This window comes from Trachinotus anak, unplaced genomic scaffold, assembly GCF_046630095.1.
Source record: "Trachinotus anak isolate AG129_WGS33_773 ecotype Australia unplaced genomic scaffold, CSIRO_AGI_Tana_v1 ptg000002l, whole genome shotgun sequence".
In the NCBI taxonomy this organism is placed as follows: Eukaryota; Metazoa; Chordata; class Actinopteri; order Carangiformes; family Carangidae; genus Trachinotus; species Trachinotus anak.
Window position 1 is genome coordinate 27,588,206 of NW_027273853.1, and position 142,394 is coordinate 27,730,599.

The 142,394-nt window shown below is 40.9% G+C and overlaps 8 protein-coding genes and 3 long non-coding RNA genes across 24 annotated transcripts; 6 read left to right on the forward strand and 5 right to left on the reverse strand.

Moving 5' to 3' along the window:
- Nucleotides 1–559: 559 nt before the first annotated feature.
- Nucleotides 560–2,267, forward strand: LOC139627273 (uncharacterized). The gene is made up of 3 exons (XR_011692546.1): nt 560–758; nt 904–1,039; nt 1,114–2,267. It is a non-coding gene; the product is annotated as an uncharacterized lncRNA (long non-coding RNA).
- Nucleotides 2,268–2,477: 210 nt separating this feature from the next.
- LOC139627277 (uncharacterized) lies at nt 2,478–7,822 on the forward strand. Its single transcript, XR_011692547.1, has 3 exons — nt 2,478–3,071; nt 3,435–4,204; nt 4,392–7,822. It is a non-coding gene; the product is annotated as an uncharacterized lncRNA (long non-coding RNA).
- Nucleotides 7,823–14,642: 6,820 nt separating this feature from the next.
- LOC139627284 (uncharacterized) lies at nt 14,643–17,747 on the forward strand. 3 transcript variants are annotated; one of them, XR_011692558.1, is made up of 3 exons: nt 14,643–14,724; nt 17,183–17,298; nt 17,398–17,747. It is a non-coding gene; the product is annotated as an uncharacterized lncRNA (long non-coding RNA). The 3 variants fall into 3 exon arrangements; XR_011692557.1 differs by having other exon boundaries at nt 14,649–14,724; nt 17,161–17,298; XR_011692556.1 differs by lacking the exon at nt 14,643–14,724 and having other exon boundaries at nt 15,441–17,298.
- A 12,061-nt stretch (nt 17,748–29,808) lies between these two features.
- On the forward strand, nt 29,809–37,121 carry LOC139607061 (ferritin, heavy subunit). The gene is made up of 3 exons (XM_071459674.1): nt 29,809–30,634; nt 32,105–32,251; nt 35,543–37,121. The coding sequence occupies exons 1-3, from the start codon at nt 30,464–30,466 to the stop codon at nt 35,831–35,833; spliced, it is 609 nt and encodes a 202-aa protein (XP_071315775.1). The 5' UTR covers nt 29,809–30,463; the 3' UTR covers nt 35,834–37,121.
- Nucleotides 37,122–39,156: 2,035 nt separating this feature from the next.
- On the forward strand, nt 39,157–43,289 carry myod1 (myogenic differentiation 1). The gene is made up of 3 exons (XM_071459584.1): nt 39,157–39,927; nt 40,835–40,916; nt 41,550–43,289. Exons 1-3 carry the CDS (start codon nt 39,337–39,339, stop codon nt 41,768–41,770), a joined length of 894 nt encoding a protein of 297 aa, XP_071315685.1. The 5' UTR covers nt 39,157–39,336; the 3' UTR covers nt 41,771–43,289.
- A 2,099-nt stretch (nt 43,290–45,388) lies between these two features.
- Nucleotides 45,389–58,416, reverse strand: tnnt3a (troponin T type 3a (skeletal, fast)). 8 transcript variants are annotated; one of them, XM_071459597.1, is made up of 14 exons: nt 58,320–58,411; nt 56,262–56,302; nt 56,063–56,076; nt 54,768–54,920; nt 52,765–52,782; nt 51,847–51,865; nt 51,658–51,703; nt 51,444–51,560; nt 50,950–51,027; nt 50,620–50,733; nt 50,380–50,492; nt 50,167–50,257; nt 49,015–49,055; nt 45,389–45,704 (listed from the first exon to the last, which is right to left on the reverse strand). In XM_071459597.1, exons 2-14 carry the CDS (start codon nt 56,279–56,281, stop codon nt 45,668–45,670), a joined length of 861 nt encoding a protein of 286 aa, XP_071315698.1. In that variant the 5' UTR covers nt 56,282–56,302; nt 58,320–58,411; the 3' UTR covers nt 45,389–45,667. The 8 variants fall into 8 exon arrangements, with proteins under 8 accessions (XP_071315698.1, XP_071315707.1, XP_071315726.1 ...); XM_071459606.1 differs by lacking the exon at nt 58,320–58,411 and adding an exon at nt 57,040–57,175; XM_071459614.1 differs by lacking the exon at nt 49,015–49,055 and adding an exon at nt 47,894–47,934 and having other exon boundaries at nt 45,465–45,704; nt 58,320–58,416.
- Nucleotides 58,417–61,435: 3,019 nt separating this feature from the next.
- On the forward strand, nt 61,436–70,468 carry prr33 (proline rich 33). The gene is made up of 3 exons (XM_071459682.1): nt 61,436–61,651; nt 62,066–62,113; nt 66,852–70,468. The coding sequence occupies exon 3, from the start codon at nt 66,867–66,869 to the stop codon at nt 70,098–70,100; it is 3,234 nt and encodes a 1,077-aa protein (XP_071315783.1). The 5' UTR covers nt 61,436–61,651; nt 62,066–62,113; nt 66,852–66,866; the 3' UTR covers nt 70,101–70,468.
- Nucleotides 65,420–108,551, reverse strand: lsp1a (lymphocyte specific protein 1 a). 3 transcript variants are annotated; one of them, XM_071459692.1, is made up of 14 exons: nt 108,431–108,551; nt 106,241–106,363; nt 91,806–91,952; nt 86,072–86,468; nt 84,945–85,084; nt 84,471–84,711; nt 83,752–83,889; nt 81,261–81,304; nt 78,284–78,365; nt 75,847–75,984; nt 73,886–73,981; nt 73,313–73,399; nt 72,922–73,030; nt 65,420–66,148 (listed from the first exon to the last, which is right to left on the reverse strand). In XM_071459692.1, the coding sequence occupies exons 2-14, from the start codon at nt 106,297–106,299 to the stop codon at nt 66,126–66,128; spliced, it is 1,701 nt and encodes a 566-aa protein (XP_071315793.1). In that variant the 5' UTR covers nt 106,300–106,363; nt 108,431–108,551; the 3' UTR covers nt 65,420–66,125. The 3 variants fall into 3 exon arrangements, with proteins under 3 accessions (XP_071315793.1, XP_071315803.1, XP_071315786.1); XM_071459702.1 differs by lacking the exon at nt 108,431–108,551 and having other exon boundaries at nt 84,471–84,708; nt 106,241–106,623; XM_071459685.1 differs by lacking the exon at nt 108,431–108,551 and having other exon boundaries at nt 106,241–106,622.
- A 14,023-nt stretch (nt 108,552–122,574) lies between these two features.
- On the reverse strand, nt 122,575–127,403 carry LOC139607140 (troponin I, fast skeletal muscle-like). Its single transcript, XM_071459799.1, has 7 exons — nt 127,309–127,403; nt 126,078–126,110; nt 125,800–125,836; nt 125,166–125,294; nt 124,269–124,358; nt 124,012–124,185; nt 122,575–122,980 (listed from the first exon to the last, which is right to left on the reverse strand). Exons 2-7 carry the CDS (start codon nt 126,083–126,085, stop codon nt 122,903–122,905), a joined length of 516 nt encoding a protein of 171 aa, XP_071315900.1. The 5' UTR covers nt 126,086–126,110; nt 127,309–127,403; the 3' UTR covers nt 122,575–122,902.
- A 958-nt stretch (nt 127,404–128,361) lies between these two features.
- On the reverse strand, nt 128,362–136,793 carry LOC139607117 (troponin I, fast skeletal muscle-like). Of its 2 annotated transcripts, XM_071459760.1 has the most exons (7): nt 135,317–136,793; nt 133,900–133,932; nt 131,756–131,795; nt 131,533–131,661; nt 130,873–130,962; nt 130,390–130,563; nt 128,362–128,716 (listed from the first exon to the last, which is right to left on the reverse strand). In XM_071459760.1, exons 2-7 carry the CDS (start codon nt 133,905–133,907, stop codon nt 128,639–128,641), a joined length of 519 nt encoding a protein of 172 aa, XP_071315861.1. In that variant the 5' UTR covers nt 133,908–133,932; nt 135,317–136,793; the 3' UTR covers nt 128,362–128,638. The 2 variants fall into 2 exon arrangements, with proteins under 2 accessions (XP_071315861.1, XP_071315866.1); XM_071459765.1 differs by lacking the exon at nt 135,317–136,793 and having other exon boundaries at nt 133,900–135,273.
- Nucleotides 136,794–136,937: 144 nt separating this feature from the next.
- Nucleotides 136,938–140,487, reverse strand: LOC139607127 (troponin I, fast skeletal muscle-like). Of its 2 annotated transcripts, none has more exons than XM_071459785.1 (7): nt 140,321–140,487; nt 138,804–138,836; nt 138,425–138,464; nt 138,055–138,183; nt 137,865–137,954; nt 137,229–137,402; nt 136,938–137,139 (listed from the first exon to the last, which is right to left on the reverse strand). In XM_071459785.1, the coding sequence occupies exons 2-7, from the start codon at nt 138,809–138,811 to the stop codon at nt 137,062–137,064; spliced, it is 519 nt and encodes a 172-aa protein (XP_071315886.1). In that variant the 5' UTR covers nt 138,812–138,836; nt 140,321–140,487; the 3' UTR covers nt 136,938–137,061. The 2 variants fall into 2 exon arrangements, with proteins under 2 accessions (XP_071315886.1, XP_071315878.1); XM_071459777.1 differs by having other exon boundaries at nt 140,317–140,486.
- Between the last annotated feature and the right edge of the window lie 1,907 nt (nt 140,488–142,394).

The following is a 142,394-nucleotide window of genomic DNA, read 5'->3' on the forward strand; positions in this document are numbered from 1 at the left end:
TAACGCCCTATTGGTCAGATCTGCAGCGCACTGTTAGCGTCTGATGCTAATGTTCAGTGCCAAACTGGTGTGACCTTAATGTAAGTGGAACAACACTGGTCTGGGCACTGATCTTCGTGTATTGTAGAGCTGCAGAGTATTTTTCATTATCGATTATTTCTTTATTGATTAAAGGTCCATACATTGTAAAGGTAGATGTCCATGTGTTTGTGATTATAAAGCAGGTCTAGGTTCTATATTAATACTGTGAAAGTATCAAAGCCTCAGTCCACAGAGAAATGCACACAGCCTGTATTCAGAAACTGAGCCTTAAAACCAGCCGTCAGGACTTCTGGAACTTTGTGATGTCACAACAAAGTAGTCACCACCTTCAACCATGCAAAGCAAAGTTCAGTTCAATGTAGGCTAATTCAGTTTGTGAAAGGAGGCACCATGTGCAAGATATTTAAAGTCAGAACTTTAAGTTCAGTGTAGGAGTGAAATGATCAGTTAATCAATTAGTCAGCAGAATTATTATTAACTATTAATTTAGATCATTGATTAATCTTTTAAGCTTTGGTCAGACTAACATATCATCATTTTAACCCTGAGATTTAATAAACCAGGTAATCACCCGATTAATTGAGAAAATAATCATCAGATTAATCAATAATAAAATGGTTCAGTGATTGTAAAACAAAGTTCAGCCTGTAGATGTGAACCCAGAGGAGACAGCTGGTGTCTGAGATGACGAATCCTCCGCCAACCTGAGCCGACAGGTGGAGCACACACACACACACACACACACACACACACACACACACACAGTCACACATCACAGCCCTTTAACCAGGTGAGTGAAGAACTAACTGTAAAGTGATTGGCCAGATGATGCAGTGACAGGGCGTGACATTTGCTCCTCAGGAAGTGACCCTGCACCTCGGAACACGATGTCCGGTGAACTCGTGACCTCCTGCAGGAAAAAGTGCTGACGTGGTCTGAAGGAGGCGGAGGACAACGACTCGTGTTCACAAGACACAGCTTCAACGCAGGGAGACAGGTGTGTGTGTGTGTGTGTGTGTGTGTGTGTGGGTGGGGGGATTCAATGATTCAAACTGGTGTTGTGCCAATCAGATCTTGTAGCTGTGATCATCTTTCTGTCCTGGAGAGAAAATCCAGACCAAACGACAACCACTGGTGAGACAATGCAGAACAACATCCCACCAGGACGGACACTTAATGTCCCAGCAAAGTTCCTTCCTACAGACGACCACTTACGACTATACAACCGTCGTCCTTCCTCAGGCTACAGCCTCATTAGAATTAAATCAAAAATGGCCGCCGCCAAATAAAGAGCTCTGAGCAGCAGCTGCAACAGGGAGAAATAAACAACATAAATCAAACATCTGTACACATCTGTATTAACTGGTCTCCTCTCCCTCTCTCCATCTGCTTATCTCCACAACACTGACGCTCTCGGCAAGACTGGTGAGTAAACAGCTGTTAATGCTAACGCTAGCTATGTAGCAACAGCAAAACGTACAGTTAGCTCCTTTAATTAATGACACTGACAGAAGCAGTAAAAATTCTGAAAGTGGAGAACGATAGAGCAGATGTGTAAACAGTGTCTGGTTTTAGTTGTGTCATCATCATCTGATTTAAGATAAATACATGAATCCAGCTGCATCACACTGAAAACATTTTAAAAGCTCTGCACAGTAAATATTAGATTAAATCACTGGGACATTTTTTTGTCATGTAACACACTCCATCTGGTTCTCCCAGCATCCTTTGCTTCCTTATCAGTAGCTGGACAGAGAAACCGGACACTATCTAGTCAGAGGGGGGAGGTCAGGCCGAGGTCAAGGCCATCATCCAGATACCAGGAGCAGCCGATGATCAGCGAGCTCGAGGTGTCGCAGGGGACGGGTTTGACCTAAAAAAGTCCCAGTGGAGGGAAAACAGGGCTCAGACTCCGAGGACTGACTGAGGGACTCTGATGTTGGACTGACTTCTGCAGACAGACAGATTCAATCAGGACTCAGATCAGCCTGAACTGCAACAGAAAACATCTCTTAGACTTCTGGTGTCTGAACACGTGAAGATTTAAAATCAGATCAATAAACTGTCACCGTCCTCCATCAACCAAATCAGACTAAAACAAACAATTATTTTCATCTGACATGAAACTTTCTGTGATCGTCTTGGTCTCATTGGGACAGAGCAGGAGGATTTTCTACCTCATACAAATCGCTCGGTCTTAATAATCCAACCCATCATATTTCCCTCCCATCTCTCTTATCAAAAATACAGAACAAAGTGTGTCCTGCATCAGTTCAACCCCGAACACGTCTTTTGGTTTCAGGATGATTACATATTTTAGTTTTTGAGGCAGCAGGATGGTGTATTTGTGTGTGTGTGTGTGTGTGTGTGTGTGGCAAAATATCACCAGGCTCTTTATGAGTGTAATTCTTTTTCTTAATATTTAATAAAATCATTGAGTTTAAAAAATTTGATGTTTCCATCCTGATGAAATGAGCTGCTTATTCATCCTCAGTGTTTGGCTGCTGAACTTCACCTCATCTCTCAAAATCTTCAGTCTCCCCTTCACAGACTGATTACCCACGACCCCCCTCTGTTTCTGGGACTTCCTGGTCAGAAAGTCATTTGTCAGTATTAAGGTGGATCATGTCGGGAGCCACCGTAGGTACCAAGGTTAGGACACAGCAGTTGAGTAAACATCGGTCGGGGTATCACTTTCAGTCCGGCTGCTGGCCTCACCTCAGGGTGAACAGAGAGCAGCGTCCGAGTTCGGCTGCTCAGGTATCAAACTGACCCACGATCTGCGCTGAAAAAACCTTCTCATTTCTGTCAGACTGACGGAGACATGAAGAGGAGGAGGCGCTGGGGGAGCAGACAGTTGGGTGTTTATGTTTCCTCTGTTAATCGGACTATCTAGTGTCCTGTCTGAGTGGAGGCTTTCACTGCAGGGCAGACTGTGACCTGCTGGAGCTGGAGCTGGAGCTGGACCTGGACCTGGAGCTGGACCTGGACCTGGACCTGGACCATCCCCCAAACACCAACACATAAACGTAAAACATCAGCTTTTAGTTTTTCTTCCTCCTCTTGTTTGAGTCAGATTAATGAGGACAATCATTAAAGTGTAACCACTTTCATTTTTTTGATACAGGTGCAGATACCTTGTTTACTAATTAACCTAATTACCAAATTCCCTCCTGGGGATCAATGAAATATTCTGATTCTGATTCTGAATATCTGGGCAATCACCTGAAATAGTATAAAAACTGAAATTCAGAACCTCTCACTGACTTAATCTTGATCCTTCTGGTTAATTCGGTTAATATTTTCCCCAAACTGTGTGTTCATGAACCTCCCTCTTAAAAAAAATACTACCTCGTGTTCTCGTGTTAAGGTTAATCTGTTTTCCCTCAAAGTGAAGCTGCCATGTGGACGACACTGAGCCTCAACCAGAGCAGCTTCTACCTGAAGCAATCGTTGTGTCGTCGTTTACATTTCAGCTTCAGCGATTTGTTTTAATCACATGGAGCAGAGCGACAGGCTGAGAAGCCCGACATCCAGAGGGAGGTCGGAGTAGACCTGCTGCTCCTTCATGTCAAAAGGAACCAGTGGAGGTGGTTCCAGCATCTGGTCAGGATGCGCCCTGGACGTCCTCCACTGGAGGAGAAGACCTCAGGTTAGACCCAGAACACGTTGGAGAGATTATGAATCTCATCTGGCCTGGGAACGCGTCCGGATCCCCCGGGCAGAGCTGGAAAATATCCGGCCTAAAGTGATGAAGCTGACTCAGGGCTGAAAGTGTAGAGCTGATAATAATAAATAATAAGAATTGGTTCATGTCTTCCCCTCTCAGTCTGTTTCTACTGGACTCTATTTAATAAAGTCAGAAAATGACACAAAAAAGATTTTTTTAAAAATCTTACCTTGAATTCAGACCAGTGACACTGTGTGAACATGACCTGGCCTGGAGTGATTAAGGTTTTTTTCCCCCTGGTCAATTGGGTCAGAAGCTTGTTTTGTTTGTTTGTGTATCTGAATTCCCAGCTGGCTTTGAAGTATCCACTCCCTAAAGCCCAACAGACGAAGTGGTCAGAAAGGTCACAACCTCTCCAGCCGTCAGGTTCACGTCCAATCAGAAGATCACAGACACTAAAGAGGGGGTTGGTCGGTCGGAGAATCAGTCTGGGTAAATACACAAATTAGAAAACTGAGATGCAAAGGAGCCTTTTAAAAGTCTGGTAATTCAAGACTTTAAACACCCGTGACTTTGGTTAAATCGATCAATCTAAGTATTAAAATTTAGTTGGAGGCATCAGTTTTTTTTGTAGGTCTTTTCCAACTCAGAACAGTTTCAACATTAACCTTTGTTTCAGGTTTACTGGGATCAGATCTTCTGAAAAAGTCTGAGGCTGAATGGTTCGGTGAAGTCAGGACCCAGAGACGTTGGTGCGAAGCTGTAAACATCACATGGTGAATGTTTTCTGCTGGTGTGGTTTGGCGTTGAACTTGGCGTCTCTGCTGTTTGACACTAAACTATCACATTTCCAAAACAGCAGTGACTCTTCATGCCGCTGATGAAACATTCAATGATGCTTGGGTTTCAGCTCTTCAGCGGCCTGAATCCCCGGCCTGCCAGACCAGCAGCCCCCTCGGTGGAGGTTGGACCTTGTCAGTCGGAAGCGGGCCCCCGGGAGCCATTTATAAGCCGACCCTGAGCTCGCGTTCTCCTGCACTTCTCTGCCAAGTGTTAAAAGAGGGATTCTTAAAAATGGAGCAGCCATACGTGCGACAGTCCAGAGCTTTAAATGAGCTTTTCATCGGGGTGGGGGTCGGGTTTTCTCCTCTTACAGCCTGAAGCACTCAGAGCCAAGGCCGGCGGCCTGCTGACAGGTCCACCAGCCTGGAGGAGCTGTGGTGGTGTGTGGTGTTCAGGGGAAAGTCACTGGGTGCCTGGATTTTCATGTTCACGTTGTGACCAGGTTCTTCATCTGACACTCAGTCCAGACCCGCAGGACCGAGGCCGGTTTATGGATTCTGAGCTGGAACGTTAAGTGAGAGGGAACATGAAACAAGAGGAAATGTTCTGATCGAGATCGTTACTCTCTTCTTCATGGGTCAGCTCCACCTCTGCTCTTCTTCTCTGTTGGCAGTGGAGTGGAGGTCGTGGTGGCTCCTCAGAACCCAATAAATATAACTGTTCCATCACTGTTATGTTCTGTGCACATTTACAATCATTCTGGGATCAACACCAAAAACACGTCGGAACAGCAGAATCTAAGAGATCAGAGTATTAAGTGATTCTTGTCTTTGGAAACAAACCTGGTTTTGTTTGTGTTTTAAGTGAATTTGATGAGAGTTTTTATTTAGTAGCAAAAATTAGTTAATTAACCAATTAATCAAGCAATAGAAAATTAATCTGCAACTATTAGTTTTAGACTAGATCCAAAATTTAATATCTCATTACGCTCCTGCCAAAATTTTGTGATATTATCATGCAGGGTCTGGCGGGGGGATTTATAAGGTTCTTTTAATGTTTTGAGTGTTTTTTTTAATGATATATAATTATTATATATCATATAATTATATAATTATGACATAAAGCAAAAATCTAGGTTTGAGATGAAGCGATGGAGGAGACGAAACTCTGCTGATGAAGTGAAACCTGCGTCTGTTCTCAGCAGTGAAGTGTTTTCAGTGGTGAACGTGGTCACAACCGAGGAAGATGTTTGGGGAAGGTGAGGACAGGAAACTGCATTTCTCACACACACACACACACACACACACACACACACACACACACACACACAGAGTACATACTCAAACACATACTGTACATACAGTACAAGTACACACAGGTCTATTAACACACTGGAGGTATTTTAGATTTAACAATACGACACTGTTCTTATTTTCCTGCTCTTCCCAAAATAGTTTATCATAGTTTCTCCAAAAACTGGCTCATCCCAGCTGCCGTCCCCGGACTGCTGCTACTCTCTATCCCTGCCAGCAGCCTCTGATTTTCTGACTGCTCTTGTTTTGTTTTACACCACTTTTATTAAGTCACATCACAGCAGTTAACTCACTGACAGAAATGATGGACAAACTCCAAAAATAAAACCAAGCTGTAATAAGCCAGAATTATTCTTATGAAATGCTTGTTTATTATTTCCAGCATTTTCACTGTATGATGTAACGGGAGGTGTGGGAGAGTTGCTTCACTGCAGCGAGGAGTCGGGATAACCGTGTGTTCCCAAAATAAAGCCTGAAGAGCCTCTGGTTGGGAATGTGAGCTATGGACGGCCCCTAAGCCCCGGGACCGGATTCCTCCTTAAAATAGCGTCCTGGGTGAAGAGAGACGTTCTGAGGCTGCAGAGCTCCTTTCTGCAGGAATTTACACTTCACTTAATTGGCGGTTTCTTCATAGCGTTGGTGAACTGAGTGGAGACCCAGGAATATTTGTGATATCTGTTTTAAAGGCAGGACTGCCCTGACCTTTGACCTGCTTGCTGTCGATTCCCTAGTAATGATGGTGACTGTTTCTCATCACCTGCAGGAGTCTGACACAACAAACTGTGTTTTGATTCGCCTGTTTTGTCAATGAGATTTGGTGCAGGGAGCTCAGATGAGTAGGAGGCTTGTAAGAAGGCCTGGGTGGTGAAATGATAACAAAATGTATCAACGACAAACACTTCATCAGGAGCAAACTGAAAATAGTTTGATAGAAGGTGGGATAGTTTTGCAGTTGCATGAACGAACCCCAAGCTTGTTCCCTGTCACATCCCCTGATACTGCAGCGTGCAACAGGTACAAACAGCCAGTGAATGAACTCGCTCATGTTTTGGTGAACGTTGAACTGAATGTATCTGTTTGCAACTAATGAACGTGAACCAAAGACTGTAAATAATGTGAGGTCACTCTCAGGTTTTTGAACCAGGCTGTAAACATGTTTATTCCTGCTGTAAAGTTGGACATTTTAACATGAGAGTCTATGTAACTAGTTAATTTAAAATTAACAATAATGATCAATATCGAGTGATATGACCATCGTGATATTAATGTCTATCAGTGTCAAATTCAGTGTGAATTAACAAATGTTAATGTACATGTACGACTTCAACATTAAAAAAATAAAAGAACATGCACAAAAATATTGATGGATACAGGTTTGGACAATTTAAATTAACACAGATTTTTATTATTGATTAATCTGATTATTTTCTCATTCACTTAGTTCATTTAAATATTTTACAGCTGACTGATGCCTTCAGTTTCCACAACTTTAGGAGCTTCAATTGACTGTTATAAGATAAAGGAAATATTAAATGAAGCCGTGACAAGATCCACACATGGACACGGTCCCTTTATCTCTAGACCCAGACGGTTTGTTTGCTCTGACTGAAACACCTCTGCCGTCCTGAATCCTGATCCTGAACCTGAAGCCGGTGACACTGTGATAATTGGGGGAATTACAGCTGTTAGTCACAGACAGCAGCCTCTCCTGGAGGTCCGGGGGCCACAGGAAGTAACCTGTAACTTAAGGTCCACGGCCCCAAACGTTAGTCTGAGAGAGCAGAGACAAAACATCATCAGTGCATGATTTATAAAGCTGAACGACGTGTCTCAGTGATGAAGATGAACGATTTGTGGTGGGAAACGTCACTTTAACAGAGGAGAGTTTGAACTGAAGACTCATTAGAGCGGCTCCTCTTTATACCGACAACTAATTTATAACCTATCAACTAATCGATTAATCATCCGGAGATGAATCAATGAAGAAATAATAGTTAGTTGCAGAAAAATGTTCAGTACCAAACATGATTTGGTTTGTCTACATGGGGGGGGCTGACTCCACCTTTCTTTTCATTGATCATAAAGAGCTCAAACTCTGCAGAAACACCTCAGTGACAGTTCAAATATGTGATGTGATGAATTAATGATTATTTTCAGTGTGAAGGAATCTGATCATTATTTTCTGTCGAATGTCAGAAAACAACTTTAATCTACAGCGACTCAAAGCAGAAAAAGTGACTGTGCTGCAGAAACATCAGGTGCAGTCCAGTGTGTGTCCCTCTCTGTGGTCTGGTTCTGTTGTGTTGTGTGTGAAGGGATAACACATTGTATTATAACACATGTGAAGATGTTCAGTGTAGACTCAGTGTGTAAACTAGTGATTTGTCAGCGAGGCTGCACAGTGTTGTGTCTGACAGTCAGACACGAAAACACAGTTTTCAACATATAATGTTGGATTGAGAGGAAAAGTTCACACCTTTCTTCAAAGCAGTTCAAGCTACATTAAAACAGATGAATCTTTTGTTGATCTTCTGTGAATCGTTCAGTCCTTTAGCTTCATGAGCCTCAGTGATCTGTGACTGCTACAGCAGGGGTCAGCTACTAAATGTATTTTTCAACACTGATTATAGAGATACAGGCTGTTTAAACAGCCTCTCTTCAATTACATTATACAGTTATTATTTTATTTATTGAATCATATTACGATAACTTTGACAGATATTGTGATATGTTTCACGATCATACTGGGAATGGTAATTTTTGTGTTTCACTTTCACTCAAAAGAAATGAATATGAATGAATATGAATAAAAATAATGATGTGATTTTTGCTGAGGTCTGTACTAAACAAGTGTGTCCCCTGACATTTGGAGAAGGTTTGTGCGACATGTTGCTGTGAGTCTGTTCACAAAGTAAGAAATAATTGTTAAAAAAATTTGTTTAATATTATACCAACATAGTTTTAGTCCTGGCCTGAACTGGACCCTGACAGAAAATGCTGCTGCATTTTAGAGAAGATTACTGTGAAATGGTCCCAAAAAGTTTCTATTTATCACAAAACAAAATAATTAGTATTTTAATTTAATGTTTATTTGACGTACTGAGGTTTATGTGTGTGTCAGGCAGAGATGAAGATGTGAACAGTAAATGTTTCCTGCGCTCAGAGTGAAGCTGAGCTGGAATGAGTTTCACAGATGGACAGACACCTGTCGCACTGAGACAATGACCCTCAGTCAGGAGGTCAAAGGTCACAGAGCTACACAAACACACTGACCTATTTCTGTAGGTAGATCATACAGATTTATGTCCATTTTGTATGTGTAGAACACAAATACAGTAAGTTACCAGTTTAACCTGCGATCTCATGATTCTTTCTCCTTGTCAACATAACAACAGACAATATGAACCACACAAGGAAAATAAAATATAGTAGTTTGTTAAGAGATCTGTTGTATACAGTCGGTCATTTAGCAGAAATATTATCTGGTTGAAGCTCCTTGACTCTGAGGCTTTTTGCTGCGTTTCATTTTAAATTGAAAACCTCTGAGTTTTGGACTGTTTGAATTGTCAGTTTGGGCTCTGGCAAATTGTGTTGAGCAGATTTTTTGTCTTTTTCTAGACTTAACAATTCATTTTCTAAAGCATTTTTGATGTATTAATGTCTTTAAATGAGGACAACATTGAAAAACAACAGGAATCAAGGATGTAACTAAGGTCCTCGACCAGATTCTGATCAGGGACGTGGTGGCTCATGGTTGGCATCTTAACCCTAAGATGCTGGGACGCCACGACAACTGATTGACTGATTAAAAAAATAAGATATTGATTGATGATAAATTTGAAAAAATCACTGGGAGCAGCTCTGATAGGTCAGTAGGTTAATTACATGTAGAAAAAATAAAACCAATCACTGTTAGAAAATTTAAAGAGCAGGTGACTGAACAGGAAAAAAATAAAAAGGTTAATGATCACGTCCTGAACCGACACAATAAACCGTAAATCGTGGCCTTAAGTGCACATGAAGAGACCGGAGCTGCAGTGTCAGCAGTCCAAACACTGAGGGGGCATCTGGAAACTCCATCCACTCCCACCTCTGACACTGCTTCCACCCTGAACCCCCCACAGGCTGCAGGCTGCAGGCTGGGGACACTGCAGGGTGGAGGACCTGGAGGGGACAGCAGCCCAGCCTGAGGACCTGAGGGAAGTGCCCACTGGGGAAACTCCCACGGGAGGACAAACGATCCTGCCATGTTACTGAAGGGGACACCACGACCTGGAAGTCTTGTTTTCTACATCAGACTCAATGTGGTAGACCAATCTCTCCACAGCCACCATGGGAACCCAAAACACTGGCGAAGTGCGAGGGAAAAGTTGGGTGCTGTGGGAAGAACTGGAAGCACTGGAGAAATGACAGGAGCTGTAGAAGATATTAAGACTTTAGAGTCAGGAGATTACTGGAAATTAAGAAAATGCAAAATGCAACTCAACACAGTGGCTTTCAGTGTAAAGACAAAAGACAACTGTGGAATGGAAAGACATCACAACTTAAAAATAAAAGAAGAAGATTTTGAAGTGACCTGATGCATCGTTACATGATGCATCATAAAGAAACATGAAAACATCGATTAAACATAAGGAGGTCGGCTGCCAGTTCTGTAAACCTTCCTCTGCTGTCGGCTCAGGTTGGTGTCATCTCCAGTTGATCTCTCCTCATTGTCTCTTAGCAAATTAATCAGTCTCTGTTTTATAAAGTAACATCGATTCGAAACCTTAACATGTTAATTAACGGGGGAGACTGAGGACGGTTGCAACACTTCTTGCATTTCTCTCAGTTACTTGAAGCAGTTTGGACTGAACCAACCAAGCTTTCATACATAAAACTTAAATTAAATTTTAAAACTTTATGTCTGCATCACCCCTTACCATTTAAAGATAATTACATATTCCATATCATTCACAATATTAGTTTGAATGGAAGAATTTGAAAGTTGCAACTGACTGCAACCCTGGGGACAGTTGCAACAAATTAAAAACACATTAAATTTCACTAATTAACTTTTACTTTTTGTATAAATAAGCATAGTATTCTGAAAATATGCATTGTTTGACAATAGCATTATAGTATTGCTTATTTATAAAATAATATTATAGTAATATTAATTTATTCAGTAATATTTACCAAAGAACAGTTTGTATTTTCTCATGTGACAAAATTATAAATTATTGTTGCATCTGTTGTGCTATGGGACAAAATTTGCTGCATGTTTTGAAACTAAAAAAAGTTGAAAAATACTGTTGTGTGGTTCCTTTGCTTGAGGACAGTTGCAATAACTTCCTGCAACCGTCTCATATCAGCCATGACAGGACATCATGTGCTAGACACACTGACCTTGACACAAGCTAAACATGTCCCTCAGAGGTCAACGAAACAATGATTCACACTAACTTTTGATTAATTCATATACAAGTCAGGACAGTTGGACAAAAATACAGCTTTACAATAAAATAATTAGAGCATGTTTCTGATTGGAGGAATAAGACTTGTTGCAACCGTCCCCAGTCTCCCCCACGTAAACTACGAGCATGCTGGGATATCATGTTTACGTCCACACAAACTGAGAATTTTTCTCACCTGAAAAGGATCTTTTTGCGAAATAGAGCCTGAAATCTGACCGAGGAAGAAGAATCAAGAGAAACCTGGAGAAACTTTGCTCCCAGTCTAAACACACCTGGACACACAGCCCGATTCTCCACGCCCACTCAGGTTACCCCCCCATACCCTGAGGCCCCGCCCGGCCCGCAGCTCCCGAAGGTGCAGTGAACGTGAGCTTGACTGAGTTTGATATTAAACCTGATACCGGCCGGTGGTCGTAACATTCAGTGTTTATATAAAACGACCAGCGGAACCGAAGCTCTCAGCTCAGAGCTGCAGTTTAAACTCCACCTGTCGAAGAGGATTTTCTTCTTTCACTCAGGAGTTTATGAACATGAACATTGTTCAGAGCGGGTTTGGATCAGTGAAGGTGTTTGGAGGTTGATGGTGTTTGGGTCTGTTACTGAGGGAAAACTGTCCCTTCAAGCTTTGAGGTTATTTTTATATTATCTCCCAAACTGTGGTAATGAGAATAAAACACATTAAATGAGAACACAAGTGTAAATATAAGCCTGAGATAAAATAACCAATCAAGCTGGTCACAAAAACATTGATCAACTTTTTCTAAAACAGACAAAAGAAGGAAAAACACCTGTGCTTCAGGTGTCAAACTGTGATTCACTTTGATTAAAACTTCTTTTTGTATTTGGCACCAATATTTCATATAGAATTATCTTCATGTAGAATAAAATGTATTAAATCAAATCAAAAACTAAAATTTCACAAGGAAAACAGTTTCATGCAGAAACAAAATGTCCCAGGTAGCAAAATAAATCTGGCCCATACTTGGGCCACATGCTTGTTTTCTCTTGGCCCAGTAAACACCCAGTTTGGCCCATATACAGCATGATTGTCAGATGCTGCTTCCACATCTGGACACACAGAAAATTCTCCAGCTGTCAGTCAGTACTGGTGAATAACAGGCAGAATCTGCCCAGACTCGGGCTGAGGACCCAGACATATGTTAGCCCAGTGCTCCAGCATCCAGTGATACTTTAGATAACAGGGCCCTTCTCCGACCTCAGCCCCCTCCAGCACCTTTGGGATGAGCTGGAACACAAACTCTGACCCTGTTGGGCCTCAGTGAGGATCAGGATCTGGTGGAAAGACTGGACCCAGGACAGTGGAGGCTGTTGGTCTGCTATCAGCAGATCAATGTCTGATTAATAATCAATAAAATGAAGTGTGTGTACAGGTGTAAACAGCACTGGAGATGCAGGAGATTTTGCTTCTGTCCAACAGGAAAATGCTGCAGAAACTGGGGTCGACTCCTGCAGGCACTTCCCACAGCTTCTTCTTCTCTTTCAACATTTGGACCCCACACTGTGCTCTCTCTCTCTCTCTCTCTCCTTAGCAACACACACACACACACACACACACACACACACACACACACACACACACACACTCTCAGATAGCCTGGTGGGTCTGTTCCTGCTGTTCCTGGTTGGTTTCGAGCTGGGGGACCCCCCACCCTGCCCTGGCTGGTTGCCGGGCTGCAGAGGGCAGGACGGCGCCTCCGTTACTTAGAGGGCGAGATTCGCTGGGTTCACAGCTCCGTCTGTGAGTGGAAAATGGGATTAGATCCTGCGGTTTGTCTAAATCCACTGACCCGGGGAAAAGAAAAGCTCTCACTGCGGTTTTCTGAGGCTGATGTCTGATTAAGAGCCTGAAACACCATTACAGAACATCTGAGGTATTCAGTTGGCCCCGGGAGCAGAGCGACGGGCACTGACTGCAGCAGGTGGAGCTTTATGAGGCCGAAACTCAAACATTTTAATGATATAAACAGTTGAATGTATGAATGAACCGAAACCTGAGCTTTTTTTTGATAAAGACATCAATGACAGAACAAATCAGAACTTATAAAAGTAGAGCCACAGTTTAATTAAATGAGGAACTTGATAAAGTTTTGTCTCTGGTGTTGTGGTGCATTTATCACAGAACATGTGCAAACATTAGCATCGTAGCATGTTAGCATTTATGGCTGGATTTCAGTAAATTGCTCAGAGATGCTAATAGACCTGGTGTTGTTCTCACTGACGGAGCCGATCACAGTGGGAGGTATTAAAAATGATGACTTGTGCTCATAGCAACCGACACTACAGCTTCTGTGGCGACTGAAAATGACATTGACAGTACATGTCAATCACTGTCCGATTTTGAAGGGAAGCCTCCTTTGAATGTGCCTGTGAAATGCATCCTTCGTTGCCTGGGAAACGAAGGATGCATTTCATGGTTGGATCCTGTAAGATGAGGGGAGCTGCACAAACAATTATGTCTCTTGTGAATATCTCAGTAAAACCTTGAGGAAATTTCTTCAAATTTGGCACAAACATTCATTGGAATCAAGGATTAACTGATTAGATTTTGGTGGTCAAAGGTCAAAGGTCACTGTGACCCCACAAAACACATTTCTGGCCACAGTTCATGAATTCATACACTAATTATGACAGAAGTTAACTCCAATGTCTGTAAGGATAAAAGTGATGACATTTCATATCCTAAAGGTCAAAGGTCAACGTCAGTGTGACATCATAACAACAATTAAAAATAATAAAATCAAACCCTGTTTCTAATATGGCTGAGGAATTAATAGACCCTGGAACCTCTGGCTGAAATGTAGATGAGGTTCCTCAGATCCAGAAGGTTCCTGTGCTTGAACTGGTGAAAATGAATTTAACATGAGATTTACTGGTTGCTGTTGAAAGTACTGGTCCAGTTTCAGTCTTCTTTAGTTAAATAATTCACAGCCTCAGGAGTTAACTGACTGACACCTGATGATTTTGTGTGTTTTCTGACTTTTGTTCACAAACGTTGTTGTTTTCTTGTGACTTAACAAACTGTTGCCCGGTGGAAAACATCTCTGTGTAACACGAGATGTGCAGCTACGTATCATCTGACGCTTCCTGTGTGAAGCACCTTGCAGCAGCTTAAGTGCAGATATTTGCGGCCCCAGTGGGAATCAAACCGTCGACCTCACCGGGCAGAATGCCTTGCTCTGCATGCCGAGCTGCACAGGACACATGATCCGAGTCATATCGGAGGGTTTAAATGGGTTTAAATGAGGGCTCTGGGGAGTGGTGAGGGGGTAAGTAGAGGTGGGGTATGTGGTGGAGGGGGGGTCAGGGAGGGGATGAATGGCCAATGTTGGGAATGGCAGAGGGGCATTCTGGGAACTGGTCATGCTGAGGCCTTCCTTATGGCTCTCTATGAGAAATGGAGAGAGTGTGACAGGAGCCAAATGGAGCTGACAGCCAACTGGTTTGACTTCCTCTGACACACACACACACACACACACAGGGCCTCATCGCATCAAATCTCTTCCACTTCCATTCTCTGTTTTTTTTTTTTCTCTTCCATAATTTTGTTTTGGAAAAACAGCGGCTCGTGTTTCGTCTCTCTGAAAGCCACCAGCGTTCTCCAGCTTTCATGTGTCCATGCTGCTCCGACCCTCCGCCACTCTCAGACCTTTGTTTGGCCGCCGTGGGGCCGAGGGCAGGTCTTGGCAGGGAGGCAGGTGCTGATAGGGACAAACTCCATAATGCAGAGCGGACCGTGTGCCAAGAGGCTAATGGCAGCCTGAAAGAGTGTGTTTGAGTGTCGGGTGCGGTGAGTGTGCCAGCGGAAAATATCCTCTGGACGCTGTTGTTCATCAGAGGAGAGATGAGCTCATCTGGGGGCAGTTTTCTCCGTGGGGAGCAGTCACAGGTTAAAACCAGAGTAATAATGGAGCGTTACACTCCCAGAGGGCTGTTATCACTGTGTGTTAACTCTGCACAACTGCATCATATCACCTTCCACTGCACAAACCCGGGATGTACCTGCCGTGTCAGTGTGTTTCAGGGTGTTTATGTAAATGTGTTCTGTGTTTTCCTGACGGGACCTGGACCAGGGGCCCGTTATCTGGACTGAAATACTGATGGTTTAAAATTCATCTGTCGTCAGAGCAACAAGTCCTTACAGTGATAGTTGTGGTTATTTTGAATATTTTCACCACTTTATCTTCTTTCAAACTGCCCTTTACTTTGGAACTACTACTGCACAACTCCCGTATTCCTACACACAAGCGAACCTACACTTAGCTCTGTCTGACTCAAACAGTTGATTTGTGGAGTAATACAGTTTAGTTTGGATTATTATTTTATTTTAATTCCTGCTGCTGCTGGTTTATTTGCTGTGAGCAGCAGCTCATGTGTCACTCTCAGACCTCAGGATGTAGAATTCATCATGGTCCACATGCTGAAACCTGATTCCTGTTCGTTCCTGGGGCCTCCCTCGCCCTCGCCGCTCAGCGTTTATGGCGAGCGTGCTGCTGTAACAGGCTCTGCAGCCCAGGCCAGACTCTTTACTGCCGACAGCCTGAGCTCTCCTCTGCTTCTGCCAGGCTGCTGCAGGAAACAGAAGAAGAAGAAGAAGAAGACTGAAAGATGGAGGATGTGAGGAGCTGGATCAGACCCGGGTTCAGTTTCCATGACTGAGGACATTCTTCAGCCATGTAACAGATTAAAAACAGCTCTGCTGACTCGCAGATCACTGAGTGATGAGAGGAACATGTCGGCCTGAAGATGATCACGTTTTAATTTAACTCCACAGATACGTCAGAGTCGGGACCGTCACCGAGCTGAGAGAGAAGTTTATTTTAGCAGCCATGACAACACAGTCATTTCTGTTTGTGTATTTTTTTAAAGGTCCCATATTTTAACTTTTCCTGTGTTTTATTTAAAGTGTTGAAATCCGTTAGAAGACACAGTATATTGGCTGTTTTCTGAGTGATCCAATAAAAATATAGCAGAGTTCAGGTGAACACTCAGAGAAACCAAGTCCTGTAAGGTTGGATGGTGGGTCCAGGTGGGCGGGGCTTGATACATGGCTGGGGGTGGTGACATCACAAAGTTCAAAAAGTCCTGACGGCTCATTTTAAGGCTCAGTTTCTGAATACAGGCTGTGTGCATTTCTCTGTGGACTGAGGCTTTGATACTTTCACAGTATTAATATAGAACCTAGACCTGCTTTATAATCACAAACACATGGACATCTGCCTTTAGACCGTGTGGAGCTTTAATGTAATTATGATACAGAAGCACAGACACAGGATATGTTGTATATTGTGCCTCTTAAGGGGAAATTTAATGGGAAAACTGAACTTTTCACCAATGCTAATGAAGATTTTAATAGTTCATCATGACAAACAGAAACAGAATTAGGTTTAAAAACATCATGAATTCAGAGACGACCCTCCCCCAGGAACAATAACACCGGCCACTCGTTCAAATACCTAAAAACGACCTGTTATATTTATGTTCTACAAACGAGGATCTTGTGGTCGTGAGAATTATGATTCTAGGTTGTCAAAGGCAAAACCATGAGAGGTGTGATGCTTAATAAAGACACAAAACTGTGATGAGCAAGTTTGAGGGTGGATGAACAGATGGTTTACAGCAGATGTTATTCACAGAGAAGGAGACGTTAAAATCAACTCGTAATCATCATTGAAATGGAAAACAGCTGCTTTTATCGTGTTTTATCATTATAGGTTCAAAATAACTAGAAAACAGTCTCACAATGACTTGTCCAGCTGAAATGTTATCATCACATTTAGATTTCTGTCACATTTAAACACAAAATATGAAAAAAAAAAAAACTGGACTGAAGGTTTTTTAATTTGTTAAAATCATAAAAATGAATCCTCTCCTACAGCATCTGATTAATCTCTGGGCAGGACCCAGACTCATGGCGGCCATGTTGACGCGCTGCAGTGGAGGGAAATGACCAAAGTGGCGTCTGACACTTCAGAGTGTGAAACAGGAAACACAGCCTGGGAGGTTCGGAGGTGTGGTGAGTCCTAATTGCACCAATTCAGAGGCAGTTTGAGAGTTTTCCTCCTGTCAGAGGAAACACTGGTCCTCACCACCGCAGCTCTGTCGTTTCCTACAGACGGACGACAAATCCAGAGAAACAGGCTGAACACAGGACACGCGGCTCAGTGAGCGACCTGACGGTGACGCTGTGGTCTCTACAGTCATATCTTCAGGCAGAAAGCTGTTCATCCCTCCATCCAAACACAGCCCAGACCTGAACCACGTGTCCTGAAAATCAGCAACAGAAAAAGTAAATGAAGGTTGTGCTGTGTGGATATTAGGAGCTGATGTCATTAAACCACTGCAGAGGAGGAGGAAGCAGTGAGATCACACATTAATTAGATGATGGATAAAGATAAAGATGTAAGAACACGATGGAAATATGACGTCTCTGTTGTTTACAGTGAATTAAAGAAAGATCTGATCGCTGGAAGCTTCAGTCTCATGCTTCATGTATTTATTCACTAAGTTTCCATTTGTTGTATTTTGTTTTTATTAGTGAAACTTATTCATCTGAGCTGAGAGAAAAAAAAACTGTGCTGTGTATAAATTCTCCTGTGTGTTTAAAAGTGTGTTTGACGTCTGTCTGAAAATCACTGGTTCCTAATTAAGTTTTTTAGAAATTAATGTCTTGAAACAATAAAAAATAGACAAAAAACACTTGATTTGAGAATATTTGGAGGAGAGAATAATATTCAGGCCTGAATCAGATGTTTTAAAGTGATGTTTTTTATTCAGGGTCTCGTCTCGACTCTGATGGACAAAAAGTTTTTCTAACCACTTCAGGAATGTTGTGTCCAACTGTCGACGCTCTGCTCATCAAATGGTCCTGCAGAGGCGTCGATGTTCGACAGATACTTCACCATTTGCATAGAACAAGAATGTAACAAACCACCAGGACCACCAGGACGGGACAGGACACCTCTGAGCCATCGTTAGGACCTGACATCCAGAGGCTGGTCCGGCCTCGGCCTGCTGCAGGTCTGGGTCTGTGCCTGGCTGGTTTTCAGCTGCTGGTCCTGTCAGAGCTGAGCTCAGCTGGAAGCCTGAGAGGACGCAGGGAATCAAACAGTCGGCGCTGGAGACAAACACTGGGCTGCTGTGATCTTAGCTGAGGTCTGCTGGAGTCCTGCTGGGACAGCCAGTCTGCAGGGACCAGACCAGACACCTCTGAAACGGGCTGCGAACAGCAGAAGAATCTGTTCATTTTATTTCATCACGTGTTCATTTATTCATATTTAGAGAAAGCTGATGTGAGGATCGTGTGTGTTTTTGTACGTCCACCTCCTGGTGAGTCCGCTGCTCTTCATAAACTCAGATCTCCACCAGCTCCAGCTGAGTTCATATGAACCGGATCACAGAAGCTTTCAGAAGCTGCTGCGAGCAGATTGGACGGCGACCACGACGACGGACGACGGACTCTCAGAAACGTCCGTGTTGAACGTGGCTGTTGCGTGTTTAACATGTGAAGAGCAGCAGCAGCAGTGTTGACTCAGACTGTGGAGGCTCCTCAGACCTGCAGGTTAAAGGGTGACAGACCACACAGAGAGGCCGGCCACACACACACACACACACACACACACACACACACACACACGCACACACACACACACACTGTGATGTGACAAAGCTCACAAACATTCAGTGTAATCTGAGTCTCATTAGTCTGTGAGCGATCACTGTGATCTGCTCTCTGCTCATCACAACATTAACTGCTGTGTAACACACAACAGGCTGAGTGTGTTTACTGCTACCTGTGTGTTCAACACACACAAACACAAACACACTCACAAACTGCACAAACTGTGACTCATAGTTCAACCCCAACAAAGACGAGGAACACATTATTTTGTTAAACTAGGACATTATTTCATTTGATTTCATATAGTTTCAGTTGTGGTTGCTGTGATGAAAGTGTGACTCTTGTCTCCTCCAGGCCACCGTAGTGAACAGTGGCTTTGTAAACAGTGATGAAGGCTTTAAGGTCTGACAGTTAAATACTTCAGGGTCAATTAGATGGTTTAATGTGGCTTTGAAACCATTAGTTCATTAATCACTAAGAAAAACTATATCAAATCAGCACCACCTGTATATATTCAAAGAGGCCTAATCTTAGACGACGTTAGCCTTTCAGCTAACCACCTGTCAACACATCTAAATCAGCATTCTAACTAATATAACTATTTAAAGCTTGAGTTAGCAAGTTAGCATCCCCATCAGTGTCTGTGCTAACATTAGCTAGCTTTCTGGTTAGCTTGTTTATTTACTGACACCTGCAGCAAAATAAAGTCTGTGTGTGTTTGGTGAATTTAGTCTGATTGTTATGGTAAAAACAAGAGGATGATGATGATGATGATGATGATGATGGCCTGTTGAGTGTGAACAATCCGGCGTGTCTGGTTCCTCCAGGGGAAGATGATCAGATGGATCCTGATCAGAAGCAGGAACCAGATCAACTGACTGAGCTTTTCTTTATCGACTGTGACTTTATGTCTCAGTGCAGTGAACTTACTGCCTGGAAAGAGCAGAACATCTGAACAGATCAGATCACAGGAGTGAAATTTACACCAGACTAAGTTCCTTAGTTGGACTCAGTGTAAAACATGTGAAACTATTGAAAAACTTGATTCTCTTGATCTAAAAACAAAAAAAGTTAAAAATGTTAAAAATCTGTTAGTAACTGAATAATTGTGAATATTATTGTGTGACAGACACAGACTCAGTGTGAGGGCTTTGTGTTTTTATAGAGCTCGTCTTCAAAGGAGGTTTACAGGGAGGAGGACACACACACACACACACACACACACACACACACACACAATTAGATTTACAGAAATACATAAAGATAAACAAACAATAACAGTGTGATTGTCTTATAAAGAAAACATGTTCATACACACACACACACACAAACACAGGGCACAAAACAATAAGGAAACGCACACACACACACACACACACACACACACAAACACACACACACACACACACACAAACACACACACAGCTGACTCTTTTTAAAGCAGCTTTGGTTTCACTCTGTGATCTCACAAAGTCACACACCAGCCTTTGTAAACACACACTGCTGCTGTCACTGCTGTTGACACACACACACACACACACACGCACACACTCCTCTGCACCAGCGAGAACTGTAGGGTCTGAACTGTTTGTATCTTCCACTGTTTACTTTATGTTGTCGTGTTGTTGTGTTGTCTCTTGTGCGTTAAATCATCTTCACTCATAAACTGAGACGCGTGTCAACACTTTATCATGTAACACAACAACCATAAAAACTGAAACATAGAAAACAGAAACCAAAAGTTTGTCTCATTAACTCAGACATCACACAGATTTAAAATCTTACCCATCAATAGTTACAGTATTGATTATGATATTAGATATCAGGGCTGTGAGGATTTCCTCATGCATATTTGAAAATCAACACAAAAGTCAGAGTTCCTCTGTCGGCCATTTAAAATATATATATATATATATATATATATATATATATATATATATATATATATATTTTTTATGTCTCTTGTTCACTACATTATTAATAAGGATTATTGTCCCGTCTTCAGATGGGACAGACTCATGCAAATGTTCATAGTTACCAGGGTAACATCTGCAGCAGCTGCAGTGGCCGTGACACACAGCTCATGGAGTCCATTAAGCTACTTCTTCTCTTAGTCATAGGTCAGTTAAACCTGAACACACACACGCGATACACACATTTCTAGTTTCATTGTGACTTCAGTTTTCCAGTATATCATCGTTTACAATGTTCGCTGTGAATAAATGTCCATAAATCTGTTTAGAAATCAGGAAAAAAGAAGCCAGAACTTGCCTGAGAATCACAATGTTTTTAGGTTTTCTTCAGTGTCACAGTGATCCAGTGACAGTTGTCTGAACATTCATGTGGACAACGTAAAGAGGAAATGCTAAAAGCTAATTCGGCTGCTGATTTACTAAATGTGAACAAATACAGGTTAAAAAACAAAGGGCTCAATATGTAGCTCGCGGCCAACTCACTAACAAACCCTTTTTTTAATCAGACAGTCTGATCAATATGATTCTGATGTTCCTGAGACACTGACGCTGTTGAAAACCTGTGGAAATACAGACCAAAAAAAAGTGTTAGACTTTAAACTGATTTGAACTTGATTAATGAAAGTTTTGAAAAGTGGTGACAGTGGATGAGTCATGAGACCTCAGCAGGGATGTGACTGGATTATCTATTGCAAATCCAGAGTCAGGTTTCTGTAAAGTATTTATAATATAGTTAATGTACAGTTAATAATCAACAAAAAAGCTGAATCTTTGACTTGTTGACATTATCATAGATTTGACCTCTAACTCCTCTCAGCTAAACGGAGCCATGTTCTTCACTGATGAAATAAACACATTTTTCTGAAGTGTTTAACCTACATTCATGAAACAGATACAGAGACCTGCTGATACTTTATCTGCTCCGGGCAGAGAGTCGTGTGAGTGTAACAGCAGCAGGTTGTTCACCTCCACACATGATATCTGGGTCATCATCACCATTCCCACAATGTGGACAAACAGGAGACATTAATCTGTGCAGAAACAACCTGCTCACTCATGCACTTTTCAATCTGCTGCAGATACAATAAAACTTTATCCTCATGTTCCTTTTAATGTGGCTAAAGTTCAAAATAACAAAAGCTCCTCCTCTGCTGTTTTCTTCTCGGTGCAAAGATGCTGCAGGCATCTGTCTGCAAGAGGTCGAAACGTTTCAGAGCTAAAAATGTGTGAGTTCATCCTGAGGATTAAAGTGAAAGTTCGGATTATGTGACATGAGGTTGTGTTACCTGCAGTAGATTCAGATCAGCAGCAGCAGGAGCTGAGTGATGAGCTGCTGTGGACGGGCTCAGCAGAAAAAACATGTTTTAGTCACTTTTAAAAGACGTCTACTGAAACAATCCAATATCTGTTCAAATGTTCGCTTCATTTAGAATATTTTCAGAGCTTTATCCTCCCGTCTGATCTGAATCTACTGCAGGTAAAACTCTGCTGCTTGACTACCTCACACAACCAAGCATCAAATATCAAGCAAAACAACAAATAAGCCTGAAGAGCCTGAAGAAGAACTTGAAGCCGGATGCTCTGATTTCCCACAGATGCCGAACGCCTCACGTGTAAAGAATGTGTTTCTGCCATCTCTGGAAATAGTCTTGTTTTTAACCCCCCCTCCTCCTCTGAGCATCATCATTCATCATTGTTTAATTTCTGCCACATAACACTGCGGCGTCCATTTACCCCCCCGTCCCTCTCTGGACCACACTGGGCTATATTTGTCTCTTTAATGAGGAAGGGGCATTCCAGAGGCTTTCTGGGTAATCACAGCGTCTGGCACAAAAAGCATCTGCGGGGCGGGGGAGGTCTCACCGGGCCTCTGCGCCAACCTCAGATGTACTTTCCCCCCGTCTCAGAGAACAGCCACATCCCTCACACGCCCTGAGTTTGCACGTCCACATGATGAGGTTTGCACAACAAAAGCAACGGCTGGAGCGGCGCTGTGACGGGGTTATGGTCCCCGTAACGAGGCAGACTCTGGTGTCAGGTACCGGCAGTGAAACGGGGCGCCGCTGCAGGCTCGGGTGTCCCGAGCTCTGATCAGTAATTGTATTTACCTTGTCTCTGTCTTCCCTCCATTAAGGGCGGTAATGAGGCGAGTTGTGAGCTGAGGAGTTTGCCGCTGATGACGATCCCGAGGATTCTTAATAGACAGCTGTTGGCTCGGTGTAAAGAGAGGTCCTGCTGATCTGTTTGACAGCTGTGACCCACTGCAGGCCCGGGCCAGCGCCGGCCCTGCTCACTGATCATGTCAGGCCTCTGAAAAGAGACATGAAGCAGATTTTAATCCAGCGAGTGAGTCGTCCATGAAGGAACTTGCCAAAGTTGAACACACAAGTTGATTTCACGTGTTATGTCCCTAAAGGCAACATTTCTGGAGTCTGAACATGACTGTGCCCCAGTACAACAAGTCAGAAGCTCGTTATTGTTGCTGCTCACTTGTTGATAATAAAACATTATGTGGTATTTTTCGCACACAAACAGTTTTTCACTACAGCTTTCATGTCTGTTGACGCACAGAGCAGCCATCTTGGATTTGGAGGCCTGGGGTTGGTGAGGTTCTTCAGACTCCAGATGAAATATCCAACTGGGAAGTCTGAAATTCCCACTAACAAACAACGTAACTCAGGTTTGTTAATATGGATTAAACAGTGACACATTTTCTGAGATTAGTTTTTTGATAATGATTCTTCTGGTTTGAGTTCGATCCTGAAAGTTTCCACCAAACAAAGACTCAGTTTAACATCCAGCCACAGTGAAGCCTTAATCACTAAACGTTCAGTCTCATGTGATTCAGTCTTTTATAATCTGAGGAGACATTCAGGGACTTTTATTAACAATCACTGTGACAACATGAGACCTGAGCTTCCATAAAATGTACATACAACCGGGGCCAGACTGGGACAAAAACCTGGCATTTTGATCCAGACCGGCCAAGTGTCAGTTTAAAAAAAGAACCAATCGGCCGCTGATTTACGTGTTTCATAGGCCTGTGCTGACTTTTTTTTGACAAATGCATTACAGAGACCAAAGGGGAAGGTGCTGGTCAGACAAATAATTAGGATGTATCGGCCCAAAAAGCCTGTCGGCCCAGTGGGAAAGTGCCCAGTCTGCCAGATTACCAGTCTGCCCCTGAACACAACTGATCCCACATACTGTTATAAACAGAGGGGAAGACTTTTACCTAAGGAAACTTTAGTTAGTGTCTCTAGTGTGTTGTTGCAGTGATACTACACAGTGCAAGAGCACTTAAACAGGCCTTTATAAAATTCTTCAGGTCAAAACAACATTAAAATATTTAAAATTCTTCAGGTCCAAAAATCCTGTGAAATAATAGAAAAAAGATGAATGTGTAACTAAAGACATTTCAAGGTCAAACTGTTCAGAAAGATGTGAGTTTAAATCATGAACTGATTGTCTTCATGACGTCAGGAGGGATTGAACTCATTCATAAAACACAGTCACATCAGACAGTGTGTCTTTGTTCCCCTGCAGGAGTCAGTCGATCTGTTTTCGTTCTGTTTAGCGGCCCAGCTGTTCCGTCTGAAGCATGAAGACATGAGGCCTGACATGAGCCCAGAGCGGGGGACATATTTATAAGCCGGGTCATGTGATGAGAGACAGGAATTCAAAATGAGAGGCGGCTATCCTGAGGAGCGTACAGAGCCGAGAGTCCGCTGGGACCCGCTGAACAAACGCCGCCTCCATTTTTCCTCCTCTCTGCCTGAAGCTGCTGCAGCGCTGAGAGCACAACACGTCTCATACAAGGTCAAATATGTCAACTACAGGAGCCACAGGGCCACAGGGCAATCTGTTGAGAGCTGCTGGGGTTATGTTGTTATATTGTTTGACTGACCAGTTCTTATAATGATCTTGACTTTGAATAAACGATGCTCAGTGATATGTGATCTTAAGTTTGATGGGTTAGTAATGACTTTCAGCTCATTGGTTCACTCTCACTGCTCTCATAGTGTCGTTTTCGGCCACAGTCGGCAGAAATGGCTGTAAGAAGCTACTGTCCTCTACCTGCTCAGCAGCAAACAGCAGACAGACACTGTCAGAGAGCAGCTGGGGAACAGAGTGAAGCATTTAGCAGCTAAAGAGCAGCAGGTGGAGACCAAACACAGAGCTAAAATACTCTAAATTAAAGCTCTATCCAGTCTAAAGGTAGATGTCCATGTGTTTGTGATTATAAAGCAGGTCTAGGTTCTATATTAATACTGTGAAAGTATCAAAGCCTCAGTCCACAGAGAAATGCACACAGCCTGTATTCAGACACTGAACCTTAAAACCAGCCGTCAGGACTTCTGCAACTTTGTGATGTCACAACAAAGCAGTCACCACCCTCAGCCACGCCCCAAGCCCCGCCCACCTGGACCCACCATCCAACCTTACAGGATTTGGTTTCTCTGATTATTTACCTGAAATCTGCTATATTTTTAATTTGATCACTTAGAAAACATTCAGCCAATCAGAAGAGAGATTAGCTCTTCTGATTGGCTGAATGTTTTCTGAGTGATCTAATAAAAATATTAGCGACCTGTTGTTGTTATGTTTGATGTCAAACTGCCCAAATCACAGTAACAGTAATATTTCAATAGATAAAGGAAATACGTGTGTGTGTGTGTGTGTGTGTGTGTGTGTGTGTGTGTGTGAAGTAATCTGCCACCAGTGCAGGACAAAGTAGTCGTTGTGGTGTTGGTGGTTTACAGCAGACAGCAGGTGTGAAGGCCGACACCTCTGCTGTCAGTCTGATGTTTGGTTTATTTAGTGCTTTGCGTGTGTTTGTGTGTGTCTGTGTGTGTCTGTGTGTGTGTCTGTGTGTGTTTGTGTGTGTCTGTGTGTCTCTCCCTTCTCTTGTTATCATCTTGTGTTTATCTGTGTTCATCACTGATCTGTAAAGATTCTATGACAGAAATTTCTTCTTTAAATAGAACGAAAATGACTCTTTACTCTGTAAATATTGTAAAAAAAAGAGCACACCGTACAAAGAAAACACATTTTTTATATAAACTTCAAAATTTACCCACGTTCAACATCATTGTGTGTTTTTACTTTACTGTATCTGCATCTTTATTGGCAGATTTTAATGCATCATGTACATGAGAATATATTATCTATGCTCTTAGATGAAGAAGAATATACACAGTACAGTGTCTACTATATAGATGTGTTAATGCATAATCCTTATTATCAGATATTATTGTATATTTTAAATCCAAGAGTAGACTTTCCTGGAGATACACTCATTCACTTTCTGACTGAGTGAGATGAGAAGATCAACACCACTCTCATGTCTGTAAGTTAAATGTGAATGTAGCACTAACAGCATTTTAGCTTAGCTTAGCATATAGCAACTGTAAAACAACAATTTGCTTTTTTATGCCTTGGACTGAGTTTTTAAGGTAGTTGTTATAATGATGTGAATGTGGATGTTCAGGAAAGGTAGAAGTTTCAACAACAACTGATGTGGAGAAATTTAAAAAAAAGGAATAAAAGGAAACAACAAACAAAAACTGTCCTAATGATCAATGATGATCATGTCATCCAGACAACAACAACAGTGTCTGAGTGGAAGCTCTGAACGCCTGTTAACAGCTGCAACTTCCAACACACAGGCTGTGTATCTGTGTGTGTGTTTCTGTGTGTGTGTGTGTGTGTGTATCTGTGTGTGTACGTGTATGTGTGTGTGTGTATCTGTGTGTGTGTGTGTGTGTATCTGTGTGTGTATGTGTGTGTGTGTGTGTGTGTGTGTATCTGTGTGTGTGTGTGTGTGTGTGTATCGTAGGGTAGAACTGGGGGGTTGTAACAATGGCAGGGCTCCACAGGGCCGTGAATCAGACTCCTGTCATGTGAGGCTCAGCTGTGGGAGAAGACACAGATCAGTGTCAGAGCAGGAGATTTTAAACTCTGCAACAGAGAAAAAAATCCTCAGGTTCATCACTCAGTGTTCCTGTGATGTGGAAACAATCTGAGACACATGAGGAAAAGTTTCCATCACCTATAAACACCTATAAACCCTGAACCGTCCCATCGACCAATCAGCTGGAGTGGAGTGTGGACCTTCTGTTTCCGTCTCTGATTGGCTGATTAATCTGCTAATCTAATCTATCTACTGACCATCAGGGGGCGACTCCACTGGTTGCAAAAAGAAATCTGATTGTATTGAAGTCTATGTGAAAATGTCTCCACTTCTCACTGATTTATTACCTCAGTAAATGTTTTCCTGATGAGTTTATGTCTCAGTGTCTAGTTTCAAGTCTTCTTCAACACAACATGATGTTCAGTTTTTAAATTATGGTCCATTTAGAGGAAAATAGGCCATAAAGCAGGGGATGCATTAGGGCGGGGCTACTGTGTGACTGACAGACTGCATCACACACGCCGGCCTGCCTGACAATTAGGACTGTTACTGTGATTAGAATCAATTTCTCTGGTTTGAGAGTTAATGGAAACATTTGTAATAATGTAAGAACACAACTCAACAACATATAGAACAGAGGTCTGGATGTTTTTAGACATTTTAATGTAGAAAAGTTACAGATTATAATTTAAAATCAGAGAATAACTAAAGAAGATAATTAATCTGTCATTTGATGACAGCTTTGAACTGTTTTCAATACAATGAGCTGTGGACACATTTCAGCCAGTGGTTGAAATGAACTGAGGACTGAGCCTCAGCTCGACCTCAGCTGGGGAACACGTTGCATGATGGCGGCCGTCAGCTGTCGTCTTTGTCGTGTTAGTCCAACTTTACACAGTCAGCGCTTCTTCTATGAGCTCTCAGAGTAAGGACAGCAGTAGAAATATACCAGCAGAAATGTAAACACCCCCCCACCCCATTCATTTTAATGTAAGTGACACAGAGGAACAACATATTTTACTCTTTAATGTAAAGGACAGTTTTTCCAGGTCTTGGATGATATTCCATCACTGGCTCTGCAGAAACCCCCCAGGGTGGATAATCTGTGACAGCAGCAGTGGAGCACAGATGGATGTGCTGCAGTGTCCGGTCCTCTGTCGGGCCTCCTGCGGCGCAGCATCACCTGGTGGAGGCTGAACGACCTCCTGCAGCGTGTCGGTAGTCTGTTACACTGAGGTCCAGCCCAGGTGATTACTGAGGTGTCTGAGGGGTCGTGTCAAGGGTCTTTCTTCCCTCCTGGACCAGCTGACCCCCGTGGAGCAGCCAGCCCCTCCTGTCACTCATCCTGACTCCAGGAGGATTAGGAAGAACCAGGGGGGTCAAACCTGAAGGAGTCCACTGAGGAGAAACAACTAATGATGCTCAGCCGACAGTGACAGAGGGTTTGATTACCTATAATCAATATCATGATAAAGTGTCACGTTTACATAAATAACCTAATAAAAATATATTTGTTATTACTGTACATCTCCTTTCAGATGATTACTCTATTAGTTTAATAAACAAATGTTTAGATTCTGTGATGCATTTTTGAAATACAATAACATTTAAATTGATATGAAAAGATCATAATTTGTTAACTTCAGTTTATTCAGTTTATTGTCCAGCCCTGTTGTTTTCCTACACATGAAAGAGGCTGTGTTATGTTCAACTGTTCATTTTCAGTTGGAAAAAGAAACTGAGCCTCAATAATCCAATACAAATGTAACTGCTGTTCCATATTGATTTTGGCTGATCTGCTATAAATATATAAATGTAAGGTCTGGCTCTGTTTAAATGTGGCGCTCAGGTGTCACCGTAGCAGGCTGCTCACTTTAATTCAAGGTGCTGACATGTACAGTCCATCAGAAGCTCTACTGTCATGGCTGAATTACACGGTTGTGTTCATAAATAAAGATAGAAGTAACCTCTGTGACGTCACCCACAGGTTTCTGAAGAGCGGTTTTGAAGCTCAGAGTGAGCTGCTCCGCCGTCGCCATCTTGGCAGTGCCTGACTCCACCCCTAACTCCAGGCTAATCCAAAAATGGACAAAGAGGTGGAGCCTGTTTGGAGCCGGGACTTCGGTGCATACCAAGAATAACACAGTGCAGTAACAAGGATTCGCACCCGTTAGCATCTTTAGCGTAGCTGGGCATCTGGGCGTCTTGCTTTATGGCTAACCCAAGGCTAATTCATTTTGCTGACTGTTTAGCTAATTCACGAGCTAAAGCCTGGTATGGTGAGCCCAGACACTGATACCTGCTAACCATTCATAACTTTAACCCTTAATAAAATCTAAACAGGTGAGTTATATAAACATTCACAGTCGTCATGAAGGAGAAAATCAGCTACAGAGACCAAAACTGTTTTCTGTACCAGGCTGTAAACATGTTTCTTTCTGCTGTAAAGTTGGACATTTTAACATGAGAGTCTCTGGGTCTATTGCTAATGCTATCAGTATGTTAGCATGCTCACAATGACAACGATAGCATTGTGCTAAACTCAGCTGCAATCTTAGTTTAGCATATTAGCACGCTAAATTTTACTAATTAGGACTAAACACAAAGTCCAGCTAAGGCTGATGGGAAAATTAGTTTCACAGACATTCGCTCATAAACCAAAGTGTTGGACATTTGAATTCTGAACCTGTCATGGTTCTAATATTCAGAGCACAGGGTGGAGAACCCACATGCTGATACTCCAACAGGAGCTTCACCTCCAGATGGACGGAGAGAACACTTTCAGAAACTTTAAGGAACAAAGCTGTCAGAAATAACGTCCCAAACACAGAGAGAACAGGAAGCAAACAGAGACAGGCTCAACAGTTCAGGCAGGACAGCAGGTGAACAGGGGCTGGCAGGTGAACAGGGAAGTGAGGACAGGTGTGGAGGTGGGCGGGGAGGTCAGGTGATGGGCAGTGGAGGGAAAGCCTGAGGGCATCTGGTGGTCAGGTGGTGAATGGCAGGCACTGAAAATGATCAAAATCATGACTCCAGGTTCAACGGTTCAACATCACACCTGAGTCTAAAATATTTAATTAAATGCACAAAACAATTACATTTAAATGTCATGTTACAGCAGGAGAACCAAACATCAGGTGATGATTACTGAATCACTTCATGAACACACTGTGCAGCACTGCTTCACAAAGAGACATTTACAGTCTAATCTGATTAGGATCTGAGCTCTTTCGCTCTTCACTGGAGTCTTGAAGGGAGGAAATATCTGTTCAGAAGCTTTTCTGTGGTTTCACAGAAGATCTGAACCACTTTAAAGTGCATCTGAGCTCTTTGTTAATGTCATCTGTAATCATAGAGATGAAACCAGAATCACTGAGGGTTTAAACAGACTGACCCCCTCCCTGCAGCTCATGAATGAATGCATGTTGTTCTCTTATATAACTTTGTTTCCCTGAGTGCAGCTCCGAGCTCCGCCGCACCGGATGAACTCCGGCAGCTGACCGGGAAACAGTTGATGCTTGCTGGCTAAATTTATCTCGGCTGCTGGAGGAAGACGCGGCTGCTTCTCAGGCTGTTTACCACCTGTGATCTACCTCCCTGCTCCCTGGTCTCACCACCGGCTGCCGGCAGAGCTCAGTCCGGGCTGTGTGTGTCCAGGCTCGGCGGCGGAAACATGGCTGAGCCCGCAGGGAAGAGATTAAAGAGCAGCCTGCCTCTGTGCAAGGCGCACCGGAGCTCCGCAGGCTGCAGCCGGGCCAGGCACAACCTGCCGGCCGAGGCGGAGGAGGCTCTGTGCGGGGTGAGCAGCCTGCTGCGGGACGGAGCGTACAGGCTGCAGGCTCTGGTAGGAATCAACAACAACAACAACAACAACATTAGTGTCAGGGAGCATTTTAACGAGGACATAAACTGGTCTGGAAACGACACTCGCTGTTCCAACACATCATCAGGTACATTTGTGGTTTTTCAGGGTCAGATGAGGACATTGTGTGGTGTGAATACCAAAGACAGTAAATGAAAAGACAAACCCCCCGATATCTCAAAGTAATATAACAGTACAAAACCGGCAGGCTCCACTTCACCTAGTTTAACCTTGATATGTGATGGTAACAATAATTTCCCCATAGCTGCAAGTTGCTAAAACATAATTATATGTTGTATTGTGGTTTTAACAAAATGACAATAACAAGGAAATAATGGCATGAAATATTAATCTGGGATGAGAAACAGCTGATCTGCAGATGACCCTCAAACATCACCCTCTGACCTTTCCTGACCTTCCCTCTAATCGTTTTCACACAGTCCCTTACAGCCTTATCCCAGAGTTTTACACTGAAGGTACAAAAATCTGAACATGTGGGTCGACTGATAAATAAAAAGATAAAACAATAAATTCTGCATTTCTCCACCAGAGTTGTGGAAAGTGTGGACAAGACTTTGACGCATTCACACCTCCATGAAGGCAAACACGTAACAGGAAATATAAATGACTGAAATATTTATCTGTTTTAAAAAGTTACAGGAATTTTCATAATATGGGATTTAACAGTGATGGACGATAAAAGGACACAGCAGGATATTGTACGGAAATCACCCCCATCTCTAACAATCACTGTTATTACAGATTCTTTATATGACCTGTTTAAGAATTTTGTAATAATCAAAAACAGAATCAATAGCCTATATTTTATTTTATGTAAGTGGGAAATACAACAAACAGAAAATATTTTGACCAAAGTGATAAATAAACTTAAAATAAAGACAGCTGTTAATAATTATTACAGGTTAATTGTAAATGTGTTCATTACTTTTCATCAGTCTGAACTAATGTGTGTAAATGAATGTAATGGTTGGACTGTGGGATGTGAGGACCACAGGATTCAGGCCTGTCTGACAGAGACGTTTCCACCTGATATCATGTGTTCAGTCTTGAAACACTGAATTCAAAGGAGACAAACTTTAATTTAGTTGTACAGTGTTTAAAAAACCTGTGGTTAATTGGAGACCTTTGACCTGGATCTATGAAATGAGCTCACCACTGATTCAACACTGACCTTCTCTTCTTTACCATCGGTGGACTCATGATGGACAGTTTAAAAAAGGGATTAAAACTGATGCAGCAGAAATTAATCAGTAGAAAATAATCAGTAGAGTTTTATTTCCATGTCATGGATTTACTCACTGACCTTAGGGGTTGTTCAAATCCACAGTTTACCAAAGCACCATGTGTATTTATGACAGTTTAATGTTGATGTAATGTGTGTTGGATCATATTTGTAATGTCAGCATTTGTCTTTTGTTTTATCTCCTTCAGGCCAGTGTGTTTGAGCGGGACGACGTCGCTCTGCCTCGCGTCGCTTCTTTCTTCCACCAGGAGGCGCTGAAGCAGCAGGAGGAGAGCGAGGCCATGCTGGGGTACCTGGCCGAGAGGGGGGGCAACTACTGCGGCAAAGACATCCAGGTAAACGTGTCAGGAAGGGACGTTTCTTTATTCTGTGTTAGTATTTTTAAACTGCTCTGTGAGTCATGTTATTGGGAAGTTATTACACTGGTAATGATCACATGATGCTACAAGGTTAAATATCACAAAAGCTTCTAGTCAGTGAAAATATTTGGCCTGAAATGCGGTGAAGAGTTTTTAACGTTACGATGCTTAAAGCTGTGATTCAGACAAACAGAAGAGCAGCTGGTGTTCCTGTTCACAGTGCAGCCAAACAAACACATTATTTCAGTCTATAGTCAGGACTTTTTCCATGAGCTGATCTTATGCTGCACGTGGTGCTTGTGTTTTTCCACATAACACAGTAAAAGTTGGAGGTAACGTCTCACTGCGGCTGCTCCTGACTCTTCATTTCTGCCTGACACATTTACAGCTTATTCTCTCACAAAATAACATTGTCATGGTTTGTAGGTGCATATTTGGTTTTGTGCTTCAGTTGAAAGCTTTTTTTAGAAGCAGCAGCAGGAGGAAATGTGTTAGCTTTAGCAGCGACTTGAATGTAGCTCTGGTAGAGCAGCAGGACAGTGAACAGTAAATAATGAGGCCGACTGTTTTCTGAGTGATCCAATAAAAATATAGCAGATTTCAGGTAAACACTCATAGAAACCAAATCCTGCAAGGTTGGATGGCTGGTCCGGGTGGGCGGGGCTTGGGCATACTGTATAGATGTGACATCACAAAGTTCCAGAAGTCCTGACGGCTGGTTTTAAGGCTCAGTTTCTGAATGCAGGCTGTGTGCATTTCTCTGTGGACTGATGGGACCTTTTACTTGCTTAGTGTATATTGTCGGGTTGAAATCTACAACAATGCATGATGTATATTTAAAGATAAACTTATGTTTTGTGTGTAAAATCTTAAAGTAATCAGTGATTCCGGCTGTCAGGTTTATGTGGAGGTGTAAAAAGTACAGGATTTGCTTCTGAAGTAGATTAGGTGTAAGTAGGTAAATGTTGTACTGAAGTGCAGTATTTCAGTAAATATAGTTTGTTTCTCTCTACGAAGACACACAGAGGTCGGTCCGAGGTCAGGGTCAAGAGCATCTGTTGCCCAGAGACACTTAAGCAGAGGGAAGGGGGGGGTTGTTGAACTCTGCTCCTCTGGATCCTGGCGGGTCCTGAGGGGTCTGAGATGATCTGGTGTGAAGGGCTGATTTGTGGATCCATTTTGAAACTAAATTTATGATTTGAACTTTATCTGTGAGACAGAGGAGCTTCAGTCTGTAACAGCGTTCTCGTTTTACTGCACCAGCAACCCTCACGTTCCTCCCCAAACGTCCCTTCATGAGGATTTATTTTTCCTCCTGCGCTATCCGTCATTTTGTCAGAGCAGGTGTCTCTATCTCGCTGTGTTTCTTTTTTTCTCCTCCATATGGCTGAGATCTCATTTTGGAGCGAAGCTCTTCATTTGGGCCGTCCGAGGACGGGGTGAGGGGGCTGGGTTTAGATACCAAGAGGCCAGAAGAGGAGGAGGGAGGGAGGGAGGGAGGGAGGTTAAACCCCTGGAGACCTGTCCCTGGCTCTGGCCATAAGCCCGTCAGGGTGTACATTTCCCCCCCCCTGGAGTTGCGGAAAATTGGCAAGATTAATGCTGCGGCAGAGGGACAGTGGCGCTGATGGCGTTTCCAGATGGCCAGCAGCTTCAGTGGTGGTGGCACTGGCGCATCGCAGCGTGGCCTCCGACCACCACCCGGGTTTATGAGTCGTGTAAAATCGTTTCAGGACTGAGGCCCGGGCCCAGTCAACAGCATTTTGGGACACCTCGTTATCCGTCTCTCAAGTGCAGCTCACCTTGAAGAGACAACGCCTCTGAATCCTTTACTGCTCACTGCAGTTTGATTTAGTTTTACACTTCATTTCATTCAGTCAAAATGTGAACTGTCCTGTTGTGAGTAATTTTATTTTGAAGTCAAATGTCGCCACATCTACCTCTTCATGTAGGAGATGAAAACCATCAAGGAAAAGGTCTCATGACGAGAGTGATCAACACTGAACCAAAGTTGCCCAGTTAGGTTGAAGGTCAACTGTAAAGGAGGTCTGGCAACTTGAACTGTGACTTTTCACTTTTCGATGCAGCACGAGACAACTAACAGTGTCATGATTGGCTGTTCAAGACAACAGGAAGGCCCCCACACACCTGTTGAGTGGACGTGATGGCCGCCTTGTTTGACTCATACTGAGGTATAAGCAGCTGTGTTGTTCAATCACAGTATGAAAGTCACAAAACAAATAATGTACCGGTTATTTAAATATGCAGTAGTAATGTGTATGGTCCTGATTGATTATCGAAAACTAATCAAAATAACCCCTCCCTCCTTCTCGCAGGGCTGGTTGGCCAGTTGGAGATGCAACATGTTAGCATCAGCCAATAAATTAAGCATAATGTAGCTTTGATTGACATCTTTTTTTTTTTTCCAGTTTATAAAAAGTTTGATGTTGCCCCACAGATAATGACCCGTGCAACACTCCGGCCTTGGTAGTAGATGTGTAGGTCTGTACTGGACTTAGTTTTCATGCAACCTTAACAAATCTGACATTGTTTGAAAGCTCTAATGTCACTGTTTCTATCTGTGCCGTCTGTGTAAAGCATTTTATCCCCATAACACTGCAACAGCTGTTGACGTAGAAGTGGTTCAGACTTGTGGCTGTGGTTCCAAAATGTTGTCCACACAGAAGGTCCCACTGCAGGCTTTATATTCTGCTTTTTGTGCCAAAATAAACAGCCAAGGCAAAAAAAACTTACATTTCTATCGTGTTTGTGCCTCCGTCACTCAGGTTGTAAAATTTCAGGAGTTACCTTTCAGAGGAGACCAGGGTTATGACTGCAATCAAAAGGGTTAAAGAACAGTAACCTTTTTATTTTAGGTACATTATTTTGGGCTTGTGCACAAAAATGGGGTGGGGGTGTCTGGTAACAGGTTAACTTTATCTGGACTCTGTGGCTTTGCACCTTGACAATAACTGAACTCCACAGCTCAGTGCAGTGATTGTGTCGTTTCCACTGAAAAGAACTGATTTTGAAACAGTGCTGTTATAAATGCTGCTACGTTGAGGCTGTTGCTGGTTTTGTTCATGTCAGTATAAAGCAAGGCTGATACTGTATATGACTGATTAATGAACTGATTGATTGGTTGACTGATTGATTAGTTTATTTGAGTGTCAACCAACCAGGAGGCCACATGAGAATCACGATATATAATTATCCTCTGACCTCTGTGAAATCCTGCCTCTTATGCTGTTTATCTTTGGTTTTCAGAAACCGGGCTGTGAGGCGGTCTGCGCCGTTTTACCGGCTCTGGAGCTGCTGCTGCTCCAGCTGAAGGAGGAGGCCGGCGTCCTGGTCGAGCTCAACCAGCTGGCCCGCGAGCACGGAGACCCGCACACCGCCAGCGTTGTGAAGAGCCACTTCCTGGCACCGCGGGTGGACCGCCTCAAGCTGCTGGGAGACCTGCTCACCAGCGCCCGCAGGGTGGGCTGCACCAACGACCAGACGGGGGGGTTTGGGGAGTACATCCTGAACGAGCTACAGGAAGAACTCAGCAGATGATCGACCTGCTTCGATCAAGAAGTCTTGGTTTGTATATGATGCTCCTTTTAGTATTTTCTCTGCAGGGAACAAAGGGTTAATCTTCCTCTGTGAAAGACAGAAATCAGACATTTTGGGTGATACTGAAATAAAGTGCAAACTTAATGTGAGTGGAGGAGCACTTTAATTAGACCAACACAGAAAGAGCCTAGCTTAGCACAGAGACTGATAGCAGCTGGATAACTCCTGACTTTTACGTATTGAACACTTCTCCATTAGATCTTTAGTTTCAAATTCAAAACACATCCTGAACTGTTGGCTGCACAGCCGCCTGTTCATGTCCCTCTTTAATGTTCATCATGTGTGTGTTTGGGCTCTTTTGTTATAAGTCAGTGTGAGTGGAGAAATACTTTGAAAACCAGGAAAAATAAATGGAACCAAAGGACAAGATATAACACTTTATTCAGGATGTATTTGCCTAGCTTAGCACATCATAGAACCACGAGGAACCTGCATAACATCAAAAGAGAATAAGTAGCTTTTCCAACTCCAACTCCAAAACAGTTTGATTAGTATTTTACACTACTGAAAATTTGCCATTAAATATTTACATCTGAATATCCTTGAATTATTGTCAAAACTCTGAGCTAGTAGCTGCCTGTTTTGATTGTTGCATGAGTTTGTTCAGATAACTTCCCAAGAGAAAGACTAGTTTAGCACGTAGAGTGAAAGCAGAGGGAAAGTGCTCCATTAAACGGGAGAAAATGCACCTTCAAACAGCCCCAGAGCTGTCAGCTAGTCAGCTGGGTTTACCTGGCAGTGGATTTAGCACTGACCTGGCAACCCAACAGGACCTAACAAATCAACACTGCTGCTAATGTCTCATATCAATAAACAACATACAACATGAAAACCAAACATTTCCAAAAGTCTCCTGTAGGTTTTTGTGTTGAAATTATTTATTTTCCAATTTTTCCTTTGAAGATTTAAACAACTTTTGTACAAAACTTAAACCAAGAATCATGTAAAGAGGACCAACCAGAGCAGGTATCCAGCTGCAGGGGGCACTTCATTCAAGTATATGTATTCCTACAAAACACTGCTACTGCGTCTTCTGTTCTGTTTGTGAACTTGTGTATCTCAACATATAAATACCATTGTAGTCACAGTGTATTCAGTATGTGATCATATATTCTTCTTCTGTGACTTGACAGCCATGAGGTGTTGTATGTATGAAATGGTTTATTTGATTTTATGATTCTCTAAAGTTTGGGCTTGTTGTTGCACTATTAATAAAGTTGGAAAAACAGTTTTGAAATAATCAGTATTTTTTCTCGCTTAAGTTCATTTATTTGGTATTTTTTGACCTTAACTACATGTTGATATATAGACTGAGGCATAATTTTAGATGAATTTCTAGATGAAATTTTCTTCAATATTCCTCAACTAAGAGTAAATTAAAGTCTGTAGAATTCTACACTTGTATAAGTAAAAGTTAGAGAGCAGGAAAAACCATGTATTTAGTTGTTGTCTGAGGTGAGGCCTTGTATCAGAGGACCTGTCAGTCGTGTTGGAGTGAGAGTACAGGGTTAGAATATTTTCTGAGACACTTAAAGCATCCAGAGTACAGCTTTTAACCATCTGTCAGTGATGGCCTGCAGAGGTTGATGGGTCGGTGTGAGTCTGTGTTCAGGGTTAGTCTTGCAGCAGACAGTGGGTCTCAGGCTCTGCTCTGCTCTGCTCTGCAGCGCCCTCCAGCTGCAGCAGCTGTGCACTGCAGGAGCACACATCTGAGCGCTTGCTGCAGGTTCTGTGAAAATCACTAATCTGCATTTAAATGTTTCTGGATGGTTTGGTGCTGTGATGACAGCTGAGAGGAGAGCTGCAGGCAGACAGGAGGAGGTTGCTGAGTCTCCTCTGACTCCACACACAGAAAGAAACACTCACATCTATAAATAAACTCAATGACATTTAACTTGATTACTGAGTTCACACTTTCATGCAGTATTAACACTCTTTAAAAATGGTGTTTGGCTCTGTAAAGACATGAAATATGAGCACTGTATGCAGGCCTTCCTGCTAAGTTTGGATGTGACACATCTCTCAGGGAGTTTTACTTCCATAAAAATGAAGCACTGAGGCAGCTCTGCCATCATCAACAATACAAAACAGGATCTCTGTGTCTTACAGTCAACTCAGGAAGAAACCTTAACACTGATCAGTGTTTTTGCTCAAAGATCATTTTAACGAAACATCCCATTCTCACTGTTGTCTGCTTTGAATTCGATTTTTACCTCACTATTACTTTCCTTGCCTGCTAATAAATGAGAAATTTCATTTTCTAAAATATTTGAGCTGTATTTTAAGAATGTATTTTTTAAATGGCTTTAAAATTTTATTCTTCTTAGTTTCATGTATTATTATGAATAAACGTAACTGCCATTGTTTATAACTGATAAGCAGTAAATAAACACTTCATAGATGGAGATCAGAGCTACAACTCCAGATAATGATATTTTAGTAAAATACAGCATTAATAACAAATGTAATATACATACATACAAGGAATTAATTGTTGTCAAATAATGCACATTAACACTTAAAAATGTAATTATATCTGCTCACAGCTAAATCATGAACCATTTATATAATATAAAAATGAAAACGTTTATGTATTATAAATGTTAAATGGGGGGGTTAAAGTCTGTATTATTTATTATGCATATCTGCTTCATTAAAAAAAAAAAAATTTACAGTTACATTTTTTAAAACCTGCTTTTTATTTCTTATAAATTCATTTGGCTGATAGATTAAATTTCAGAGATTTTTTTCTTTTAAATTACATTTTCTCTTATTTTTATTCTGTTTTTCAAACAAGTCACATCAAAACCAAATTTGTTGAATTAACATATTTTGTCAAAAGTAAACACGGTATACTTTAGATTAAAATAAAATGTAGAACATTTCAAGGCAACTGAAAATGCTCCACTGCATTAAAAACATTAAAATATTATATAAGTAACATGTAGAGAAGAAGAATTACATATTTTTTAATTAGTAAGGAAAGACAAAGAAAAACTACAAACACAACGCTGTGTGATTTCAGTCAGTTTGTGTTCTCAGTTCATGTCCCACATGTGTTTGCCCCCCCCCCCCCCCTGTGTGCAGCGGTACATTATCCTGCTGTTACTGCTCTGTTCGGGGTAATTGTACACTAATTACCGTGAAGTTGTAAACCCCTCCCGCTGCCCGCTGATTGGTCAGACCTCAGAGGCCCTCGTCGCCCTGACCCCGCCCCTCGCTGATGTCCCAGGTATAAGAGGCTCCAGGTCCACAGCTGAGGGACAGATCAGTGACAGGACTCTACATTCCCCAGAAAACACTCAGTCTTCTTCTTCTTCTTCTTCTTCTTCTTCCTCTTCCTCTTTCTCTGCTTCTGCTGCTTCTTCTTTTGTTTTTGGCCGAAGACTCCTCTGTCTCCTTCACTGGATTTGTCTTCTTCTTTGGTGTCTGGGGACTGAACCATGGAGTTGTCGGATATCTCTTTCCCCATCTCTGCAGCTGATGATTTCTATGACGACCCCTGCTTCAACACCAGCGACATGCACTTCTTCGAGGACCTGGACCCGCGGCTGGTGCATGTGGGCCTGCTGAAGCCGGACGACTCCTCCTCTTCCACCTCATCCTCCCCTTCCTCCTCCTCCTCCTCCTCCCCGTCCTCCCTCCTGCACCTCCACCACCACGCGGAGGTGGAGGACGACGAGCACGTCCGCGCCCCCAGCGGGCACCACCAGGCGGGCCGCTGCCTGCTCTGGGCCTGCAAGGCCTGCAAGCGGAAGACCACGAACGCGGACCGGCGGAAGGCGGCCACGCTGCGGGAGCGCCGGCGGCTCAGCAAGGTCAACGACGCCTTCGAGACCCTGAAGCGCTGCACCACCGCCAACCCCAACCAGCGGCTGCCCAAGGTGGAGATCCTGCGCAACGCCATCAGCTACATCGAGTCCCTGCAGGCGCTGCTGCGGGGCGGGCAGGAGGACGGCTTCTACCCGGTGCTGGAGCACTACAGCGGGGACTCGGACGCCTCCAGCCCCCGCTCCAACTGCTCCGACGGCATGGTGAGTTCAGGGACCGACAGGTGTGAGAGGGGGGCGGGGGTGTGTGTCTGAGGGCTTCTTGTGATTCACTCTTCTGTAAGTGGGTTTGTTAAATCCAATGATCACTTTTAGTCATTCTAACATTGAATCTCTGGATCACATCACAGGAAACCCTGATCCATTTTCTGGTTTTGTGGCGTGAAGCTGTGTAACTTCATGTGTGGCTTTGCGGCAGAAGGAGCACAGATCATTTTGTTTCTACCAAATTACATTTCCCTTCATCCCGCCGCCTCTACAACCACGTTTCTGTGGCTGTTTGAATAAAACAGAAAGTGTCATCCAACCTCAACAGTTTTGTTGCATCATCACAATTAGGATTTTCGTTAGAGGACATTAATAATGTCCCAGTGAGGAGCTTCGGCCAGTTCCTCACTGAAAGGAAAATGTTCGTTGACTCAAAGCGGCACATAGATCGAAAAACATATTTGCGTTAACTAAAAGTGTCATTTATTTTAAAAAAAAAATTTAAAAAGTATTTTTTTTTCTCTGACGTTAATTTAGTAATTTTTGGTCTGATAGTAATTTGACTGCAATAATTCAGCCTTTTAAGAAAAATGTTGAAATATGATATTCAAAAAGAAAATAATTAGATCTATGAATTTGTGATTTAATGAGGGTCAATTTGTTACCAACAGATGTGTATGTTGGTAAATTTATTTCAAATATGAATGTGTTTTTCTGCCTTTTTCCTTCACTTCACCTTTTCATGTTTTCTTTCATAAATTTCATTAGATAATCCAGTGATTTTTCTGTGGCCGGGCTGCTCATCTTCTCTCACACACACTGAGATCATCTGTGTCTCTGGGATGGATTCAGAATTAAAGCTGTGAAATCTCGTTTCTGAATCAGACTCTCTCTCTCCCTTCAGACGGATTTTAACGGCCCCACCTGTCAGTCAACCAGACAAAGAAGTTATGACAGCAGCTCTTTTTTCTCCCAGACAGCAAACGGTAAGAAACCACCAGACCAGTTATAAACCGCTGATTAAAACAACAAAACACTTTATTCACCTCTGGTAGTAAAACAAAGACAGTTTGCACAGAAAAGCAAATAGAAGCAGCAATAAAAACCTCAGGATGATGAGGCCAATAGAGCAATAAAGCTGACTCCTGTCCCTTATAAATGAGGCTTTCTATGAAGGCTGCTGTGACAGTGTGTGCTGTTACTATAGTACAACTGGAAAAAAGCATTTTTTTCAGATTCAAGCTTTTGTTAAATAAAATAACTGTTCAGGACGGATAAAAAGAAACAAATAAAGAATTTTTGTACAATTTATATTTTCACCAACATATTCTTGTGGTTGAATAAAAATATGAAGATAATATAGAAAAATGTTTTGTCCTCTATACCAGTTAATAGTTAAATGTAATTCCTGATGGTTACATTCAGTTTAAGATTAAACTGGCAATGAAATTAAAGTTAGATCTTAAGTTGTTGTTTTGTTTTTTTTTGATGGTGTTTTTGCAAGTGTGTTGTTGTTTTTTTTTATTAGGAACAGTCTTGTCAAACTTAAAAAAAAAAGATTCAATAAAACCACGTTCAGAAAATTCCTTCATCACCTCTGTGCTTTGTGTCACCTGCAGGTGGTCTGAAGAGTGACCGGAGCTCGGTGGTCTCCAGTCTGGACTGTCTCTCCAGCATCGTGGAGCGGATCTCCACTGACAACAGCAGCCTGCTGCCGGCCGCCGACGTCCCCGGGTCCCCGCCGACAGACCCGGCCGGTGAGACGGCGGCCCCCGGGCCCGTCCAGGTCCCCTCTCCGACCGCCACCCAGGACCCCAACCTGATCTACCAAGTCCTATAGACCTTCACACCTGGGACATTCACATCCTCTCACACCGTCCACTCATAAAACATAGATCACACACACACACACACACACACACACACACACTCATACAAGTTATTTTGGCTGAACTGAGTCTTCACCACCTGTTTGCATCAGCTGTAAAGGTTTTTAATGCAGAGTTTTCTCAACATCCTTCCACACCTGTTTTATTTCCTTTAGCTCAGTATATGGAAGCTCATTCCTGCCAAAAAAGAAAACCTGGGCATGAATGTTTGAAAAAATCTTAAGGCCCACGCACTAATCTTAATGTTGATTTCTAGGGCTTTTAGCCATATGTCAGTCTTCATCAACAAATAGAGTTTGATATTTTATAATCACATTTTGTAGATTTTATAGTCACTGAGTAATGCTCCATGTGCTGATGAAGATCGGTAGACGTGGTCAAAAGCTCTGGAAAATGCTCTCGAAGAGACAGGAACTCATGCCCAAAGCTTACGTCAGTCTTAATCCAGTAGCTGTAAAAAAAGTATCACTGTCACATAACATTTACACTGTAAATAATAATAAGAGAGTCACAATTATTTAATAATGGGTTGTGTCAAATGAAATAGATTTTTTTTTAAATAAGTTCAAGTTTGTGGACAGAAATACAAAAATAAAAATAAATAAATAAGTCAGCAAGTAGCTAAAGTCCAAACTTTGACTTTGTATATCAAGTGATTCAAAACTAGCAATAAATATTTTTTTCCCTGGCAGGAATGATCTTCCATTGTTCTGCATATTTGACCCTCAGATTCCTGTTGTTGATAGAATTGGACTAGAATTGAAATCAAACCACACGAATGCTGGGAAAAAAAAGTAGTTAATCAAAAATTTCTGTAACAGGTTTACTGATGAGTAGAAATCAGTTCAGTTCTTGCTGTATTTCTGTATTTTTATTTTGTTTAAGTTATGAAAACTAGTTTAAGGCTCGACTGAGTCGTTCAGATGGATTTTTCTTCCTCTCTGTGTATAGTCTGAAGGACGGAGGCCAAAAACCATCCATTTACATTCCTCCACATTCGTCCATCTGAAGTCCTAAAAGCTCCAGCTGTTCAATTCCCTTAGGGTCAAAAAAACTACAATCATCCTGTGGTATATGTAAAAAAAATTCAGATACAAAACTTTACCAATAAATAACAAAATACAACTAAAGACACATAAATTCCTCAGATTAGATTTATGGGAGTATTGTAGTGTTTTTTTGCCCCATCAGGGTTGAAGTAGGTTCAGACCTCCTTCCTGTCCAAGTCAAACTAAATTTATTTCATTTGTTGTTTTCATTCACTGCAGCGGAGGACCATTTTTCTGTTATTGTACATATTATGTAAATAAGAGCTGATTTGTTCCAACTGAAAGTATTAATTATGTATTTAATGTTTCTGTCTGTATGTGCTTTGTTTGTTGTGAAAAATGTTAAACTTTATATTTATACATCTGAAAACTGAGTGACAGTCTAACGACAAATAAATGAACCAGCTTATTTATACAAAAACATGACTGATTTTTTACATTTCTTTGTTTTTAATCTAAATGTTGTTTTTTAATTATTTTATTCTATATATATATATATATATATTATATATATATTATATATTAGGCAAATACACAATGTACACAGGGTGATTTCAGCACAATTTTGGTGGGAAAAGCTACATTGAAATAATTAATATTTTGTGGCATTTATATAAAAATTTTAACAAAAGACATAAAACAACATATAAACATTTTATTAACTGCAGTTATGATGATTTAATTTTTTCCAAACTTCATAATGATCTTTAGTGGCTTTTACATTATTAATTTTAATACATATTCTCCCACCCCCCATTCATTTTCATGCCAGTCTTTTCATAACAATTTCAGTATATTATAACTTCCCTTGTAGATTTTTCCCATGTGTTAAATATCTTGCTCTGAAGAACAGAATCACAAGTGAAGTCTATGACTTGAGTTTTGCATCTGTCACCAAGAAAATAGAATTTATACCATGAATATAAATCTGGAATTACATGGATGGAAGCAAATGTTCACAACAACAACCACCTCCAATTATCTTTGAGATAGTTCAGCCAAAATCACTGAATGAATAAATACAGAACATTCAACCTGTTCACTGTTGGTCTCTGTTGTATCTGACTCAGACTCAAAGATCAACAGCTCCATCATGTGATCACACAGAAGACCTGCGGTTTCTGCACCACATGATCCACCTTTCATGAAAAAAAAATCTTGAGCTCTGCAATCTGCCAAGTTTCTGTTTTGTTGACATTGTCAGAAATGTGTAAAATTAATATATAGTTTATTAAGAGGTCCTGGTTAAGTGGTGACGTTGTAGTGCAGTAAATTATATTGAAGTGTCCTCCCTATTTACATGAATGAGGGGTGTATAATATTAGAAACATCTAGCACAATACAACACCAGTGCTAATGAATACGTGTATAAAACTGTTAACAAAATGTTAAACCTTGTTTAAACAGGCCTGACTGACCTAACGCCACAGAACCTCTCTGACCTCCTCAGTCAAGATGAACCTGTCAGGACTCTTTAGGTCTTCTGGCTCAGACCCTCAAGTTTCTCTGAGGGTTGAAATCAAGAGTTGTAGAAGCAGCTTCCTGTTGTCTCAGCTGCTGGAGCACCGGTCCACACTGTATTTGATGCGCTCCGACATTAACTGTGTTTAGAAACAGACTGAAAGCTTTTCTGTTCTCTGTGATTTAAGGCCTCTTGCAGCTGGAGCAGCAAATCCAGAGTTAACCTCTTTGTAACACTGGTTATCCAGGATGGCTGATGTTAGGCTCAGTGATACCAGACAACTATAGCCAGACTACACTGAACCGGCTCCATGTTGGAGGCCCCTGGACCTTGAAACCTGTTTACCTATCGTTCAGGTTTATCATTTACACCTGCGCTTTTACTCCTTGGAAGATCACAGGTTCTTCAACAGTAAATACATGAGGTGTATGAGCTAAATGTTAGACGCATCAAAAAAAAAAAAAAAAACTTTATTTATCATGCCTCCCAAACTGATAAGCTGGCAGCTCATCGTTGGACCGAACTCTACTGGGTTTGATAGGACACACCTGCACACAGGTGTTCACAGTCAACAGCCACACCTGCCTCCTGCTCCCTCAGTCAGGCAGTCAATCACCAGAGGGAGAATATTTAGACAGGTAGTTTTTTGACAGAGACGAACTGATCTTGTATAAAACTTTTAAGTAGACGCTTTGTTCCTGAAATGTATTTTTCCAACGCTCTTTGCTTTGCAGGGACTCTCATGTAGTATTTGTGCATTTTACAACTAAAAATAAGATTAATCCCTGAAATCTTTTCCCTCAACTTTTCTTTTACCCTTTGCTTCACTGATTCAGTAGACCTGTTTATAATAAAATATACCACACTCTTTATATAAAATAAAGACATTTGGACACTTTGTTGTGACGAATCCTCTATTTCCTGCTGACTACATCGTTAAACACCAAATTAAATTCAACCCTGCAGTTAGAAAACAATGCTGAACAAATGACTTTAAAATTACACAACTAAAAATACTGAACTTTATTGATTTCTGAAAGACAACAGATCTACAGACATGGCTTGAAGAGTCACACTTTATTTACAAAAATACTGAGAACCAAACAGTCGAGGGTGAGGAAGCATGATGGCGAATCAGGTTTAGTACTTTTATTCCTATTGAACAGCAGCAATAAAGGCTCCTGGTTGCATGTATCAGGACGTTAGTTGGTAACTGCAAGGTAAACTTCAGCGTTACTCGCTTCTTCTGAGCTACGACCTCCGCCACAGTGTGCGTTGCTTCATCAGGCGTGAGATGATGGCAGTTTGGTTTCTGAGCAGCGGCGGGACGAGCCTGTCTACTTTCTGCGGCGGGCGGCGGCTCCCTTCTTGCTGCTGTAATACGAAAAAACAAAGACACACAAAAAAGGGACACGTCAGAACTATGGTTTGTTTTCAACCATTTTTAAACCTTTGTTCAACAAGGGACGGCCGACGTCTGTGCAGGCTGAAGTTTCAAAGTCACACTTGAGTTTTGTTGAGCGCAGTTGGGCTGTTGGGCTTTGGTGCCTTGCTCAAAGGCTCCTTAGAAAAATGTTTTTCTCTCAGTGAAGGTGGATGTGTTGCATTAGCATGTCTGTTAGCATGTCTCCCAAAGTCCACTCAGAAAATACACAGTTTCAAATAAAGATAAACTGTCGGTTAAACAAATCCACAGGAGATGAACAGCTTTTAGTTGAGGCTTGTTGACGTGTGGTTTTATAACAGACTTGTGTGAATGAAATGCGAATGGACAAGACACCAACTGACATGTAAAGCAACCCACACTATCACTGATGTTCTGATACTTTTCACCTGTATGACCATTCATTTTCTTCAGTTTTTCATCTTGTTACATGTAACTGTTGTTATTGTTTGTATATTCATATGATTGTGCAAATGGTTTAGGTAGCTCATGTAGCTCATGTAGCTTATGTGGCTAATGGCTGTTCAAGTTCTGTGAACTAATCTGTTAGTTCACAAAATAAGCCAAACTCGAAAAGTAAAATTTCACAAAATATTTTTCTTTGTGTGAAAACATCATTAAAAAAAATTCCTAAGCTAAAAAAACTTTTTTGCACAGATTCAATTTCCGGAGGGATTCTGGACATGCAAAGTGTCAGAAAAGCCAAATGTCCAGCCTACAACATTACATCAGACGTCGCTGTTGACTCTGTTCACACAGGGCTCAGAGTCAGAGACAAACTCATGCAGCACTTACCTGCACAGACTGAGTCCCACAGCCACTAACCTAACATGACTATCTCTGCAGGAACTGTTCTCTCAGTATGAAGAGAAGGACCCTGAACTCCACACTGAAAGAGGATGCATCATTTTGGGTCATAATTGTTCTGGTGTGTTGGTGACTGTAATATCTGCTGAAGTTTCCACTCAGCCAGTTTCAGATCCATCCTTTTTCAGTGGGAACACCCAGGGAACATCCCTCACATACTGACACCAGATCAGTATGTTTACAGTTGTATTAAAAAGTTATTATCCAATGGGAACATTAAGAAAATAACACACAAAACATATGGGACGTTAGCGGAGCAACACAAAAACAAAGACAAACGGAGCCAAACAGGTGGTTGGAAGAAAATAATGGATGATAAAATCTGTGTGCAGAGATTGCAAAAATTATTTTTCTGCCATATAAACGAGGGAAGGGCTCCATAAACACAGACCAAAGCAGCAGCTTGTTTTTTCTTTTTCTATATAACTCATTTATAACTCACATTTTTCTAGAGTAAAACATGAGGTAAGCAATGGAAAACTAATATGGCGAAAGCTGGGACACTAATATTAGCTATAAAAATACAAAAAAAAAGTACATTCAGTTTAATTATGCAAGGTTTTCTAAGTTTGGTTCTGGCTACAGTATGAGCCTGCAGCCCTATTAGCTGGCTAGTTAACCCTGCTGTTGGAGTTTTAGGCTAACATCATATATTATTTATTGGTGGAATCACAGTCTTGAGGACAAACTGCTGCTGTCGTGCATCATCGGACAAACACGTGACGTAAACACAACACGTACGACCTGTGAGGCGGACGAAGGCCGGTCCTCCACTGCTGGTGACGTTTGCCGTGGTTTTGTGTCTGGACACTCAGTGGTGGTGTTAGTGAGGATTTGTTGTGTTTATGGCTTCTTTGAATCAATGTAATTATGGATTATTGTTGGATAAAAAGGCTTCAGCTCAGCCGGAGACTTGAAATATTCCAAAATGTCAGATTTAGGCTGTTGGTTTGAACGTAAAGTAAAACTGAGGAATCAAGGTTTGACTGACACCCCTGAAACTGTGAAACCGTATTCTTATCTTCATTATAAAAAACACTGACCAACGTCTGATTGATCTAAACAGATTATATATTGGTCTGATGTACTTATTTCCTGCCATAAACTGACATAAACTGTCTTGAATGTTACAACAGTTATGTCTTGCTGAGGGAGAGGGTTGTGATGTTCACCCAGACAACAAGTTGGAGTTAAATAGAGTTATGTTTTGAGATTACAGGGTGTCAGTGAATGCAGCAGCGACAGTACTTACTGCTTCTGCAACACATCAATGCGATTCCTGTATGTGAGCACCTGAAAAACGACACAGCAGCAGCTTTAACACGTTTACCTCCGAGGAGAACCGACCCCCTTCTCTTCTTCTTAACAGGCTCCGTGGGATGAAAGCTGCAGGCTGAGGCATCATGGGAAACCAAGATGGGGGGTTTACGTATGATCAGTATTTCCTCTGTGTTCACTATTATTTGATTTGAACTAGAGCTTTAGTTGTTTGTATCTTTAATTTTCCACCTGATCATGATTTTCTGATCATGAAAACACCCATCGTAGTTTCCCAAAAAAAACAAAACATGGTAACATTCAGCTTCAGCACCTCTGAAACCTAAACGCAGACTCTTACTTACCTGTTCGACCACTCGCTCAGACACCTGACTGAATTTCCCAGTCACCCAACTCCACCTTTACATCCACTTTAGATAATTTACCTTCTTATGGCTGAAGAGTTTGTTTCCAAAGCACCATCACAGAACTTCCAGTGAGGATCTAGTATGATCAGGGCTTAGTCTTCACGTTCATTCAGATTAGTGTGTGGAAGCTCAGGGCTGCCATTGTTGGAAGAAATATTGTTGCTAAATTGAGTAGTACTTCCAGTCCTCAGACAATTTATAGAACAAAACTGATAAAGGTCTGAGGATGAAATGTTGTGTTCAAATAATTGATGGTGTGACGGATTCCTTGGTTTTCTATTATCATAAATACCTTTCAATAATACTTAACCCACTAATTAAGACAAAAATAAAAATTCTTCAGGAATCTCCTTATAATGGAAATGGAGTCAAGAAAACAGACACATCTTTGGCTTTAACCTTGTTGAGTCTGACTAATGCTAACAAATCACCAAATTAAAGCTGTGGTGCTTTTTTTTAAAAGTTAGAGACATTTAACTCCCTCATTAACTCCACAGCTGATCTTCAGTAAACAGACGTCAGTTTTGCAAACAAACCCTTCAGTTCTGTTTCCCTTCTGTGTTTTTTTCCGGTGGTGAGTCGTCTCGTCTCCCACCAGAGGCGGCGCTCTGGTTCTCTGACCTTCCTTCATGCTAACATGCAGCGAGCCTGAAGCCGGCAGGCAGACGCCCTGCTCAGCTCTACTTACAATTTACTGAGCTCCTCCACTCTCTTACGCAGGGTTGTAACCTGGAGGAAGTCAAAGAGCATATGAAGGGTTCAAATCCAGAGGTGACGGGAGGCTCAGCTGCATGGTCGCCTCAGGACAACAGGAGGAACAACCAATAACAGGAACAACCGCTGATACAGTTTGAGAAACCTTATGATTTGAGGTTTTTGTCCTTTAAATTCTCAGTGGTCTACGTTGCGCTATTTACTGTGACTTAAAGTCAAATATAAATCATTAGAAGACATGATATGTTTAATTTAAAACAACAGATAAAAATGAAATGTATGAGAACAGAGGGAGGAGGTACGTACCCATACACACAGCTGTGGATTAACAGTGTAACTGTTATGCATATTTTCTAAAAAAGGCTCTTAATGACTCTTAATTAAATCTGGATCTGATCTGATTTAAATAATTTGTCAATTCCCCATAAATTTTTGAATTTATTGAACTACAACTTAGTAATTTGTTTTTTTTTTAAAAAGAGAAATGGAAGCAAACAAACCAACCAAAAAAGAAACAAAAAACAAAAGTTGTTACATTTTACTTTTAAATTTGGACTCCAGTTTCAGATTCAACCTGCTGCTTCTTTAAGGTAATTTAAAAAGCTTTTTTTTATATTGTGGTATTTATATATTATAGGATATTTAAAAAAAGGGAAGAAACAGCACATGAAACAGCACAAGAAAAAACATTAAAAAATAAGAAAAAAGTTTTTCAATTTTACCCCTGTACAAATGTGAATGCCAGCAGAAAATGCAACGAGGAATTAAAAAACTTATTTCTAACTCTAATATATAATTATCTTGCTTAAATATCACATTTTATTTTATCAATTTTTTTAAAATTTGATTTAATCACGTTATCTTTTTTTCTCTGTTCACCAGAGCTTCTTAACTTTTTCTGACCCACAATATTATTTTTAGGTTTCAAAATTTAAAGTTTTGCATGTTGCATTTCATGATGTATTTCAAACCTGCTGGATTTTTGAATGGACAGATTTGTGGCCTATAAAAAAACTTCATAGTCAGTGTGGGCTCCTTAAGCATGGGGCTCAAAGACACCAAACAGTAAACACAGCAGAAGTTACTGAGTCATTATGACGTGAAGACGCCAGGGACGAAGTCTCACCTCGTACTTCTGCCTCTTCAGTCTCTCCATGTGGTCGAACTTCTCAGACTCCAGCTGGCACATCCAGTCATGCAGCTCGTTGATCTTGTCCCTGCAGGAAGCACAAGAACGTGAGTAAGAATCCACTGATGCTGAGTCTTGAGTAAATATACTTAGATATATATACAGACAGGAAAAATGAATAGTGAGAAATGTTGAAGTGTTGACTCGTACTTCAGCTTGTCTTCGTTCAGATGGTCGATGTTGAGTTGCTTGCGCCTGGCGGCCAGGATCTTCTTCTTCTTCTCTCTCTCAGTCTCTTTCTTTCCTCCTCTCTTCTGGTCGGCCTGTTCAGTACAGATACATGCAAACAGTACAGAAGTCTATTAACAGCTGTCCAGAAAACAAGATACCACCACCACCACTACTACTACTACTACTACTACTGTAGACGATATCAGTGAGTGCACTGACTCTCTGCAGGTGACTGCTGTAGTTGGAGCCCATGCTGGACAGAGCCGACTTCTTCTTGGCCTCCTCATCTGCCTTCTTCTTGGCGTCAGCCTCCTCCTTGATCCGCCTCTCCTCCTGGTTCACAAAAAAACACATCAGAGTGAGACCTCCGAGCCACATCCATCATTCAAACTCCAACCTAACACAGGAAACAGGAACATTATACATAACAACATCACAACATTACAAGTTTTGATGTATAAACACACATATGTACATAAATTATAAATATAAAAAGCTTAGACCTACTGAATTAAAATGATGATGGATAAAATGTGATTAAGCACGAACCTCACGTCTGGCCTGGCGCTCCTTTTCCTTCTCAGCGCGGACCCTCTGCTGCTCAGCCCTCTCAGCACGACGCTTCTCCTGCAGGACGGTAACGAACGCAGCGTCAAGCTTTTCCTTCAACACACCTTCCTCCACCACGTTACGCAATGAGGTGGGGGCAACTTTCAGTCTGTTGCTGTGCTACCTGATGCTTTTTTTCCAATTTTTTATGTTGCATGTAAAACTTAAGTTAGTTTAGTGGTGATGTAAAACATGGAGAGAAATATTTGGCAAATGTGATGAATTATTTGTTTGGCATAAAAGATGATTTAACAAAACATAAAACATTACTGAGGAAGGATTTTGGATTTTTCTTGTAATTCAAAGGGAAGGTCCAAAGAAAATATTAATTTCATACAGTAATTTGTTTTGGTCATTATTAAGTTTTATAAATATCAAAGTGTCTGCATAGTCCCTGAGGTGTTTTCTGCCACTGTGTGATGCGATCGACTCACAATCCTCTCCTTGAGAGCAATCAGCTCCTCCTCCTCCTTCTTCCTGCACTCAAAGTGAGCATCGATCAGGGCCTGCAGCTCGATCAGATCCTTGTTCTGACGTTTCTTCTGGATGTCCTGCAGACCAGAGGGAGAGAAACAACACTCAGCTCCCCGCAGACAAACACCACAAATCAACAGAAAGCCTTCATGTTGTCACTGAGGGTCAACTTACATCAAAGTCCACTTTCTCACCGTCTGGGATCTTAGGAGCAGTGGGCCTACGAGAGAGCGTTTGAGTCTTAACTGAACTGGCACAACGCTGATTATAAAGTTGCTTTTTCTTGTCTTTTTAGTCAAATGGCTGAGATCAAAATGTCTACAGAAATCATTTGAGGTCAGATTACATGAGAAGGACACTTACTTGAACTTTGGCTTCTCCTCTGTGGGTTAGGAAATGAAGAGGGGACAAGTACATGTCATTGGGTTAGAAACAAAGCACATGTAAATTCTCTCAGGCATTACATGGATTAAAATGTATGGTTTTAGCTCTATATGACAGATTATTAGATCTTGTTGATCGGTTTTTAAGTTGGGGTTAGAAAGAACAGGTAAATAAGAGCAAAGAAATGAGAACTTCAAATATATATTAAAAAAAAATTGAATCCAATAGTTGTAAACAGGGGATAATGAAGTTTTGGTCATATCAGTGCAGTCACAATAATTTTAACACAATGTTGTACTATTACAAAAATTAACATCCAATTTTTCACAAACCTTAATGCGCTGCTTTGTCTATAAAGCTGCTATAAGTAACATTTATTCACCTCTTGTTGTTGTTGGGTTTTTTTTGCTTTTTTTTTGGCTTGACCCCCGAAACTGTTTTACACAAGCAAAACAAAATCTTTTTTCCCAGTTTCTTCTTTTATTTTAACCCAGATTCTGGCGGCTCCATGCCATGCAGATGCAAGTGTAACGGTGGGGTCGCTGCGCAGTGAAGCACGATGTTAGCATTTCATATTCTTTCACCCTTCTTCCCCACTAGCAATTTTAATTGATCTCAAAACTTACTCAATAAGTGAGTAAGTAAATTGTGTGTGTGTGTGTGTGTGTGTGTGTGTGTGTGTGTGTGTGTTTGTGTTTTCATTTATTTATCTACTTAATTTACAAATTTGGATTTCGAACTCTCAGTGACAATTGGGCAGGCCTTCTGGATTTCAACAGACAGATCAAATTTGGACCGATATTTTCTGAGCAGCAGACGTCCAGATGTCAGACCTGGACACTGTGGGCCTTCCAAAACCAGAATGACAGATTGTCAGAAGTTTTTAAATCAACATACCTTCCTCTTCAACAGCCTCTGCATGCAGCAAGCATCGAAAACAAAAGCAGAATGAACAACAGCGTTAGCAGGCGCACTCTACAACTAAATTAAATACAGCACATTAATACAATCTGCTGCAGCTACAGCATCTCTAGTAACTCACTCAGAGATTAATTAAATTTTAATCGCCGTAAATTCTCAAATAAATCTCCAACATTACCAGCTAGCACAAAATACATGGATAAAATACATGTAGAACTTGGAAGCAATTTGAAATAACAGGGGAAGAAAACTTAGCCAGTACTTGAGAATTTACGATTACATAAGTCTTGATTTGTTGAAGCCACAGTTTCACCTTAAAACAGCTTAACAAAGTATGAGCCTTTAACGTTTAACCTTGCATTCATGTGCCATTGGACATTTCAGAAAGTGTCTTGCATTAAGTCATATTATCATCAGGTCTTTTTTTTTTTTAAATGTTTGAATTGTTTTGATAAAATAGCACATGAATGCACCACTAACTTGACTCACCAGCATGTGAGCATGAAGATGTGACAATGATATCTATTAGGTAAACACGGAAAAAGATGAAATCTGCAGCATCATCTTTTTCCTCTTCATCAATTATATTAAAAATACGTAATTATTTTCACGCTAAGCAGTAAATGTTATTCCTTTAGAAAGGCAGCTTAACACATAGTATGTATCTAATCTGATGTTCACCTTCATCAGATGTCAAAACAATGAAACAAGCGAGCATGTACGCTAATACAAGTACATGTGGTACAGTATTATAAGGAGGGTTAGACTGATAAAAGAGGCCAATATTTGTCTTTCTTAGAATTTAAATCCACATATTAACGTGTATAAAAAAGTTCCTGTGTTTGCAGCTTAGTCCTCTGTGAATGCTAACCTTTTAGCATACAGGAGCCTGTGCTAGGCTAAGATGCTAATTATCAGCAAGCACAATCTGTATGTTTTGATGGATGAGCAGGTGCCCATGGTTTACTCAAGGACAAATTGGCAAATTTAAATATAATGTTTTATATTTATTATTATTTATCATTTCATATATAAAGCTCATTACGTAAGCTAAGCTATTAAGCTAGTAAATGCTAGTAAATCAGTACTATTACTTACTGTATTGTACTGAAGGCTAGCATGTTAGTATGAACACCAGACGGATTTGTCTACATAGCAAGTACAATAAAGAAATATTGGTGTTTAAATGTTTGCTGTCCACTACTGTTGTACAGCAGATGCCAAAATTTACCACCAAAACATTTTGTCACCTTTTTAGAAAGATAGTTTAATGAATGACTGAATGAAATTGAAAATAGAAAGATAACTGAACACAAGGCTAACCGAACAGAAAGCTAACTGAACAGCAAGCTAACTGAACAGAAAGATAATGGAACAAAAGCTAACTGAACAGAAAGATAAGCTATCACAAAGCTAACCGAATAGCAAGCTAACTGAACACAAAGGTAATGGAACAAAAGCTAACTGACCAGAAAGCTAACCGAACAGCAAGCTAACTGAACACAAAGGTAATGGAACAAAAGCTAACTGACCAGAAAGCTAATGAAAAGCTAACCAAACAGAAAGGATGAAAGCTAACTGAAGAGAAATCTGAGCAGAAAGCTAATGACGATGTGGTGTAGCACTCTGGCTCTTTATATTAACTCAAAACATGAGCTTCAGTACAAAAATATTGGCCTTCTCATATTAGTCACACCCTAATTGTAAAATTCTTTGAATAAGATCATCTCAACCTATGTTTATATCCACATAAAAAAGTGAGACGTCCCAACTTGTGGCCATTGATTGCTGCATAACCAGGCTATTTTTGACTTTGTCCAGAGGTAAAAGGAAGGTAGCATTAGCATTAGCAGACATGATGAATATGTGTGTGGATCAGGATTAGTTGGGGTCTGTCTGGCTGGCTGTAGCTGGTGGAGCGCACCTGTTGCCTGGGAAAGGATGATAGAATACCCCCTTCCCCCCTCCATGCCACATACCTTCAGGCTCTGGTTCTGGTTCTGGTTCTGGCTCTGGTTCTACCACTGGTTCTGGTTCTGGTTCTGGCTCTGGTTCTGGTTCTGGCTCTGCCTCTGCCTCTGGCTCTGCCTCAGGGGCCACCTCTACTTCCTCTACTACTTCCTCTTCTACAGCTACACAACATGCAGCGAGTCACCAGGGGAGAGGAAGGGCGGTGAGAGGGTTAATGGAAGCAGGAGAGAAGGGAGAAAGGGAAAGAGGTGGTCGCAGGTGAGTGAATGAAAGGTGGAGATGTGAGACATGAGGAGGTTCTGGAGGGGGGGGCTGGTGCAGTTTGGGGGAAACTGCCACCAGATGGCGCTAAAGCAGGTGAGACAGCAAGCAGTTATAGAAGTGAAAAGGTCAGTCATTGATGGGCAGTCATATGGATGAAATGGGATTGATTCCTGGAAAAACCTGCACTGCAACTCTGTATTTGAACACAAAAAGATCCAGATCCTATCCTGACGCGATTGATCCATGATCTCAACCTGTGTCTTTTCATTTATTTCATATACGGTTAGTGTTAACCAGCATGCCATAGAAAGTACATGTGGAGGTAAGAACACACATCTTCAAAAATGACTGACAAATTAGTATCAATGACGTGAGACTTATCATCCGGAGTCCGCAGACTTCATCTTACCATCGTATTCTTCATGTCCATCCGAGAAAGAAAGGAGCAGAAGAACATTATCAAAAGATCCCATTTGTACCCATTTTTGACAGAATACAAATGCAAAATGTGGGTACACTGGGGATCCATGCTTAGCATACACAACACAGTCCTCCTGGGCTGATCAGCACTCACAGGCTGAACCTTGAGGTGGCTTTAAAATTCACGAAAGTCACTCTTTGTTTAATCAGCTCAGGAGGACTGAACAGTTGCAGATGGACATGCAGAGCTGCAGGACACGCTGCCAGTAGGTCAGTGCAGCCTTGTGCAATTTAGATTTTGTAGGTTTAGATTTAGACTTCACTGACACTGTCCTGTTGCCAGCGTTGGTGCCTGCAACCATGCTACAGCAGGAGGATAATATATGTGCAGATTTGTTTCAGGAAAGAGAGCATTATTGCACAACTTGAATCTGGAGGAGTCAAGCCAAACCTGTGAACATAAGGATTTATCCAGTGCAAATAACTCTCTACAGGGGATGGAAAGTCAGTTAAGCAGGATTCAGAAATAATACTGGGATTTAGCATGGATGTCCGGACTGTACCTGCACCTAATTTTTGGGGATTTAATATCTTTTTAGGTTTAAATGTTGCTACTTACCCTCGACCTGATCACTGCAAGACAAAAGGCAAGAAAAATTCAGTTTTAGAGTTAAAGATAATTATAACTTTCAACTACACAGAGGTGTTGAAATCAACACAAAGCTAGTAGGTGGACCTTAAATTTAAGATTTTTAAAAAAGATTCTCCCCAAAACATTAAATTAATTAATTTGTGAATGAAAATGTGAATTGACTTACACTTCCTCTGTGTCAGACATGGTGACAGTGGACTTTGCAACCTGGAGACAAGAGAGAAGAGAGGAACTTAAAGTCTTGTCTGCAAGGAGCGACTGAGCAGCCTGCTGTATTAATAGCTCAGGATTAAGTTGCAGATGTCTTAAATATCTGCTGCCTGCCCCACCCTGACCAAACCACACCTGCTTGCCTGCACATATTTTACCACCACCCTAGAAATTAAAAAGAAAATATAGATTCTTCAAGCTCATTAATTTTAATATGTTTACTTCCTTGTTAATTTTAGTTCCTTATAATTTTAAATGTTATCTTTGAAAATTTGTCATATGCAAACATCTTTGATTTATAATTAGCTATAGACTTTGGACTGAAATTTGAGCCTCAGTCCTGACTCTGCTTCTCTGATGATAACTGAGAAGAGAGCCAAACATAGATTTATGCCAATGGTCTGTTTTCAACCGCTGAGAGGAGATTAATGTTGCAGTTGGAAGACAAAAAAAAAGAGAGAAACCTTCAGGGGTCATGGTAAAGGTCAACCTCCTGCCCTCTCCCATCACACTGTATCCATTTGGCATTGAAGGTGTTAAAAACATTTTATCTTTAGAAACACATTCAGTTCAGCTCTTAAATGCCTCTTGGAAATTCTGTCACATCTAAAATCATTCTCAGCACAGGGTCCTGTTGGAATTCAGTTGTAAATTTCTCGACTGGGTGCCGTATCTGATCGAAACCCTGCAATGATAAACATACGTGGCCTGAATTTATTCATAATTGAATCTACCAGTGATTAGATTTCGGATTAGTATCCCATTAGCTTCATTAGCGTGAGGCCACCACGAAGGCGTCCAGACATCACAACTATTTCCAGCAGACAGCTGCACAGGTCCCAGATCCAGTTTCAGTGGATCCGATGTTGAAGATTGGTTTCTTTCCCCTGGACCACTACTCATAATTCCACCTCCATTTCCTTATCTGGCCGTCTCACTCTCACATGGTTCCTTCAATCATCTTCGCGAAGCTCCCTGCTGACTGAGGCCACTTTGCTCAAGAATTAAAATAAACTCTGTAAAGGGAGCTGTGAAGGTTAGAGGTCTAATGCCTGGCCTCCTTGTATTTGTCTCTTGAATCTCGTAAATTGCAAATCTGTTTTCATAGTGTATTACACTATTATGTAATATTGTCACTCAGGAGGAATCCCCCACATTTAGATGATTCCTTTACATCCATTTTGGAGTTTCCTGGCTCCTGTCCAAGATGTTAAAGTGTTTATCCTCATGCTATGTGCACTTTAATGTACACACATGCCACACCCATTTACAGCTTCACTAATAGACATTAACAACAAAATTAAACCTACAAGAGAAGAACACCAGCATCCAAGAAAACCCACAGCAACTTAAAATACCACAAATCAACACTCAGGATTCATTGTTGCTGTAGTCATGATGTTACATAACTCATTAGTATTATCCTTTGTATCCTGAAGTGGGAAGCTGCTTCGAAGGCTTTAAGCCATCTGTAAATCCCTCAGGTATGAGCCTCCGCTGGGTCTCTGGACTCAGACCAAACTGGCACAAAAACAACAACAGAGCCCTTTCAGATAACACCTGCTTCTCCTGCAAGATCCTCGGAACCTTTAAACCTTTTAATTGCAGTTTTATCAGATTACATCCTCCACAAAAAATCCAGTTTCTCAGCTCATTTTGGAGACACAGCAAGGTGTGAAAACCACTGCTCATCAGCTTCTGAGGTGCTCCGCTGCAGTCAAACACCAACACAAACTAGATTTCATTGCCGCTAAGCTCAGCACAAAAGGCATCAAACTCTGTGGGCTCCATAGGGAGGCCTGTTTCCTCTGTGATCCACTATCTGTCTGTTTTTGTAACACAACTGTTCCCCTCTCACCCTTGACCTCGGCAACAGCCTCTGCTAGTCGTGGCAGTGATTTTAAAACATGTGGACACAGCTGTCCTCAGTTTGGGTGATGTTTGGGGACATTGCACTTGAGCTTCCTATCCTCTCTACCACTCACACTCTCATTCTCTCTCCCCTCTTCCTTACCTCAGAAAAGCTGAAAGAAGCGAGCTCCTGCTGGCCGAGACAGGCTGTAAGGTTCTGCAAACTTACCGCGCTGATTATGTCCTTCTGTTATAGTGACACTCGATCCGTTTAGCCTCCCCATTGGCCGAGGAGCCAGGCTGGAGGCGAGGCCGGGCAGGCGGTGGGGCAGGATCCACGACTTCGGTCGCCCCCTCCCACCACTGGCACTCAATAAGGAGATGGAAGGGTCGAATGCTAAGGAGGGAGGCTCAAGTTTGGAGAAGGGGGCAGCCAAGACGTCCCTAGGTTGCTATTCTGGGGCCGCTGCATTAGGCAAGCAAATTTCATCTGAGACTGAGAGGAGAGTTGGACGTCAGGGAGGAGAGGCTGGTGCTGTTTCTGAACCTCTAAACATAATGTACAGCATGGTCAAAGGAGGGCAACAACCTGACTTAATCCAACATGTTGAACCATCATTTGCTTTGGGTCTTTGAACTTGTTTTCTTTGACTCCCTGTTTAGTGTCCCCAAAAATCACTGGATATAACTTTGGCAGATTTACACCATGCAGGTTCTAATATATGAAAAAACAACATTAGATGACAACTGAGATACTACACAAACACAAACATCTTCTCCTCCCATCGGTCTGTAGTGTCTCAGTTTAGGAAAAAATTGAAGGACTGTTCTTGAATCAGAAGAAATTAAACCTTTCAAATAGGACTTGTTTGGTATAAATTTAAAAATTTTGTGCTGTATGTGTTTTGACAGCTTTTCTCACATTGTGATTTGAAATAGTCAAAACATAAACTTGTATGTGTTTTTGTGACATAATATAATATTTTAAAGCTATGCTAATTAATGTTTGTGCTTTTGAAGCACCCTTGAAGATTTAGTGTAAATGTTTTTATGAGGCCACTTCCATTGGATCGAGCTCCATTTGAAAGATCTGACAGTAAATAAGTGATTCTGAGAATAGGCCATATTTCCAGAGTGATTTTCTTTCAGAGATCAGCTGTTAGTCTCATAGAAATCCTCAGTTCAGCTGTTAAGTCTAAACAAGCCGCGGCGTGAATCATTCACCAAGCTTAATTTACAGGTTGGATCTGTGATATGGTCGTCAGCCCCAACTGCCTCAGGGATCCTGAATGATCTTTGCATTTCCTCCAGAGGGTGCTACAATGACAAAATTAAAAACAGAGGCTCTCGGACACCCACATGTGGGAGTGCCAAATGTTTTCATGCCACTGAAACACAAATAGATAAACCTCAGGCCAAGGACCTCCTGTTAGATTTTGTTGTTGTTGATTTACAGTTGAACTGACCTGTCTGCACTCTAGCTGCTGTGATGAACACTCAAACAAACTATTTGAAACACTTGTACAGTGCTTTACAGTGTGGCCAAACTCCACAAGGAATTCCCTGCAACGGAACAGTCTTCCCAGAGACCCCTGGAAGCTCCAGAGGGACACTTAAAACCACTGGATCCCCATAAAGGATCCCTGAAATCCCATGGGACTAATAAACCCCCTATGAAGGATTAAAACCAGTCATTAAAACCTGCTGTGACACCATTTGAACCCCATTAATGACCCCTAAACTCCTCTTGGGGATACCTGGAACACACTCAAGATCTCCTGAAAGTGACTGAATCACATAAAACCCCTCAAGGACAGAAACTCAATCTAAGCACAGGAGATACTGTCGAGGGTGTCATGAAGGCCCATTAGTAATCCTCCAAAGGTCCTTGTGACCACATAAAAGAACCCTAAAATCCCCTGAAGGAATACTTGAACAGCTCAAGAACCTCACAAACTCCCTACAAGGATCTACAGAATAAACAGACACCAGGAAACCCCTCAATACCCCAACTCTTCAACTACTACCACCCTGAGGGGTACCATAAACTCCCATAAAGATGCTGTGGAACTTGGAGTCCTGGAACCAAAACCTAAAAATCATACAAAGACATTACCAAGTACTCATGTAGTCCCCAAACACCATATAAGATCTTACAAAGATTCCTCTTCAACAAGTTTTGGGGAATGTCTGTACCCTAGAACTTTTTGAAGAACCTACGGAATATGCAATGCAGCCTTCACATCATATGTGATGAATAACAGAACTGGTAAAGATTGAGTTTTTAACAACTTGTGACCATTCACATCATCAAGACATCATGATTATGATGTTGGATTAAAATACTGGTCAGTGACGAAATAACACCTAGCTGGAACCTTAAACTGTCAGTATGCTTTTTCAGATGTTCTGCAAAAGCCCCCCCTCTCATTACACCTTTCTGACACTGGATTAGGGAGGGCTGTGTCTCACAACTTCTGTAACTCTCTGAACACAACAATCTGACATTCACACCAACTTCACTTCAGTGATTGGTCGGCTGCAGGAGGGAAAGAAAACAGGGTTTGTACTTCTCTCTTTATCTCCCTTTTTTCTTTCATTACACAACTATTTCTGTCACTTTTGTGTGTAAACAACCAAGTGCAACACAATGAATATCTGCCAGAAGAGACTGTCTTCACCCCTCTCAATGACCGTTGGATTTTCACTGCACCTTTGAGTGTAGATGTTCAGAATCAGAATCAGAATCAGAATCAGAATCAGTTTTATTGCCAAGTATGTTTTCACATACAAGGAATTTTTTCTGGTGATTGGTGCAATTGATCAGAAACAGAAACGGAAAAGTTGTTCGAAACAACTATAAACAATCTTGATTTTAGAACAAGTCAAACTGATTGAGCTGATTAGCCCGACCTTTAGAGCACCATCAAGAATGCTTAGAACCCTTCAAAAATCCTTAGAACTCCATGAAGGACCTCTAACCATTTAATGAGCTCCTCTAACCTCACCAAACATCCCTCGTATTTCCCAAGGATGCTTTCGAACCCACCTGAAACCTGAATTGGTGCCACATTAATCCCATCAAGAATTCCTGAAGTAAGATTATTTCTAGAGAATTCAAATAATGTGACATCAAACTTCCACTCATTGTTCTGAACATACTATAGAGCCCCCTATTGGATCCCTGGTACATCCTTAAAGGACCCCTGGGTGGCCCTCGGACCCCACTTTTGGAGTCCTGAGGTGGTGAAACCTAAGGTCCTGTGGCCTGTCCGTGCTGTGTCTCGCCTCTCTCTGCTGTCAGGACGATGCAGCCGTCACTCTGAGAAGCTCACAGGGCTCAGGATTTATTTTTGGACTGCCATGGCGTCTGTTCCTTCCATTTGTAGGAAGGGGGGTCGAGTTGGGCTCAACATGAACCTGCCGCTTTGACACTCCTGGCTGGGACAAGCAGGCAGCAGCCGGCCGGCCGCCCCCCGAGCAGAAGTCGCACAGGTAAACATGCCATAATTACACCTTTTATTCTCTAGATAGAGCATAGGGAGGCTGTTAGCAGCATTACGGAGGCAGCTGCTGTTGAATGCAGAACCCCCCACCGCAACAGCCAGAGGTCTGACGTGTGTTTGGAGAGCTCAGGGTGTTTTTTCTCGTCCTCAGTGCAACATTAAAGCACCAGCAGGGCTGAGCTAAGTGTTAGCATCGCGCTGTCTCTACTCCCTGTGGCTTGAAACCACACTCTGCCCTGTCATTTATCTATCCTGGCTGCAATGAGGCATGAGTGACTGATGATCACATTTTAACTTTCAGATCTCATCTTCCTGTTGTGTAATTGTGGCGAATAAAGTTGTCCTTGTTAGGTTTGGTATTTTAGATTGAACTTGAATCAGTGTTCTCTCCTGTTGTGTCAAGGGGAACCTGCCTGGAGCACGTTGAACCTCAGCAACAAGTTTTTACCTGGTAAGTTCATCCATTTTCCATCTGAATACACACAGTTGTGTTTGTGGCATGAAGCCTCAAATCTTCACTGGAGGTTAATGACTTTTTGGTGTGGATTCATTTACTTAAGGAGACCATTGTGGAGCGGCTAGGTTTTTATTACACAGCTATTATTACCCTTTCCTCTTTTGAACTTGCATCCTGAAGGCGCTCCAAATACCAAACCTACCAGAGCCTTAAAAGGAGGAGTGAACTCTCATGTGTTGGGCAGGCAGCAGGTTCAGGGAGGGAGGTGGGGGATGGCTTTAAAACACGACCAGCTCTGGCCTACATTTCACTGAGGTGACACACATAGTAAACTGCAGATATTAAGCAGTTGTTTTGTACAGACCGCATGATGTCAGAAATCATTCATTTGTAACACAAACCCTCTGGGCAGTCATGTCATTAAGTTACCCCACTCTTATTTTAACTTCAAATTGATAACACAAATGTTATGTGATGCTTGTGCAGAGTTATTTTTAAAGAAGGAACCTTTTGGGGTGATTATAAACTACAAAAACAAAAGAACAAAACAGTTCCGCTAAACTTCTCCAACCTCATTTATGCCTCCATTTGTGTTAACTTCTTCCATTTGATTGGGTAGACTCAGTGACAATATATTTCTGAGGCCCTATCCAGTCTCAGTAGGCTGTGATGTCATCAGGTCAGATGTTCTGCATTCACTTTCACCCTTCAGCAGATATATATACACGCCTGTATGTGTATATTTATGTGGGAAGGGACATTAGAGGATCTTGACGTGACAAAGCTGCAAATAAAGCTTGGCCTGTAAACTGTAACCTCACAATCAGGCCTACAAATTTCTCTCTTGCCAGAATAGAGTTTTCTGATATTTAGTGTAAAAGATAAATAGTTAATAACCTGATTAGGGAAAAATAGTACCTCTTTTAAAATAAGTAACACAAGCATAAGGTAATATTTAAAGTTTGGGAATTTGTAGCCAAGGATGGAGACACTGGTCAGTCTGTCAGCCCAACACTTTGATCTTGTGTGAGACATCTCAACACTCACAAGACAGAATTTGATTTCCGATGATAAAATCTAGATTTTAATACCTCAACAACCACTTACCAAAATTTCATGGAACTTGTTGTGGATGTTCATGGACCCAGAGGATGAATCCAAATGATTTTGGTGACCCCCTAACCCTTTCCTCACACACTAGCTCAGGAAAGAGTTTCCACTTGTACATAAGAAACATCAAAATCTAACAGGTAGAATGACATGAAATTTTCTAATCATATTCCAGATCCCCAGAGGATGAAAGGACTTAACTTTAATGACCTGATGACCTTTCCTGTAGCACCACCCTCAGGACAAATTTTACATTTTTAGCCCCACTCCTCGGCAAGATCTGAGAATAGTTATATAATCAATATGTCAGTATTGGGGCATTGTTTGGAGGGCGCTACTGTAACATCCAACTTTCAGTTGTTGTGTATTGGAAAAGAAAATTCAGTTTAAAGTGACAAAAGTTATGACTTTTTTTTAAATTTATTTTTAGACATGAACAATTTTTAGACATTTTCCAAATTAAACCTTAAAGCTCGAACTTTAAATATATGACATATAGCTACTATAAATATGTCATTATATCATACCTGTACCTGCTGGATTTGGCCTTCTTTTGCACAAAAGTCTGCAGAATTCAGATTTGTAGGCTACATAGTTTGTTTGTTTTTTTAAATGTCACTTGACTAATTTCTTTGATACCTTATTTTATTTGTTATATACATTATTCAAATAATTCTTTATCTGCTCTTTTTTTTTACCTCTCAGCCTGTATCTTCGCTGGTGTAATGTAAATTTCCTCTCATGTATTAATTTGAGCATGATAAGAATTAAGCTTGTGACCCTGGAATTGCTGTAGGCTACATTTTGAACTAAATGTGATAATACAAAAAAGTCAGGGCCAAACTTTACTACAGCTGACAACTGCAGCCCTAAAGACAGGAAAACACTTCATCCAACTGCAGTTGATGTCGGAACATAATCACAGCAGTCCTATTACGTGGAGTTTGTTTCTGACGAAGCTGCAGAGGCTCCATCATAGGACTCTGATTTACTGTTTTCGGGAAAGTGATGCAGTCTGTAAAAAGCCAGGAGTCTTAAAAAAGGGAAGCAGGTGATTGGCCGACCTCCTCGCTGCCTTCAAACTAAAATTAGGCAGAGTAAAAGCTTTGGGATCAGCTGTGAGGTGGTAACATCATCCAGGAAGAGTTTAATGCTCCTGTTGGTTTTTCAGACTGTGGCACTCATCTGTGGCATTCACACAAATAGGATGAGTCATCCTCAGTACATGTGTGGAGGTACATGTTATGTAACTTCATAAAAATCTATTAAAGCCAAATGACTGATTTTTAGGATTAAAGGTCCTTTTGTTGGCTGAAAACATTTCACGGACTCTTGGGGCTGATGAAAGTTTTCCATCAGACTCCTGTTGACAAATTTAAAATTTATCCTAAAAAGTAACGATTTGTAGATTATCATAATTTGTTTTTTATTCTGTGCTTATATTGCATAACTTTCTTTCCATGTGTAAAATTGTATTTTATTTTTATCTTTACATTATATTCCACTTTGATCTGTAAAGTGTTATTTATATAGCATTTCAAAAACAGATGATAAAGTAATTAATTTTATTACATTTACATTTACTCATTTGGCAGACACTTTTATCCAAAGCAACTTACAAGTGAAGGACATTAGTGAAGCTACAGTGCATTAATTCAATTTTACTGTCACACAGTTGTGTTATCAGGTCATTTGTGTAATAATTCCTGAGGATTTTTACACTTCAGCACAAATAACATGAAAAGATTAATGCAATATGCATCTTCATGTTTTCACTTCTTAATTTGTTGAGCTTTTTAAACTTCATTCCCTGTTAAATAAATACAGACTTAGCCATTCTTAAAGCTTTCCCAGCCACATGGATAAAATATAATGTTTGTCCTGAGGGTGGTGCTAGAGAAAATAAAAAGGGTACATCATCTGTGTAGCAGGAAATGTCACTGTAAGATTTAGTTGTGTTTTGTGTAGCAGAGAAAATTGTGCCCTGATGATGGAGCTACAAAAACCACTTGAAATCATCCCCTGGGGACCATGAATCTCGACTGATGATTTTAAATTTTTCTTTGGACCAAAGTAGATGAATAAGAGTAATGAACATTTCATATGTCAAATGATGTTGTGCTTAGGTTACTGTAATTTGATCATTTAACAATAACTGTAAAGCAAAATGAGACAAAACAGAGGGCACTGTTAAAGTAGAAAATTATTTTAATTTATTTAAGAAAAGAGGTTACAAACACATAAGTAGGAATCTCAGTAAATGGACATTAAAGGTGAAAAGTGTCTGCAGCAGTACAGACACAGAGCTGAAGGAACCAGTGGGTTAAACTAAAACAGAAACAGGAAATAGAGTTGGATTGTACAGATTGAGGCAAATCGTCAGTATGATCTGTGAAACTTTACAGTTGTTGACAAAGTGTCTGTTCAAAGTGTTTCGGATTGTTCTTTAGCCAAAGTATAAGTGCAGAATAGATAACATAATGCTGTGTGATCTTTTAATTCTACCTGATTGTAAAATGTAAACTTTTTCTATTCAAAATTTTGCTCCATGCCATCATACAAGTACCAATCATTAGGAATGATTCATCTAAATACTGTACTGGAGAAAATAAAAAATGAAACAGTAAAGCTCACATTCAGATATATACATAATAATAGAAAGGGAATGTCAGAAAATAGATGAAATTGAACAATGTTGACATTTGATGATAAGATCTTTTGGACATGAGCTGTAGATTTTGTACAAACAGAGTCAGAAAAGGTGATTTTTTGGATATAAATGAAATATTGAGACTGTAACTGTAACTGTTGTAGAGCTGATTGTGTTAGATGTCTTTATAGCCAGCGGATGTTTTTGTGAGATCAAGGTGAAACCATCTGAAGAGATGACATCTGCTCAGTACTCACGATGACATAAATCTGCAAAAAACAACAAAAAGACAAAAAAAAGTGATATTGATATTGCAAATTAGTCCACATTGTTAATTTGGTTACCTTTTGGACAGTTTAGGGTTTGTTGCCTTTAGGCAGATCAAAACAACAGAGTTCATCATGGTTTCTTTGATGTAGATTTGAGAATTTTTGTGCATTTTGAAGGGACCAATGAAACAGAGTATTTACTTTCTTAACATGATGCATTTCCTGTTGAAAAAGGATACTGGGCCTAACATATTTCTTTACTGTCAACCAACACTCTTACGGTGTGATGTGATAGAAGAGATAGCCTAGATAGGAGAGGAAGGATATAAAATGTAATGATTTTATTGTTCTTTATTTTTTTGTTTTTTGCCTACTTGTTCAAGATGTACTGACTACTAAAGATTAAACTAACATTAAAGATTAAAGAATTTAAGTTTAATTAAAACTGAATATAAAACCGCATATTACGAACCAAAGGATTTCAATACAACAATATATGGAATTAAACTATGTGAAAATCCAGGATAAAAATGTAAGATTAAAAGAACACAAAGTTACAATACTGCATATGCATGTATTTTGCAAAATAATGTACAGGTCCAGAGTTTTAGTCACATCGTAGAATTGAACTTTACCTGTCAAATGCTTTGATCATGACTCATTATGAAACCTTTTACGACAATTTCTGCTTTTTCCTCAACAGGGTGCTGAAGCGCTCATGGCTGTCACTTACAGTGCTGTCACCCAGCCGGGCCTGCTTTCCCAGCAGTACCCTCCACCCCTGCTGCCCAAGCCTGGAAAGGACAATGTTCGGCTTCAGAAGCTCCTCAAGAGAACTGCCAAGAAAAAGGCCTCAGCTCAGGCATCGCAGTCTGTAGTGCATTTCCGCTCCAGCCTTTCCCCTGTGAATGAAGCAAGCCCAGACCTCGAGCACAGTGACCACTCCACCCCTCCCCGAACTCCAGAGACACCATCCAACATCTACAGCGCCAGGCAGCCTCAACGGTTCACTGTCAGGCCATTGTATCAACATGTGGCATCCCCTTACCCACAGCGTGCAGCTTATGGCAGAGCAGCAAGTTTCTCGCCTCAGACAGTGGCAATCCCCTCATACTCTTACTCGCAGCATGTCACCACAGTCTCTTCATACTCTGCACCAGCCTACCTTTCTGGTGTCTCACCAGCTCTGGGGCCAGTTGTCCAGCCAGCGGTACCCAAAATATCTCTCTCAGTTTCGTCTGTATCCAAGACAACAGTACCAGCTGCTGAGGTGAAAACGGCAGCTATTAGCACATTATCTGAAACTCATGCTGGTCTAAGACCTGCTGTAGCTATAGTAACTCCACAGCCAAAAAGTCCGGGTCTGACTCCATATTCAGCTGCAGGAGGTCAAGCTGTGATTCGACCTCTCACTGTGTTAACCCCACTTGTCAAATGCAGAAGTCCTCGTCCAACATTCAAAGCAACCGAACCCTCAAGGTCACCCAAACCGATGTTTGATGTTCCTCAAATTAGGATGTACACAGCAAGCACATCGTACTACGAGACATCCAGGACCCCACCAGTGTATGACACTTCGGAATTAACTGCTATTGGCAGCACAGTACCTCAAAATAAAATACTAACAGAAACAAAACAAGATTTGACTCACGTGTCTGAGGTCAGAAGAGGTATGACACAGATGGCGCAGCCCACTTTATTGGGCACAGATCCCAAGAGAAAAACACCAACTTTAGAAATTAAAAGAGGCACTACACCAACAGCAGAACTCAATACTGTCGTAACGCTTACTCCTGAAGTCAAAAGAGTAACCCCAACACCTGAAATCAAAAGAGTAACCCCAACACCTGAAATCAAAAGAGTAACACCAACACCTGAAATCAAAAGAATAACACCAACACTTGAAATAAAAAGAGTCACTCCAACATCTGAAATCAAAAGAACTACTCCGACACCTGAAATCAAAAGAGTTACTCCAACACCAGAACTCAAAAGAGCCACTCCAACATGTGAAATCAGAGCTAAAACACCAACTTATGAGATCCAAACATCAAGAACTTCAGCAGGACGGCCTAAAACCCCAGCGTACCGTATGACCCGGGCTACAACACCTGTCTTTGAAGTCTCAAGAACCAATCCTCTCTTGTTTGCAGTGTCACCAATCACAGTAGAGCCAGAGAGGCCAAGAACACCAAAAATGGCTTCTACTGCGAGTAGTGCGCCTGTTTCCCGAAGTGTGATTGCTACTGAACCTAAGCCTGCTGCAACAGTACTGAATGGGGACATTCATTCAGACATAACACCTGCAGTTAAACCAATCCAACAAAGTCTAACTAAATCAAAATCAGAGCCCACTTTGACAAGAGAAAAGATCCCAACTACTCAAACTGGCTCTCAAAGACCTAAAACTCCTACATCCGAGCCAACAGCACCAGCAGTAACTTCTTACGGCTATCAGAGGCCTAAGACTCCAACATATGAGGCATCCCGACTTATGACCACATCACCTGGGTATAAAAGACCAAAAACACCTACCAGTGTATCACCTGTAGCCTTTCAGAGACCTAAAACTCCAACCCAAGTGGCTCAAAAGTCAAAGTCTGCTTATCGTGGATTGACACCAGCTGAATATGCTGCTTATGGTGGAATTAAAACTTACTCTCCAGCATTTGGTATCACGAGTTCTAAGACAGCAACTCAAGAGGAGGTTAAAGTTACAAAAGAGGGATCAGCAGAATGTAAAACACCTAGCCAAGAACCTTCTGCGAAAGCACCTTCAACAGCTGAGGTGTCTAAAGTCAAGGAAACCCTCAAAGATGTAAATAAACCCCATCTGAGGGATGAGAAGGCTTCCGCCACCCCAGCAATCCCTATTATTGTTGTTACACAACCGTCTGACACCACAGGAACAACGTTAATACAAGAGACTAGTACCATAACTAGTCATGTTACAGTAAAACAAGAAGAAACGGTCATCCAAGAAACACCAAAGGCTAAACCTTCAAGAACAGAGGTTAAAACTCCTGAGAAGCAAAAGGTGGAAACACCAGTTCAAGAAGTCATCAAACCAAAGACAACAACTCCTGAAGCCAAACATCCTCCGCCCAAAGGTGGTGAGAAAGACCCTCTGAAGGCAGTAAGGAAACTTTTAGGCAAAGATAAAGTCCAAACTACCGAACAGAAGGCCGGAACTGAGACAAGAGCTGATCAAAAAGAGCCGGTGAAGCCTGTAACTGTCACCAGGACTAAAATTGAGGGCTCAAAGCCAAGCTCTGCAGCACCTGCTATACCTGCTAAAGCACCTGCTGTTGAATCAATAGAAAGTGAAGACAAAGGAAAAGATAAGAAAACAGAACCAGCAGTTAAATCTGCGCTTGAGAAAAAGGGGGGCGACAAGTCCCTCCCAGCTGCCGAGCCCCTTCTTAAAGTCATGCAAAAGCCAAAGGGAGTGAAATCGAAACCGAGTGCTTGGTCCCGACTCAAGAAGCACATGGTAGTGGAGCAGGAGGAGCCCAAATTTCCAGAGATTGGCTCTCAGAAGGAGACCACTGGTCAGGACCAGAGCAAGGAGAAAGAGGCTGATGACAAGCCCGGCACTCAGGACAAGAACCAAACCCAAGACACTCCAAAGGCAACACAGATGTGGGAAGCTGTCCTGTTCCAGATGTTTTCCACAAAAGAGAACATTATGCATCAGATTGAGTTAAACAAAAGTGAGGAGGGAAAGAAGGAAGCAATAAAGGACGAGCTGAAAGAGATACCTTCATTTGCATACCGACTGCCTGTGCTGCTTTTTAGTCCTAAGTTTGACGCTAAAAAGCTTAAAGAAGCAGCATCAAGGCCGGTGACGAAAATATCAACTGTGTTTGAAATGGGTCTAATTGGGCGAAAAGGTAAAGAGGAGGAACAAAAAGACTTTAATAGAACAGCGAGGGGATTCACTGCTATTTAAGCTACATCTAATGTGAAGCGACGAGATGAAAATGTAAAGTTAATGTTTAATGTACAGGTGCAGAAATCTTAGCAACAGAAATAATGTACAGGTCTGGAGTCTTAGTCTCTGTGTTAAACAAATGACATTTGTGGCAGTGTTGTAGAAAATTCGACCTTAACTTTATACTTGACAAATGCTTTGTGGTTGTCTGGATGTTAAATGTTTGTGTTTGTGGATTCGCTAGGAAGTGAGAGCTACATTTGTCTTAAAGTCATTCAGACATCACATCAGATTAAAGCTTTATGTTTTATGTAATTTCGGAGCTTCTCATTTGTTCTTTTCAACATCTTCACAATAAATATTTACTTATGTTGTGGATTTTAAAATATTTGATCTTTGTAAAGAAAATTGTCTGTGAAACTGAGACTGTGATTATTTATATGCAGTACCTCACTCAAGATTTAGAAAGTTATTAATACTGAAAAGCTAAAAGTTGCTTCTTAGTAAAAGAAATAAACTTCTGGCAAATACTTATTAAGATATTATTATTTTTATAGATAGAAAATTAATTAATGAAGAAATCCAGAATTAATGATTTTATGACAATTTCTGAGACAAATATCCAATTTTATTCAAAATGGTGCTACTTGCCTCAGGGTAAGACCTCTCACTAGTTAATGGATGCATATGTAGAGTGACATATTTAATTATTTATTATTATTATTTGAATTGTTTTTAGGTTGTAGATGGTTGTGTTTTATGAATGAACTTTCTTAAAGTCACAATGAAATAACATTTTAAGAGCATTTAAATTTCTTTATTTGGCCTTGGTGGGGACATAATGTGTGGACAGATCAGTCCGTGTAATACACCAATCGAATTTCAGTCAAAAAGATAGAATGGATGGAAAAGGCAGACAGAAGGGGCATTATTGAAAAGTGAAATTTAAATTTGAATTAAAACTAGTTTATGTTATGATGTTAACATGAACATGTCGCCTACGAAGCACAAGCAGAAACATGGAATTTTATTTATTGTTAAAATAGTGAAGATGAATAGTCCAGTATATTAGAATGATCTTCCTCATACAGAGCTTTAGTCTCTTTTACACAATCACCTTCATTTTAAAGCTTCAAAATCCACCTCATTTCATCTCCTCTTCTTCCTCTGTGACTGGTTCAAATTTAAGATGAGTAAGAAGTAAAAGGTAAAAAAAAAAATCTTAAAAAATCTACACTTTAGTTGTTTCAGCTGCAATTTCTGATTGTCCATCTCATGAGCCTCTAATAAGAATAATACTCTTGATAATTAGAGAATAAAACAATTAAAAAAAAAACAAAATGGATAAAAACATAATATATGTGAGTTCTGATGGATGAGATACACTTGAAATGTAATTAATTCTGTGAGCAATTAGCTGATTAATTTCATTGTGACTTGAAGAAGGCCGATGAGTGAAGAGCTTGTGAAAGTAGTTAGAGAAGATGAATGATGAAGAGCATCCTCCGCCATGACGGAGGTCAGTGGGATACTGAACTGTACGGTCAAAGGTCAAGATACAAAGAAGGGTTTTCGATGACTGTGATGCAATTTGTTTTTCTAGTTTTATTTTCACACTTGCTGTTTTTTTTTTTTTCTAATGTTCTTTCTAATGGTTTCTAATGTGTGTGCTGGAGTTACAGATTGATCTAGCAACAATTTTGGAAAATGTAAACCTTATTGGGTAGATTTCAAAATAACTCTTAAGCAGTTCCCCCTGTTTTTATTTATTTGTGAAGCTGTAATGTTGAACACTAAGATTCAAACACAATAATTTGAAGAAACTCTGTACTCTGTAATGCTTATTAGCTTAATTTTTCATGCAATGTCATAAATATAAAATTATGGTTTTTGATTCTTTCATTTATTTATTTTTTGTTCAAGCTTTGGACTGTTGCAAAATGGAATATCAGATGGCTGACACTGGATGGGCTAAAAACTAGTCAGAACTTGTAATTTATGCACTTTTTAAAAGAGGCTTTTTAAAAGAAAAAAAAAAACAGAAAAATCTTAAATCTGTTCAAATGTATTCTATATATGAGAAGCACTGCTTAGGGATTATTTTACATCTAAGCATTTTCATAGTAAAATCAACTGTGACTCATGTTTCACCTCACGTACTTTACTGTATTTTATTATCACTGATCTTTTATTTTAAGTGAAGCACTTTGAACTGTGTTGTTTTCTTATGTGAAGCACTGTGTACTGCACGAAAGGAGCTAAAAATAAAGTTTGACTCAATTTGACTTGAACATTTCGACCATTTTCTGACAGCAAATTCATGAACTAATTAAAGCTGGAGTCATTTGTTTTCAGGCAGAGAATCAGACTCATCAGATTCACCTGCTGAGTCACACCTGCAGGTTGTAAACGATCAGCTCTGAGCTTCTGGGTGAGAAAACCTGATTCTAGCACTGTTTCTCTTAATGTCATTTTATTCTCTGAAACAGCTCTGTCTTCCCTTTCCATTGTTTCAGCTCGGAGGCTCTATCCTCTTTTAAAGTACTTGTATTGAAAATATATTGAAAATTATCTATGTCCCTGATTTCATAATTTAAGCAATGAAGTTAGCATCAAGAATCAATAATAATAAAATGCAATATCATCCTTTTGGTATAAAAACAAAACAATGTTGTCAGTTCTATTGGTTATTTTAATATATTAAATATTAAACCAAAGTCCAGTTTCTGCTGTTTTAAAACCTGAATTCAGAGCCATTATTTCTTTCCCACGGATCCCCACACAAGGAACAACAGTTGAATCAAAAACTGTAAACCGGCTCTTGTGTCAGTCGTCTTACCAGACTTTCCATTAATGAATTCTCCTCCGTCCTCGTTGTCCACAGGGATCTTCTCGTATTTTCCGTGACCAGTGACGACAAATTTGTACTTTTTACCAGCTGCTGGTCCCTGAGCAGAGAAAACACAATGTTCAGTCTGATGGTGTGAGAGCACTGAACGCTTCTGTCATCTTTTATCCCTTTACCATCTCATACCATTTCAAAATACTGCTATAAAGTACTTGGGTTGGGAGGAGTTAAGACATTTTGTGGTAAACACTGTTTCCTGAGTACATTTCAAATTTGATTAATAGTCTGAAAATCATATCTAAATGAAAGGTTTAAAAATGCAGGTCATGCTGAGGTGAAGGACTGAAGTCTAATGTCTGTTTATGTCCTTGTGTGTGCTCACCTTGGCTCTTTGTCCTGCACTCCCTGATGAGTCTCCGATGATCTCCCACATGTTCTTTTTCTGCATCACGTCTCCGGGCTTCACATCCTGACAAATCAATCAATAATCAGTAAAAACTAAATTTAAAAAAGGAGAAATCCAATCTAAGTTACAGTAAAGGAGGAAGCTGTTTTAACAGTTGTTGTACCTGGTTTCTCCACAAGAGGGAAACCTCACACCACAGACTCACAAAGCTGCACCTGAACGCATCACATCACAGTCAGCTCAGGGTGTTTTTTCACCACAGCGTCTCTGTTCAGTAAAACCTGTCACACACAGTCGGATGTTCCCTTCACTTTGTCCTGGAGTCTGATTTTTTAAAATCATTTTTAAAAGAGCAAATAAACCATCATTTCCGTGTGAGGTGCAGATGGTTTTGTGGGGGTTTTGGTCCTGGAATGAATCACAGCTCCCACTGCCACAACATAAACTGAATAAACGAGGCCACACGAGGAAGAAAAACAAAGAGCTTTGAGAAACTGAGACAGGAGTGAACGACATGTCGCAGCTGAAGGAGGAGAGTTTGTGACTTACTGCTGGTTTGCAGGTTAACTGTCTGCTGCCATCAGAGGGGCCTTTTACCCACTGGGTGATCAGGTTGGCCACGCCCACTTTCAGACCATCAGTGTCCTGAGCCAGAAAAAAGTGAAAGGACAAAACAGTTTGTTAATCGTAGGACATTTTTGGGGCGGAAGGAAGGAAGGAAATTAACAGCTGTTTTCTGCTTCTCTCAGTTTCTGTCCAGTTTGACAAAAGGTTTTATTTTATGTTCTTTTTGAAATTGAAGACCATTGCGTGAATTCTGGCTGAAGAAAGACTCAGAGCTCAGAAGCACCTCCCCTCTGCCTCAGCAGACACGAGCCTCTTTGTTTGTTTGTTCGACAGTTTGTTTGTTTACCTCAGAGAACTCCAATAAAACAGATCAGATCTCAGATCAGCTGCCAGGAGTTAAAATAGCTCTGAGTCCGGCCAAACATGATCTACATGATGCAGCAGCTGTTTATTAAAGACGCTCATTAAAACACCTGAAGGACACTCAAAGCCACGGTAGCCTCATAAATCAGGTCTTTGATCAAAGCTCATATGAGCAGAATTTTTATTTCTGATGGTTCAAGTTTTTGTTTGTAGGAAAATGAGACAGTCCTGGTGAAAATGTACAAAGCACCAGATCTATCAGGGTCATAGGTCAGAGCCAACGCACACAGGCTTTACATGGTGAAGTCATCAACACGATCTGGTCAAAGCTTCACTAAAGTGAAAATCTGCTCATTAGTGAATGGAGGCTCTTTGGGTTTCAGTCAGATTGTGTGTTTAATTATTGCAGATAGACTCCACAGTGTCTGTCACAGCGACACTCTCCATGTCTGACGTGTTCGTTACGCACATGTTCACACGTGAAAACATCAGGTTTCTCTCTGCAGGAATCTGACCAGTTTCTCTTCATCTCTAAATCTGATTGAAGACATTTTTATGTTTTTAATTTTCATGTTTCAATTTTCATCTGCTCGTCTTTAATTTCCTTCTTTATTATATGTAAAGTGAAGCATGAAAACTATCATTTTATTTCAAATAAAAATGTACTCTCTGTCAAGGATTTAAAAAAACCCTTTTGATTCTTGTGTAATTGACAAGTAGCCAATCAGGACTCAGAATAAAAGTCTCTCTCAGACCTTCACCCTTTGAGTGAAACCCACAGCAGCTTTGGTCTCATGTCTAAATAAGCACCTCGGTCACTTTTACATAAAATTCATGACACAATCTGACCTGTGACATTTCCTTATCACTTTCAACACAGCACAACTCAGCAGTAAATACTGTCAGATTAACACAACCACCGTGGAAGCACAAGGTAAAACATGCAGAGACTGAAAAACACCTTCTAACATCACTGTCATAAATTTATTATCTCAATCTTTATTTCTTGCACAAAGAAACTAAAATCAAACTGTGAAACACTGTAAACTTCTCACATCTCATCAAAAAGCTATGTTCCTTTGCAGTAGCAGCAACAAAAGATGTTAAGAAACTGACCAGCTCTCCCTCAGTGTATCTACAGTTTTCATTCATGCCAGTTGCCAAACATCATGTTGTCTCTGTCTGTAAATGTTTTAATGAAATGAAAACTTGATCTAAATGACAAAAAGCCGTCACTTAACAGATAAATGGAGCCAGAAATGTTACAAATTAAAAAGGACTTAAAGGTAATTTAAAAAAAAGTAAAAACTCGAACAGGAGAGAAAACTAAATGTGTGTTCTCACCTTTTGTTTATGGAAAAAAGACACAATACTGGTGGGATTTTTTAGGTTTTGTTCCACTTTTGACCAGTTCATCTGATGTGTAGTGGCATCCGCTTGTGAAACCACCAGGAGTCACTATAGTCTGAAACTGTTAAATCAGTCACTGCGTGGCTTTAGGGACACCAGGTGTAATGTTTATCATCTACAAGGTGTTGTGCTGGAGCAGAAAGTAGCCAGGTCTCTGAACGTTGACTCACCTTGCAGGCTGCTCCTTTGGTGGGACTCTGGCTCCAAGCCTCTCCAGCCTCAAACAGATTCTTCTTGGAGGCGACGACCTCAGGTGAGCTCAGCAGGTCGGTCGGCGATGCCTTCACTGCCCGGGCCTCCTGAGAGTTCTGCACAACAATAAGTCTTCATTAGTCCTGATATTAAACCTTACTGAAGTGCTCCTGTAATATTTGACTTTCAATCTCTGTCTTGTTAATATTTCTGTTTTAATTCATTTATTTCATTTCATCATCAATCCTGGAATATTTTATACCAAGTTTCACTTCTGATATTCACAGATATTTCTATTTTATTATTTAACTGTCACAATCATGTTTTAAATTTCATGGATGTAAAACCCCTTCATTTGCAAAATTCCTGCCATCATGAAAACAACTATGAGGAATTCCATTTCAATCCATTTCATTTTAATTAGAAATAAGACAAATTCAAAAATAAAATGTAAAATAAAATTTGGATTACAATATTTTAAATTGCCTTAAATTACAATAATTTGTATTTTATGCCTTGTTGGATTACTGCCTGTTTCTATTTTATTTCTTTTACTGTGTGATGCACTTTGAGAGGCAACTGTAAATAAAATGTATCATTATTATTGATTAATTTGCAATTTCATTTTCAGGTTTACGTTACAAATCTTCAGTTTCCTTATCATTATGACAGTGTAATGCAGTAAAATGAAAAGACAATCTTTCTGTCATTTCAGATTTCATTATAGTTTTCATTTTGGCACAAATAGTGTTTAAACATGAAGATGAGAACTTGGATGGATTTTAAAATGTTTTTTATTTTTTAATTTTAACTGTGTCACACATCATGTGCAAACGAATAGAAATTAAATTTTGGTTTGATTCAATTATTTAACACTAATATTGGCAGCTTTCCATACACACAAGGTTTGAACAGTGCTTAACATAAATAATGTTGATTCATGTAGGATAAGATATGAATATTGCCAAAAGCCTTATGTGACATACAGATATCATCTCATCTCTCTTAATGGTGAGAACATTCCTCCTTCATGCCTGTAGATTTTGTTGTTTATTGCACTTTGTGTTTTTTTAAAGTGCTTCATCAATAAAAATGTCAGGAGTTAACCTCGGGTCGTTCGCTGTGCTGTTAATCAGCCTGGGAAAACGCCTGAGGTGAAGAGTGGAAACAGGGAACGGAAGGATGAGAATAAAGGGCTCTGAACGTCGGGTATTCCTGTCGTATATCTGCACGACACATGCAGAAATAAAAACAGAGCAGTGAAGTCACCGCCCAGGTGCCGCACAGATTTGTGATTCCAGCACAAAAAGGGTCAGAGCTGCCTTTGGCCTTCAGCTGGTTCAAAACAATGAGGGTCCAAAGGTTCAAATGAACATCAGCAGCTTCTGACTGTGCAGAAAACACTTTAAAGGAATAGTTCCACATTTTAGGATATATGTTGTTTGCTTCTTGGCTGAGGTGAGAAGATTGATACGACTTTGATGTCAGTCCTTTAAAAGGTCCCATAATTTACATTTTTCCTGTGGTTTATTTGAAGTGTTGGCCTCCATCAGAAGATATATTTGTGGTTTTAAAAACCAAAAACCATCTCAGTGTAGTTTTACATCTCCTCTCTCAGGCTTCTCTCTGGAGCTCTAGTAACAACAGGTCAGTCAGCCAATCAGGGGAGAGGATCTGAGCCTAAATCATCAGTATATTGTTTGTTCTGTCCAGCACCTTCATATTGTATCTGTCATTTACAGTGCAGCCTCTGGGGGACACCAGCAGCTTTATAAACTGCTCAGTCTGAGGAGCTGAGTGAGTTCAGGTCAAAACACCATGATTGGACAGTGTAACAGGTGTGAATCAGGTGCGACAATGAGCCTGAACTTGTCCTGAATGTCTGTGTATTCTGCACTGAATGAGTCAGGTTCAGACAGGTGAGTCTCCAATGACTGAGAATAACAGGATATGAAACAAACCTGCAGGGAGGAGGAGGAGGGGGGAGGAAGGGTGGGGGCGGCCTGATGAAAATCTTCATCAGCTTCAACAATGGGCCTTCTGTGTGTGTGTTTGTGGGGCTCAGACCTTCACTGATCAGGTTTTTGGTCAGTCCTGTCTGTTCCAGGGTTTCAAAGCCCAACTAAAATCACAGTTTGTCTCTTTTCATCCAGTTTTTACATTTATTGTCAATAGAAGAAGAAAAAAAAATCAGACATGCTGCTGGAGGGGGTGTGTTGGTGTCGGTGTTTGACTCTCAGGTGCAGGATGAGACGTGTGCTCACGTTTGTTAGTTAGATAAGAAGGAGGAATTAGGCTTTAGCAGGAAAGCTAACGTGGGTTGGTGTGTGTGTGTGTGTGTGTGTGTGTGTGTGTGTGTGTGTGTGTGTGTGTGTGTGTGTGTGTGTGTGTGTGTGTGTGTGTGTGTGAGCTGACCTCCACAGCGTGGGCGTACTGCTCCAGCTTGTCGTCGATCTTGGACATGAGGACGAGGGGCTGCGTCTTCTTAAAGCTGTTACTGATTCAAACAACAACAAATGCAACCAGTTAAAAGCAGAGACACTGATCTGGAGTCAGATCTGGAGTCGCATTATTCACTGTGATATAGTCATGTGTTGTTTTTCTCACTCTCACAAACCCTGATTTCTCCCTCCTCTCCACCCGTTTATCACCTGAACTGTATTTTGTGTATCATCTCTCCTTTGAAACTATGATGTGCAAACTGAGTGAAATATTCAAACCCAACACTTTGTGTTTTCATGGCTGCTTCATTACATCAAATGGAAATATTCTTTTTGTCTTGTGCATCATTTTAGACCAAAACTTCCTGAATTCAGCCTAAAATATTCACTCTACGTCAATTTAAAATTAATTTTCAGGAACTTACTTCCTATTATAAAATTTTCAGGTTCTGTCAGCAGAAATACGAAAAAAATTTAAATATTAAATTCAAAGTGGCAGAATTCATCACTTTTGAAATAAACTCTCAGCGGCACAGAGCTGGACTGTGGCCCTCAGACTCAGGTCTATCATCCTCCGCTTTCCCTTAATGTTTCTCCAAAACAGCGAAGTTTATCTTGGATCAATGATTTATGAAGGAATTCAGGGTTTTCATGTGTTTCTCTCTGCCTCCCCACTTCCACACGTTCACGCTTCAATCAGAACCAGGAAAGTTTTAAGTCAGACCAGCACATGTGGACTCCAGGAGCCCTGACGTTGACTCAGATCCGGGTTTGTGGTTGAATAAATGAAGCTTTGTCTAAAATGTTTTTGTCTTAGTCTCTGCAGATCCAGGAGGGTTTCATTCTTCCACCCAGCTGTCCAAGCTCAACCTCCACCATCGTCTTCCTCTAAACACTGACTTCTCCTCCCTCATAGTTTCTGATTTTAATTCACAGTCCCTGATAGGAGCCGGATGAGGTCATTCCTTCACAGCGGGGGAGGAAACCTCATTCATCATCTGAATCGTTCTCGTCATCGTGTCTGTGGCGCCGCCGCTCTGAGACGTGAGGTCTACACCTAATGATGTCATGGCTGATGGAGGGAAGGAGCAGCTGACATGACATCAGAGATGCTGCTGATCTCATGCGTTTGGAACGATGCGTTTAAAGCAGTTTTTATGAGCTGCTTCCTTCACTGCTGGAAGGTGTGACTCAGTTGCTTTTTTGTTTTACCTACAGCAATGAAGTCAAAGGTAAAGTTTCCATCAGTCTGTCCATTGGCAAGAAATTTGTTGTACATGTTTAAGTCAGCAGCCTCACATTTATTTGTTATGCTTCAGGCAAAGACACAAATACAGTATCAGAGGGTGCAGATGTCCGTCGAGACCAATGTCAAAAAACATACACCAGACTTCATAGAAAAAAAAAAAAAAAATCAGATTCATAGGTAGTGATCTAGATCTGCCTCCAAATCTAATGGGTGCTTCATCTGGTATTGACCCATCTGTCCACCAAGTTTGGTGCAAATCGGTTCAGTGGTTTTTGTGTGAACACAAACGAAAACTAACCAGCAACCAGGACTGAAAAGTGTCAAAAACTGCAGTTCCTCTAGTGACCACTAGAGTGAGTCAGTCCCCAGAGACTCCCACGTAAAAATGTCCAACTTTACAGCAGAAACAAACATGTTTACAGCCTGGTACAAAAACTGGTTTGGTCTCTAGAGCTAATTTCCTTGTTCTGAGCTTCTAAACTGCTCTTCAGGAAGCCATGGGTGACATCATAGAGGCTACGTCCATCTTTATTTACAGTCTATGGTGAAAACAGAACCTCCACATTTTTCTTGATAAATCTATTGCAGGTCCAATAACAGACAGGGAGCAGTTGGTGAACAAGGTGGAGCTTTTAGCAGCTAAAGAGCCAGATGTTTCCCTCATCAGCTGGTGGAGACCAAACACAGAGCTACAGGACAGGGAACACTGGACTGTTGCTCTGTAGCTGCTGGAAGTGGAAATAAGAAACTGTTTGGTAACAAGTTCACCATATAAAGGTGATATATCAATGGTGAGTTCGCAGCTTGCTCCTGCTGCCAACAGTGTGCCGTCATTTCTTGCAGGTTTAAGCCAAAACGTTCTTAATGCTTCAGGAATCTCATTGCTCAGAGGCACTAACACCACTGGAGTCAAAGTTTTCTGTCTGCTGGCATCACATCTCTTCTGATCATCGCCCTGGTTCTGGTACAGTCACTTTAAAATAACAGCATCCGCACAGAGGCTTCACGCCTGCTGAGCGCTCCTCAGAGCTGATAACTACCTGCAGCAGACTGCCTGGAGCCGCTGGACCCCACCAACCACCAGAGAAAACACAGCTGCCTGCATCTGGACACAGTTAAGCAGAGCCATAAATCGTGGCCGAGGAGGGTGATGCAGTGAGAGAGGTGGAGAGGTCACCTTCGACCCTCTTCATCAGTGTTTGCCCTCCAACAGTGGAGGGTTAACCAGCAGGTCGGCTGCAGGGGAAAAGATCTGGCTGAGAGAAACAGGCAGAGGCTGAACGGTCCCTAAATTAGCTATCAATAAGTCGATTGACAGCAAATTAATTAACAATTGCTCAATTGTTCATTGTTTAAGGGTCAATCAACCTTCAAGTCAACAACAAAACTGCAGAAGTCTGTTTGTTTTGTTGAACTAATTAAAAGCAGTCTGTAGCTGTGTCCTGATTGGCTGCTTGTTGTGTTGCTCTGCACAAAACCTCAGCATTTAAATTTAAAGTCTCTCGTCTCAAAGACATTTTTAACCTCTGGTCCAGGATCCACAGAGACTTTAATTAAATTCTAGTGGTGATCATAAAGTTTCCAAACGAACCAAACCCGTCAGGATGAATTCTTTGAGGAAATGTTTCTAAAATGAAGCACAAAACATCCCGGATGTTACTGTAGCTGTAAAACCGATCAGGACATGGATCAGGATATTCACCTTTTCTTCAGCGAGCGGTTCAGGGACTCTGTTCTCTCTGTGATCTGGAAAAGAAGAAGAAGAAGAAGCGTGAGGTCATTTTTCTGATGAACACAGGAAGTTTTCCTCCGTGTCGCTGCCTCGGTTCAGAAGTGTGCTAATTACAGCTCGGCTCTCTGTTGGGCCGCAGACCGCCACAACCCCGTCCAAGACAAACAGAGCCGGGTCTGCTGGCCTTCATCAAACTGTACGAGTCATCGGAGCAGCTGGAGCAGAGGATGATGGGAATGAGCTTTTTAACCCATAATTCCCTGAAGAACAAGAGATTGATTTGTGTATTTTTATCTAATTTTTCTAGTTTGTCTGTTGATTTTTCTGTATCGAGTTTCCTTCTAATGTGATTCTGTGACTTATCAGAAAACCTCCAGCTGTTAACACATCTGTACTTTTAATTATAACAACTTTAAAAGCACAAAACACCTAAAGTTTTCTACTTGAGTATGACACCTCAGGTTTTATTCCTCCTTAGCTGAGGGGAATTACCTCAGGGTGAATCTCTTAAAAGGTTTCCTTAGTTACGGGAAAAGTTGAGGCATTTGCAGCACTGACAGAGATTTTACAGCAGTAATATTCTACTGTTTTCTACTGTTTCCATGCAGACCATGAGGAGGATTTTAACTTAAGGTTTTTTGAACAAGTTTCACTAGTAATGGAGTATTTTTTTTACAGTGTGTTGTTGTTAGTTTTGCTGAAGGTAAGGATCTGAATACTCCCCCCTCCACTGCCTGATCGCCTGTGCTTGACCTGGGTGTCTTTCACAGACAACAATCTGAACTTTAACTGTGCAGGACACCCCCGTCTTAATGATAACCCCCCTCCTTGTTTTTTTTTGTTTAGCACTACTGGTGTAACAGACTCTGTCACAAGTTTGTCACATGTTAGCAAAGCTTTCATCACACTGCTTTTAATTTTCTCTGTCGTCAGCGGGGGACTGAGGTTCAGGGCAGGATCAGTGTTTTCTCTGACCTCAGAGGTCAAACATGAGAGTCAGCATCACACACACACACACACACACACACACACACACACACACACACACACACACACACACACACACACACACACACAGAAACAGGAAACTCCTGTGCTACAGCTGAACACTTGAAACTCTGAAAATGAAAATCAGAGACTTTTTTAGAGAAAGACATCACTAACATCATCATCATAAAAATCAAATTTTAGGGGGAGGGTCTCAAAATTAATTACCATATTGTAAAATGTATTTTTGAAAAATTTATTTCAGTATCAAAAGGTGAGGAGCAACAGAAAATGCGCCTGACAGTGAACAGGCAGCTGATACTGCTGCTGGTCTGGACCCTGGTTATAATTCTCCACACTACGTGAGCAAAATAATACTTTCTGAACTCTGTGGTTTTGCTCTTCTCTCTAGTTCAAAAGCTTAATTCATGTCTTATGTCCATATTTATCTGAGAGTAAAAAAAAAGTTCTTAAACAGTCTCTGCATCTCGAGACAAAATAATCATGAACATGGAGTTTGGAGATTTATCCGTGCACTACTGTTCAACAAATGATCTCACATTTTTTCATTGCACTGAAAAAATGTGTGTATGTGTGTTAACGTGTAGCTGATGCACAGTGGTCAGAGTATTTTACAGTCTGATGGTTAAACTGCTGATATCACCTTATATCCATCTTCTATCAGAGCAAAGTTACATTTGTAGGTTTATGTGAAACCTGTTGGGTATAATTTGATGGATATGGATAGTGGCACTGTGTTACTTCTGTGAGGTGAAAAGTTACCAAATGGACTTTTAACATGCAGCAAACATGGATGAACTCATGGTTAAGGCTGTTTGTAATTTTAGGTTTTAGTTGGGTTTTTTTTTTTTTTTGCCCCAAATCTAGTTTTTCTTTCAGTTCTTCCTTAAACAAGTACATTGTTAAGATAACACAGTTATTTGTCATTGGGTTCATAAACATATTTATTCTGCACAAGTCAGAATTGTTTAATGTCACTTAATGGTTCACCAAGACCAAGGACATTTAACCCAACAAACAATACCACCTTTCTCTTCCGTGTTACTGCCTCAACCAAACACCAGCAGCATCAATAACATCCAACTCTCCTGGATGTAGATTCACCAGTTCTTCGTAAACTCGTCATTAAATTCAGGATTCAACTCCTTCCTCAGCCTTACTCCCCAACCCAATAATTTTCATACTGTCCCTTAGACTTCACTCTGCGGACAACAACTTCCATTATGGTATTCATCATTTCACCATCGCTTGATGCTCATTTATTCTGCCCGAGAAGCTAAAGTTTGAGCTGAAATTAATTCCAAAATAAAATCACAGTAGAGAAAAACTTGTGTGAGCATCTGAGTTTGTGTAACATACTTTGGTCAAGGAAAAAAGAACCGGCTTTTGGGATTGTGAGAAGTTGCAGATGACCCACTGTGACATAAATACATGATTTTCCGGTGTTATTCACCTTGTGTGTGGGAGCTTTGGGGCTGATGGGACTGAACATCTCGTCCCCGTCCACGCTGGACGTGCTCAGGCTCTTCATCCTCTCTGCTGCCTCCATCCTCCTCCTCTCGATGTCTTCTTTCATCCGTCTCCTCTCCTCCTGGAGTCGGGTCACAAACACTGTTCAGCTCCACATTTAAACATAAGACTGGACCCATAAGACATGGGTCTAATTCACTGTTCTTAGGAACCCACTACTAAAAACATATCTGCTGCTACATGTTCCACTTGCCCAATGAATCTCTAACTTAGTTTTACCTGTCATGAGATAGAAGAGGCAAAAACTAATAAAACTTACTTGTTTGGTCCATTGTTAATGTAAAAATATGGACTGGCTGCTCTTTGTATCTTAGCAGTCTGACTTTAGATTAAATACAACTTATCCTGAATTTCTCCTAGCAACTCAAAAGCTTAATAAAAATACCTGGAATGTTTTCAGTACGCTTTTACACTGAGATTTGAGGATTTTTAATGAGCAGTTGGGAGCTTTAACCAAATCATGGAGGTTATTTTTAACAGGCCGCTGTGGCTCATAAATTCTACTTTCAGTAATTTTAGAAGGTGATCTGTTTTATTTCAGTTAAACCTGTTTGATCCCTGGTTCCCCTGCAGTCGTCTAAATACCTAAGTAATACCTCATCCTGTTTTTCACATATAAATATTTTATTGAGTCATGGTCACCTCCTCTTTGGCCACCCGTTGCTGCTCCTCCTCCTCCCTCCGACGCTCCTCTTCCCCCCGGACTCGGCGTCTCTCCTCCCTCCTCCTCTTCAGCTCCTCCAGCTCCTGCTCGGCCTCGGCCTGTCGGTGTCTCAGCTGCTCCAGCTCCTGGCTCTCCTTCACCTGGAGGCTCCGTCGGATCTTCTCCAGACGCTGCTCCGTCTCCAGGATGGCCTCCGCCTCCTCTGGCTCTGTGGCTCTGCTACACACACAGGGGAGGAATTAAATATAAAAGAATTTAATTTATGACCAGGCTCTGGACTGGTCCGAACAGTGCCCACATGTCCAAGGTCTTTCAAGTACTTTCAAGGTCTTTCTGAAAGCTGACACTGAGCACTCTGACATGGTTATCATCTCCTTTACTGGATGATAAAGTTAAACATTTAACAAAGGTAAGTATTCCATCAAGATGAATAAATAAAACACACTACACACCTGGACGACCTCTTTGTCTTGTTGATGAATGATGTCACCTCCACATTGGTTGCGTCTCCGTTGGCGTTGCTGTGTTTCGGCTCTTGGTGAAGGAAAACTTTTGACGTGTAGGAAACTTTAACTTCTTTTCCTTTCTCCACCTGCACATGAAAGGTTAAAGGTTACAGATCATAACCCGAGACCCTTTTCACATACAACAGTCTGACTGACCAGAAACTCAACACAGAGACTGAACCTCGCAGACTGATGGTCAATAACAGTGAAAGAATTTTAAGGACGATGACTTGGATGTAACTGCTGTAAGCCCTTAGGTACTTGGAACTTGGTTGCTAAACCCCACAATTAGAAATAAAGGCTGTAAGACTTTGTCAGGAAAATGTTCAAATGAGACCTTAAAGACCTGACTGTTGTTGAATGTCTTCTTTTACTTGGTCTCTCCATTAAGGCTTGACAGAAGATTTGTTTTGAATGAACTCGGACTTGACTTTGACTTGTTTTGAGTGCCTTAGGACTCAATTCAAACCGGTCTTGGATTATGTAAAACTTCACACCGACTTTTTGAAGCATTTGATACTCAAAGGTGTCTTGAATGACTCAAGATTTGACTTTGGAAGCTAAGCTTGGTCTTGTTTCTAATAACTTGAGGCTTGACCCAGACTTGTCTCAATGGATTTGGGTCAGGGCTGGGGTTAGACTCTGTTGTAATGTTACTAACTTTTGACTAACTTGTCTGAAATGACTTGGGACTTGACTGAGAAAACTTAGGATCTGACTCAGATTTGTCTTAAATTTTAAAACTTGGATTTGTCTTAAATGACTTGAGACCTGACTTGAGGATTGCCTTGAATCCCAACATGACAACAGACCTGTTCTAAGTTACTTTACACTTAGACCTGTCAAATTACATGAGACTTTACTTGACTATAAATTACTGGATTTATGAGACATGGTCTGGATTTGTCTCAAATTATGCTAAACTTGACTTGGATCTGATTCTACCTGGACTTTTTTGGAAGAACTTAAACACAACTTGGACTTATCTCCAGTAACTTAGGACACGAGTCAGACTTTTCTAGAATGATTCAAATCTTTTTAAACAGCTCAGGTGTTTGATGACGAAGCCTTACCTCTGTTTTCGGCCTTTGAATCTCCTCCCTCCTCCTGGTCATCACCTCGTCCCTCTTCCTCTTCTCCTCTTCCTCCCTCTCTCTCTCCCTCCTCGCCTTCTCGACTCGGATTGCCTCCTCCTCACGTTCCTTCCTTCTCTCCGCCTCCATCCTGGCCCTGTCTGTCTCTTCCCGCTCCTGTCTCTGGAGTCGGCTGGAGGACGTGACGGAGGCCTGGACGGTCTTTACGGGTGCAGCTTTATTTATTCTGTTCTCCTCTTCCTCATCCTCCTCACCTCCCTGGCTGAGCTCCTGCAGGCGCTGCTGCCTCCGTCTCTCTCTGCGTTGTGTCCAGTCGCTGAAGCCCTCGTCCTCCTCCAGAGACGGAGAGCCGCTCGGCTTGAAGTCACTGTCGTACCTGAGGAAGAACAAGACATAAAAGTCAGGACAGCTTATGGACGGAGTTAAACTGATGTGAGACGGCAGCAGGTGTTAAAGGTTTCATGTAACAACAGTTGTATACCTCCATCAACCAGCTGCACTTGATTAGCGTGTTATTTCTTGAATTATGGCCAAAAGATTTTGTGAGATCACTGTGACTTTCACATTTGACCTTTGACCATCAAATACTACCCACTCCATCCTTGAGTCCAAGTGGATGTTTGTGCCAAATTTGAAGATATTCCCTCAAGATATTACTGAGAAATTGCATTCACAAGAATGGAATGAACAAAGGGATAGACAACCCGAAAATATGAAGCTTCTGGAGCGGAGCCAAAGAAAATAAAACAGCAGCTCAGTGCTGCTTTTTGCCCCTGATTCAGCCAGACCATGATTATCACAAAAGGATTAAGACAAATAATAACTTCAGTATCAGCTGTCCTCATCTGTGTCCATTTGAACACTTTCCCTCCCTGCAGTTAGTACGGATGAGACACTGTTCGATTGTGTGTGCACTTTGTGATTTAATCCATAACATTTCCTTTCTTGGTGGAGGTTTAATTTGTTGATTTTACTCTTGAAAAGCTTTTGGGACGGGATCATTAGTCCTGAGCCAAGTCAGAGGTGATGGCTGTGATTCTGACAGGAGGTCTGCTCTCAACAGTAGGAGCATATTTCGGTTTCTGTCCGTCAAAAGGTTTTAAATGATTTTTGCAACAAGGACTTCAGTGCTTTAGTAAACAGAGGCTTAGACCGACTGCAGGGAGCGGGTTCAGTGTGGGGACCAAGTCGGTCCAGGATGGACTAATAACCCTGTACAGGATGCATTCAAATAATCTGGAATCGTAGCCAAGAATCACAGTTTAAGGATATTCTAAAATATCCCTTATCAGTCTTAAGGTTAGTCCATCCACCTCTGGTCCACTGTAAAATATCTCATTTCTGTGATCACAGAGCCATTAGCAGCAGAGTGCAGCTGACGACTGAATGATTAGTGTCCGGTTCAGCTGAAATAACAACCAGTGAAAACAGGAAATGGAAACTGGCCAGAAACACATGCAGTAATTTGTCTGGGATTCTTTTACATGTTCGGTTCGCAAAATGTATTTATAACATGAGTATAAAGTTCATGTTACAACTGCAGAAGCAAAGTAACTTGTTGGTCAAGGTTAGAGGGGAACAATCATGATCACGGTTCAAAGAAGCCAGTGTTGACTGTTGGTTGGAGATGAATGGTGATCCTGGATTTAGTGGCTGTACAACAATGTCCCCATTTCCTCTATAGCTCCCAACAGATGAGAGTCATGATCATTACCACTGCTACAGGGTTGCATAGACATATGTCATTTTTGGGTTTTTTCTTTATGAGTCTCCTTATTTCACCTGTTACTAATGTGCTAATGCAACTCATTGCTTACTCTCTCGTCTCTTTTGTAGACTCTACCTCCAACACGAAAAAATATCAGTCAAGCGTCAGGTGTTTTAAGCTCGACTGAGAGGGGAAAGTTGGTGTTTCAATAAAAACTAAACATAATATGACAAAATCCAATGGAAACAGAGTTAGAGAACAATTGACAACGCACATCAACAAAGTGACAAAAACATCAGATCTGTGCGGAGTGAAGACGAAACTGGAACCTGGTTTTCCATCATTTGAGCTTTGACTGTAGCTCTTCTATTGACTATCTCACTGTGTCTTCTTCTTCTGCACTGGTTTTATAGCACCTACTGGAGAATTAGCATCTCCAACTGTGTAATAGTAGTTGAAGCAAATAAGCATTAATCTCCTTCTGCAGATTTTCTGTAAATTTCGGCTAAAAATGGTCCTGGAAACTTTGTCGGATCAGGTTCAGGTCAGTTCATTTCCAGTGTGACACACTTTGACACATCAGAAGTTAAATCTGAATCTGTGGGTGGGTCAGTGTTGACGCTGCTGCCGTCTGAACAGAAGACGTGTTGAGTGATTCAGTTTTCCACCTGCTTCCATCTGCACACGTCACCGAACAGCCACACAGCTGCTGGAGGAAACCGCTGCAGCACGCGGTGTAATCTAACTCACTGTTGTTAAATCTTTGAACTTCCATTCAAGCGTTAAATATTAACTGAGTGTTAACGAAGTGTTGATTAATTTAACTTATCATTCGACAGTTTTCCAGCCTTTAGCACAGTGTCTCCGTCTGTTCCCTCCTGCTGTTTAAAAGTAATGAAAGTGTGTTTTGTGTTTCCAGGAGCTGGCAGAAAGGAATTCACTCAGCATTCCCCACATGATTAAGACGCTCGGCCGGCCGGTGGAGTCCCCGCTGCATGATGGGAGTCTCTCTGCCTGATCTCTCAGCAGCTAATCAGCCTTAACGAGCAGTCATGTTTCTGTTTCTGCTGTTTGAGCTGTAAAGTCGACACCTGGTCAGACGAGGCTCTGACGTGTTGATGATGAGACACATCTGCCAGAGTTTGTCAAGTTTTCTGAGATTTATATCAAATAAATTAAAAAAATAAAACATTCTAAAACACGTCAGTGTCAAACCAGCAGATATATATATTTTAAGTGAATATTTTACCTTGATGCAAAAATGTATGTTTCATGTTTGGCTTCTGCTTAAAGAATCATGAAGAAGTCGCTGCAACACATCACTTCTACACAAACTATGACTTTTACATTTGTGTTTGTTGAACAAACAAAGTACAGGATGTTTAGGACAGATCCAGGCTGGCCGGTCCCAAGTTCTAATCTTTATGCTAAGCTAAGCTAACCACATCCTGACTCCAACTCCCCAGCTGGCATCAGATACCGAACAAACGATGCATTTTCGTTGGAAATTAAAAATGATGTTGACAAAAAAACCCAACAATGGCTAACTGACATTGTGAGGATTAGCAGACGTTGAGTTTTGCTCACAACTAGAATATTTGTATTTTATGTCAAGACGGAGACACATTTGGAAGACGAATTCAACCAAATCATAGCAAGCTTTTACTGTAAACTTTATACTGACTATATATTGTGTTACCTTGTGTGTTGCAGTAAAGGAAGTTACATTAGCTACAAGGTTAAACCAGTTATTTCATGTTAGAAACCTCTAACCACCACCGAGGGCAGTAATGAGCAGACAGTTAAAGTAAGTCATTTGTCTTTTATAGAAGTGCAGCTCCATTAACACTGTAAGGTAAAAAAAAAAGTTTCTGTTTAATGACATTATCTTAAAGGATGAATCTGGTGACATTTTATATTTTTCTTCTAGTGAACAAATCCCACACAAAGACTAAAACCTACACTGAATGTCTCCTGCTAACAAACAGCGTCTGGTGTGTCCTATTCCTCTGTGCCATGGAGCTCAATTGTTTCCAAAAACTATTAAAGACCCATTTTTTAGTCAAAGCTTTAAAAACCTCTTGGGCAGATTGATGTAGCGTCAATCTGTATACTCAAACTTGACCTCTGACCTTCCTTCTGAGGAAATCATGGAGCAAGTTTACCAAAAGGGGATTTCAAAACAGCATTACATCACCGCTGCGTCTCCAACAGACAACCATTCAATTACAGAGTGCAGCGGTGGAGCTGCCTCACGCCTGGAACCAGCTGAGCCTGTGATGTGACGGAGGTGAAGGTGTTGGAGGTGCGAGCTATAATTAAGATTCTTAGATTATAAGTTGTCTGAAATGCCACAAGCTTTGACACGGTGGTGGTTTTCCCTCGAGACACTTTGTAGTAAACATTCTTTGGAGGTTGTGTAATGAGAAGGCAGCTGTGTGTTCGTCTTCACATCAACACGACGGGGAGGCAAAAGGTTGTTTGCAGCTTTTCCCAATGGAAACATTTGTTTTATGTAACCAGACATCCGTGAAGGCCCGTAAACCAGCGAGGGTACAGCGAGCAGCGAGGAGGAGGAGGAGGGAAACTGAGGCTGCAGCACATCGAGCTTTAAGTTTCACAGCTGGGAAACATGATGACAAACCTTTAAACTTGCAGTAATCACCAGACAAAAAAAAAACGACAGTCACACAGTTAGCAGCTTGTACAGGAAGTCCTTGGACATGAGGTGAGTGAGAGAATAATGTTCTGCACTTAATAACTTCCTCAGTTCCCATGATTACATGGACGAGGAATTCAGCCATGCTTTGTTGTATTTGCATCTTTTAGCGTGAGAGCAGGACCAGGACTGTTCAGGCCACAAAGACAGATTTAAAAATGTCCTGTGACATCATGTCACATCTCCAAGTTTGGATCCAAAAAGTCTTCAGGAAAAAAAAAGTCTGAGATTCTGTTTTTTAGTGAAGACAGTTCACTGAAAAAACCAACAGGAAGCTGCTGGGCCCAGTTTACCCGACCGGGAGATCAGTGTGGGCGCCACATGGGCTGGTGACGGCTGCCAAAGGGCCCCTGTTCAGGGAGCCCTGATGACGATGGGCGTTGGTGCTTACATTAAGCAATCAACCAATCAATCATGTCTATTCCTGTGTGTTTATTATGTGTCCGTTACCAGATTCGTGTGATTACTGTATATTCTACACAGTCACTAGAGAAATCAGGGTCTCGAGCCTGTGAACTGTTAGCTACATTTAGTTTGAGGGAAAAACATCAACTCACTGACTGGATGGTTTTGGTGACTGACAGTAGATCAGGCTGCACTTTACTGAACCTGGTGTGTTTATATATGTTCTCTATAGTCACAGCTGACGAAGAAATTACCCGATAATTAAGAACATCATTAATCCAGAATAATCCAGCAACCGGACCCCAAATGTCATTAATTAACCTGATGGGCCAGATGGTTTGTTACACAGAACCATGTGGGACGGCTTCGTTTGAAACTGTTGGGAAAGAGCAGGTGTATTGAAAAAAAAAAAACCTTGGCATGTGTTTGGATGAAGCATGTGTCATATGTAGCAGGAGAGCACTGAAGAGGAAACACAACATGACAGCAACAAGCCGGCGCCTGAGGAGCTTTGAAAGCTAATTAGCATGTCGCTACATGATTCTTATCATCTTTCTGAGGAAAATCTGTGTACTAAATATAAAACACTCCAATCTAACGAATATCAAAACAATCTCTTCTCCATGGCTGCCAGAAGCTCCTCCCTCACAGGACGCTGACTGTGGGCGGAGCCTGATGGACTCTTACTTCCAGCCAAGGTCATTGATAAAGATAAAAAAGAGCTGCCTTGCACCACAGGCCTCCTACTAACATACATGGAGTCACTGTTAATTTCTAGTTTATCACCTGGTCATGTGTGTAACCACGGCTGACAGACTGGGGGATTGTTGTGGAACCGTTCCTGAAGTGAGGCCTAAGTCCTCTGCTCCGTCTGTACTCACATGTTCTCCTCTGTTGGCGTCTCGTTCTCTGGTGAGGACTCTCCGGGCGTCGAGCCGCTGTTTCTCCGGCGTAAAGCCTCTCGGGCTCTTCGACGACGCTCCCTCTCCACCTCCTCGGCGTCCTCGATGCTCCTCTGAGCCGTCAGCCTGGGGAGGAGGGAGGAAGGTGAGGTTAACAAAGGGAGGAAGTAACAGAGTTTGTTTATTCCAGGTTTATACTGATATAAAACTCAAATACTTGATTACTTTCATTTTCCTCCATGTTTCTCTGCAAAGTGTTGATTTAGGTTGTTGGAACATTTGGAGCACAGAAAAATATTTTAGTAAGCAGCTCTACTGTCATCAATACTCCACCCTCCCATCCATTTTCCACCCTCCCAGTTCTCCCAGTTAATCCTCCTTTGTGTGATATTCAATTTACAATGATATCACCAGAGAAAAGCAGCAATAATCACATTAAAGAAGCTGGAGTCCAGTGAACATCTGATATTTTTGCTTTAAATATTGGTCGGTTACCAATATAATGTGGATTCTCTTTGACCAGTTGTTTCAGCACAATGATAATTTCTCTACAAAATGTAAAAGCAATCATTCGTCATCTCAGTGACACAACTTTAAAAAAGAAAACCTTCATATCTGTAATTGTGGGGATGAAACCAGTGAAGTTAATCCACAGAGCTGTTGATACAAGAAGAGAAAATCCCCCACATTTCCGAAAAACTTACAGTAATCACTTCAACACTGACTTTTCCATTGTGAAACTGCTCCACACAGATGACTTCTTTCATCACTGGTGGTTAGGAAACAATAAAAGATTTGAATGAGAAACATTCGTCCTGCAGCAGACGACACAGATTCCTGACTCATCGTCGTCTCCCAGGCCTCGTGAACAAAGAGCCTGTGAAGAGGCTGAGATCCGGCTGCAGGAACATCTGCCGAGCCTCGGAAGAGAAGTGACACGGGCTGTTTATCTGCAGGATAAATACACGTGCTCTTCACCTCGTGTCAGCATTACATCACTGTATTTATTACAAACACCGTTAATCTTTATTTATCCACAGACGCCGGGCCAAACATGAACACGCCCTGATTTACACTGACACTGGAAGCCTCAGTCTCAGCTGTAAGTGGAGACGTAAGACAGTGATTCTTGTTGCACATTTTCTCTGTTTGTTTTATTCTGGACACATTAGACACTGAATTATGAGACCTGACGCAAGAAAATTAAAAAATCTATAATAATGTTTAAACAGTTTTCATCCAGGCAGTATTGGCTGATTGGATGGTTTCCACCCAGACGGTTGGTAGAATTTACTTTGATGGGTTGTGATAATTTGGAGATTTTTTTCGTCTGATCATTAATTTTTATATAGTATAACATGTTTTGGCCATACATGTTAAAAGTATATATTTTATTAATATGTAAGTTTATTAAAATAACTTATGTTTTATGAATGTCTATATATATAAAAACATATATGTCAATATATTAAATTATATTATTACATTTCTAATAGGTTACATATTATTTTTACATGTGTTTTTATTTTATATGCACATGTATTTAATATGTGGACTGTCAATATATATAAATATATTACATTTCAATATGGGAATTTTTTGTTCTTTTCCAGTTATTATTCTGTCACTGTGATCAAAGACTAAAAACATCTGTTCATGAGTGAAAATGTTTAATGTTTAATGTAACGTTATCTAAAAGACTTTTATTTATAAATGTTTTCTAACTGTGGTTTGGAGTTCACCTAATTCCACAAAACCTTTTCCTGTTTCGTGGAAAACTGCATCTGGGTTCTGGATCGTCACTGAGACCATTGTTTAAACCACTTGTGGGACAAACGCACGGGAGAAATGTTTTTATGAGAAGTTCCCTGTTTAGTTTGCATGAGGACAAACATGAACACGAGTGAAGAAAACTGCCGGCATGAAAACACGGATGTAGATTTTAAATTATTGCAAAAATAGGGTTTGTAAAAGCGAGCTGCCTCACCATGGTAACCAGTGCAGCTAAACTTCACAGGATTGGATAAAATCCTGTCAGCAGACCAACAAGATCACTGGAGTCTACAATAAAGTGACAAATGATAGAGAGCAACGGATGTTTTTATTGATCAGTGGAGTCAGTTTGCTGTTTCAGACTTGAATAAATTCATGATTAAAGCTGCATTTTAACTGCACAAAGATTCCTTGACAGTTTTGATGTTTTTATGCTTCAATCACTGCGGCTCAGAATAACATCCGGAGACAATAACTGGAAATAAAAACTAAACCCTCTGTTGTCTTTTATTGGAAAATCATCCACACACTGTTAAAATTTCCCCATAACTATAAATGAACATTTCCATCAGATATTACCACACACAAGCTATCTGTCTCCTCTGTCTCTGCTCGGCTCATTGATTAAATTTTATTATGTGCATCACGTTTATAATCATCCAACAATCCTCACACTAATTATCAGACTTATTTACAGCTTCAGCCTCATTTTAATTATTTCCAGTGTCTCTGCAGCTTCTTATTCCTGTTGTGTGATCACATTGTTTCCACAGGACAGTTAATAACCAGCTCCAGAGCGGCTGATGTCGGGCTCAGTGAAGCCAGATCACCTCAGCAGAGCCAGACTAAGCTGAACTGGCTCCGTGGTACAGGCCTGTGGTCTGTGGTGTGTGTCCTGTTTCAGGCCCACCGGGGGACTCTGGAGGACGAACAGGTCAATAAGCTCCATGTGGCTGCTCAGGTATCGACTTACTAAACTCACATTTGGCTTCTGGGTCACTAATAGATCCCTAATGGCTCCCAGCCTCCATCTGTTCCTCCACACTCCGCTCTCGTTAACAGAGGGAGTGATGTAGACGGGAGTCATGTGACCTCTGACCCTCAGCATCGTCACAAATAAAGCTTTTGTCTCCGCACCTTCTCAGGGACAGTTTACATGGAGCTACAAGCTGCAGCACCACCTCCTCTCTGACTCCTCATCTGTTACAACAAGAACAAACTCAAGCTGATCTTTGTTCTCAGCTCTGGGCTGGTTTTCACTTTGGGAGATTCAGGAACAAAAACTTGTTCAGTTACGATGAAATTCATCATCATGACTAGTTTGGTTTCAGTGTCCTGTTTTCTGTTGACCTCCTGCACCACTCTTCTCCATCACTGTAGTTAGTCCTTCAGTCTTTATTACATTAGGTTTTTACGATTTTTCCTTCATCTTGGTTGTTTTTCAAAGTAAATGCTACAACACTGACAAGAGTCTAAATATGACAAGTTAACATCAGTATAGAAACAAGCAGCAATTTAAAGGCGTAAGTGTTTGAACTCAAGGTTTCATTTCTGCAGCTGGAGAAGACTGTGACTCACAGGAGATGAAGGTTACCACAAGGCCTTCAAATTAAAGGTATGATCCAACCTCACAGAGCTGTTCGAGGTCGCATCGTGGTTTTTACTCCTTTTCTGCTCAGCACTTAAAACCACATTTTCCACCTTGAATAAATATCTGTACAGCGAGAAAACTAAATACTTAACATGGCTACGATCGGTATTTTTATATTTTCATAAGAACCATGTAACCATGTTAATTACAGTGTTAAAGGGGTGAGTTTCAGCTCATTGTTGATCCGTCTGGACCATGACTTCACTGTTCTGGTTCACTCTCCGCTCTCATAGCGTCGTTTTCAGCTGCAGCTGTTTTCAGAGAAACATCTGTAAAAGCTGCTGTCCTCTACCTGCACAGCAGCAAACAGCAGACAGACACAACCAGCACCGGATGTCAACATAACCTCAGAAAGACCTTTAACTCTCACGTTTGAACATCAAAACCCAACATTCACTAACTGACATTGTGATGTTCGGCTGATACTTAACAACACAACTTAAAATTAACAAAATATCAGCGTCAGCCGTCGTCTGTTCTACGTCAAATTGACGTTGGCATCAGACGTTGTCCTGACATTGACCCAATGTCACAACCAACATTCAACCAAACACTAACATGTAATAACATCGGTGGCCACGTCGTGCCTGCAGGGACAGAGCAGCTGGTGAACATAGTGGAGACTTTAGCAGCTAAAGAGCTGGTGGAGACCAATCACAGAGCTACAAGAGAGGGAACACTGGACTGAGAGTCATCAGGTGGAGACAAACACCACTCCACATGCACCGTCATGTTGCTGTGTTTACCAACACACCTCTGTCTGACTGTCAGCTGACAGATTTAAACGTGACTTCAAACCTTTTCCACTTCATAACAAAGCTGCAGGTCCATGTCACACACCTGCTGGAATCACTGACAGTATCTGAGCTCTACACTCGTCAGCATCAGATTCACTTCCTCCTCCGTTTCTCTTCCTTTCTCTCCATCCTTCCTGTTGGCAGGCGAGGACGAAGGGAGAGGAAACGAGTGAAGGGGCAGAGGTGGAGAGGCCGGTGCACATCTGGATGTGGGTCAGCTGGGTGTTTCACTGAGGTGGAGAGACGTGTTTGTGTTGGCGGGCAGCGGTCAGTGTGTTAGGATGACAGATACGCAAACGGCTGACTTTCAAAATAAAAGCTTGTCCTCTGGTACTGAAAAAAATACAGTTTTTTTACATTTTAATAATAAAATATTATTCATTTACAGTTAAAGTTCATTGGTTGTGTATATTATTTCTTGCAGACTTATTTCAGAAAAAAGAAACCATGATGTATCAGAGTTACAGAGGAGTCGCTGCAGTTTCTGGACTTAAATAATGGAAACATTAAGTAATCAATTAAATTGTCTTTTCTAGTTTTGGATTTTGCCTTAGCTGGTGGTCTGGAGAGGTCACCCTGACTTAAAGTTCAAATTTTCCACATTAAAATGTCTAAAAACTACTATACTATAATTACTATTTTGTTGAGTTGTTTACCTGTCAATTGCATCAAATCCCCTATGTTCATGTGTCCATATTGTGGCCATGAAAAGAATAATTTTTTTATTCAGTTTTAAGTCACATTTTTAAGATACACTTTTGAGATCTTGGTTGTTTTCAACAGATGAAGGCTTTTAGTCATCAGATGTCTGGATCTTAAGTTAAGCAGAGAAACAAGCTGAGCAGACGTTAGCGGCAGTTTGGCCTGAAGCCCCTGTGAGGCACTTTTCAACATAAAACTGGTTTATTCAGTGTTTCTAACGGCTATAATCAGCTGGTGTGTTTGTTTTTCAAAGGAGAACTGTGTGGAGAATTCAGCTCCATGTAAAAACCACTGATGGTGGTAAAGACAACAACTCCCATGATCCCACGCTACTTCACAATGTCACTAAAGTCTGTTTTTTGTTGTTTTGATTGAGGGACCCTTCACAGCAGAACATTATATATGGCGTCTTTAAAAACTGAACCAATCTAATTTCAGTGAGGACTTTCTGTATCTCATTATCATCCATCTAATGTTACAGACTTAAAATGGCTTATGAAATAAACAAATTACCATCAATATCTATTATTATTGGCATCTTCAGACCAACATATGAGTTGTGACCTAAAATCCCAACCTGTGGAGGACCTGTCTGACAGTGGGAACTGGCTCTGGCTGCTGCTTTCTCAGTTTCTTCTGAGTTGTCAGGAATTCGAGTGTTGAAATCTGCTCAGACTGTTTGAGCTAAACTCTGCCTCTGCTGCCCTCTCATTACGTCTGCTTTCTGTAATCAGCGCTGTGGGATTCAGTCATACCTGGCACCAGCTCAAACATCTGATTCGGACCAAATGATTAATCCCCATCTGAGTGATTTTAAAGTGCTGGGATTACCGGCAGCTTTACTTCCTCCTTCTCATCCTGTGTTTTATCAAAACCAATTTTTTTTTAACTCCTCATGTCATCTAATCATCGCAGCAGGGCAGAAATCTTCCCCCTTTGCTCGAAGCCCGGAGCTCGTCTGGACTGTGTCGGGGTAACGTTGCCTCTCCAGGCAATTGCAGCAACAAGCACAGAGGATTTTCTCTTCCTCAGCGGTTGGCAGTCGAGCAGGTTTTCTGTTGTTCTGAGTTTGTTGTTACTCTGTAAACTGAGACCAGAGGCAAGACTGAGCACGCTACCTCCCTCAGCGTTTCCTCAGACAGCGGCTGACGAGGTGTCGTTCAGCCCTGGAGGTCAGAGTGACTGACAGGAGGCACACCTGAGTCCTGAGCTCACACATCAACGTGAGCGACCGGACAAAGTGGTTCACTTACAAACAGAAACAGAAATGTGGCTCTTTAAAAAGTCAGCAAACATCTTTTGTTTTCTGAAACTGGATTTTTTTGGAAGGAAGAGATTCAATATTCAATATTAACAGCTGTTTTACTAGTGAAGCCACATCTCACAATGACTGTGACCAATGAACGAGAAGGAAACTGATCAATGGAAAACAGAAAAAGGACAAAGATTCGTAAACAGGAAAAGGGCAACATAAAAAGGGCACCACAGGAACAGAATAAAAACTTAAGACGTAGCAGATGACTACAAAGAAGAAAAGAATAAGAAACATTGAAATCAAAAAGAATAAAAATAAAGAGAGAACAGAAAAGAGAATTATTTAAAACATTGTTAAATCAGCCCTGTCTCCTAGAAATCACCACAGTTATTTTCAGTATTGATTGGTCCACCAGTTATTTCCTCTGTTCATCGGTCAGTTGGTGAACATAGTGGAGCATTTAGCAGATAAAGAGCTGGATACTAAAAAGGTTATTGCAGGGTTGTCTTGACTGATGATCAGTTCTAATCTCACATTTCTACACCTGTTCAATAGACAAGATCCGACACGTAAATGCGACAGACCTGGAGTTGTTGGAAGCTGGAACAGTTTCTCTCTGCCAAAAACAGTTTCTGGTACAAACGTCTGAAATGAAAAGCTTTGCTGCTTTTCTTTGTCTTACATGATCATAAGCTCAGGATCTGTCACTGTGAGGAACTGGGCCTATCTCTGTGCAGGACGCACAGAGGAGACACTAATATCCATCTTCTCATCTGACTCCGGAGAGCATGACACAGAACATGATAAATGATACCCCACAGTGTTGGACTGTCTCTTTAAGTGACAAACAGCCCTCCAGTGTTTTGGAGACACAGCTGGTTGCTAACAGATTTGTGGCGCAAGACTTTATGAAAGAAAAAGAACCAAAATTAGAAGCAGCCGACGGCGACAACTAGAAACAGGACACACGTACCCACCAACCAGACGAAAGCTCCACCACCTGCCTACAGAGAAGCTAAACCACACAGAGTTGGTCTCTATCTGCCCGCACTTGTCCAGGGCTTTGACTTTATTGTCCGGCAACATTTCACCGGAACGAGAGTAAAAGAGGGAGCCTCCTGTGTGTGGGAGGGGGGGGGGGGGGGGGGGACGGTTGAAAGCATTAAACCTTCATCTGCTCTTTTGTAAGCACACATGCTGTCATCGGCTGGATGAGTCGGCTGAATGACACAATAATAACACGGTTTCCTTTCAGCCTGAAAGCCAGCCAGGCTCCGCGGGACAGACGAGGACGGTGGGAAGACGTTTGTGAGATGAAGTCAGTGCTGTGTTGAAACAAGTCAGGGCGGCGGAGGGCACTGAATCACTGACACGACAACTGAAAGACGCCGCTTCCCAGAAAAAACAACTCACTGCAGTCACCAGACGAGTTGTGAGGAAGGAGCCGGGGGCTTCGACCTGCACAGAGTCAAACTGCTGCTCGTCTCCTTTCAATATGATTGATTTTATCGTTAATGCCACTGTCCAGTTCGAATATGGATGTTAACTTGATCACATCACTCGAAGGACTAGTTTACTTGTAAAAAACAGTGCAAAGAAAAACTTCCTCCCATGAGTCCTGTCCTCAACAGCGGGGGGGGTGTCTTCAACTGAAGTGATTGTACTTGGGCCTAAACACATGAAATACATGATCTGATAATACAGTGACTCTGGATGGCGTTACCTTGGCCTGCAGTGCTACGAGCCTTCCACCTGCACACTGTGAAAATGAGAAGCATCCTGTCTGCTGAAATCTCTTTCTCCCCTTTACTCAACCAGTTGAGGCATAAAATTGAATTGAATATTTCTAAAATCAAATTCCACAGTCTGTGTGGTTTTACATTCTGCATGGATGATGTCGCTGCAGCACTTTGAGGTAACACACATACAGGGAGGTTTAGATCACCAGCTGCCTCGGTCCTGGGCACGTCAGTTACCAGCCTGCAGTCAGACACCAGTTGTCAGGGCCAGAAGTCCAACAACCCCCCCCCCCAGCAGACAGTAATCACCATGTTTTGGCTGCATGTCTGGATGTCTGTGCCCCCCCATGCAGAGCACAAATGGACCACTGATCCCTGAAGGTTGAGTTCCCTGTTTGGTCTGAGGATTTTACCAGAGGATGAGGAGGAAACCTGCAGCCATTCTCACACAAGAGTCAGCAGGAAAAACCTCATCTCACAGGACAACAAACAAGTCAGAGATGTTGGATCAGAAGTTTAATACACATTGACGAGGACCCAACAAGTACAGAATCAGACTCTTGTATTTGTCCATAGTGAACCTAAACAAACCAAAATCCAGAAACATGCGGCGAGGGCATGCTTCTCTAATACCAAAGAAAATAAACTCAGTGTCTGGTTGCATCTGAAGCTTCAAAATGGCCAAAAATGACAAGCAGCAGAAAACAAGAGAGCAAAGGTGAGGAGGTCAGTGCCCTGAAAGTTTCCCTGAGACCAGAGAAGCTGGGAAAGTATTCACCAAAGAAGAGCTGCACATGTCACAGTGAGATTTCTGATATAGTTCCCACATCAGTAATTCATCCCCACAAATTACTTCATTTCCTCACACATTACTAAATCCTGCAGTCAGATTATATGAACTTAAAGACGCACTTGTTAGCATATCTGATAATTAGCCCATAGCCTTAAAGCTTACCTCTACTACTAAAGGCTCCCCCACCCTCTTATATAGGACCCTCCCACTCTTTGTGATCATGTTTCTCTTTAGGAATATTAAAGGTCCCATATTGTATTAAGGTAGATGTCCATGTGTTTGTGATTATAAAGCAGGTCTAGGTTCTATATTAATACTGTGAAAGTATCAAAGCCTCAGTCCACAGAGAAATGCACATAGCCTGTATTCAGAAACTGAGCCTTAAAACCAGCCGTCAGGACTTCTGGAACTTTGTGATGTCACAACAAAGCAGTCACCACCCTCAACCATGCCCCAAGCCCCGCCCACCTGGACCGACCATCCAACCTTGGAGGATTTGGTTTCTCTGGGTGTTTACCTGAAATCAGCTGTATTTTTATTGGACCACTCAGAAAATACAAAATGACCTGTTGTCACTAGAGCTCCAGAGAGAAGCCTGAGAGAGGAGATGTAAAACTACACTGAGATGGTTCTTGGTTCTTAAAACCACAAATGTATCAAAATATAAATACCTAAACTTCAAATAAAACACTGGTGTAAAATATGGGACCTTTAACATTTAACGTCATAGTTACCAGAGGCACAGTGCCCCCCCCCCCCGTCCTGGGCCCCGGGCCCCTTCACTAATCCATCCATGAGAAAGGCAAAGAAGAAAACAAACAAATAAAACTGAAGAATCTGACTCTGAGGAAATTCAGTCACAAAGTTCAGTTCTGAGGATCGTCTGTGTGGGTTTCTGCCGTTTCCGCTGTGATCCTCAGTCTCATCATATCTGACCTTATCTCAGCTCGGGTTCTGTCATTGTGTCTGTCAGAACAACTACTGCAACACAACACCTCCCCATCCACACTGTGACCTCCAGGATGGTCAGAAAATCAGCTGAAAGTCTCCTTCACCCACCAGCTGGCTTTCCTCCACCACCACCACCAGTGTGAAGACTCCAGGGGTCCTATCTTACACCTCAGGTACCCTCCCTTTATGTTCACACACTATATTTCACGGTGACATGTAATTTGCCTTCACAGTTAGAAACAAGTCACAGACGTCTGTCATCGTAATTCATCTCTAGGTTAATTAAAGAATAAAGCTGCATTATTCTTTGTCTCTATTGTAAATAGAGAACAGAGGAGACGTGCAACAGTGCGACTCCCTGATGTGTTTTTATAGCAACAATGCAGCTCTGTGGCTCAGAGGAATCAGATGTGTCAGGCTCTGATACACACACTGTTCTTGTTATTAGGAGACATTTAGTGTTTGTTCTAGTCTTTTTCATGGGATCATGAGAATGTCAACAGACTTATACTTTACTTTAGTTATATCTTCAGTTGGTTTTCTTGAAGGCTTCCGGCAAAAACATATTTATATACACTGTACAGCTACATAGAAAACATTACTGTATTTAATTATTTCAAAAATTATAACTATTATAGTGTAATGAACTCCTCATTAAAGGTCCTATATTGTACAAAGTGAGCTGTGCTTGTGATTATAAAGCAGGTCTAGGTTCTATATTAATACTGTGAAAGTATCAAAGCCTCAGTCCACAGAGAAATGCACACAGCCTGTATTCAGACACTGAGCCTTAAAACCAGCTGTCAGGACTTCTGGAACTTTGTGATGTCACAACTAAGCAGTCACCACTCAGCCACGCCCCAAGCCCCGCCCACCTGGACCCACCATCCAACCTTGGAGGATTTGGTGTCTCTGATTATTTACCTGAAATTGGATCAATCAGAAAACAGTCAGCCAGTCAGAGGAGAGGCTCAGATCCTCTCCTCTGATTGGCTGACTGACCTGTTGTAACTAGAGCTCCAGAGAGAAGCCTGAGAGAGGAGATGTAAAACTACACTGAGATGGTTTTTAGTTCTTAAAACCACAAATATATCTTCTGATGGAGATCAACACTTCAGATAAAACACAGAAGAAGAGTAAAAAAATATGCGACCTTTAACCTGTGTATCTTAACGGTCGTCACATACCAACATGAACCACACATGGTGCAGCTGCTGGTTCAGAGTTCAGCCACTTCTCCAGATTGGGCAGCATTTACCCATAAAATATGTGAATAATTGTACAAGACTGTGTTTAAAAAAGCTGAGGTTTGTTAAATCTCAGTGATCCACAGTGAGAGTGTCAAGGTGAGAAACTGTGAAAAAGGGAAGAACTTAAATCTGAATTCTGTGTCCACTGAGATACTGGACTCATTAAACAGTAAAACAAGACCCAGTCTGGTTTGAGTCCTGGTCTGTGTGTTTACGTGCAGCCCATCAGTTTTAACATGACGTCGTCGCACTGAGGTCAGAGAGATAAAACCATCATCTGCTCACACAGATATGACCCCTGGAAACAGGAAACCCGGCTCTGTTTACTTTCCCTCAGTTCTTTTAATGCACACAACCTGTGGGGGGGGGTTTTGATGCCCCCGTCGCTCATCAACTCCACCACCCTCTCCCCCCAAAAAACATTCCTCAGTGTCTTATCTCCCTGTATCGTAAACACTGAGGGAACCCACCCATGTGTGTGGGATTCAGGGGTCAGAGGTCAGTGTGTTTTGAAGCAGGTATGCCTCCTGGATGACATCACCTCTGGCGAGGGGGTGTGGGAGTGGGGGGAGGTATTGGTTTCCCAGAAAGAGCTGATTAAAGACAGATCGGCCCTGCTGCTGCTGCACGGCTGTGAGGATGTGTTGTGTGTCTGTGGTCTGACGGTGCAACAGGTGTGTGACGGTGTGAAGGTGACGACACACCGGTGACCGTTCAGGTAATTAAGGAAACACAGTCAGTGCTGCAGTTTGTTGGAAATGTTCGACATCGGCCGGTTGTCGAGGCCACGACCACAAATATTTTCACAACAAAGGCAGGTGGTGCGAGAAAAGACGAAGAAGCTAACTGGCTTGTTTTGACAGCATCACCGTGTGGTTCGCCTCCAACTACAAGACGCTGCAGCACCAGTGACATCACTGATGCCTCCCTGCTCTCCCTCCTGGTCATCTGGAACGACGCCAAACCCACAGAGCAGCCGGCATCGCGAGGGCCTCCTCAGTCTGCTGCCATCTGGGCGAAGACACCGGAGCCCCCGAGCCTGCTCCTCCAGACCGGGTACCAGCTGTATCCGTCAGTCTGTCAGGACCCTGAACCGCCCCCCCCTGGACTGTAATGCAACCACCCCACCCTCATCACATCCAACAGCGACACACATAAGGACTTTTTTTACAAACACATACACACACGCACAGAGTACAACTTAACCTCCTTCACCACTGGAAATCATCATCACCGCCTGGATACACTCCTAAAAACACAGACCCCGTCCCGCTGCCTGACGGAGACGGTGATGGATGTAACACAGTTTAGCAGAGATGCCAACGTCCGGCGTCCTGCGAGTGTTTTTGGAGCCGGTCTGTGGAGTGATGTCAGCTCCTCCAGACTGACGCCATGAGTGGACTGAATCAGAGCGGGATGCCGCCTCCTCCAGCTGTTACATGCTCATCATAAACACACGCTCACTGTGACTCACAGGTTTACACCAAGCTCGGCGGGTTTAACACCTGAGACTCACTGAGGCCAGGTTCACAGAGACAAACACGCATCAGCTTCCTGAGTCACCACCTCACAGTCAGAGGGACGGACGTTTGTTTTACACTTAAGCTCAAAAATCTCATCAGATGTATGAAAGTACAAACATCTTATGATTAAACTGTTCGTTTTTGTACAGTTTAGTTATTTTTTTGCAGGTTGCAGTGTTTCCTTGTTGGAATAATGAGACTATAATTTGTTGTGCACAAGTCTAAGGCTTTAAGTCTTTTGAATTTCCCCAAGGGATCAAAGAAGTATTTTATCTATCTAGTAGCCGGGTTTCAGATAAAAAACCTATTTATGCATGTTCTGTGTTTCCATTGATGATGTTATGCGTTTCTCCATTCATGATATTGATCCATTTAACCACGACGACAGATTTTGCAGAATCTGCTAATTGTTGGGACGATTGCATCCATGGCAACAGCCGTTGTATTTAATTGAAGGTGACGAGGGCGTCTGTTGCACGTAATGACCGGAAAGCAAACCCTAATATCTGACTGAGGACACGTTTCAGGGGTTTCCAGGAGATAAAAGTCTGTTTTGGATGCCATGTGACTTAAAAGTGGAAAAAGTTTTTCCATTTCACTTTTGCTAAATTTTGCTTTGTCGAACAGTCTGAAAAAACACCTCACGAGAGTTTATACATGTCATACATTTTATTTACGAAATCCATGTGTTTCCATTACGTGTTTTTTTAGGCTGCAATTTCAAACTGAGCATTAAGCAGGTTAATGGAAACTCGGCTAGTGACATAAATATGAGCCAGAAAAGGCCACGACACCTTAAGCTCAACTGATCTGTGCTCTTGTAGGTAAAGAAAATCAGAGTTATCAATAAAACTGTTGAATTCTGCTGGAACATCTCCACTAAACTCGTCAGAGCAGAGACCCCAAAGTTTCCAAAGACATGAGATTTTGGGGAGATGAGTCTCTGATGGAACAAAGCATCAAAAATACAGAAACACTCAAATCATCTGAGAGATGGATTCACTCTGACGGAAAAGATGTGGTCTGTTGAAAACAGAACAAAACTTAATCTACAGGAATTTATTTTCAAAATAAAAGAGACCAGAGGAGGTCAGACCCGGATCAGAACAATGAGCCTGATCCAGGTTGTGTTGGACCTGAACTGATCCAACAACACAACAAAAAAGCTCATTTTAATTCCTGATGATGGGAAACAGAATTTCATCCTCTAACATTCAGCGGTCTGAACCGTTACACTGGAACCCGACACTGGATGAAAAAAACAGACAGGACGTGCCGCCGCCCGTAAGCACCCAAAAAACAAAAGACTAACTCAGGTGACCTTTCACCTCTGTCACAGGTCGCCAACACCACTTCCCCTCTCCGTGGAACGGGGAAGCCTCGGGCGTCCACCTCTGAGTTTCCTGCCTTGATTTTACTCATATTAATTAAGCTTGTGATTGTGTTTTAAAAATAAAAATAGTGAAGATTTTTGAGCAGAACAGATTTTTAACGTTGTTTCTTTGTTTTGATTAATTAAAGTGAGAGGAGGTGAGTCCATTTCAAAAACACCCAAATCCTCCCAAAACCCTGCGTGACCCAAAACACTCCCAGTAATCCCACTGTTCCCATTTAGACAGACCTGTTTAACACACACACACACACACACACACACACACACACACACAGAAAATACAAAGGCACACATGCTTGAAAACAATCCTCTTTATCCTCATCTGCTCAGGTTTCCCCCAAATATCAGACACAAACTCACTGATTCTCCTCTGAGCCAGAAAAAGATCATTTTTTACCTTTAATCTCAACCTGAATCAGTGTGTGTGTCTGTGTGTGTGTGTGTGTGTGTGTGTGTGTGTGTGTGTGTGTGTGTGTTTTAAAGTGTGCATTGTGTTTAAACATTAACTTCAGTTGCCTCTCTCTCTGTTCGTGTGCAGCAGAAACAAACAGAAACCGGCAGCAGAGACAGACAGATCGACCACGTACCTCATCAGGTTCTGTAAACCCTGTTTGCTGGAGTTTCTCCTCAGCACAGCGTTGGACATGTTGGCCTCTTCTCTTCTTCTCCTTCTTCTAATTCTTCTTCTTCTTCTTCTTCTTGTCTCTCCTCTGACAGAAACAAAACGGATCGCACCGGCCAATCAGAGAAATTTGCTCCTATTCTTCTTCAGTTGTGAAGTTTCCACCTCGACCCTGAAGGCAGCTTTCTGTCCCTGCAGCTGCACCGAAGCCCGGAGAGAGTGTGTGTGTGTTACACTGCACACACACACACACACACAGACACACACTTTCTTTTTGCTGTATATCACACACTCAGTTTCTCCCCTGCAGAGCTTGTTGGGAATGTCAGCGAAGCTCAGAGTGACTCCCTCCTCTGTCTCTGGGAGGCTGGGTTTTTAGTCATTACACCCCCCCCCCCACCCAGCCCCTCCTCTCTAACACACACACACACACACACCTCTCCCCCCTCCCTCTGTCCTACATGTGGTTTTCATTGAAGAGCTCAGAACAGCGGGGCCCAACATCTCTCTCTCTACTCTCTCTCTCTTTTTTCTTCTTTCTTCGCTGCCTTTCTCTATTATGCCGGGTCATGTGGTCTTCCCTGAGGGGGAATGAAAGACGATACACCCCCCCCCCCCCCCCCCCCACAAACTAAGAAGAAAAAAAATCCACTACTGAACCATCCCAATCCCCTCCCCAACAATTCAATCTCCCCCTGATTGCCAAAGCAGCAGATTAGCAAGAAAAGATCAGGGGAAGACAAAGCGAGGGAGGTGTTTGTTATCTCTGAACAGAAGCTGTGAAAATGCTCTGACACGTGTTAAAGTTTACTTTATGTAAAAGTAAAGAAACAACAGCAGCAAAATATATTTAAGTATCTAAACTAGACCTAGTTAGCTTAGCTTGGCATCAAGACTGAAAGCAGGGGGAACAGTCAGCCTGCAATAAAGGCTACATCCACAGTAGCACATTTTTATTTTAAAACAAACTAACACACCTGAAACTGTACACACATGACGATCCACGTACACTGAGCATGTGCGAGCCGGTGTGAACAGGAAGCAGATTTTCTCATCTGCAGTTGATTAGTTGCAGAAAATACTACGAACGAGGAGCAACAGAGACAGTTGTAGCTAATTCATTATCCATGTCGCTTTCACCACTGTTGGTCCAGGCTGATGATAAAGTGAGGTCTTGACTTCATCCTGTAAAGTTCCTTGAGATAATGGATATTAAGATTTGGTGCTGTACTAATAAAACTGAACTGCCGGAGTCAGCAGCGTTTTGAAAACTCAGAGTTCGTGTGGAAATCAGACAAACGTAGCACAAGAGAGTTTTAAAACTAAAACGTAGTCGTGTGGATGTAGCCAGAGAATCTCGTTTCCGGAAGTTTCCCCAAAACAACAAAATGTCACAATGAAGTGACAAAGACCTGGAGCAGGTGGAGGGTCGGGTCAACAAAGTGTTGGACTAAATGTTTCCTGTTTCCTTTTTATTAACCATAACCTCAGCCGAGTATAACCACTCAGTAACCATGACAACACTGTCTGTAATTGTAGTTTTAAACAAAGCTGAAATTAGAAATTCCTTAATGTAAAAGTTCAAGGGTCCAAAACAATACGAGCACTCTCAGTGAACAGTTTAAAAGCAGGTGGAAGGAAACAAACTTAGTGATGTAAAAACACAGAAAACAGGTAAAATGACAACATCGGAAGGTTGGTTTTTGTTTCTGATGTCGAGCGTCCTCCTCTCTGTCCTTCACACTTCGACAAACAAACTGTGCGTCTTTGTCTCCGTCTGCTCCTCCCGAATCCCTCGCTCACACATTCAACACACCGCCGTTACTACGGTAACCAATTCCAGTAAGTCTTGCCTGGTGGCACGTCAGACAAAAGGACACTCTGAGAAGTGAATTCATAGTGTGGACGTGCCCCCCACCACCACCACCAATTCATGCTTGAGCTCATAAAGCAGAGCTGCCATTTCCAACGAACACAGGCTGACCTGAACACAACCTGGACACTCAGACGCTCTTAAACAAACAGAACTGAAAAGCGAAAAAGCTGGACAGTAAAAAAAAAAAAAAAAAAAGAAAACCCTGAGTCGAAGTCCACCTGCTCTGCTGCCAGGTGGAAAACTGAGGCAGCAACACTGTACACTTAAAGGTCCACTTACTTTCACCTGAGCTGCTCCATCTGCTGCAGTGAAGACCATGAGCTGCTGTTGAAAGCCTCGGTGTAAAAGAAGAGTGGCAGAGAGTGAAGAAAACTCCTGCACAGAGACCTGCCTCCTACATGTTCTTCATTCAGATCATCAGTTCGGAAGCAACAGGGTCAAATTTCATTTTGTCAGTTGACTCGTACTTTTTTGGTTGTGTCATTGTCATTATGTGCTTCAGCCTGGTCACAATAAAAGGCCACTTTAAAACAGATAGTTTTAAAGACATTTATCGCTGGACTGTGGGTTTCTAGGGTCGGGATCTGATGCACGACGCCCATAATTCTCTATGATGCTCCTAATAAATGTCTCTTTACAGAATAAACCTGCACATTTTAGAGTGGCCTGTGACTGTGAGCAGCCCAGCACCTGTGCAACAATCAGGCTGTGTCATCAGCATCTTGATACGTCACACCTGAGACGCACACCTGAGGCACCAACACAGATCACACACGCTTCAAAGATCAAAGATATTTTACCTCAACTCATGAAAAATGGGAACAAAAACAAGTGATATTTTTGTTCAGTGTATATTTACAAAAATCTACTGTCACACACCATCTGCCTCTGTTTTCACACATATACTTTAAATTTGGTTTATGAGCGGTGAGAGTTAACTGTCTGGTAAAATAAATGAACTTTATCAGCAACAAATATTATATTTTCCAAAAGGAATTATATCTTGTGTCTCAAAGCCACTGGTAAAAACAGAAGCGACCAAATAAATCAATAAATCTAAACTGAGTTCTCACACAGGAAATATAGAATTTACCAAAATAAAACAACCACATATTTAAAATAATAATAATAATAAAATGCTATTTGGATTTTAGAAAATGGTGAAAACATTCACTGTTTTCAGGATTCTTAACCTCATCTAATAAAATAATCTGTATGAATCAAATCAGATAAAAACTTTGTGTGTGGATATAATGACAATTTTATCTTCAGCTCAGCAGCTTGGTGATGACTGCTGCTCAATATAGTGTTTATGAGCTGTGATTAAATTTCATTGCCTGATGACAGAAAAAGTTAAATGTGTAAATGAGAGTTTGGCTTCGTTAAAGCACAAGCTAGGTGATCCCAGAGAGCAGGAGGAGACTGTTTCCCTCCTTCCCTCAATTTGTGTCATTTCACAGACACGAGGTGCTGAGGCAGAAATATATTCGGTGCTTGTGAGAGACACTGGTGTGGACACATGTCCGGAGCTGGATCCTGTGTAAACCTCCTCAACCAGCTGCAGAATCAGGCTGCGATGGTGAATCAATCTGTTGCTGTTAAGAGTCCAACTACTTGGTCAGCTCGGGCTGGATTACAGCAGAGCTTAGCAGAAAAACATGAGGCATTCATAAACTGCAGTGTGGTGTTCACTGCCCTGTCCAAGTGTTTCCCAACATGACACAGTGGATTTCCACTTCAGTTTCAATTTAAGAGATGAGTAAGTGTTCTCTCTGCTTGGGTGTTGGGTGTTGATCAAAGATAGATGGAGAGTTGTGGTCCAGGCTGCAGATCAACTCTCCAACATGTTGGTCCGTTTTTAATCCTCCCAACTTCTTGCGGAATAAAGAGGCCGAACGTGTTTCATTTCACAGCTGAAGCCGAAGCTTGTGGTTTGTATCTGCTCGTCTGAATGATGTCCAGACATGACTCTGACATTTGTTCCACACTGTGAAACAGTTTGACATTTTCCAACAAAAATCCCTGAACGCAGCATGATTGTGACTGGAAATACTCTGCTGTTGAAAGCAGCAATCAATTATGATTCATGCCAAAGTTCAGCGTAATTGCGCAAATGAAAAAGCTTAAATTGATGATAGCTGGGATGATAATTCTTGTGCAGTTTTGAAAGCATCAGGAAGGAATGAGAATATTCGCTGTCATACGTTTCTTTCGTGTCAAGCTCGCTGCTGATTCACATCCTTCTCTGTTTCCTGAGAACAGCTGCTCAAACTCAAAGGAAAATTCATGAGTAAATCATATTTTGAGAAAAACGTTGTAATGTTACGAGAAGTTGTAATTTTTTTTTTTTAATAGTTTTAATTTTCTCAGAATAAAATTACAGTTTTATGAGATTTTGATTCTGATTCTATATTTCAAAATGTTGTGTTACAAACTAAGACCGTAAATAAAGATGGATGTAGCCTCAGTGACGTCACCGTCATCACAGTTTTCTGAAGAGCGATTCTGATGCTTAGAGTGAGCTGCTCCACTATTGCCATCTTGGCAGAGCCTGACTCCGCCCCTAACTCCCAGCTAATCCAAAAATGGGCAAAGAGGTGGAGCCTGTGTGGAGCAGAGACTTCAGTTTGTGTTTTGTTTTTCTAGTTCAGTTTCAAGTTTGTTGTTCCAGCCACATCTATATAAAAATACATGTTCGGCAGAATGAGATGTTTTTCTTCCAGATCATTTTTTTAAAAGTCTGTTAAAAAATGTTAAATATTTACAGTTTGTAATACATAAACTAAGTGTGGTATATTTCAAAGTGCAGTCATTATTCAATAATTGTAAATTGTAATTTTATATATTTTTTTGTAAAATTATTTTGTGTAAAAAAACATTCATGAAATTATAACTTACAACTTTATTTATCACATTTTACTTTCCACATTTCCAGTGAATTCCTGTAGCACTGTGGGAAAATAGATAAAGCTGAGCATTTTACAGACTTTAATATAAATCAGCAAATAAAAATAAAATATTTTATTAGAAATAAAATTAAAAATAGAATTACGGAATATTAAAATAAAATAAATTTATTAAATTGCAAATTATGTTGATTCTTTATTTCATTTTGTTTTATTTTATTTTGTTTTATTTTATTTTATTTATTTTTTTGCCCATGTTTTATTTTTTAGTGGCAATGTTTCCTGTCAAATTTTACTTTCAATGCCAAAACCTGAAGTGCCCGTCCTGGCTCCACTGACGCTGCCCCGGACACATCACAGACAACAGTGTGAAGCTGCTCGCAGAGACAAACAGTTGTGTTTTATCTCCTGGAGAACAAACACTTCCATCCATCAGTGGAGACACAACCCCCTCAGTCTGTTGGTTCACTCTCAGCTCTGAGCAAACAGCCCGAGCGTCTGTGTTTGGCTTCCTGCTGCTGGAGGTTATCTGCTGATGCCAGGCATCGATGGAAACCACCATCAGTCCGCTGCGGTTTAAGATTTAAGAGGTCAAGTGTGTCTTACTAATCTACTGTGGTATCAGAGGCACTTTCCACAGCTGTATTTACTGAGTTAACAAAGGCCGCACCGGCTCGAGGGCCATATATTAACATTTTCTGCCACTTTATACTTACAGCTCACTGCACTGTGTACTCCATACATCTATGAATTAACTAACGTCCATACTGACAACCTGTGGCCAGGCAGTAGAGAGGTGGTTGGTTTCTGGGTCCCTGTGCAGAATATAATAATGCTGCATCTGTAATTTGAAGACAACAGTTGCCAAGTTTTGACTGGACAAACTGGAGAAGGAGCTGAAGACATAAATCTTTTGCATGTTTTTGTATGTTTTGACACAATAACTGGTACAGACAGCTCTCACTCCAGAAGACGGAGGAAAGTTTGTGAAGAACAAGAAAACGAGAGCCTCCTCTCACACGCCTGTACGCTCTCTACATAGAGTCGTTATGGTGACAGTGTGTGTTTTTGCAAGTTAACAAAATTGTCCAACAAGCATTTTACTTGAAGCACATTGAAGCTTTTATTTTGTGTTTCTGTGAGGTCTTAGCTCGGGAGAAAATATAATCTGACGGGAGTGAGAGTCAAAACTAAAACAATAAGTCCAGGTGTCAAAAATGTCACTTTTTCCTCAGGTATAATCCGGTGGGGTAAATCCTGGAGGCTCAGCTTCTCCTGCAAGGCCTGAATTTAAGCTTAAACCAGGTCTGTTTTGCTTCTCTGGCGGCAGCAGGATTAAAGCTCCAGGTCCAGGAGAGCAGCTCATTCCTGCAGCTCTCCTCCCTCCTCCTCCTCCTCCTCAGAGAGCTCACACTGTTGATCCATTAGAGCGCCGGTCCTCCCTGCCAGCTCAGGGAGTGCTGACCTGCGACCCAGAATGTGTTCCTGCTTCTCCTCCATGTGATGCCAGAGCTGCTCTCATCACCTCCCACTCAGAGCGCCTCCTCCCAGAGATCTCCTCTCCTGACACCGAGAGCGAAACAGCACAGAGCTCTGTGTGTCGGTGGATTTACGCTCTGCTGCTCAGTCACAAGTTCACTGAAAATAGGAAATAACCAGTCAGCAGGAGCTTTGGAAGTGATACCAGAAAGATATCACGTTTGTCAGGTTTGAATGTTGTGTCTCCCAAGTGCAAAAACTCAATGACAATGAGTTTGTTTAGTTGGGTTTGTAGAAGTGTTGAAATGTTATTACATGTTATTAAAAGGTCAAGGTCATAAGTGTTGCTGTCAGTTTGCAGATACCAGCTACCTTCTCTATAAATGACATTGCCTGAGAAACGAATCCTGTGAACTCTTGGTCGAACGCTTCTTCTTTTGCTGTTCGACAGGTGAGATGCTCCTTCACGTAGACTCCTGCACAACTGGTCAAACTTAGGAGGCAGCACCAGATGTTTGTGTAATTTAGAGTGATTCATCTGCTCATTTTTCACAGCACTAATTTTCACTTATCCAGTGAAATGTCTCAACATCTCCTGGATGGATTGGCACAGACGTTCACGGTTCCCAGAGGATGAATTGCTATCACTTTGGTGATCCCTGATTTTTGCATCATGTGTTGTAAACATAATATTCTGGTTTTAGAAACCAGATGAAGCTGGAGAGAGCAGGTTTCTGATCACTGACTGTCATGAGCACAGATGCATTGTTTACTCAAGTTACATTCTAGTTCAGTAGAACTAGTAAATGATATAATGATGATTAACTCTGTCATTACTGCTGCAACTATTCAGTGGGAATCAAGCCACATTAAACAGCCGCGGTGCCTCATCGTGCAGCTGCAGGATCAGTTTCAGACTCTTCAGATGTTCGAAACGAGTCTGAGAGAAGCTGACAATGGGAAAGTTGATCCGAAGACAAAGACCTGAGGCTGAAGATGACAGACTGAATATCTGCTGCTGGATGAAGCCCGCCATGTACAGTGAACAGTGTGTGTGTGTGTGTGTGTGTGTGTGTGCCTCAACACAGTGACATAAACTTGTATTTTTATGCCGCTGTTGCCCTCAGGGGCTTTTTACTGAGAACATGATCTCCTTGTTTTTTCTGTTTGTGGTGGTAAATAAAGTCGAGTCTCCATGCCAGCACAGATCTGCTGACACCGGGCTCATAATAAAACCTTTCACAGAGACTAGTTTCTCTTTTTCTTACAGTAAACTCTGTTTGTCCTGCTGAATATGCAGCAGGCCTCAGCTTGAAAATGCCCCGTACTGAGTAGATACTGCTGCTGATGAATCATGGTGTGAGACAGAGAAACGTCAGTGTCCACTGTGAAGAGAATGAGAACAGACTCAGAGAGGAGAATAAATCCGGACCACGTGCTTGTTTTCTTCTGGCCCAGTAGACACCCGGTTCCACGGCCCGAATCTGGCCCATATACAGCATGACTGTAAGATGCTTCAACATCTGGACCGACTCTGGTGCACCCACAGAAAATCTCCAGACTGACAAGTACTGCAACATGTGGTGCTGATGCTGCACTCAACACCCTCTCTCCCTTGACAGTCGCCATCTTGGCTACGTAGCAGAACGGGAGGGACCAGTGACGTATTTCCAAACTTGTGAAAACGTCATCAGAGCCATAATTTCAATGTCACATGACACAGGAAGTAAAAATGTATTTTCAAGTCAAGCAAGCAGAGAACCTGCTGGTGGATATTTTAGTGGATATTTCACAGTTGTGATCGTCATTTCTGGTGAGTGCACAGCGGCCATGTTTGATTTGAGACACTAGGCCAGTGAGTATACTGTGTTCACAATTACATGTGTTGTACATTCTTAATATAACAAACACATACAAAACTTTGTTGTATACTTAACTTTTGGCCATGACAACTGTGAAACATCAGAAACTTCACTGTGTTAATTTGTTGCTGGGAGGGAATTTGGCCCCTTGGGGAAATTAGTTGTGTGAAAATTAGTTTAAGAGCAAAACTGAAAAGACCTTTTCTTCTTTGTTCTTATGTTGTCCAGAGTCTTAAATGTAAAATGTTTGTGTCCTGTTCATGTGACTCTGAAGATGTTGATTCTTCTTTGATGTAGATTCACTCGTGTTCTTTGTTTTTCAGTCTTGTCCACTTTTGCTGTTCTGGAGAATTTAGTCTTTTTTCCACCATAACTTTGATTTCTTGAATTTAATGTTCACGTTTCAGAGAAGCTGCTCAGCTCAGAGGAATATCCACCTACCTGGAGAAGTGACACCAGTAACCTGAGCCTGTGTTTCCGTAGCGCTCTGAGCCTCCTCTGGGTTTTTATGAGCTCCGGTCCTGACGGCTTTTATAGCGGCATAGTTACTTTACAGCCCCCACCAGGAGCTTTACAGCATGCAGGAGATGTGTCGAGTGAACTGATGGAGTAACGCAGCAGTGCTTCCACGTTCAGGTGGAGGAATGCAGCCTCATTAAAGCAGGAACGATGCATTTCTGCTGAGTGACGTAAACCAGGAAAACACACCGAGGAGAAACCAACAGACAGCACAAACTACAGACTGAAACGACCTCAGAGCCGGACTTCAGGTGAGAGTCGGACAGAACGGATTCATTATTAAAGTCTGTGTCGTCTTAAAACATCTGTAGTAAAATGACTTAAGGACGTAGATCTTTGTTAAATTCTGCTGGAACCTGAAGCTGAAGCCGTTCGTCCACGGCGACCGTGATGACCCTTGCAACAGGTCTGCAGACAGGGACCTGGGAGGTGCATTCAGTGACATCTTGGAAATCATCTCCTGCAGCATCCAGGTGTTACCATGTTAGAAAATCACACACAGACGAAATCAGGAAGGCTGTGAAAAATAATGTCGATTTGGCTCAAATGAGAGTAAATAAAGCAAAAATGACAAGAAAGGAGTGTGCACGGGGTTCAATCAGTGTGCAAGTCACACACACACACACAAACAGATGAATTTCCCACATATAGTTGCCAACTCCCCCTCCCCTCCCAGATTTCACATTCCATTTCAAAAAATTCCTCCAAATATTTGTTCACCTCACGTCCTCCATATGTTCACAGATTTAAACGTTTGTTCTGGCAGCAGGAGGCTTCTCCAGCTCCTTTGATTTGATTGGTTCTCCCTCGTCAGGGGTTGAGACGGTCACATCATTCACGGACACGTGGATCTGAGTCTGAGACAAAGATGAGACACAATCCGAACTCACATCTTCTGTCACACGTTCCTCACTGCTCTCTGTGGCTCAGCAGGTTTTCAGCTGGATCGCAGGGCTTCATTAGTGGTTGAGGACCCGGGTTGTTTTGCAGGAAACTGGATCTTTTACCTGCATGTTTGCTGATTGTGTGTATTTTGATGCAGATCACTTGCTGCTATTAAAATGAATTCAGACGACTGTGTGTGAACTGCTTTCTCTTTGTAAATGTTTCTACGGTGGCCCTGAGAGCTCAACTCACTACAACTTAAGAAAACACAAGCAAACAGACGAAACACAAACACATTCAGAAAACGTCTTCATCAGTTTGACAACACATGTGCTGCAAATACTCACAACACAACCGAAAACCTGTTTATTATATTGAACAAGTGCACGTGCAAGTCATCCCGCCGGGTCCCTCACTTTTTTGTGTCCCCTGGAAACACTTATGTTGTGTTGTGAGTATTTGCATCATGTGTTGTCAAATTGTTTTCTTCATTTTTCTTAAGCTGCAGTGAGTTGAGCTCTCAGGGCCACCGTATGATCCTGACCACATCCACCATAGTTTTAATCTTTATTATTTCAGTTTTGTGCTTCTACGCTGCAGATATAAATAAATTTGGGATGTTAACAGGGGCCACGCTCTCCTGACAGGTTAATCCAGCTCTGTCTCTCGTGTTTAACAGTTGTCTTTCTTGTATCTGCAGCTGTATATCTCTGTTTGAAATCAGATCAACCAGGTCCTGTCTGCTGCCTGACTGAGACCTGACCCACAGGAGCCACATGGACGGCAGGTTGGGCTGCGTTCAAGAGCCTGCCAGACTCTCGGTAACAACAACCTGCTCTCCCTGCAGACGAGCGTGGACTGCAGAGGGCCGAATTCAAACAGAAATAAATCACCATCCATCCAGAGATGACAACGAGCGTGAGAAGAGGCTGTCAGCAGTCCTCCAGCCGGGGGAGAAAGCAGAGCCGCTGCCTCTCCATCTGTGAGCTCCGGTGCACTCAAAGTGAAACCATATGGGACTCGGGGCAAACAGGGGAAAGTTAATGAGATTTTGAGCAGGCACTAAATATAACGGCACTCCTTGAACTTTTACGATGACCTCCAACAGGCTGCACGTAATAACCCTAAATGACTTTACAGCCTGGGTCAGTTATTAGGCTCTGCTTGGGTTACAGTCATGAGGTCTGCAGGGACAGAGGAAGGACTGCGGAGCGATACAGATCTGATTCAGCAGAGTGAGGAGGTGGAAAAATGACCTGAGTGATTTTTACTCTGCAGGACCGACTGCTGCAGGAAATAAAGAGACCTGTGTTTAAAGGTCCAATATTTTACTGTTCTCCAGTGTTTTATCTGAAGTGTTGATCTCCATCAGAAGATATATTTGTGGTTTTAAGAACCAAAAACCATCTCAGTGTAGTTTGACATCTCCTCTCTCAGGCTTCTCTCTGGAGCTCTAGTAACAACAAATCAGTCGGCCAATCAGAAGAGAGGATCTGAGCCTCTCTTCTGATTGGCTGACTGTTTTCCAAGCAGATTTCAGGTAAACACTCAGAGAAACCAAATCCTGCAAGGTTGGATGGTGGGTCCAGGTGGGCAGGGCTTGGGACATGGCTGAGAGCAGTGACATCACAAAGTTCCAGAAGTCCTGACGGCTGGTTTTAAGGCTCAGTTTCTGAATACAGGCTGTGTGCATTTCTCTGTGGACTGAGGCTTTGATACTTTCACAGTATTAATATAGAACCTAGACCTGCTTTATAATCACAAACACATGGACATCTACCTTTAGACAGTATGGGACCTTTAAACAAAATAAATAGAGAGAGATGGTTTAAAACACAGCTCATTTAACTCCACACCCATAGACCAACCAATCAAAGGTAAAGTATGATAACAATAAAAAGTAGAATAAGGAAAGGAATGAAAGTGGACACATAACCTGCAAACACTGAGTCAACATTCAGTTCCAGCAGCTTTCAGATCCTCCCCAAACAACAGTCATTTAAAATCTGATTTAAAAAAAAACTAGCTGCAACACAAAAGAGACAAAAAACACAGAGTTTATTACAGAAAATCTTGTTCACTGAGGGACTCTGCAGATATGATCCAACCTCAACCTGAGCTGATGCAGTGAGCTGCTGTGGAGTCCTCTGTTGTCAGAGCAGGAAAACAGAACAAACACGCCCCCTACTGACGGCGCCCGTCACTCACATCAGCACCACAGACTGAACCAAGATCTGCTTCAGCTGTGAGCAGGACAACTCATGTCCCTCCTCCTCCAGGAGAAAACAGCTTCACGCTTCTATTTCTGTTGTTTTGTGAGTTGTAGTGAATGATAGTTTTAGTGTCGTCTCCATTAACCACTTGTTTGACATCCGACCTTTGACCTGCTTGACGCATCTTTGTTTTTTGCTGTTTCAGCCCTGAACAGCACTAAAACTATTCAGCCCTTGCTTCTATTATTCTGATTATCTTAACTATCAATACAAATATCATCTCTCAGCAGCTTCAGTCCAAAAATACAAAAAAAAGTGTCAGCTTTCAGAGCCATATTGGTCAGAAAGGACCCCTCCCTCCCCTCTGACCTTTGACCCCTCAAGGACCCAACATCTGTGTAAACGTCAGCCTGGTGCTCGTTGTAAATCCCTCTGCATTAACGCTCTGCATCAGGACGGCGAATAAATGACGGAGATGGAAAAGTAAATGTTTCTTTCCCTCTGTCAGCTGTCGCAATGACAAACACTGAGAGGTCGAGACTTAACCGATTAATATTAATAATAATAATAATAATATTAATAATAATACTTGAAATATAATTAAAACACTGTTGTCATGTGTAAATTCATTTTGTAGACCTCTGTCCACAGACGAAGACCTGGATAGTTCAAGGTTTTTGTTAAGCTTTGCAATGGATAAAAACATAATGCAACATATTACAGCAAATCAATCAATCAATCAATCAATCAATCAATCAATCAATCAATCAATCAATCAATCTAGCTCTCTTTTTTTTTTTTTTTTTAGGCAGGGACAGTGCGCAATTAAGCATTAACTTGTATAAACAAGGAGAGATGCATTGTATCAGGTGATACAATCACCCGTTGTCCCTGAGCAAACTTTATTTGTTTAGCAGGTTTCATACAAACAATGTAACACAAACTGTCATGAATATTAGAAAATTTGCACTGAGGAAACACCAAAGACTGGAAAGCAAAGGTAACGACACAGGTATAAAGATAAAATGATTAAAAAAAACTAAAACAGAGGAGTTTTAAAATAACCAGAAATAAGAAGGTTAACAGATGTAACAGGCTTAAGCTCACATTGTGTTTCTGTTCAACAAATGTTCCCACACTGACCTGAAAAGGGAAGTGATGTCACGTCTCTGATGTGAGTGTGAAATAAATGTTGATCACAGTGATCAGACCTGGAAACAGAACGAGAGCGAGGCCACATTTTATTGTGAGATTAAAATTGTGCAGAAACATCTGTTGCAGAATTCAGACGAAAGCTGAAAATAAAATAAAGAAATAAAATAAAATAAAGCTTAGCTCAGTGGACTAAGCTGCAGTTTACAGTTGGTACAGTTGCACCATTTACTCCTGTAAACTATTCATCTGCTGTGGAGCAGTTTTGTGAAGTGGGCGCTGCTGGACTTCAGAGCACTGGTTGGTTTGAGGTTCAAGAGAAAGTGACTCACAGTCCAGGTTTGAGGGCCATGTTTGTTAGGCGTGAAACTGATTTTCTCTGTGTGATTATTATGCTTTTTATTCTAAAACACTTTGCTTTATATTAGAAAACAAAAAAAACAAACAAAAACTAAACAAAACAAAACAAAAAACCCATAGTATTACTGTCAGATTGTCAGATTGATGCTGTATCAAATCCAGGCTGTGTGTAGCCGGAGTTGAGCCGACTGGTGACGGAGAGAAAACGCAGCGTTTTTTAAAGGGAGTCTTGTGAAGTCACATGATACAAATATAACTTGGAGGCGTCTCTTCACATTCCCCAGGAGGCTGAGAGGATAAAGTTAGCTGCTGAGGAAACTCTAGAGGCCCCGGAGCCTCGGGGCCCCAGCAGGCCAGAGGCAGAGCTCATAGCACCATACAAGGAGTGTGAGGGCATCTGTGCGTGTGTGTGTGTGTGTGGAGGGTGAGGCTTATTTGAAACCAGCAGTGAGTTAAATCATTAAAGACCTCCAGGATCTTAATGAGAGTTTGGATCATTAATCACCTTCCTTCAGACCTGTGAGACGTCACCCAGTGGCTCTGACGTCTAGAGAGACTGGACGACCTCCACAACACAACTTGTTCATTTGGTGGCACAAAACCCTGTGGTGACCCCTGACCTTTGCTTTAGCACAACCATCAGGACAAAATTTCAAATTATAAATAAGAAAAATAAAAAATGTAAGGTGTTGCAAGTCACATGATGCACCTGTAGTACACAACAGACATGAGGAGGACAGGACGACATATGAATATGAATCATATAAAAAACAGAAAGTGAAGCTGATGTTTGTTGTTGTGTTTGAAGAGATAATTTGTCTCAGTCTGGTTTGAAGGTGGTTCAGTTGCCAGTGTTAAGTCTAACAGGGTCTAATCCATCAGTCCTGCAACGTTATAAGGTTCAGTGTTTGTTGAAACAGTGTTAGATCTGTGTGAAATTCATGAGATGATTCCTTTTATTTAGTTTAAATGGTCAATATTGAGCACAGGCAGATGTTTCAGCTCCTCCTCGTGTGCAGTAGTGTTTCAGTTTCATGTTGGATCCTTTGAACCTTTTCACCAACAACAATTGTCAGTCGACTTGTTTCCAACAGGTGTGTTACCTGTGTTACGGAGCATCCTGTGGAATCAGTCGTCCTCAGATCCTCCCACCACTGAATACCACACGTTTGACAACCAGAAACAAAACTATAAATACATTCACAAAACTGTACAGATTATACATGCAAACAATGATTTATGTGAGTTATATGGGAAATTCAAAAAAATATTCCCAACTATTATAAACAATAAAAAATGACAGCATAAAAAAAGATACAGCACTTTCATAACCTAAAATGTCTGTAGGGGTTTAAGATATATTCTTCCTGACCATTTCACATGACCACAAAATGTGGGAATGATGAGCATTCACTCTTTTGGGTATCAAGTTTACTTTTTTTTTTTAATTTAAAAAAAAGTGATTTAACTAATTGTATTTATTCTCTCAGTTTTGTATGTGTGTTGTGTTTTGCACACAAAAAGCCAGTTTCTTCTTTTTACTTTTTCAACTAAAAATAGAAAGTTTGCTTCCCAAATCAGCACCGTTTCATCCTTAAACCTACCTGTACAGGTGTAACTATGCATAGTGAGTCCTGGCCCCAGCCTGTTCCACTCATTAGCAATACATTTTGTGGGAAGTGTTTGATATTAAATAAAAAAAAAAAAAAAGAAAAAAAAGTAAATGTTTCGATTTATTTAACTCAAATTATTATTGTAGAATGTTTTTTTGGTTTCATAGTGACAATTTTATTGAAATGATTTTGAATTATAAATATTTTTATTACAAAATGTCCTTTTTCATGCCAATTTTTTTCATGACATTATATTGATGACAGTGATGTTGCCAGTGCCCGCTCACCTTTCAGCCAATCGTATGTCCGCTGCCTCTCAAGCTCAACAACTGCTACCAGATTTAGCCAGTTAGCACCTGTTAGCTACAGCAACAGCTATGTCAAAGTTATTCTGAATCAGCTCTGTAGCTGCTGCTGCTGTAAACAAACAGCACACAGACAAGAACAGAGTCTTTAAGGCTTTGAGTTTTCCTGAAATACCTTCACAACAGTGTTCAGTCTTGTTAAGTCTTCAGAGGTCACTGGGTATTTATTTTCAAGAGAAACATTTGCTCACCACTGTGACTCACATGTGACACTAATACATGAGACACACAAACCGGGCCTAGAGGAGTCAGTCAGACCAGTCCCTGAGCTGGAACCAGGCTTCATCAGCTCTTAAAGTAGAGACACATTCTGTCTGTAAACAGGAACAATGATCCGAGGTCCTGATTACATCTGATGATCAATACAAAAGTGGAACAAAAGTGCTGCACTATTGATGATACACTTTGAAACTGATAGCAGCATCATACCCACAATTTATGGTGAGAACCTTAGGTGTTATACAAATAAAATTATTATTATTATTATTATTATTATTATTATTAGTAGTAGTAGTAGTAGTAGTAGTAGTATTTATTCATCAGTTTCATCATCATTAAAAAAGAATGTAAGGACACATTTAGTGTTTGTAAAAATGTTTTCTGGGTTTTGCATTAATGTTTGAGATCACTTCAGTTGCAATTTGGAAAAACTGACTTGACAAATAGAAGATTAATTGATTCTATCACTAAAATGTAATTTGTCTTTATGTCAGATCAGTTTGACAATATTATTTCTAACAATTTTAGATTTGAATTCTATAAATCAATGGTTGCTTGTTTACAGCAAATTACTATATAATTCATAACAACTATTACGTACAAAACTTATAATAAAATGATAGAATTTGGTTTTGAAACTATTTCTTAAAGCTACCATTGATGACACTGATTAAAATTATATTTCATAGGTTTATGTATTTGTTGATTCTAAATGTTTAGATATTATTAATTATTATAGTAATTTAATAATAATTTAATGCATTTTACAATTTACAAGGCTTTATTTTAAAAGAAGGAAGGGTTGCACAGAAATTCTGAAACATGGAAAAAGAAGACAAAAATCCAGATGTTTTCTTCCACATTTGACTTTATTGTTTATTCGACATGGTTCAGTTTATGTGAATGTTTCCCTGAATGTGTGGAGTTTAAGACTTGGTGTTTCGTGTTGGTGCGTGAACCTGCAGAAACTCTCGACACTCCTCCTCTTCCCTCCAGACAAAACAAAGTGCAAAAGAAAGAAGCAAAACCCTCAGACACCTTGAATCTCCTGCAGCGCGACTCTTCTCAGACAAGCTAACCTGCTGTTCAACCCGAAACATAAAACGACCGCCTGGTTCAACCAACATATAAGACACATGGAGTTCATATAAACAGAAAGACAAACAGCAGCCACACATTTAGGAAGTCTCGAACATCTTCTTCCTGTCGGCCTTGTCCTCAATGTTCTTACGCCAGTCGCCCACTGCTTCTGTAGGCTGCAGAGGAGAGGAGGCAAATCAGTTACATTCATCCTCACCTGGGTTGTTTTGGCTTTGGATCAGGTTTAGAAATTATCATTTTTTTATTCCACATTGAGGACATCCTATTATTTTTACAGAATTTGAGAGTTTTAGTAACCAGGTAAAAAAATACGAATATTCAATGAATATTCATAAATTCTCAAACAAAATTACACTCCTGGTAGTGTAGAAACAGTATTTAGGCCTATGTATTTATCTACTGTACATTAGGTTATTATCAGGGTCTTCCTCAGTGGATGGAGTTTCACATTTCAGTTCTTCTTCTCTGAATCAAGTGTGAGACATTTGTGATTTTGGGCTCTGTTTATAAAACTGACTAACAACTGAGCAAACCCCCATCTGCTGATGAAAACCATGAGATTCACTTGAAAGTTATGGCGAGGACCTTGAGTTTATGATAATGTTAAAAGTCATGTAGTGTGCAGTAGGTTTTACAAACACCAAAAAGCTAGAATTATTAGAGGTTTGACCTTCACTGTATCAGTTTACTGAATGATGTATGAATGTGTTTTCCTCCTTCCTGATAAAATACTTAAATAGTACCATAGTTATAATTTATTCCGTAATACAGGCTCATTAACACATTAAGTTTACAAAAAGTCTTGAAAAACTGATTTTAAAGTAATATATATATATTTGATTTTACTCATATTAATACTGAACTGGTCTTTCAGAAAAAACAAACACTTTTTTTAAACAATTTTGAATGAAATCAAACACAGTGTTGGTTCCATTGGTTATAATGTTAGTAATACAGAGTACGCACATATTGGAACTGCCATTAAAAGACCTCATCTAACAACATCAACACTATTTGCAGATATAAAGTCTAAACCCGGAGTGAAAACATTTACATTTACTTTATTATTCATAAAGGAAGCACAAGGACAGAATTCAGCCCCAACATCTCACTTCTTATAAGGACACAACCGCCAGCTGAATAAGCCATACTAAAAATCTGTAAGTAAAAAAAGCATGAAACCCACCTCCTCTTTGACCTCCTTCTTCACCTGCTTCAGGTTGGACCTCAGGTCCATGGTCACCTTGTGTTTGGAGCCCAGCAGAGCCTGCAGCATGGAGTCAGCAGACATACGGACCTTCTTCAGAGCAGGTTTCTTCACACCGATCAGGTCCACCACCTTGATCTTCAGGTCTTCAATCTGTGACAGGGAAGGGGTTTTAGTTTTAGTTTGCTGTCGGTCAGGAAGCTGCTGGTGCTGCGGTGCCGTCAGGGGACAGTTACCTCTTTGTTGGCCTTCTGCACTTTAGCCTCGGCGTCGTACCTCTCCTCATCGATCTTGTCGATGGCGCCGTGGAGCTTCTTGCAGAGTTCCTGTCGACGCACAAACACAAACACAGTTCTCATGTTACATTAACAGTGTGCACAGCTACAGGTAAAAACAGTAGACTCCAACTGCAATTTAAGGAATTAAGTTTATTATATCAACTTTGTTCAAGATCAATGGACAGGTCAGTGCAACATACAGTAATGCTAACAATGCTAATCTTGGCAGCTAAATGCAACTTCAGTGCTCCAGATAATGTCTGTCTGTGGACAGCTACTCCCACGTTCAGGCTAGTGTGTTTTAGTTTCCTCTGTTCAACAGGCTAATTCTTCATAGTAAATTTTTTCATTAGCGTTTAGTGAATATAAAGTTCCCCTGAGGCTTTAGCATGCGTGTTTCTAAGAGAGTGCAGTTAAATGCTAACAAAAAACCCCAGTCGTATCTTTGTTGTCAACCTTATCTGCACAAAATGAGAAAATGCATCATGGAATGGAAGCTAGTGAAACACAAGCTAATGCTAAAAGGGCTAACAGCCTCTGAAAACACAGATTGTAGTTACTATAATCTTATTTTACACACAAATCCCACATTTGGCTGCTGTGGAGTTGTTAAAAGGTTCGTCTATCCTGTCACATTTCTGTGGGCTTCAGTTTTAGCCTTGTCATTATAGTCTTTGGCCTTTGTTTGCTTTTTGTAAAACTGGGTCAAACTCACTATTAGCTCTCACAATTTACTATGTTTGTTGAGTGAATCAAAAAATCACTCAACCTTGGCGCTCTTTATTCTCATGCTTAGGTTTTTCCAGAACCATTAACAATTTTCTTTTTCCAGGGAAAAACTGATGCTCCTCTCACCATGAGGGCAGCCTGGTCTCCAACCATGTCTGGAGCGGGACAGTGTTCGGCCATGTAGGCCTCCTTCGCTGCCGCCAAATCCTTTTTCTCCTGCTCAAGCCAGCTCAGAGCGATCTGGAGGATCACGCTCTGCAGGACAAACAAACAACAGATAAATGTCCGCTCAGAAAACTGGGGTGTGGTTCACTGTACATAGGTCAGGGTGTGTATTAAGATGCAGCCTTTTACATGCATATAAAAATCTAAAGCCCTCTTTAAAGTTTAAATTAGCTGTTGAATGTACTGACACTTAATACGTTCTTTGATTCTGAAGAAACCTTAAAGTGATGATATATTACTAGTATAAAAGTTGAAAGTGATAAAGTTTAAAGTGATATTCTATGTTTTTCTTATTGTCCACAATTATGGTTTTGGTTTTTTTACGGGATTCGGTGACCATAATAAAAATACAGAATAATGCCAAACTTATCCTGTAAAAATGTGTTGGTGACGTGATTTAAAGCTCAACACTTTTTAGCTAATATTTTCAGAAAAAGGTCTTGAAACCCTTGAATTTGTATGCAGGGCTGTGGGAAATGCACCTGTTCCAGGATTAAATTAAAGAGAAATGGGTATTTTGAAGTGGCTGGTTTACCTTCAGGTGATGCCTGCGGCTGGAAGTCATCTTTTTCCTGTTTGGGAGGAAGTATTGTGAATTATGAGCCATTGTGTTGAAATAACTGTCCCAGTTTCAGAATAATATTGTTAATTATCAGGGAAAAAATGCAAACTTGTCATGTTTAGAAAAATATTACATAGACTCCATGATTATCAGATCAAGTGCTTGTAAACAACAATATTTTTGCACAGAAATAATTCAGGTGCAGCGTAAACCCGATGGATCTAATCATGGATGATGTTGCTCAGACTTACTCAGACATCTTTGCGGTTTTTGCGGTTCACAACCTGCATGAAGAAACACACAAGACGACATTCAGGGCAGGAAACATTCGGGTCTTTTTGACCTCTGCTAAATGCCGTAGCTGCTCAGCATGAGGTTCTCTGAGATCAGCAGTTCTGCCGCTCTGATGGAGATGGATGGACGAGAATTATTTGTGCAGTAACGTGATCTGAGGCCACAGCTGAAGAGCACCGACATCGACTGAACTAAACTGGGAGGCTCAGGATCGAGTGTCGTGTCCTGGCAGTTTACAACCAGATCGAGTGAGGGGTTAATTTGAAAAAATTCTTCAGTCAAATATCATCAACTTAAAGTTCATCCTGGATATTTTTAAATTACTTTGATTGACAAAATGTCAGGTCCAAGTCAGATGGGATGATTTCATTTTCTTATTCAACTTAAAGAAAAAAAAATTTAAGTTTTAAGAGAAAATTCTTCACTTTTGCATTGAGTTAGCAGACCCAGCAGACTCAAATTTACCACCCTAGAAGTTTTGAGAAATTTAATGAACAAATGTACAACCTGTGACAATTAATTAAAGTGAGTAAAGTGAAGAGCAGCCAAGAAAATATTCAAACAGGTGTAAGTGAAATTTGCTGATCCTGTAGAAGAAGCCAAGTAAACGGACTAATCCATGAATAATATCAACAACCTAATATTCATTAAAGTAAAATATTACAGCCAATAAGCTTTGAACATGAACATTTTCATGTTCTCTGGAAATTTTTTTTAAGGACTTTGGTGATTCAAAGATAAAAATGTCAAAAAGATGATCGATAATTGATAATCATATTTTTTCTCACTTCTAACAGCTGTTCAGATAACATGATGACACAACTGTATTTTAGCTGAAAGCGACAGTTTTAAGACTTTCTCTTCACTTGTCAGTTTTAAAATCAGCTTCTAACACTGAGCTGCAAACATCCTCAGGACCATAAAGCACAACACAGTGGAGCTGAACGGCTCATAAATCCAGGTCTGTCAGGAAAAGGTCAAATGTGACCGACAAACATGTACAAAGCGAGTTCAGGATGTCAGGATGGGTCAAATGTGCAGGAACAAACTTTGCCATCATCCTGTTTTAAATGTTGATTTTTAGAACAGGATCTGGTTGTTTTGGTTTTTTTTTTGTCTGGTAGAATAAAAGATACTGATCTCAGAGAGGCTGAAAAAATAAGAGACAAAATAAAGAAAATTTCTCACCTATTGAGAGGAGGAAGAAGAAGAAGAAGAGGACAAGACACACTTGGTGGAAGAAAAGGAGACACTGCCAAAGCCACAGACAGTGAAAAATGAAATAGGGTATATATGGTGGGTTGCGATGCCTCAGCAAAATGCCCAGATCCTCTTTATGGAAATGGATTCCTGGGCAGACCAATGGGCCGACGAGCTCCTGAAATACACCCGGCCCAGCCCCGCTCTGCTAGATGCCCTCCCTGTGAGAAGACTCTAAGCTGATCTGAAGCCATAAAAATGCACATTCACTGTATATGGGGGGTTTACTGGATAAAAAGGAACCCAAACTGAGGCCACTCTGAGGCCAGCGGGCCACCTTCAGGGTTCTCTAGACTAAAAGCAGAGGTCCTGAAACAGCTCTACAATGTGCTTCTCTTTCTGATTTCCCCCAATAAAGTAACTTTAATAGTGTTTTTTAAAGAAATATCATCAACTTCAACCCAAATACAACATTTCTAACCACTGCACCGTCTCAACACAATATTCTGTTGTCTTGTGCCTAATTTAATCTATTTTATATGTTTGAATGCAATAATAAAGCTCTGTGTTCTTAATGTGAGTTTGACCTACATTTCAATTACACAAGGTCACACAAGCTTGTTTTTGTCAGAGATACAAACACAAATCAGCTGTTTCATGGGTCATTTTTAGGAATAGTTAAACATTTTGGGAAATAGAGAGCAACATGTTTAGAGAGAGCCAGGCTAGCTGTTTCCCTCTGCTTCCAGTCTTTGTGCTAAGCTAAGCTAACCACGCCTTGTGTCCATCTTCTCATTCCATTCTCAGAAAGAAAGTACATAAACATAGTTTCCAAAATGTTGAACTATTCCTTTAGGACACTAATTTACAGTAAATATTATGAAGCCAGTTGAAAAGCATTTAAAATATTCTCCAGTTTTAAGAAGATAAAGTTTTTTCTGTTGTCCTGTTTAAACTGAAGCCAGTTTGATGTCGTGTGATTTGGGAAAAACAATAGAAAGAACGATTAAAACACGGATAAAAGTAACAAACAAACTAATCCTTATTTCAAAACATTTATTTCTAATGGAGAATGAAAATCGGTACATTTTGAACTAATGTTTCTCTGTCAGATGTTTAAACGGGTTCTTTGTTTCAGTTCAGTCTCTCTCAGGGCGACGTTATCACAAAAACAACAAAAAAACAAAAAAAAAAGACAAAAAAAGTGTCTAAACTCTCGTCCCTGTGCGTCCTGCTGGGACTCAGAGACACATTCAGTCACTCAGACCTCGGACGAAAACGTCTCCCGTGCCGTCGTCCTCGCCAGACCAGGAGGGTTTTAGGAAGTCTCGAACATCTTCTTCCTGTCGGCTTTATCCTCAATGTTTTTACGCCAGTCGCCGACCGCCTCTGTTGACTGGAGACACAATGACGCAGAGATTCATTAACACAAAAACTCTTGAGACAAAAACATGATGTAACGTAACCAGTTTTACAAAAGTGCACCTTTGTGTCGACCTGTTTCTGTTCACTAATGAACCTTTTCCCAGGTGTTCTGGGTTTTTCTTCCTGACTGGCAGCACGATTAAAATCAACCTGCAGCCGTATGTCAAATACTCACCTTCACTGCACGTGTAATATATTTTTACTGCACTAAGATCATCTTCTCATACAGATTCTATCAAAACCTGTTATTCTGCTCTACTAATGTCTCTCATGTTGTTCTTGTTATTCCCATGATAATATTACAGGTTATTGTTTTTGCTCTGATGTTGTTTTTCTTCATGTGGAGTTTGTCTTGCACGGTTTTTATTTCTACTCTTTGTGCCTGTTAAATTGCCCCCTGGGGACAAAGAGATTTCCTCGAATTGAACTGAACTGAATTCACACCTGCTTTAAATACAGTGAATAATCTATCACCTTAATCCTCTAATTAAGTTCTTTGACTTGTTTTTAGTCCTTAAAGTCGTATTTTCTGAAGACAAGTTTAAAGAACTACCAGCACAGTAACTTGCTCCAAATATTTTCTCACATCAAGCTTCGTTTTTCTTGATTTTACTCAGTAACTTGTTTTACTCTTTATTATTTCAAGATACAATCAAGTAGGTTTCTATTGTAAACAAGTTGAAGAATCATTAATGCACCAGCAGAGTTTAGAAAATAGAGTTTCTAAGACTCATTTATTATTAATTGATCACCAATTGTGTAGTGAAAATCAGTTAAAAAGACGTTACAGTTCTGGACGACAGCAGAGGTGGAAAGTTTAAAGGTTTCATTGTAAATGTGTTGAATGTGTAAAAACACTGCTGAGATCTTTGAGGATGTGCAGTATGATTTACTCTGCAGCTGAAGAAACAGGAGAAACATATGGAAGCTCATTACTGCCTTAAAAAAGTGGAGAAATAAAATGTAAAGTTTTGACTTATGAAATCAAAGTTTTTGCAGTCAGGGCCTAAAGCTGTGACTGAAGTCAGTATCATCTGTTAAATCTCTGCTGAAAAGGTCTTTTATCAGAGAGCTTATCCTGATTTTACTGAGAATCCTTTATTAAGTAACTTGATAAATATTCTTTTATTCTGGTCCAGTTACTGACTTTTTTAATGTTCTCCAGTTGATTTGAGTTTATATTAGATTTTTTTTACTTTGCTTCCCTGTGAAATGCTTTGTATCCTTTGATCTGTTTTTCTTGTTGAAATAATCTTCTGTAGATTTGAAAACAAAAGAGTTTTCATCTAAATTTAAAAGCAAGAGCTACAATACTTGAACAACACAGTGCAGACGACTTCGTTTGTCGACTGGAGTTGACGCACTTCACAGATATTTTTGTTTGTTCTCCAGCAGCGTTAGACATCATCAGCTTTGACTGATTTCTGTCAGAGAAACACGATTTCTACTGGACGGTGAAAATTAGACCAGAAGTTAGATTCTAATGACAGTCTGGAAAAATCTGTATCAGGAAAGACCTGAGAACTTGAAATTTCCTAAAGATTAAGACCTCAGGGGTCCAGGTTCGTCAGTTCACCCACTGAACTCGAGCTCATTTCAAGTGTCATGAAACATCAGTGGTTGGTGTTTGGACTCATTCCTCACCTCCTCTTTCACCTCCTTCTTGACCTGCTTCAGGTTGGCCCTCAGGTCCATGGTCACCTTGTGCTTTCCTCCCAGCAGAGCCTGCAGCATGGCGTCAGCAGACATACGCACTTTCTTCAGGGCGGGTTTCTTCACTCCGGCCAGCTCCACCACCTTCAGCTTCAGCTCCTCGATCTGGAGACGGAGAAACATCAAGACGTGTTAGTTCAAATGTGAAACTGTCCAGACAAAGGATGAGAGAGAGAGGAGCTAAAGAGGAAAGAGTGAGGATTTCTTTCATTTATACTAAAACTACATTTGCTGAGAAGGACAGTATCAAACCCAATCAGCTGATTGATCAATGTTCTCTATTAAAAGGGAAGAAAAGCTCCTCCTGATAATATTTATGTTGAAGACTCAGTGAGTGACCACGTGAGGATCTACAGGTTTAACTCACCTGAAAATACAGTGTCGGCACATTTTACTTCATCTCATGTGTCTCACCTCTTTGTCGGCCTTCTGCACCTTGGCCTCGGCGTCGTACCTCGCCTCGTCGATCTTGTCGATGGCGGCATGGAGCTTCTTGCAAAATTCCTGATGACGAGTTAACAAACAAACAAACAAACAAACAAACAATTGAGGGTGTTAACATGTCAAACACCTTCAGCTTTTGACTTCATTCTTCCATTCAACTACATTTCCGAGGAGAATATTATATGTTTTACTACGAGTTACTTCTCGGACTGGACACAGAAAATGTAAACAGTTCGTAAAATAGTTAAAAGTTACATGTTAATGCATCAACAGTGTAACACCATAAATGATATATACACCATAAATATAAAGGTTGTGATGGTGCCTTTATGTATCAGAAGTACTTTTATTGTGATACTTCAAGTACATTTCGCTTCTGGTACTTCTGTAATTTTACTTGAGTAAAATTTTTAATGCATGACTTATACTTGGAATAGAGTATTTTTATACTATAGTATTCAATATAACTATACTAATATAGTTTCACCAAAACAACAAGAAGCCTCATTAACAATAACTTTGAATATTTCACCTTTTTTGGGCATTAAAATTTGTCAAATTTAAACTGAGCATTGGCACAAAGTTGAAGCAAACAGCAGCACCAGTACAGAGACGTCGTCGTGGACTCACCATGAGGGCCGCCTGGTCTCCGCTGAGGTCGGGGGCGGGGCAGTTCTCGGCCATGTAGGCCTCCTTCGCCGCCTCGATTTCCTTCTTCTCCTGCTCGATCCAGTTGGCGGCGATCTGCAGCATCAAACTCTGCAGGGAGGTGAAAACATTCACGTGTAAATTTTAAATTCAACATTTCACTGAGGCTTAAACACTGCTAACGAGACTCACGAAAAGGACTCACCTTCAGATGATGCCTGCGGCTGGACGTCATTTTCTTTCCGCTTTGAGACACAAATAAGAAAGTTACCATCAGGACTGATGGAGACGTTTCATATTATGTCTATTATTTCAAAAATAGTCAAATATAAGACTAGAACCATCAGCTTGTTAGCTTAGCTTAGCATGAAGACTTGAAATGTTTGCCTGGCTCTGCCTGAAGACACCCACCAACAACTCTGCACTCTCATCCTTCACATTAGTCCATATACATGTATCTATTTATTTATTTCTATCCATCTACTTCTAATTTCTATTTATTCTTCAGGATCTTCTGTGTATTTTTGTGTTTTGTCTCTGTATTTTACTGTGTTTTATTGTACTTTTATACAGCTGCTATGAATAATATCATTATCTATCTATCTATTCACATGGTACATTTACCTTGTTTTTTTAATCAAAAAACTGAAGTGTAAAACTACAATTTGCAGTTTTACATGAGAAACAGTTGAGTATATAAAACACAAATATTTTGTTTTTGCACTTTGATTTTGTGCAGATTTCCCAAAATGTTGAAACATTTCAGAAAGACTTGTTACAATTTCTTGCAGAGAAAAGTTTCTTATACTTATTCTTATAATCAGATGATATGAGGTCTATCTCTCAGCACATCAACACAGGAGACTAAATACATTAATATCTCATAATGCAGTGATATCTGGAGGGAAAACAAACTACAACCATTTGTTTGATACATGACAGATAAAATATTGCATATCTGTGTTATATATTAAACATGCGCCTGTGTTAACGTGTTCCTCCTCACACTTGCCAGCGACACCTACAGCTGCTGTCATCTGAGGCTAAAGGTCGCCTTTTAAACTGACAGGCATCCTTCAGCATGTGTTCACATCAGTTTAGCTTCAGTTCAGACAGACTGAACCATCTCATCAACTACTGGACTGTTTGTCCTGAATTTGTGCACAGACAATAATTTTCCCTCGAGGATGAATCTTTATGACTCTGATCCTCTGGATTTGTTCTGAACTTTAATTTTGGATTTATGGCGTCATAAAACTGTACTTTAGCGCTAATGCTAACATGCTAACTGTTCGTATTCAGCTGATGCAATTTCTTTACTTTTCACCTAACAATAATAATATTATTATACAATAACAATATAGATTATTTGTTCAGTTTTCTAGTTTTACTTTATAAAAATATTTCTTAATGGCTGGCACTGAATGCTTCTCTCCAACTTAATGCAGTTTAAAAAAAATATATATATATAATATATATCTGAGCAAGTCTTGTCAGGCTTTATTTTCAGGGACCCATAGTTTCCTATAAATACCACTAATACTACCAGTTTGGTACAACAGTTTACAGATTAAATGGAGGTAATCTTCAATCCATGAATTAATTATTAGAATAAAGTGTTTCTGGCAGATCTGACTACAAAAGTAAGTTTCAAAGAATAAATAAAATATTTAATGAATTTTTATTTGGGTTTAAACTGAGCTTTTCTTTCAGGACGATCCCGTGGAAACCAAGAACTTCTCATAAATGCAAGTGAACTAACTAAATTTGAAATAAAATTACAATTTCAGAACTCTGCCCTTATCTTCCTTGTAATTAATACCAAATAATTTAATTTTTTTTTCCATTGTGACGTGGAAAAACAACAAAAAAAATGACTCTAAAGTACAAAACTGTTGTGTTTGGATTTGGATCATAAAACATTAAGAGAATTAAACATTTTATTCAGACTCACAAAGTCAAAGGACTGACAACCTTTTGCCGTCAGGACAGATTTGTGATTGCACCAGAAAATGTGCTTTTATTCCTTGTGTTCTTTCTGATCAGTCATCACTTCAGATACAGTTACAGACAATGTACTGCGGCACAATCTGGGATCTACACTGGTGTTTAAATCCAAAACTTCCACTGAAAGTATGAGGAATTGATAAAGCTGAGCCTGACAAGCTGAGTCTGAGACGAGATTTTTACAACTGTGTCCTGAGCAGCAAAACCAAATGAATAATCAGGTTAAAGTCAGATTAAATCTTTACATTTTTGTCTTGCTGCTAAGTTTAGTTCTCATCTGCATGTTAACGGGACGGTGTCAGTGAAAAAGAAGATGATGAAGATGAAGAAGATGGTACTCACTCAGACATTATGGCTGTTTGTGATCTTCACACCCTGTTCAGAGACAGAAAACACTCATCAGTTAAACATGAGCAGGTAACATAAAGCACACTGGCTCTGTCCACAGCTCAACTGCACACATCTTGTTGTTGCCCCCCACATTATCAACCAGTGACCCCCTGACCTCCAGCAGGAAACATGATACATTTTACTACCATGGAAATCCAATGCCAGCGATCACAATCCGGCTAATTTTGGACGGGCGGGGTCAGATGCTCGGGCTCAAACAGTTGCCCCCGTCTGAAGACACTGTGCGCCTGGAATCTAACGTCTTACAGCGAGCCAAAGATCTCAGCACAAAAACGCCACCAGCAGAGGGACAAATGTGGCACAAAGCACGCAGTGAGAGGCGTTAACACCGAGTCCGACATCCTGCAGGCATGCAAACCACCGGCTGCCACGAGGCGTGTCCAGAAATCACTCACATCACAATATAAAGCTTTCTTTAACTTTAACTTAACCACAGAAGCTCTTTACAGAACAATCCACATTTAAAAGAACAAACTATTTGCGACAACATGAACATCATCAAAGGGAACATTAACATAACTGTTGATAAATTTACATCTGATGTCAAAACTGTCACGATCACCTAATCAAATGTTCTTAGTTTCATACTGACGACTCCCCAACCCAAACACTGAGTCACAGCAAAATGTCCAACTAAAGCCAAAAAGACAGAGAATCAAATTCTTATTCACCAATCTAATCACAAAGAATCACATTCAGTAATTTAGTTTATTTTAAAGGATAATTTAAGACAGGTTTCCAGAAAAGAACCGTGTTATTTGGTGCTAATCAGAGTTCAATTAGTGCACTTTTAATTTGTCATTTCTAAATAATGAAATGAAATTTGCTCACACACAAGTCAACATATATGAACAAGTCTCCAGTGAATGATAATTTAAATCAAGCTTTTCTTTCCATTATTTATATAATTAGGACTAATTACAGTTTTTTATTATGAACATTTTCAGAAATTACAGGTTTGTAATTGCATAATAATTTTTAAAATATTCAGTAATTAAATGTAAAATAATAAGCTACCAAATGTGTCTGCAGATTTGAGACGTGAGTTTTAAAAATTAAATATCTCAACTAACTAAACATTAAACCTCAAAATTTGACCAGCACCATGTGACCTTAAGCTTCACCAAAACTTCAACCTGCCTGAACGTCCTACAGCGTCCTTCAGTGACTCCGGTTAGTCTCAGCTGCTGTTTAACTGCTCCCTGTGTGTTTCTACCTCTGAACCTCTGAACCAGCCTCGGAGGTCAGAGGTCACACCTGCAGCACCACGTTTAAAAACCGGTCCAACACCAGTTTAATTCCCACCTGCTAACCAGGCCTCAGTGTGACTCTCTGTATTGTTTCCTACCAGAGCAAAAGAAGCCGAGCTGCAGGAACCTGACGAGGAAGACGGAGGTGGAGGGGGGGAGACGCTGCCAAGTAACAAACAGTAAAGAATAAACAGGGTATATAGAGTGTGAAGTGCACACTCAGCAGAAAAGTCTGCCCTCTTTATGGTAGCAGAGCCACTTCAGACCAATGGGCCTGCAGGCTCCAGAAATACCACGGCAACTCTCCGAGGAACCTCATAAATTTCTGCTGCAGGAAGTCGCCTCCCTGGACTGGACGTAGTCAGGTTCCCTCCCTCAGAGATAAGTGAGGGGATGAAGCAATTGTACCACAACAGTCAGAGAGAGTGGGTGACATGATTAATGCTCAAAGACTCAATGTCCTTTATACAAGCAGCTTATCGGGCCAGCAGTGAGAACAGTGTGTGAAGCTGTTAGTCCCACCCACGAGGTGTCATTCAAAATAAAACTGAGCTCAGGTTACTGAAAGATGAGGCCTCAGCAGCCAGAGTCAAACAAATCAAACGGGAGATCAAACGTTACAGCCGTGTCATTTCAGACAGAAGACATCCACTGGATTTATCTACCTCAGACTGCGGAGGCCTCAGGTGAACTGTACCTTTCAAACATAGGGAGGGAAGTGTGTGGATTTCATCCACCATCACTTCAAGTGGAAGCATGGCAGGAGAAACACATCTGCTGCCACCAGCAGAGACAGGAGGAATGATGAGAGCCAGCAAAAACTATTTCAGTGTAACACAAATGTATAAACAACGTGTTGCTCTGAGTTGTTGTTCCAGTTATTTCAATTCAGTAAATGGACTTGATGTTGGTATTGTCGGGATAAAGATGACTGACCGTAAGAAAACTACACAGATTTAACTGTCAGTCACGCTGCTGCATCCTCCTTTCATTCTGGAGACGCTGGTGGTCGAGTGCAACAACTAGTAGCAGTGAGGATCGTTTACAGAACTTTAAACTTCCAGTCAATGATAAACATTTTCAGTACGTCTGAAATGTCATCATGTTTTGGCAAAATATTAGATTCACTACTTAGTTGAAATACTCAATACAAGCATCACTTTTTAATGTGAAGGTCAGTAAACCTTCTTGGAGGTTGTGGAAAATTTCAGGCAATAATGAAAATTAACAAAAAGAGAGAAAAAAGTGAGAAGACAAAATTGTTACTCACCGTTTGTAGAACTTCATGTTGCTGCAGCTTTGTTTGTGATAATCACCAAATATGATGAAGATGATGTTTGACAAGAAGCAACGTGTCATGACTGAAACTAAGAGATGATGTGCAGGGAGAAAAAGCACCCAGCAGAGAAAAGAGGGAGAGGAAGGCTCTCTGCTGACATCTGGTGGCTACATGCCAGCACAGCGCTCAGTTTACTAGAAGAGAAATTTACTGTATTTAAAGAGGTTTTACTCAATGCAAACAGCTCCAGCTTTGGAATTAGACTCTATTTCTACTTAAGACTTTTGTCTGAGGTTCAGATCAACACCAACATCCATCTGGTTTAAAAGAAGTTAGAGAGTTTGAATTTCCTCAATTAGCAGAGTTAATGAAGCAAATCAACCCTTTTACCTCTAACCTAACAAACATCGTCTGTAAAAAAAAATTGCAGAATCACAGCATTGCCTTACTGAAAAAAAAAATTTAATAGCACGAGTTTTTCCAAATTGCATGAAAAAGGTCAGATGTAACAAGAGATGTGGCAGCCCAGAGGAAGTGAAAAGGGAAAGTTGAATTTGAAAGTCTTTAAGAGGTTTCAAACATCTTCTTCCTGTCAGCTTTGTCCTCAACGTTCTTACGCCAGTCGCCAACCGCCTCCACAGCCTGATGGACGAACAGATTTAATGAGATGGTGCAGGTGATGTATCCACCATCATGTCACTGCCTGAAATAAATCTGGAGCGGTGTCTCACCTCCTCTTTCACCTCCTTCTTGACCTGCTTCAGGTTGGCCCTCAGGTCCATGGTCACCTTGTGCTTTCCTCCCAGCAGAGCCTGCAGCATGGTGTCAGCAGACATACGCACTTTCTTCAGGGCGGGTTTCTTCACTCCGGCCAGCTCCACCACCTTCAGCTTCAGCTCCTCGATCTGAGAGAGAAGAACACAGCTGACTGATACAGTCACGCACAGACACTCACAGAGTGAACTCCAAGGGGATGATGAAGATACCAGAGACCAACCAACAGCAGGGGGACAGTTTAGTTTCCTGTGTTGTTTTTAACTAAAACTGCTCGACTAGCCTCAGTGTTTCCACTGACACAGGTGAGAAGTTCTTGAAGTTCTTGTGAAGTTACTCATGATGCTCCATTTTCATGGATAATGGGACAGATTGACACTTTGGCCAGAAGAAAAAAAAACGAAAATATGGAGCTGCAGATGCCTGTACACATCATCCAACTACCCATAACTCACATTATGGTTACTGAAAAGTAAAGCTTAGAATAAACGTAAAGCCGAATGGATTCCCTCAAGACTCAACCATGCCAGCACACCTCCTCAAAACCAAATACTTTTTACATGAAAGTATCTTTAACAGAGAGAAGTTCCAACCTCTTTGTCCGTCTTTGTCACTTTGGCCTCGGCGTCGTATCTGTCCTCATCAATCTTGTCGAGGGACTGGTACAGCTTTTTGCAGATATCCTGTTGATATGAAAAGAGAAAAGTTTTTCTCACAAAATCAGCTCTGTAGAACCTCACTTCCTCCTCTCACACAGAGTGTGTTTGTTCACAGGGTTTTTACCATCAGAGCTGCCTGGTCTCCACTCAGGTCGGGGGGGGCGCATTTCTCTGCAATGTAAGCTTCTTTGGCGGCGGCAATGTCGTTAGCTTCCTGCTCCAGCCAGCTAGCAGCGATCTGCAGTATCAAACTCTGCAGGACGGGGACACAAAGACATTTTATTTTACTTAAAGCTGCAACAACTGATCTGTTCTGACCACTAATGGGCAGAAGACTTCTACAGCCAGGAGGCAGACGCACAGCTCTGACATACCATCATATAATAAAGCTGTCATAGCTATATTGTTAGCATACAGTTATGCTACAGTTTTGTGTGTCTGTGTGTTTGTGTCCCTGATTGACCTGAATCTGAAGACGTACTGTTCAGTCTTACCTTGAGATGATGCCTGCGGCTCGATGTCATCTTCTTTCCCCTTTAATTCATGAAAACGTGATATTAATTAGTAAAGATGTTGAAGGATTCTCACAGAAATTCTCCTCAAGGTGTGAATGTTATTAAATCATTTTTTGGTCAGGTTCAAATTAGTGCCACAACTAATAATTTTCATTATTATTTAATATGCTATGTTATTTTTTTATCATTATAAATGATAAGGAGAAACAGTAAATTCTGCCATTTAAGAAGCTGGAACCAGAGAACATTAAGCACTCTCCCACCAATTATATGACTTTTGGCTGATCATTGGCTGTTGACAGTTTCCTAGAAACTTGTTTGGATAAGTGGTTTAAAGAACTGACAAACTCATACTTACTCAGACATCTTGGCTTCTTTTTGGTTTCAGACTCTGTTAATAATCAGGAAAAACAAAAAGACAATTAGTAAAATTTAGTAATTTACTTTGGTAGCAATAAAACACTTCATCAAATCAATCAAAAGATTAAAATTTGCAACACACACATCGGTCACTACTTAAAAATAATTAGGGCTTGATATCCACACGTACATATTATGAAACCTTCATCTTTAATTTTCCAATTTTATTATTTGTTAAAAATGAGATTGAAATTTAGGTTGCTAACCTTTGTTAGTCACCCCTTTTTTGAACATCAATGTAAATTTTATTTTTCAGGTCTGTTCTACCAACAAAGTAATTTTTTAATTAATTTGTCTTTTTAATCAAAAAAATAATGAATCAATAATAATAATAATTAACAATTATCAATAAATGCAAATATATGTTGTATTATTGTATTTTTTAATTTTTTAATAAATATTTTGAATTGATCGTTAAAGACTCAGGATCCATGAATCTTGTGCCAATCATTTTATCGCTAATCCTGGTTCAGGGTCAAAGGTCAACCTGACATTCATGATAAGCTCTTTGTGAGCAGTAAAGTATATTAACTCTGACAGGAGAGCAGTGGTAAGTGAAGTAATATATATATCCAGGTATATAATGATCAAAATAAAATAAATTCCATAAAAACAAAATTCAATTAATATTTTCACTAATTTAAATTTTTGTAATTTTTTAAATTCTTGCTACTGTTTTGCCTGTTTGTTCCCTGACTTCAATCTCAAAAGCAGTTCAGTATAAAAGATGATGCTGTGTTTCCAGCATCTGTGATTACGTCACTGTTTTTTTTTTTTTCCTTCTGACACAGGTCACAGGTCTGGTTTTGGCCTCACTTGTCAGCAGTAATCTGATATTTGGGTTATTTTTTGCTCCAAGGTAATTGGATATATCAGCAGTTAAATGAGACAGAAACAGTAGATGTATTTTGTACAAATCCAAAAGGTTTTTGATTCTACAAATAATAGAGAAAGACAGAAGACAGCATCCAAAGCTCACAAAAAACTGAGTTCAAGACTAGCATTTGATTAAAAGTTTAGGAAATTAATAAAGATATCTTGTGTTTGAGATTTAAGATTTTCACTGGCAATGCAAATTCTTACAAAGTTTCTTGTAACCACTTTTGGAGAAGTTTACTGGGAAGTTTTTCTTTTTCTGTAACTATTATTTGGTTTAAAGTATTTGATTTATATTAAATAACCTACTGTAATTGAATCTAAATATTCAAAATGTTTGGGTAACTTTTTGTAAACTGAAATTATCCAGTGATGATGATGCTTAACTCAGCCCCGTCACTAAGCTTGTACATACATGATTATTACTTGAATATATAAATGGAAAATACTTTTTAACTCTTCTAAACTATGCAGTGATCAAATACTGACAAACGGTGAAAAGTTCTGGTACAAATCCATCATCATGTTTGCTACTGAGCATCATCTTAGTAAAAGTAAGTAACATACTTTCTTACCTACAAAGTGACGATGAGGATGGCAACGGAGACTGACTGAAGGGCTGGGAGACAGTGAGGGAGTCACAGACTAAAACCTGAAATCTTTTAGGGGGTATATATGGGCTTGGACGGAGGTTTGGAGGTTCCTCTTTATGGCCATGAGGAACTTTAGCCCAACCAGGCCAATGAGCTCCCGAAATACCTTCATCCTATGACCACTCAGGTCATAAATCCTTCAGTATTGATGTCTGGTCAGTCCGAGGTGGTCAGCAGTCCTCAGTGGGACAGGTCAGGTTATCAGCCGGGCAAGAAGAGATCTGCAAAAGAGTCAAGAAATGTTTGTTTGATATACAAAACTCTCAGCTGATCAACACCTTCCTCTTTCACCACATTCATAATTCAGAAAAATGTTTGCGACAGATCAACCAGACAGAGACTTCTTTACATCGGGAGCTTCCGAGTTCTCTTCTATCAAATAAACAAAACAGTGACTCTGACAGTTCCTTTGAATACAATACAGAGTTACACCTTGTCCCTGCATTTATATTAGCATTTAACAATTTTTAAAAATGTACTATGGCTGATGTGAAGTGTCCACTTTTGTTTGCTTTTTCAGGCACTTTTGATTTGTTAAGCGTTGGATAAGGCAGAAATATTGAAGCTCTCTAACTTTACCTCATTTCTGTCCTGCCCTTGCTTTGCCTTGTTGTTGTGGTTGCCTCTGCTTTGTTGTCAAAGCAGAGGCAACCACAAATTATTGGTTGCAAATTGCAAATTATTTTTAAAGGTGGTATATAAATAATGTTAATGATATAATATAAATTGGATGTTGATGTGAACATTATTTACAGGTCCGAAAAAAGGAAATATGGTATTCCCTTATGGTTTGTATGCAGCATTAGTGTGAAGATAAAAGCTGTGTAAATGTGACAACTTTAAATTTAACTTCAATAACAGATTCTTTTTTTCAAAATTACATTTTCCACTTGCAACACTAAAGATACAGTATGTCAGATACAAAGAGATAAAAAGACACTGAATTATTATAAGGGACGTTTAAAGACATACCTTATTTGTTGCTGCTTCAGTTCATGGTGGATTCAGACGCAGCAACTGAAAAACAACAAAGACAGAAATTTGAAAAAACAAAAAACAAAAAAACAACACACAAATAAGAACCTTACATTCAAATAAAAATTCTGCAGGTAACATTTTCTGAAAACAATCTGTCCCTGAGAATGAGATACTGTCTCCAAAAACACACAACTGATCATCAGGTCAAACTCACCTTCTGTGTGACTGAAGAGTGTCCATCTCTGATTGGTCCATTTGAAAATAATCACGTTTTAATCAATGGAGGAATGAAATATAGACACTCTTTAGTCACCATAGTTAGCAGATAGCAGAGACCATTAACGTGTTTCACTCAGTAATAATCAAATATTTGTATTGAACTATTTACTGCTTATCAACAAATTGGACAAACTTCATTCATATTGATTCTTTTAAAAAAAACAAAAACCCTCAGCATCCAATCATCTTGTGATTTAAACTATTTGACTATCGGAAGAAAATATAACATGACTGGACAATTTCTTCTTTCATTCTAGTCCAACATAATCATCTGGACTGAGATGTAGATTGAACACACTGAGCAGGAGGAAGACTGTGGGTGTGGTACATGAAGGCCTCTGCTGACACCATGTGGTCAGTGTTTCTGTTATTTTGGACACACAACACCACATTTTAGTACTGATATACAGTAGTAGTCCTGAGATGTTAGTCCTGAAGGGAATACAGTATCTGAGCTATATTTCTTGCACCAAAGTATACAGAAAGTCTGAAGATTAAAAAAAGTTTATAAAACAAACTTAATTTCTAAGAGTTGTAGGGCATTGTTGAATCAAGTCTGCTGTTGTGTTAAAACTAATTTGTAAAACTAAAATGTATAACAACAAATAATTTCATATAAAAAATGTGTATCTTGATCTGAGCACAGTAACTCGTTCTTGACCTTGGCACTATGCATCTGCGATAAAATACTCAAAACTCAAGGTTCACCTTCTATATTTTTTAAGAGCTTTCAACTGTATTTC

Coding starts and splice junctions, on each gene's coding strand:
- myod1 (XM_071459584.1), top strand. CDS start 39,337: ATGGAGTTGTCGGATATCTCTTTCCCCATCTCTGCAGCTGATGATTTC. Junction 39,928..40,834: donor CCAACTGCTCCGACGGCATG/GTGAGTTCAGGG, acceptor CTCTCCCTTCAG/ACGGATTTTAACGGCCCCAC. Junction 40,917..41,549: donor TTTCTCCCAGACAGCAAACG/GTAAGAAACCAC, acceptor TGTCACCTGCAG/GTGGTCTGAAGAGTGACCGG.
- prr33 (XM_071459682.1), top strand. CDS start 66,867: ATGGCTGTCACTTACAGTGCTGTCACCCAGCCGGGCCTGCTTTCCCAG.
- LOC139607061 (XM_071459674.1), top strand. CDS start 30,464: ATGGCTGAGCCCGCAGGGAAGAGATTAAAGAGCAGCCTGCCTCTGTGC. Junction 30,635..32,104: donor CGTACAGGCTGCAGGCTCTG/GTAGGAATCAAC, acceptor TATCTCCTTCAG/GCCAGTGTGTTTGAGCGGGA. Junction 32,252..35,542: donor ACTGCGGCAAAGACATCCAG/GTAAACGTGTCA, acceptor TTTGGTTTTCAG/AAACCGGGCTGTGAGGCGGT.
- LOC139607140 (XM_071459799.1), bottom strand. Junction 124,186..124,268: donor TGCAGAAGGCCAACAAAGAG/GTAACTGTCCCC, acceptor TCCCTGTCACAG/ATTGAAGACCTGAAGATCAA. Junction 122,981..124,011: donor AGAAGGAGGTCAAAGAGGAG/GTGGGTTTCATG, acceptor TCTCCTCTGCAG/CCTACAGAAGCAGTGGGCGA.
- LOC139607127 (XM_071459785.1), bottom strand. Junction 137,955..138,054: donor GAGACCAGGCAGCTCTGATG/GTAAAAACCCTG, acceptor TCATATCAACAG/GATATCTGCAAAAAGCTGTA. Junction 137,140..137,228: donor AGAAGGAGGTGAAAGAGGAG/GTGAGACACCGC, acceptor TTCGTCCATCAG/GCTGTGGAGGCGGTTGGCGA.
- lsp1a (XM_071459692.1), bottom strand. CDS start 106,299: ATGTCCAACGCTGTGCTGAGGAGAAACTCCAGCAAACAGGGTTTACAG. Junction 91,953..106,240: donor GGTTTACAGAACCTGATGAG/GTACGTGGTCGA, acceptor CCTCCTCCCCAG/GCTGACGGCTCAGAGGAGCA. Junction 75,985..78,283: donor AGTACGCCCACGCTGTGGAG/GTCAGCTCACAC, acceptor ATTGTTGTGCAG/AACTCTCAGGAGGCCCGGGC.
- tnnt3a (XM_071459597.1), bottom strand. CDS start 56,281: ATGTCTGACACAGAGGAAGT. Junction 50,734..50,949: donor AGCGCCAGGCCAGACGTGAG/GTTCGTGCTTAA, acceptor TTTGTGAACCAG/GAGGAGAGGCGGATCAAGGA. Junction 50,258..50,379: donor CTGAACGAAGACAAGCTGAA/GTACGAGTCAAC, acceptor TGCTTCCTGCAG/GGACAAGATCAACGAGCTGC.
- LOC139607117 (XM_071459760.1), bottom strand. Junction 131,662..131,755: donor GCCGCAGGCATCATCTGAAG/GTGAGTCCTTTT, acceptor ACCTCCCTGCAG/AGTTTGATGCTGCAGATCGC. Junction 130,564..130,872: donor TGCAGAAGGCCGACAAAGAG/GTGAGACACATG, acceptor CTCCGTCTCCAG/ATCGAGGAGCTGAAGCTGAA.